The sequence below is a fragment of the Silene latifolia genome, chromosome 4 (genome assembly GCF_048544455.1).
Source record: "Silene latifolia isolate original U9 population chromosome 4, ASM4854445v1, whole genome shotgun sequence".
Taxonomy (NCBI): Eukaryota; Viridiplantae; Streptophyta; class Magnoliopsida; order Caryophyllales; family Caryophyllaceae; genus Silene; species Silene latifolia.
Window position 1 is genome coordinate 10,842,345 of NC_133529.1, and position 144,179 is coordinate 10,986,523.

A 144,179-nucleotide genomic window follows, 5' to 3' on the forward strand; every position below is an offset into this window, starting at 1 on the left:
TTTGCCGGCAGGCCGGCAACCGGCCCACCGGTAAAACACAGCAAGTGGAATTAATTGGAGTTTTTGGTGAAAAACAAGCTTGACCTCGCTGCCGGTAGGAGCACCGGCAGCCGGTCAACCGGCATTTCACACATCAACAAAGAAGAAGAAGTCCTGAAGAGTGTGTTTTGCCGGCAGGCCGGCATCCGGCAGCCGGCCCACCGGCAAAACACGGATGCCAGATATTTTAATTCATTGCACGGTTTTGCCGGTTGGACCACCGGCAAAACGCAGCAGCAGCGGATTTTGGGCTTTTCTCTTTTTTCTTCCTCTTTTCTTCCTAATCTTGTACAAGCCTATAAATACCCCCTCTTAAACCCTTTTGTACACACAACCCTAGATCCAGAATTTTTACCCTTTCAAGCTTTAAACTTTCTTAATCTCTTTGTTAATCTTTCTTTAATTAGAGAAGTTCTTCAATCAATTAGTGATTGAATTTGGGTTTGTAAGAAGATTGAAGGATTTCCTTCTTTATTAATTCTATCCCAATTCCTCTTTCACTACTTTGTTGGTATTAATTCTCTCCCTATTCTCATTTGTTTACATTTTGTTCTTCTTTTATGTTTGTTAGATTGTTTATGTTAAGATTGTTGGTATTGTTTGTTTGTAGTTGTTAATTTCATCATTGTTCACCTTTTCATTGTTCATCTTTCCTTTGTTTCTCTTTCATTAGTTCATCCTTGGGTAGTTGTCCTCAAAGACTTAATCTTTGAGTTGATTTGGTTAAAGATTGTGTCTTTAAGTTTAATCACCCTTGTTATTAGATTAAATCATCTTTCCTTACACCTATTGTTAGATTGTTGCATGTTTAGTAGTGAATTTCATCTTCCCACCATGTTTGTGACCAAAGTTTCCATCTTTATTGTCTATTTTGCAATTAGGACCATGATTAGTGAGTAGTCTCCCACTAGGGCTCGGTTTGACCCAACATGAGTAATTTCACTAATTGAATTTCATAAAGGCTAATTATTTGGGGAAATTGGTGAGGGTAGTTTAGAGGATTGACATGGTTTATGGGTCGACTTTTGGGTAGTGTTGACTTACGACCCTTGACCACCAACGAGAGTTGGTTAGGTTGTGATTTGGATACCCGAGACTTGACCCTATTGTTATCCTTGGTTGAGACCGAAAGGAGAACAGGGTAGGACACCTCTAAGCTAGCGTTTGAAATCGACCCTCGAGAGAGGGAGTGGGATGACCAGGGGAATTGACGGAGCTTAATGACCTTAGCAAATATTGGACTACCTTGGGAATAATGCATGTTTTTGGGGTAGTCGGGTATTGAGTTAGGGATTCCGACCTTCGAACCCGAGAGGGGGGTTGGTGGGTAGTACTAGTGTCCTATTTCGAACCCGAGAGGGGGGTCTTAGGCGAATTAGAGTTGTCACCTCCTCACCTTCCTACCCTTGTGATTAGCCTAGAGATTTGATTGTGTGGAATTACGAATTGTTTGGGAAGAACCGAGTCTTAGGCCTTTTAATTATTTGATTTACAACTTAGTTCTATCTTGCTCACTTTTTATTCTCTTGTTTAATTGCATTTCATTTTATTTTGTCTAATTTAGTTATTAGATTAATTCTCTCTTCCCTTATTTTCGACTTAGCTAAACGATAGGATTAGAACAATTAGTAGTCTTCTCAACTCCTTGTGGGATCGACCCTTAATAGTGTACAACAATAAAATCGTGCACTTGTGAGGTATAGCTTGATACCATCAGGATGTAAATCAATTAGTATTAGTATAATTTGTTTCTCTTATCGTGAAAAGTAGATTAATTATATATATCATTAACTATTAGTATCTAGTTATTTTCTGCAATTCCATAATTGAAAGATGATTGATTCCCAAAAAAAAACGATAATGATAAGAAGGGAAAATATATTATGCCAACTTTGAAAATTATAAATTACTCTAGATAAGAGTATAAAATTGAGAACAAATTTTATTATTTAGGTCATTTTATATGAGCCTATTTTCTCTCCATTTCCTAAAAAGAAATGGAGAGGCAAGTTCTTATTAATGGTCCGAATCGTATTTTGTCATTTAATGGTTCTAAATTTACGCATAAAGAAAAAGGAAAATGAGGATGATAATGGAAATTATTATTTAAAGAGATTGTGAGAAAAAATAGAGAGAAAAGAAATGGAGAGGATCATTTCTATTTATAGGATCTTTGATACCATTGATTTATTCCTCTCTACACCATATAGTCATTATTTACATTCCCACCCCCCAAACCATAATCCCTTCAACAAACACCCTTCCCCTCACTCAACAAATCTCCCCAATAATTTTCCATATATATAACCTCCCCACCATACTCCCATTTTCTTCTTTGACAGCCATCTTTTTTCATTTCATACACCTTTATAAATGTCTCATTATTTCTAGAGAGAGAGAAATAAAAAAGAAGAAATAATTAAAAGAGTTGAATGTTGTTTGATCAGACATTTATAACAACCATGTCTACTTCTTCTTCTTCCTCTTATTCTTCTACTTCTTCTACTTCTCCTCATCTATCTTCTTCAGATAAGAAGCATTGGTGGTTGAATACCAAAAAGGTTACATTTTTATCTTTTACTAATTCTTGTTTAAGACGAGAATACCCGTCCTAAACTTAAAACGAGTCAAATAACATTGAGAAGATAAAAGCAGACTATTTGGTCCGTTTTAATCTTGAGACGGACATTTAAAAGAGACTAATAGTTCAAATTTTTACATTTTTTTAATCTGGGCAATTCTTAATTTTCCTTTTCTATAATGGGTATTTCTCAAAATATTAGTTTGATGATTTTGATCTACATGGGTGTTTTCAAAGATCATTTTTTTTACTTTGATGTGTTTTTTTCTATACATTACAATAATTTGTTTAACCGCAGATATCAGCTAGCTTAATTAGTAACTCGGGTTTAAATACCGTCAGCATCAAATTTACCCAATCAGTATTTCATGCAAAACCATAAATTTGTCAAAATATTACTGGATTTTCATAAAAGATTCAACATTTATCTGATTCTGATTGGTTGAATATTAACAGATGGTTGACAGATATGTAAAAGAAGCAAAGGTGATGATCTCAACAGGGGAGCAGACCGAGTTAAACTCAGCACTGAGTCAACTCGATGCAGCATTATCACTCTCACCTCGTCATGAACTCGCTCTTGAACTCAGAGCTCGTTCACTTCTCTACCTACGAAGATACAAGGATGTTGCAGACATGTTACAGGATTACATTCCGAGTTACAAGATGGATGACTCGTCCGGGTCATCGTCCGATAACTCGTCTCATTCCTCGTCTAGAGAACGAGTCAAGCTGTTGGGATCGTCTTCGTCGAATAACAGCACTGAGTTCGATTCACCGAGTTGTGATTACCCTTCTTTTAAATGTTTCTCTGTTTCTGATCTTAAGAAAAGAGTCCTCTCTGGATTTCACAAGAATAATGATAAAGAAGGCCAATGGAGGTAACGAATCGATCTCTCTTTCGACAAATAATATAATGTAGATTTATTTTACGAGTTAGTCTTGCTTAATACCGTCTTAAACTTACAACATAATCATTATAACTAACATTAAATAAGTCATGTTGGACCGTTTTATTGTCAAGTAATATTCATTTTATTTTACACTGTGAGACGGTTTATTCTATAAGTTGTGCATCACATGGAAAGAGACGCTTTAATCTTAAGACGGTCTCAAATGAGATTCTGCATACTTTTACATGATGTAGCTCAAAGTTCAAAACTTTTGCTAACTAACAAATTAACTAAGGTTAAATCCATACATTAAATTTAGTAAATTTATGACAATTACTTTGCTTTTATCGAAAGAAACATGATCTTGTGCATTACGCTAAGACATTATGTCCACCACCCTCACTCTGTTTTTTTTGTTATTGGATATCTCATATAATTTCCCATTCCCCAAAAACTTTTTAATTTGGAAAAAATTGGACCTAGTAAAAGTGCAAACTTTTCAAACTTTTATTTGTAATGTCGAGACGATCTTACATTGTGAGACGGTTTATTTGTATAAAAATCCCTCTTTTATTGTTAGCCATAAATCAATGAATTTTTATAAAGAGAACCGTCTCACGGTATTAGGCCGTCTTATTTTACAATTTGTGTGTGATGTGGTGTTGTAGTCTTGTAGAGCTAATGAGATTGATCTAAGTCAAACATTAGTTAAACAATTAGTCTCCCTTAAGACGATAATTTACGCCTAATTTGTAATGTAATTAGATGAAATTTTGAAAAAAAGAAGCTTAACAAAAATATAATGTGTTGCACAAATTCTACATTGTTAGACCGTCTCACCTAATAATTACTGAATGTGTTGTATTCTTGTAGAGCCATTGAAATTGATCTAACTCGAACATTAAATAAATAATTTTACGCTGAATTTGTAATATAATTAGATTAAATTTAAAAATTCATGGCATTTGAATAAACATTGTAGTAGAAATCCTTGATTAAATTAGTTTTGTTTGTGAATTTACAGATACTTGGTTCTAGGACAAGCATGTTGCCACCTAGGATTAATGGAGGATGCAATGGTGCTTCTACAACACGGCAAACGCTTAGCTTCCGCGGCTTTTCGCCGCGAAAGCATATGTTGGTCTGACGACAGTTTCTCCTTCACTGTCGACTCTGAGTCCACGTCATCATCAGAGTCAGCCGTTAATCACCGCCAACCGCTAACAGAAATCGAGTCAATCTCCCACCTTATAGCCCACATTAAGCTCCTTCTCCGGCGTCGAGCAGCTGCAATGGCTGCCTTAGATGCCGGTCTATACACTGAGTCAATCCGCCACTTTTCGAAGATTCTAGAAGGTCGCCGTGCTGCTCCACAGGCTTTTTTAGCTGAGTGTTATTTACACCGGTCTGATGCATTTAAGTCAGCTGGCCGGCTCGTCGAGTCTATAGCTGATCTGAACCGGACTCTTGCTTTGGACCCGTCCTCCACTACCGCACTTCAAGCACGTGCCGGTTTGTTTGAAATGATTGGGTGTATAACCGATGCGGTTCATGATCTTGAACATGTAAAATTGTTGTATAATTCCATTTTAAGGGACCGTACACCGGCCGCTCCAGCATGGAAACCGAAGTCGGTTTCGTATAGGGAGATACCGGGAAGACTTGTTACTCTAGGGTCAAAGATGAACCAATTAAAGCAGAGAATTGCAATGGGGGAGACCGGGAATAATGTCGATTATTATGGTTTGATTGGGTTGAAAAGGGGTTGTTCTAGATCGGAATTGGACCGGGCACATTTATTGTTGGCTTTGAAACATAAACCGGAAAAGTCAATCAGTTTTATAGACCGGTGTGAATTTTCCGATGAAAAGGATTATGATTCGGTCAAAGATCGGGCTAGAATGTCAGCTGTTTTGTTGTATAGACTTCTTCAAAAGGGTTATACTAATCTTTTGGGGTCAATAGCGCAAGAGGCGGCAGCCGAGGGGTGCAAGAAGGCTGCTTTGGCCTTGCAACAAGCCCAGGCCCAACACCAGCAGCAGCTAGAAATGCAAAAGCATAGAGTCCACGTAAATGAGGTGGAATCGGAGCCTAGTCCGGTGGCTAAAGCCGAGGTTGATCAAACCGAGGATAGGCTGGATTTAGGGTTCTCGTTCCAAGGGGTATTTTGTAGGGACTTGGCTACGGTGGGAAATTTGCTATCACAATCCGGGTTTAACCGGCCGATTTCGGTCAAGTTTGAAGCCTTGAGTTGTTAGAGTCTTAGAGAGGGTGTGGTACAAATTGCAGGGGTGGTTATGCAAAATTATGAAATTTGGGGGGAGTTGTTTCGGGTTTTTGAAACATGTGGGGAGTATGGTGGGAAGGAAAATCAACTTCGGGGGTTTAATCATAAATATTATGGACCGGCGGATGGACGGAAATGTGATGAATATTGATGTTACTTTCATGTACATAGCAAAAAAAAAAAATGAAAATAACAAGGGAGCGAAGGAATTTAAATTAAATGGACTGCCGGAAAATTTTGGGGCCTTGATATTTAGTTGTATAGACTTTTTGTTTCGAAAATTCAGTTTTCTTTTCGCTATCTTAGAATTATTAATGAAATCTATCTAATATCTAGCACCATCTCATATTTATTTCTAATTACACTAAATACTTACTACGATGTAAAACATGTCGAAACAAAGTTATAATTAACACTGTCTACGCCTACAACGCAAAACCTGTCGAAATAAAGTTTTATTGGTTAGGAAGTTAGGATTTCTTGGATGCGCATCGAGCACAATAAATATAGTCTTACAAAAGTTGAATCTAAAAGATTGACAAACAAAAAAGGGGAAAATGGTTCTATATTAAAAGGGTAGGAAGATCACAAGATTTTGGGTGGAATTTAATGATAATTGGTTGAAAAGAGAAGATGTGTGTGAGTGTGATTGGGCACTAGATAGTAAATACCATGTATTTTGGACCTCTTAATTATTCCACCCCATGCCTTTTGCTATAATATCTGTTTTTACTTTTGTAGTTTGTTAGAAAATAAGACTAACATTAATGCATATGCGATCCAATCGTTGTTTCACTAATTGTCAGCTAAACAACTACCATGTCAACGTAAATTCAACATGATTAATAATGTAGATTGGAATACGGTAAGTCTTTCTACGACGGTCTTAAATTAAGACCTTATAGAATCTCTCTTTCATTTTAACATCATTTAAAACGGTTTTAAGTGCTGTCTTAACATAAAACGGTCTTAAATAAGAATTTGTGATTTGAATAATATCATTAACCTTCAATATAACCAAGACAAAAGTCAATTTACATCTTAAAATCTTATGTAGTTGTATGAGAATGATCTTATCTAATTTTATGCATCAATTCTTATTTAAGACGGTTTTTAACTTAAAGCGACTCTCACACCCGAATTCATTTATGTCAACCCATTGACGTGGGATGCAGAGAAACACATTCAATTAGCCTATATGCTCCCTAAATAGCAGAGCAGAGCCGAGCGTTGGATTCCCTGAGGTTGTGTTGACAGTACTCGAAGCATGCTAGTAGATTTTTTGAAAGTTGGCGGGTAACATTAATAGAATCAGTCATTTATTAACAACTACTCTGTAGATAGATAGCTACGTACAGAAGGTTACTACTGTTAACGTAACTTACCGGAAAAAGAAAGTTGGGAGTAGGTCTAGCTGGCTGATAGCAACAAAGGATGGGTCTAATCACCCCCTCAATTGCACCCATTTAAAGCTGTGTTCATTCCTTTATTGCACACTAGATTAGCTTTAATACGAGTAATGTTTTATTAGTCCCGTTCCAGCGAATTAAGACCATCCCCAAGCAAGGTCAATTGGGGGTCAATTGGTGAAAGGTCACCTTAATCCACATTTAAGCAAAAGATTAGGATGACCCAAAGGTTGAAAAGGTGAGAAGAGGTCAATTGGTGACCTTCACTTGCTCAAATTGACCCAAGAATTGACCTTACATGTGTCAAATTGTAATTGGTTACAATATTTAAAATCCAATAAAAAAAAACTAATATATTAACATTAAAAGTACAAAGAGTATGCGGTTTTTTTAATGTATGCGGCTTTTTTAATTATGTATGCGGTTTTTTTAATTATGTATACGGTTTTTTTTAATGTATGCGGCTTTTTTTAATTGCTCAAATTATGTATGCGGCTTTTTTAATTATGTATGCGGTTTTTTATTGTCAATGAAATCGTCTTTTCGATTATTAAATTTTAACTTTGTTATTTAATAATTTTTTTCCGAAGTGTACGTCATTAAATTAATGTTTAATATATTGGATGAGTACTTTTATTTTTTTACAATTACAATAAAAACTTGTGTATAATTAGTTAGTAAATAATAATTGAAAAAAGTAAGAGAGAGGTTTTAGTGGGGTAGAGTGTAGAAAATGATTGGAAATGTTAGAAAGTGGAAAATGATTGGATTAATTGACCCAGGTCGTGACCTTTTGCTTGAGAGGGTGAACATGGGTCAAGTTAATAAGGAGTCATTAAGAGTAAAATTCTAATTGACCCGATTAAGTCGACCTTTTGCTTGGGGATGGTCTAAGATCCTCTCCATTGTTCTAAACGGTGCAAATAAAGATATCAATCAAATCTCAACCGTTGGTTATTGAGAAGGTAATGAAGGGGATCCGAACTCTATTCAGACCTGTTTTCAGTTTATGGGTAGACCCCTCCAGACTCCGATCATCCCAAGTTCGATTTTTTTATTCGCAAAAGATAAGAATCAAATCCGGTCATTACTACTCACAAGTCATCCCAATCAACTTTGGTATAATCTAGTTATTTTATCAGAACTCACGAAAATAACTATTAGAACAAAATTAAGAGATTCAAATTTTAATAGATCAAATAAAGAAGGTAATGCAAGTAGTTTTTACGATTTTTTTCTTGTTTTTTTTATCATCAACGTGTTCAAAGACTAACCAGAGAAATTTCGCCTAATTTCCAGAAAGTACAATATAACACTTCATATAAAGTCATTAAAATCAACTTTTAATAGCATTAATAATTGTTGTGAATGTTTGGGAAAGGCTTTGCATGAAAATGGCAAGAACCTAATAAATCATCAAAGATTGGAGGCATTATATTTGGATTCATTATATGCTGAAATGCAATTAAGTCACAGACTAACAGGGCATGTACAGGATAATAGGAACCCAAGGCCAAGGCAGTTGTAATTAGTGCTTGGCCAATAGCGCAAATTATAAAGTGAATAGTCTTTTTGTTTTGTTTTTTTTATCAGAAGTATTCTCTACTGATAGTTAGGGCAATTTCTTTGGAGATACTGAACGCAATTTAATGGGTTGACCCCTTGTCCTCTCCCAAGTTTAACTTTTTTATTCGCAAGAGTCAGTTATCAAACTCCTGATCACTCACACCAGCCACCGTTGATATAAAGTAAATAGTTATCATTTATTATAAAGTGATTATTTTTTATTTGTTGTATTAAAGAGTGATCACACACAATAACTATTAGGTGAATAATGTCATTGTTTTAGGACCCATTTGCTTTTCGGATCTTTTCTTGGATTCCTTTCTTTTGTTTATGATGGAGTCTGTGTTTTTGCAAAACTCAAGATAGTGAGATTGAGTGTTACTTGTGCTCATTGTTGTTCTTTAGGTGGTCCTATTTACATTTTCACATGTAATTGATGACTGTAAATTATGGGCATCCCATTCATTGTAAGCATGTATACATACATTGCATTGGGGTTGTTATTGCCTTTTTGTGTGCGACGGTCATATGGTTATCTGTGTAAAAAATGATCATTTTATGTTAAATAGTTACATTTTATACTAAATGTGACCATTTCTAAAAAGTGGACATAGTAATTAAAATTGGTCATTCTTTAATATAAAATGATCAATTTCTACCATAAAATGACCATTTTTTATATGGTCGCATCATATAACGGTTTTATAGTATAATTTATGTATAGTTTTAATGGTGCTACCATAGTTTTCCTTTGGAAAAAGTTATGGTGTGATTTACACGAATTTAGTCACATATTTTTGAGCGGTACTAAAAATAATACAAATATACAATATTGTAGTGTAAGCCTGTAACTCATTTAAATAGAGATTATTCAACGATTTTATATCTACTCCATTATTTAACTTTAACGGTCTTATATCAGGACCGGAGTTACTATTTACATTTACACAATGAAATGAAATTTTTGTTCATAGATTAATCATAAGGAAATCCTAGCAAAAGAAATTAAAGTTTTATTAAAGTCCAATGGCATTATATTACCAAAATACTTATTTAAACTTGCATTTGATATTTTTTTTATCAAAAATACATAATACTCAATTTATTTACAGTAAGTCTTCCTTGTGACGGGTATATCCGTCACAAACTTATAACGGATCAAATATCACCCACATAGGTAAATAAGACAGAATTTAGGGTATTTAGGGAGTCACAAATGACTTGTCTTTATCTAATTATGTGGGTGATATTTAACCCGTCACAAGCTTGTGACGGATATGCTCGTCCCAAACAAGAATTTGTGATTTATTTTTGCTAAGACATCATTTGTTTTAGTCGTTTGGTCGAGTACTACTTTTATTCACTTCAAAAGTATATTACAAAGTAAAATATAAGCAAGTTGGTTGGATTGTTCACGTAAAAACTTACATGCAAAATTTCACATTTTGAGGAAGCAAAGTAAAAGAGTGAAGAGTACTTGAAGAGAAAGACTGGCATTTCTTAATAGATAAAGATACCCTTGGGCAAATAACAAAGGAACCCTTACAAAGAAAGTATCTTAAAGGAGATTAAAGCCAAATCTAGTGATAGTTTTGCACAATTTTCTACATTACTCTTCTAAGAAATCCCAAAAAGTCATGAAATAAAATAGGTTCTTGTTCACTTGTACATTAGTGAAACTACTTACACTTTTTTCCCCTCAAGTTTAGGAAGTTTTCTTCCCTTACAAGTGATTTACTCTTTACATTTTTTATTTGTTCTTTTCCTATAAATGGTACCTAATTTAACAAGTCACACTATTTTTTAAGCAAGGTCCACTATTGCTTTCACTTGTTTTTTCACATTCTAATCTTGTGACATTTTGTTAGATTTTCATTATTGCAATAGATAAAAAAGGAAAATGAGATGTCGCAGGTCACCATCAGATGATAATCCTGATATCGAATGTTAGTAGCATCATCTTACATAGTCACATTATAATATGTGGAGTTTATTAAAATAGTTGCACCTTATTATTATCCGATTTTATAAAAAAAAATACATTGAGAACTCTATTTTGTGATGTAGAGAAATTTGTTAAGTCGATCTTTACCTGATGAGTTTAAAATTGTTTTAAGTTTTAATGTTTTTTTGCACCACAAAAAAAACCTTTTGAAAATGTCAAATGTATTGTTGAACTTTAGATTTTACAAATCTCATTTGTTAAGACATTGTTTTCAAGAAATATATATTTATTGTTTGACTTTGCAAGAATGAGACATTATGTAGAAGGAAAATAAGAATACGAAGCAATGTCAATGTTGAAAAGTGAGTCCAACCTACCAAAGCATTTGAATTTCAAGTTGACAAATTGAATAAATAAACTCATGATTTCTTTATACAAAATGACATGACATTAATTTATAAGTGACACCATTTCAACAATGACATTAATCCAATATTTCTCTACTACTCCCTCCATTCAACTCCACACTACCATTATCCTTTATGCACAAGTTTTAAGAAGAAATTAAAATAGTATTAAAAGGACAAATGTTTTATACAAAAAGTTCTTTATTAATGGTGAATATGAGTCTTGATGGGAATTATTGTGGGCCATGTGTGGCATTTAGTGTAAATATGGTGTTTTAATTAGGACAAAATAGGGTATTATTTTGCCAATTATAGAAAGTAGTAGTGTGGAATTGAATGGACCAAAATAGAATAGTGGTAGTGTGGAGTTGAATGAAGGGAGTATTACTAATCACAAAATCTCATTAAAGACGGGCACTATCCGTCACAACCTGAAGACTGATTATGCCCCTCTCACAATATGCAAGTGACACTATCTATGAGGTACTCCATTTGCCCCCTACTTGTCCTCCCACTTGCCTTATTGTGAGAAGGGCACTATCCGTTTTCAGCTTATAACAGATAGTGCCCGTCACAACCAAGACCAACTGATTAATTACTAATAACAATAAATAATAAATTCACGTTTAAAAAAAACATTATAGTAATAACAATAATAATAAAAACCTGCCTCTAAGGGTAAAATATAATGGTTCAAATTTACGAGAGATTTCCAAGAGTTTAAGACTTGGGTTCAAGGCTTCAAACACCACCGAGAGCAATTTTCTAAAATTTATTTATGACCTGATTTTAAACTTTGATGTATATATACTCGGAGATTTACTTAACCCAAACCAAAAGCTACGGTCGTAGGACTAGATACCTCCTCATCTGAAACAGAAATAAATAGATACCAAGTGACGTCCTATAATATTAATTTATCATTCATTAATCTTTTACTCCGTATTAGTTAAGTTCCAACATTTTGAATTATACATCCACATGGAGCATAATACGCAGAGAATAAATGGTTTAGCTGGAAATACAAGGCTAATGGTGGAGATAAAATGGACTAAAACATGCTATCACATCTTAGATAGCCTCTCCCCAGTTAGTAAACGAGTATTTTATTACTCCATGCTCCGCATTAAATCGTTTTTTTCTAAAATGTGTCGTAAGGACACATATTAGAGTATTAAATGAAAAGTTTTTTGACTATAAAATGACATAGGAAAAGGAATACGGCATTATCAAACTTTCTAGTCAAGTCTCCTTATCAATTATCATATTACCTTATGTCACATTTTAGAAAAACCGTTGCTAAATTTTACTCATAACATTGTTAATCATATAACTAGTGCATCAAAGTATGAACCCTAGATAGTTTATACTCGTAATTAGCAGCTGTTGTTCTCTGTTATCAACTGTTATCATTGGCCATTGAACAAATCTTTTGCAACTTGTTAAAGAGTATTATACTCTTAAATCTCTTATTATGTTATTAAATATTTTGATTAATTAACAATTCCCTTGGATAACGTTTTATTATAGGATAGTGTGATTTGATTTTTGCCGTACCAAATTTACGTAGTCAGAGTATTTGGAGCATCTGCACATTGGACTTTATACTCCAACTCTTTAAGCAATGTTGCGATTAGTCAATTTCTTAACTTTGTATTTTGTAATTATTCTCAAGTTTCAAACTTTGCAATGAACTTGTGCCAGTGTATGTCAGTAATATTTGGACTTCCTAGAATTATCCTACTGTAGATAATGGAGTATATGTTGTACATTGAAGTCGACTTTCAACCGTTCATTGATAGATCGTATAGTAAGAACTAAGAAGTATAAATTTGAGGTTTACAATGTGAGAATATTAACAACCATTAGTTTGAACTTTTAATTGACATAGTATCAGAGTTAGCATGACTAAAAGGTAACAAGTTCAAATCTCACCATTTCTCATTTCTAAAGTGACATATTCCCTCCTAGTCTCTATTTTCTTCCTTTTTTTTTGTTGGCACAAGTTTTAAGGAAATGAATAAAATAGGAGTAAAAGTGGTGGGTGGGTTTGGTGATAGGAGAGACATGAATAATTAGGAGTTAAATAATAAATTGTGTCGCCAAAACATTAAGGAAAGTAATAAAATATGAGTAAAAAAGTTGGTGGGGTTTGATGATAGGAGAGAGAGATGAATAAAATAAGATTAAAAGTTTCTAAAAGAAGAAAGGGGAAGAAAACCTAAATAATCCGTTTAAGGAAATAGGGAAGAAAATAGTGAATAGGAGGGAATATTTAGCATCAGGTATGAGTATGCATGCATGCGTTGCCTCCAGACTTCAAGCTAAGTCCAATAATAGACATTCGTGTGAGAGGGCGTGTTAGAATCTTGATTAAGGGACTCCAACCATCAGATTAAGCTTAACAAATAAGTATGCGTTTTTGTTATCTCTTAAAAAAAATTTACGAGTCTTTTAAAAAACCTTTATACAATAAAATAATATAATTGCTAAAAAAACAAAATGGTGAAAAAACTATACAAATATTTCTACCATTAGCACAAAATGTTATGGTACATAAGATTTCTTACATTATCATTTTAATAAAATGATTATGAAATTTTGAAAAAATATTCGTATTAATTTCTTCCTTTTTATACTCGGAAATATTACGTTCACATGAAATATGAAATATTGTAAATATTAAAAATGAAATATAAAAAGAAAAATGTGTAGGGATAATTTTGGAGATAAACTAGAGGAAAAGAAAGGAAAAAAATGAGGAAGAGAAGAGAAAAGATAGAAAGGGAGTAAGGAGAACACGTGATGTTTGAATGTTGGGAACATCGGAAAGAGGAAATGTCGTGGCCAGATATGATGATGTCAGTGCCAACCATGTGATGGAATAATACATCTACTCTTTTTTTTTTTCTTTTTTTTGGTTATTTTTAAATATTCCCACAAATTATAGAATAAACCGGTTTTTCTATCGTAAAATGATCCTTTTATATAAAAAAAAAATAGCTCATTTATTACTTTCAACAAATGAGAAATGAGTGATTGTTTTATAAAAAGGGATAGTGTCCTGTAGTTACTGCACAAATTCTCATTAAGATGAACATAACCGTCTTAACCTAAAGACGGGTCAAGTATCACACATAAAATAGAACAAAAACAGAATGCAGAAGGTTTGTCTCATCTATACAAGCAGTCTGTCTCATTAAAGACGTACACTATCCGTCTATAATTATAGACGGATAATGTCCCTCTCACAAATAAAAATGGGTAATGCAAGTGGGGTATCCATTTCCCACCCACTTGCACTACCCATTTTCATTTGTGAGAGGGACACTATCCGTCTATATCTATAGACGGATAGTATCCGTCTATAATGAGAATTTGTGCTATACAAGTTGGGTGTTATTTTACCCGTTTTATTCTAAAGATGGATATATCCGTCTTAAGGAAGACTAACTGAAATACATGTGGGCTTTTGGGCCTTGATGGTTGGGTCAACCATGATTGGTCCATGAGGTTGGGAAGTTAGCAGAAATTCTGACACTTGAGTTTGACGTTTTAGCTTGGGCTTTCTTGTTTGCATATCAACTTATGCTGTCATCGTACGTTTTACTAACCTTTTACTATTTCATTCACTCTGTTTCCTGTCGTTTTAGTTTGAATCAACTTCTTGGTCCAACAAATAATTTGAATTGAACGGTGATTAATTTAATTATTTATCATCTACATTATTGTACTTGTATTCTCGTATTCGATTATAAACGCAAACACGAATCTCTGATAATTTTACCCATACAGATGTTGAATGAGCTAACAATTAGAGTTAAATATATGGCTTTGGATTTCGATTTGAGTAAAGGTTCACCAAATTCAATTGAGGGGTACAAACTTTTTAGGTTAATAACTTAAGACCATGTTCTTTTCAGCTTATCTCAATTCAGCTCACTTTAATTCAGTTTATCTCAATTCAGCTCACTTCAATTTAGCTCTATTTATCTCAACAAATTTTATTTCAATTCAGCTCCATTTAGTTCAATTCAATTTAGCTTCATTCAGCCCAATTTAATTCATTTCAATTCAGCATTCAGCTCAATTCAATTCAGTTCAATAAAGCTTCATTCAAACCAAAAGAACAGGACCTTAAAAATGGGTTTTAGTGTCAAGAAACAACCCTACAAAATCAGAGTTCAGGTAAAATAATATCGCTTCGACCTTTTCAGGTTGCAGCAACATGACTAGTATAACAAACACCTAAAGACCCTGTGACGACTTTTGAGGCTTGACAACATGGTAATTGGAAAAGCATTATGCAAAATGATAGCTTGATGTCAAATATGGTACATAAATTCATCAACTTCAACAGAACATAATTTATTTTACACACCATTGACTCGTGTAATGGCAGATTTTCTATAAGAAAATATCTAAAGCTAAATCCACTACACGGTTTTTTTCGTCTTTTTACAGTTCAGTGGCTCTTACCATTGCACCCAAAGGCAAAGTCTAGGCTCCGGCGCCATTGTTGCACTTGCATACGAGTAATATACATCATTAGCGGCAACAGTCACATGGTGCAACCCCTATCGTGTTTTCTTTGACACCGACTTTATCTTAATACTTTCAGAGGGTTGAGTTTTAGACTGAGTACACTTTGGACAAAACCAATCTTCTCCAGGAACTTCTTCGAGTGGGGGATCGCAACAATCAATGTGAGTTCCTTCCCCACAGCCAATTGAGCCGCTTTCATCACCACAAACCAACATCACGTCTTCTCTATCAGTGAACCCGCAAACTTGACATGCCAGGTCATCACTAACCTGACTTTCTGGTGTTCCTGCATCAGCAACTGACTCTGTTGACAGGTCCGAGAGCCTTGAAAACGACTTAGCTGCCCATTCATGGGTGTTGTACTGAACATGTCTATCAAGGGAGTAGCCGGGCTTGCATACATACTCCACTAGATAATCAACTGAGACGCAAGGAATTTCATGTCCAAGAAACTCCTGAACCCATTTGTCAGCACGGGTTATTCCTGGACTAACAATGGCGAAATCAAACCCAGATTTGAGAAACCGGGTGTAGGGTGGACAAGTTGCAAGGATAGTTCCATCTCCGGCCTTTACAGCGCACTTTAATGTACCCTGGTATAGACAATGACAAAGAAGTTACAAATCTACCCTGGAAAAAAAGTTACCCCTATGGTGAACATACAGGTTATTTACAGAGGGGTGATGACAAATGGGTTCAAGAGTTTCTTAGACATGAAATTCCTTGCGTCTTAGTCGATTATCTAGTGCACAATACAATAAAAGAAGGGCAAACAATCCTTAAATCGTTTTGCCTTGATCCATCATATTTAGTATATCAATGAATAGCGAGTTTTTGGAACCAAAACAATCCTTAAAGCGACTGATGGAAACACAGCATCTCTATGAAGCATAGAGAGTTGTGGGTATCCACCTTGTATCCTTAAAACTGAGCTGAAACTAAAATGTGGAATTTTTATGGGACATATGAGCTCTAAGTATCTATCTTCCAACCCAAAATTCGAAGTGTAAAAGTGAAAACGAATAGAAGGAGAAAGATACCAAGGTTGGAGCAATGCATTCTCCGTATACTACAATGTTCATGCCATAAAAAGCACCATGTCCTGTCTTCTCCCTCAGAAGACGCCATTTCCTAGGAGCCTCGAGACTAATGGAACCGTCTTCAGTAAGACCATTCTTATGCCATTCATAAGGTTCTTCTGGCAAGAATTTTCCAGCCTGACTACATGCTGTTAAATAATCAGTCTTCAGGATCCACCTGCATTTGAGATTAAAATAATTGATAACTCCTTAATTTCGTATTTCAACGGGTACATATTCTTCCTACAAGAGGTAAAGTATATGGTGGATACTGATGATCTGGAAGATCGTGGATACTGATGATCTGGAAGATCAAGACATGGATTAGAGGACGAAATGAAATGTCGGGTCATAACTCATAATTTATTAATAAAAATTATTGCATCATATGTGTCATTTTAAAAAAGTTAACTATGTACATTATAGGAAATTCTTTGTCAAGCTAAACATCTTTTGCCTTTGCTTAAAACAAATGGGAAATATATATAAATGGGGTAATGGGAGTAATTATAACATACCTGCCTGAGGCAGCAGCAGCAAAAAACTTTTCTGTTCGGCGGATTGGCTCGGGAACAATAAAATGTGTAGCCTGGTAAGACCAATGATGAGAATCTCTGCAATGTTTTCCTTTGAGACCCTTAATGACTTGATGGAACTCCTTTCTCTGTAGTCTATGGCCACTAACTATAAACCAAGCGGGTTCATTTTTAACTGCTGTTGAGTCATTTTGATTGTTTGCGGCATCTGAACTAATAGAATTGTCCTTCACTGTCAGGTCAGACTTAAGAGCTTCACCTTTACTCGTGTCTTCATGATCATGAGAAACAGGCACATTTTCCTTGTCCATTTCAGTTGTCTCCTCGGCCTTGCTTAACAAAAGAGTTCCCCGCCTCTTCTTCCCAGCTAATTTCTTTCCCTTAATTCCACCTTGATCATTACCAACAACAGAATTATTTGAAGGCACATTTTCTTTACGCTCTGAAAGAGGATCCTGTGGCTTGCTTAAAAGTAAAGTGCCACGCCTCTTCTTTCGAGTGTGTTCCACACCAGTATCAGTACATTCACTATTAACTGCAGTACAGTCATTCTTATTTGCAATTTCCGTCAGCACCTTTGTCGATATGACTGTACCTGACAACTTCTGAGGCTGTTTACCTGCATCACGTTGACCAACTTCGACAGGAGTGTCTTTTTTATTTAACATTAAAGTCCCCCGCCTTTTTTTCGATGCCAAGGTTTTCAAGCTTTTACTGTCATTGGATACACCCGGTCCGTCACAAGAAACAGTCTCTTTTACCAATTGCTCACCCTCCCGTTTCTTTCCAGTGGCGCCTAAAGTTCGTTTTTTCACGCGCTCTTTTTTCTCACAAGCTTTACCACATTCATCCTCAACCACTTCCTTCGGTGCACTAAGAAAAATATCCTTAGCCAGACTAGAAATACCCTTCTTTGGAACCAAATTTTGCTCGCCATGCTCTATACCTTTAGATTTAGCTTCAGGCGTTTTCTGCTTGTTGGTATTGTCAGTAGGTGAATAGGTCACTTCAGCTTCCTTTGCATCATTGGAAGGTTTGGCACAATCGTTGATATCATAAACAAAGCTTTGAATACTCTTAGCCTCCAAGCCAATATCCCCTTCTACTGTCGGAGAAGCCACGACTTCATCAGTAACAAATGGATTTGGATCATCATTTTGGTTGCTCTGATCAGCTTGATGCAATCCAGCATTAACTCCAGAATTATTTCCACCAAGAGAGCTCTTCTGATCAACAGCAGTTTTCTTGCTTATTTTAGGTCTAGTTCCTAATGTTTTCCTAGCAACCATTTTCTTTCTTCGTGAGTTTGAAATTGAATTACCAGTTTGATCATCAGAGTTCAGCGCATGGTTCCCAGAATTTGAAGCCACTAACTTCTTTAGCTCCGGAGAAAAGGATGCATTTTCTGGTATATTCTGTGGCTTATCCTTCGTAGTTTTGACACCTGAAGAAGCAACACTACCAGATACAGGACTGGTTTGAACGTCAATGTTCTTAGATTTACCGGCTTGTTGCTTCTCTACATTTGACTTGACAGATGGAAATTCAGTAGATAACCTATCTACAGATACTCTAGCAGTTTCACTACCTGTATGACCGCTGATAGGGGAACCATTATTGTTTTCCTTGCGAGAAAAACTCAGCGGGTTCATAGGGTCTGATGCACCAATTCTTTTACTACTGGAGGTAATTAATTTCTGCAATGTAGGGGTTATGCAAAAATCGTCAGGTTGACCAGCTAGTTGCTTCGTGTGATGTATAGTAAATAGACCATCCCCATCAGGTAGAACAGCTTTGTCGTTTGGTGCGTCAATAAGATCTTTAGCAGATATCTTGTCAGATTCTATAGTGCAAGCACCTACAGCTGGAATTACCTTTTCAGTTAAATCATCTTGCAGCCTTCCTTCTGGAATGGTTAGTCTCGCCTCAGACTGCAAGGCGAGGCTAGGCTTTCTAAGCGTTCTTCTCGAGCTTAAAGGACTATACTTTTCAGCATTGACCTCAGATAATCCTTTCGAATTAATTGCTCCACTACTTGCTGATGTGGTTTTCGCTCCATTTAACTCCGAAATAGAGTTCCTTGTAGCATCAAATTCTAAATGCTCCTTTGTTTTTATATTTTCAGATTTCGAATCGCCTGACTTCCCTTCATTGTCATTGGAAGTTTTTGGCATTATATTGGAGTTCATTGGACTAGATTGGTCAGTACCAGAAACTGCTGATCGTTTAAAGCTTGTTCCACTTATGTTCGCCAAATCCTCTAAAACATATATCGGATGACCGGATTTCACTGGAGTCTTCCTGACATATTGGTCACCTTTGTTCTGGCACATTGGTGACTGCTTGTTAATGCTGTGAAGATTTCTTGACTCTGACACTTGCTCTGGCTTTTCTGGCGACCTTGCCTCGTTCATTCTGACATTTTCGGAAAGTTCTTGGACAGATGGGATGGAAACCTTACTTGCAATCACGGGATTATCAAGGGATCTCCCAGATTCTTTTTGTACAATTGGGATCTCATCCTTAACCCTGTGATCAGTTAGCCTTGCGGTAGTATCTATCGTCTCATCTTCAGAATCATGAACCGCAGTCTCCATCATTTCCAGTTCATAGCCACTGCATGAAATAAAAGAATGTATATAGAAGGATAAAAATATGAGACAAAGGAGGAAGAGTACATCACCAATACACAACAGCCAGAATAAGGTTTTGCTTTAAATATTAAGGTAACATCAACAATTCTAAGTTCACGTTAAGAAATGATATATGCAACAGCTGACTAGCTAACCTCATTGTATAATTTTCCTCTGGCATAATTTTCCAGGCCTTCAAACTGCAAGACATATAAATAAGTAAGAATTCTAAAAACAAACTGCATTTTGATATACCTTGATGGAAGTAGGGTATTTGGTCAAACGTACCAATCTTCCAACCATTGATGATTTACGAGTTTTATTGTTGGGCACTTCTTACCCACATCATATTTCTCCCCTGTAAAAATGATGAATGAGTTTGTCACCTAGAATTGGTTTGCATTACATACGACCATAATAAAGAAAAAATAAAAAGTATTTTGCAAATCACTATCGCTTGGAGAAATTGCTGCATAACCAAGTATGAATATCAATCCTAATCATCATCCAACTATCATATCATGATACTGGATGACGATAACCAATGAAACTATATGCTCTTGGATTTCTAACAAAATATAACCTCCATCAACCAGAACAAGATATATGAGGAAGGGGGTTGGATAAAGGATCATAACCTTCAAACTTGTAGCACACAAGATGAGTAATTTTGCTAGGCATCAGTGACTTGGAAAACTCTGCTCCCATCAACTCAGTCATTGTCTACAAAGAAAACAAGTAGATATTATCAGTCACATTTGTGACAAATAACACCTCTAGATCTCCATGTTTCGTGATCATCAGAGCTCGGAACAATAAAAAGCATACCATTATGTCTTCTCGTAGATACCGAGGATATCCAGTCAAACAAATTACAAGCTCTTCAGCGCCTGGAATCCCATTCAGATCCTTCAATGGCCTATACATAATCTTTGGGTGAACGTAAAATCAGATCAGTTGAAATATCCAAACAGCACCAAAGAGCATTATCTAACTAATAAAAGGTCTGCATTACCAAGAATTAAAGGATACGAAGTCAATAAAAAAGCAACATAACCCAACTGCCTCACGGGTTCCCGCAATGGGCTTTGATATATGCAGCCTGCCATGTGTAACAACACAAAGAGGCTGTTTCTGGTTGATCCATAATGATTATTGTGTTGAGAATTGCATTGGAAGAATAGTACTTTAGCGTAAAACCTTGATATGCTACGAAAACAACCAGTTTACATCATATTGCTTCATTCCATCGCATCAAAAAACCAACGAGTAGGTATTTATTGGCTCCATTGAATGAAAACCGCAAGAGAAGAGCAACACATAAAGGAAACAAGGACATTCAAACTTTTTTGTAGATTATGCATCAGAGAACTTACATTATAACCATCAACTAACACTCCAGTATCTATGCTATGATCAATCCATAAACTTGAAACAAGAATCTTCTTATCCCGTCTTGCAGCAACGCATATAGGATCATCCTACACGTATTAAACAACGCCCGTGATTTGTTATTCAAACATGATCTCTCTAAATGAAAATTTGATTTCTACAATTAAAATTAACTAACTTGCCAAATTCAACAAATCTCTAACTAAGCACCTCACTCAAACTTCTTTTCTACAATTATTATCCCCTAAGGGTATGTTTGGATTGAGAGATTTGGAGGGAAAAGAAAGGGAGGAAGAGTAGGAGATTCAAAATCCCTTGTTTGGAGAAAACAATAAGGGTGGAGGGGAAGGGATTTGGAATGATCCATTTTCCCTCCTCCACGGCAAATCAAAATCTCTCCATAATAGGCAAGATTTGGAGGGAAATTGTATCCAAACACCCACTTCTCATTCCCCCTCCCCTTCCCTCCCTTCCCTTTCCCTACAATTTTGCTATCCAAACACATCCTAAAGGACTAAACCCTAGCTAAATCAATCAAGGGTTTCCGCCTTCCGGAACAAACAAATCGACAATTAATCGCAACCAAACGCAATTTTACACCCTAACCTAAATCAAAAGCCGTAACTGCTTCATTCCATGAACAGCAAGACTCCTCTCTAAACAAAATCAAATCGACCGGAGAAAAAATTCACAGAAAATTAACAAAAAATACAATAATAATTACCAGGATCAATTCGTGAACAATAACATGAGTGCAATCAGAAGGATACTTAGCCACATAAACTCCTCCTTTACTTACTATCTTCGATTTCACCTATACATTAATTAATACTCGTATCAAACATAGCTGATGTTAACTACGGAGTAATTAACTACGCCATCCGTCTCAATCATTTATTTACCTTTGATTGAAATACCGCTTACAAAGAATAGAAAAGTAAACAAATGATTGAGACGGAGGGAGTATGAATTAAAAAAATGAAAGCAAATTAAATTAAATTAACCTCCTGGTGTTTAATCGGGTCGAATCCGGCGAGGAAGAACCGGATACCGTCGAAAAGTCTGGGATCGTCGTACTCCATTTTTACTGGCGAAATGTAGAGAGGGAGAAATTGGGGATTTTTTGGGGGGTTTTTTAAGAAGTGGTCTTTTTTGGAGGGTGTTGTAGCGGGAAAGTGAGCGGAAATTTGAAAAAAATGAAAATTTGTGGTTTAATAGAAGACATACGTGGGTTTGTAATGGGCTCTTTGGTCATCTTGTTGGATCACTTTGGGTCTGGTGGATTATTTCGATTTGGGTCATTTTCGAGTTAGTTATTGGAGTATCAATTTATTGGTGGATAATAATTAATCAAAATTTACAACAATAAATATTCGGGTCGGGTTAATTCGGGTATGTTCTAGGTTGGGTTAATTGGGTCAGGTCAATTTTGTTAGATCTAACCAGATCACTTCTAGGTATAGAGTACTTGTCAACTAAAATCATGAAACAATTTAAATTAGGAAAATTCTTACTTTGGTGGTCTGAGTTTTGGGCTAATTACAAGTTAGTGTATTGAGTTTTAGATAATTCTATTTTTAATGACCTATGATGATTTTGATTATTTTCACCGTGGTGAGCTGACGTTTGAATAAAATTTTATTTTGGGGACTTAAAACTTAAAACATATATTCGTAATAGTTAACTTTTATCTTAATTAATTACATTTTCAACATAATAAAGTGCAAAATATGATATTATTCACATATTAACATAATATGAGCAATCCTCTATTTACTAAATGAATAGATGAAACTTGAGATTTTTCCGCTCAAATCATTTCACCTATAAATTGGGCCTAATACTTTGGTTAATCTATATAAATATTGGGCCTTTGTAGTAGAGAAAAAATATATTCAGTAAAATATTTTGGACTACCATATATACTTTATATGTGTTAGATTCTACAAATATATTGTCAAAATAATATATTTTGCTCATATTATGTCTGAACTTTAATCATAAATGTATCTTAGTTAGTAGTACTCCCTCCTATTCTCCATATTGTTCTCTTTTTCTAAGGGCACAAAGATTAAGAAAAAGAATAAAATAGGAGTAAAAATGTTGTGTGGGGTTTGGTGATAAAAGAGATGGATGAATAATTAGAAGTTAAATAAAGAATGGTGGGACCAAAACATTAAGTAAAGTAATAAAATATGAGTAAAAGATGTGGGTGGGGTTGGTGATAGGAGAGAGGAATGAATAAAATAAGAGTAAAAGTTTCCAAAATAAGAAAGAGGAAGAAAACCTGAATAATCCGTTTAAGGAAATAAGGAAGAAAATAGTGAATAGGAGGGAGTATTATATTTTAAAATCTTCTCCATCACCACACATATGAAAATACATCACGAAAATATAAATACTATAATTTTTACCTCTTTATACTACATATAATAATTGTAGACTATAACACTTAATTTAAAGTTTAATTACTAAATGTTAATTTCTCTACACACTACAACCTTAAAAAATCCGTGCATTTGCACGGGATCTACACTAATATATTATCTAATTATACAAGTTCGAGCTGCTCGCGAGCTTTTTGCGTCGAGCCAGCGTTAGCTCGGTTTGACTCGTTAAACTCTCAAGCCGAGTTTTAACCGAGTCAAGCTCAAATTGCTCGTGAACTATATCGTCTTATTATCACCCCTACCCGTACCATAACCAACATTTGAAGCATACACATATAGTCATATAGTCATATACTCATACGTCCTCATAAGTGTTATGCATACCTCACACGTCAAGGGACCTAAAATAGTATTTGCAAAATGCAAATTAAGCAATAGCTAGCTGAACTTGTAAAAAACTCCATAAGATCATAACTAATTACGCAAATTTGAAATTACTGCACTCCAATCAATGAATCAAATACCTTTCTTACCCACAAGAATACATAATTGCAGAGATGATGGCAGTGGCGAAGTCAGAATGTAAAGTTAGGGGAGCGAAAAATTTCAGCGGAGGCGAACAAGTAATATCATGAGATAAACTCGGAAAAAAATCGAAAATTTTAACTAAAACTAATGACATTTTCATTTTTCAGCGGGGACGAGCGCCCCTAATCCGCCACTTTATAAATATGGTAATAATTAGTTGTTGAGTGAAAACAACTACGAAATGGGAGTACTATATATATAGGAAAATATATAAACATTTTCCAAACTTTTACAACTCATTTTTGTTCAGTAGTCATTACACTTCAATAATGGGATGGCTTTCAAGTTTCACAATGGCAGTTGCATTTTTAGCTGTAGGATTCATATTCTCACCTGAAACATTCAAATCAAACGGCGGCTCAGACGATTCATCGTCGTCACCGGCTCTCATCGAGGCAGTTAACCTCTCCCACTTACTTTGCTTCTCTACTGCATGGGGTGCCGCTTTATGCACCTTCATCGGTGGCATCATCATGTTCAGGTATTTTTATTATCATTTTAGACTTTAAATACTTGAACTCTTGACTCTTGTACATACACAATAGTGGTAGACTTGGGTAACCTCAAAACTTGCAAAGTCAAGAATTGCGAGATCTCGTGTTTGAACCCACGGATGAGCAATGCATGCGGTTATCTCGGCGGCCCCAATTGGGGTGGTTTACATTGTCCAGGTGGTGACGCCGGAATGCCTGGGCCGGGGGAATAAACCCCTCGTCACAAAAAAAAAAAAAAAAAAAAAAAAAAAAAAAAAGTTGTACGTATATTTTCCGTGTAACTCGAATGACATAGTATTAAAAATTAAAAAGTGATGTGACAAAACCATAAAACACAATAATAATAAATTAAACAAAAAGAGAAAAGGAAAAATAAAATAAAAAGAAGTAACCACCTGCAAGGGGTCTCACAATCGCATTATCATGAAATTGTCTCATAGAAGTAAGAACTAGTGTTACTTAGATATAGTTGTACGTATATTTTCTGTGTATAAAAACACGACTAGCATGGTACTCCGTACAATTAGTAGATTATACAACTGGTTGTATATGTAGTTTATGTACAACCTTTTCAATGTTGTCGAGTTTTGTTATAAAGTTGTCGAGCTTTACTAACAAAATTGTCGAGTTACAATACAAAGTTATTGAGATTAAGAGGAATAATTATTAAACTCAATAACTTTTTAAATTAGCTCAATAACTTATAAAATAGCTCGACAACTTTGTGTAAAGAACTCAACAACTTTGAGGCGGTTGTACAATGCTAATATACAACTGGTTGTAAGATAGTATTTGTGTACTCCGTACTCCTATATTTTAGAGTGACATTAATGACTTCCATTTAGCCCGAATTTACACAAATAACATTATACCTCCAGTGGTACAATAGCATCATACAACCAAGTTATAACTTATCGAGCTTATTTGTAATTTTTTTGAGCTTTCTTAAAGTTAATTTTTTTATGTTTTAGTGAGTGAGTTCAGAAATTTTATGGTATAGCTCGACTTCTTTAAAACAAAACTCGAAAACTTTATTATATAACTCGGGTTCTAGAGCATACAACTGGGTAAAACTGGTTGTAGGATCTATTAACTGCCGAATTTACTTGCTCCTCTTGGCAAGTACGTATTCCCCCATGGATTCTGGCCGTGGTGCTAATATTCTCGTCGCCGTCATCACATTTAGAAAAATTCTTGGGTACACCAGGTGTACGAGATTATCGTACACCCTAGCCAATGATAAACCTTTAATTATATTCCACTCAGATTTTGCTTTATTATTTATGGAGAGTGTGGGTAATTCTAATATTCTTATTGGCTAGGGTGTACAATGACGTGGTGCACCGGGTGTACCTAAGAATTTATCATGATTATGCGATCTTTTGTCAAAATGGGGATGACAATTGAGGTAAAAGCTTGAAAATTTAAAATTCATACGTGATCGACTGTTTAAAAACTTGTAACTAAATTCATACTCAAAAATTTGAAGAAATTCATTGTTGATCCACTCATGCCTAGAGATGGCAATTGGATCCAGATCCTACCCGGATTCGTCAGACCCTATATCATAGGGTCGGATCTGGATCCCATTATTTTGGATCCTTAGGATCCGGGTCGGACCCATATCCTTATATGAGTATGAGGGTCCGGATCTGGATCCCACCACTGAGATCCGGATCCGACCCTTGGACCCTTTTATAATTTTTCTAAGTCTAATTTTAGGCCCAAACTCATTCTTTATATAGCTAATATAACTCGTCTATCGTTCATTTGTTCCTCAAAATTAAAAACCCTAATTTTCAATCTCTATCAGTCTAGTATTCTCCCACTCTGGCACAATGTACTTCGTCCATCTCAGACGTCTCTTCTTCAACAGTTGCTTTTTACTCCTCCGTCCATTTTTCTAAGACTTTTTGCTTCTTTTGGACTATGGTTTTTAAACCAGTGAAGCTAATGGAAAGTCACTTTGAGTGAAATATGGTTTCTCATTGATAAGTAGTAGTGTTGTACTGTATAATGTTTACTTGTACTTCAGTGTATTGCTGAAAATTGACGGATCTGGATATTACCCGGATCCTACCCGGATCCTTAGGATCCAGATATGGATCTAGAAATTTCGAACCCTAAGGATAAGGGTAGGATCTGGATACGCTATGGTAAAATGGATATGGATCTGGATCCTATAAGATCCGGTCCAGATCCTACCCGTTGCCATCTCTACTCATGCCCAAACTCGATCCAGTTAATGTTGTTTAAAAATGTAAGCTTTATTAAAGTCAAAATTTCCATTTTTGTCTCGTAAAATGATTTTTAATATATTAACTTTGCAGTAAACTTACATTACGATGATGAATAAGAATAAATATGCGATCTAAGTGCAAACTGCCTTTCCTATTTAGAGAATGCTTAACATAGTCAAACATATTGTAAAATAAAAACATCCCGTGAAATTCACTAATAGCAAAAAGCTAATTATTTGTATGAAAATCCAAATATGTTAGTTCTGTGTTTTAGTTTTTCATACATAGTTTTTTTTATTCCGTATGGCGTTAAAGTTTTGAGACTTTAACCTTCTAATAGTAACTAATCTAGACCTCCCGCAATAAATACACGGTATATATATATATATATATATATATATATTACATTTTAGTGAATTAATTATAAATTTTAGATTGACACCTCATTAGTCTTCATCTTTCCGCTCATTGGATTGTGATTTGAAGAAACAAAAAATAATCTCTAAGACTATGAAAGAGAAAACGCCATGAAAATATTTTACCGATTTTTTTTATAATAGACAAATAAAAGATTTATTATTTATAGTTTATAGTTTTATACCAAGTTTATTTTATTTTATTAAAAAATATTGATTTTATTAAAAAAAATATTAAATAATAACCTCAAATTTATTGATTTCATTTTATTAAAAATTTCAAATTATTTTAAGGAATTCACTTTTTGCTGCAAAGATAACATTAACAATCTATAATTTTGTTTTATACGAAATAATTACGCGTCAAGTTTTTTATAATAGACATATAAAATATTTATCATTTATAGTGTACTCGTATAATTTTATACCAATTTTATTTTATTTTCTTAAAAATTATTAATTTTTATGAAAAGATTAGTTTAATGAAAGAAACTCTGATTTGTTTTCATATTTTAGAGAGTTCATTTAGGAGGGAAAATCTTTCAGAATGCTTATTCTTTTAGTTTGCAGGGGGAAAACTTGGGGAATTTTTTTTAAAACACTTATTTTCTTAGTTTATAGGGGATTATATAGTCTACGAAGGAATATAATTTTATTTTAATTTTTGTTTAACCACAATTTTTCTTAACACATACCCGTATTATAACCAACATTATTAGGAACATGTACTCATATTATTGTTATATCATAAGTCCTTATTTAAGACAACTATATCCGTTTAAGTTTAATACGGGTCAAATAGTTAGAATAAAACAAAAGCAATGCGCAGGGAAAAGTAACAAATTTGTCTATATATACAAGTTGGATGATATTTGATCTGTTTTAATGTTAAGATGGATACACCCGTTCTTAAGGGAGACTAATTATTGTTATATGAATAATGAGTTAGCGCCACCCGGTGGCGCCCAATCTCGGTGCCACCCTCTCACATGCAATAAGTGGGGACTCGCATAATAATGAGTGTACACATTAATATTAAGTGGGGACCCCAATAATAATAAGGGGTGCATGTGAGAGGGTGGCGCCGTATCATTATCCTTGTTATATATAGTCGTCTATTCTTAAATCCTCATATGTAGTTCATATTTTTTTTAACCGAAAAAACTAATTAGCTATAATGTGAGGGATAGTCGCCTAAAAATGTCTTCTTGTAGAATAGGGCCGAGACCGGAAGGTGGATAATCCAAAATAACAAAAACTTGAGTTTACTCCTTAGTCTAGTCCGATCGATTCGCTTCCCGATAGGAATGTTCTAGCTTGAATGACCATGAATCATCCTAGATCAATTTTTTGCATTTTCAGACAAGAAATTTGAGGCAATTGCTAACCAACTGTTAGTCATTAACCAGACGGATGCACCAAGATTGATTATCCATATGTATGATAAGCTTATTAAAACGAAGCTTTCTCGCGCACTCCAAACCGGCTTGTCCGGCTAAGAGGGCCAATAACTCGTCTTTCATAGAGGAGCAAACTCCACACGAAAGATAATATAAGCCGGCAAGAAATTACCCTTCTCATCTCTAAATATTCATCCATTATGTATTTGAATTACCCTTTGATGCTCCGTGTCGGTATTAAGGATAATCCAAAGTACGTAGTTACTGCTTCACAGTCAGGATCCAAAGTACGGTACGTATTTGCAAAAATGCAACGTACAAGTAATTACACAAATTTGAAATCAGTGAACAATAGTACCACGGTACCACTTTAAGGCCCCTTTCTTTTCGGCCGAACGGAGCTGAATTGAACTTTATAGAACTGATGAGTTAAAGTGAACTTAATTAAATGAAATTGAGCTAAATTGAATAGAGTTAATTTGTGAAGAGATTAGTTGAATGAATTGAACTGAATGAAACTGAACTGAACGAAATAACACTGAGCAAAAATGAAACGAGCTGAAATTAAGCCAGAAAGAAGAGGGCTTAAATAGCTTTCTTAACCAAAAGATCAACAAATAAATAATACAGAGATGAGGGTGGTTGTTTGTTGAATGAAAACAACTTCTGTACTAGAAACATGCATGCACCTTCAAAGCATTTCACAAATCATTGGAGTATTACTGTATGTATTAGTTATCAATTACCCTCAACTCATCTAAATTCGACATGTGATTTTCTTATTTAAACATCGTTTATATTAAGTATCACTTTTCATAACTTTGTCAATTAACTCACGAATTCAAAACTCGTTAACATCAAACAACTCACAAATTATTCATCAATAATACCCTCAACGTAAACTATCAAACTTTGGTAACACAAACAACAATGGGGTGGCTATCAAGTTTCACAATGGCAGTTGCATTCTTAGCTGTAGGATTAATCTTCTCACCTGAAACATTCAAATCAGACGGCTCAGATTCGTCGTCACCAGCTATCATCGATGCAGTTAACCTCTCCCACTTACTTTGCTTCTCCTCTGCATGGGGTGCCGCTTTGTGCACCTTCATCGGTGGCATCATCATGTTCAGGTATTTTCATCATTCAAATCTATCTTTCCACTCGTTTTACGAGGTGAAGAGTTAGGAACGATAAACACCTAAGAGGGGAAGGTGGTGAATTAGGTGTACCTATTTTACATTTTGTTCTTAACTTAGTTACTTGTTAGCTTAAGTAAAGAACCTTGAAGTACAAACCTTGAAAAACTTAATAGAATGTAAGTTCACAAGATGGTACAACCGTTTTATGTCACAATATAGCTGACTGTGACACAAAACTTGATTGGATATAAGCGAGAAATAGCAAAGTGAAAAACGTAAAAGTAAATGAACAAACAAACGACATTTAAAAATTGGTTCAGCTTCTATTCCGAGGCCTACGTCCAATCGTTATTTTATTACTTGTTTAGAAATTTACTCAAACTTACTAAACCCCTTACAATGAAAATAACTCGCCAACCTACTCCGGTTGCACTCAAACTTGAAGCTACTCCGCTTCAAGAGTTTATGTGTTCTATCTCAAGATGTACAGAATCTTTAAATCTCAAGAGTCCACTTGATGAACATGATATTACAATTAAGACTTAACACGAGAATCATGGAACAAGCTCATTATGTCACAGTACAGCGAACTGATACTTGGAGGTTTACAGCTTTTCGAAAACAAATGAAGACTTTAAAATTTGAAAAACGTTTTGCAAACACTTGAAGAACAAAGCCTTAAATGCACAAATGATTTGCAAGGTTTTACAATAAATGCTTTGGAAAGTCTTGAGAAATAAATGAGACTAAGGCCCTGTTCTTTCTGGCTTATTTTCAGCTCACTTCAATTCAAATTTCAACTTTATTCGATTCGATTCGGCTCGATTCGATTATTTATTCTATTGATTCAATTGATTCGGCTCCATTGATTGCCATTTTCGGCTCACTTGATTCATCTCCACTAAATTCAACCAATTTTAATTTTGCGAATCTTAAACTTAATAGTTTTTATTAATATTATTATTATTATTATATTTATTATTATTATTATTATTATTATTATTATTATTATTATTATTATTATTATGGTTGTTATTATAATAATAATTATTATTATTTATTATTATTATTATTATTATTATTATTATTGTTATTATCATTATTATTATTGTTATTGTTATTATTATTATTATTATTATTATTATTATTATTATTATTATTATTAATATTATTAATATTAATATTATTATTATTATTATTATTATTATTATCATCATCATCATTAATTTATTATTAATTAATCATCCTCATTATTGTTATTATTATGAATATTATGGTTATTAAAATCAATACTATTCATATTAATATAATTAATATTATTACTAATATCCTCTTTACCCTAAGCAAGAATGATGGACAGAAGTGGGCAAGGCCCCCCAAGGCGAGGGGGGACGGTGACACAAGCTTGATTTTATGAGTACCACGGCCACACCGCCATAAACCGACAACAAATCGACATCTAAGGAACGCCATCGAAGAGCTAATCCGAAAGGGGAGCCTCAGCAAGTATGTAGCCGGAGGCCCAGGAGCAAGCGCAAGACGGGCGAATAGAAAAACTGTCTTCCAACGGATGGGAGTAATCGAGGTTGTCATCTGGGAAACGAGAACGGTGGGTCGACTAATGGGCACAAACGGACTGAATGAGTTATACCAAGCCATCAACTTTGTGCCTAAAACAGCGATCCCCGCTTCCACCATCCCCGATATAACCATTGGAAAGAAGGATTACGAGGAGTCGTCGCCGCACAACGACCCGCTTGTAGTCCACCCGGATATAGCCAACCACTTGGTCAAAAGGTGCCTGATTGACACGGGCGCCTACACAAACATCATGTTCGGGGTGCTTTCTTAATCTCGGTCCAAGATTGGAGACCGAGCCCCCGCATTAACCCGCTATACAACTTCTCCTGGGCCAGTAGGCTGGTACCCCTGGGGTCACTCAAACTGCCGGTGATGTTCGGCCAAGCGGACGCGGCTAAAAATGATTTATCTGAGTTCGTGGTTATCGATGGTTCGTCTGCCTACAATGTTCTCATAGGCCGGGTCACTTTGAGCGAGGCCGATGCGGTGATGTCCATCCGGACCCTGACATTGATGTAAATCTCGGACCGGGGGGAAGCACAAAAGCTCGTCTCAAAGGACGAGAGAGATGAAATAGTCAACATCCAAGTGTCTGCCAGGGGGTGCAACATGCAATCCCTCAAAGTGGCGAAGAAATCGGAGAAAGGGAAGAGCCCATCCTTGCAGCAGGAGGGCGATCCGATGAATACTAATGTCGGCATGGTCGAAGGAGCCGAGATTGAGGAAGTGGAAATTGACCCAAAGCGCACCGTAACTGTCGGTGTTGACCTGGAGCCAAAATTCAGAGCCGATCTCCTAGACCTACTGAGGAAGAACAAAGATGTCTTCGCATACTCAGCTGCCAAGATGCCAGGCGTGAGCCGGGAGGTGATCGTTCACAAGCTGAACGTACTCTCCACCGCTCGGCCTGTCAAGCAGAAGATGAGGAACTCCTCGGCCGAGAAGGATGAGGCCATCAAAGCTGAAATAGACAAATTATTAGCGGCGGGCTTTATCATGCCTTGTACTTACCCTGAGTGGCTAGCAAATGTTGTAATGGTGAGGAAGTCGTCAGGGGCGTGGAGGATGTGTGTTGATTTTACCAATCTTAATAAAGCGTGCCCTAAAGATTGATATCTCTTGCCTCGAATAGATAGTTTAATTGACGCCACGGCAGGCTACACTATGCTAAGCTTGTTAGACGCCTTCTCAGGGTATCATCAGGTATTCATGGCCGAGGAAGATATGCCTAAATGCGCATTCATCACCATTCACGGCACATACATGTATAAAATGATGCCGTTCAGTTTGAAGAACGCTGGCGCAACTTACACCAGATTGGTGGACAAAGTGTTCCAAAATCAAAAAGGGCGAAACATCGAGGCTTACGTCGACGATGCTATTGTAAAAAGCAAGTCTGACAGCGAGCACTTGGCCGATTTGAGCGAGACATTTTGTTCACTAAGGAAATATAAAATGAAGCTTAACCCAAAAAAATGTAACTTCGGTGTCCGGGCCGGCAAGTTCCTCGGCGTGCTTGTCAGCGCCAGGGGAATTGATGCCAATCCGGAGAAAGTCAAAGCGATACTAGACCTACCGGAGCCGAGAAATCGAAAAGAGGTTATGACGCTGACCGGAAGGATGTCGGCTCTCGCCCGCTTCATCTCTCGGTCGGCGGACAAGAGCACTCCGTTCTTTAAAGTGCTGAAGGGGAATAAAGACTTTAGTTGGGGGGAGGAACAGAGCACGGCTTTCAGGCAACTGAAAGCCCACTGTGACACTCTCGACCCTGTCTGGCCGACGCCGCTGGGGAGACGCTATATCTATACTTAGCGATTACCTCGGCCACGGTCGATCTGTAATCGTCGGGGAAGAAAATAGGCAGAATACCCAATTTACTTTATCAGGCATACATGCTGGCCGCCGAAAGAAACTACCCACTAATCGAAAAGGCAGCCCTCGCCGTCGTCGTTGCGCAAGGAAGCGAAACCCTACTTCGACGCACATCCGTGACGGTCTTAACCGACCAGCCATTGGAGAAAGCATTAGAAAAATTCGAAAAATCCGGCAGACTTATCAAATGGGCGGTGGAGCTCTCCGACTTTGGCATTCAAAGACAAGCCGAGGCCTTCGATAAAGGGCAAGCGCTTGCGGACTTCCCCGGCCGAGTGCACATATCAAGAAGAATCACATCCGGCGTGTGGGAAGTGTATACCGACGGGTCCTCCACGATTTAACGGCTCAGAGCGGAATCCTTATCATCGCCCTAACGGAGACGAGTTTGAGTACGCCTTGAAGTTTACCTTCTCGGCCTCAAATAACGAATCCGAATATGAGGCGGTGATAACTGGAGTCGGGTTAGCTAGAGCTGCCGGGGCGGAGCATATTGTGGTGAAAACAGACTCGCTCTTAGTGACTAATCAAATCCGAGGAGAGTATGAGTGTAACACCCCACAGTAATTGGAGAGGTTCAATGATAGGCTTAAATGACTAGTGCTTAAAGGGATTGAAAGTACTACTCATATCAACAAAGTGCACTTTCTTTTATGGTCATCCATGCGAAAGAACTCCAAAATTAAGCGTGCTTGACTGAGAGTAGTCTTAGGATGGGTGACCTCCTGGGAAGGTTTCCGGGATGCGCATGAGTGAGGACAAAATGCGCTATAAAGGACCCGTGTTGATCTGTGGGCCATGTACACAGCCTGGTGAGCTATCATAAGTAACCGCTCCCGACCCGGTTTGGGCCGGGGTGTTACAATGAGACTCGAGACGATGGGATGGTAAGGTACCTGGAGAGGGTAAAAGCTGACACCTCAAAATTGAAATTCTTCCAAATACAGTGCATCCCCAGGTCTGAGAACAACCGAGCCGACGCTCTCTCAAAAGTTGCCAGTTCAAGCATCAAAAATGTCAGTCGAACCGTGCTAGTGGATATCAGAAATGCTAAAAGCATCACTGAGACCGTCGGCATGGTGGGCGACATCGAAGCCGAGACGACGTGGATGACTCCGATAATGAAATACAAGCTGACAAAAGAGTTGCCGGAGGACCGCAGTCTGTCTCAGAAGATAAGAAGAATCGCTGCAAGGTACTTAGTGTTCGAAGGAGAATTGTACAGAAGGTCCGTAATAAGACCACTCCTGAAATGTGTCGGCCCAGCCGACGCGGAGCTTATACTGACAGAGATTCACGAAGGCATCTGCGGGCATCACATGGGCGCAAGAACGCTAGCCCACAAAGCTCTCCGAGTCGGCTACTTCTGGCCTACCATGCTGAAAGATTCCAGGGCAAAAACCAAGAAGTGCAAGAATTGTCAGATGCATGCTCCGGTAATACATGCATCTTCCCGAGACCTGCAACCAGTACTTAGTCCCCTACCATTTGCACAGTGGGGGATGGATTTATTAGGACCATTTCCGACGGCCTCCGGAGGAAAGAAGTACCTAATTGTCGCCGTTGACTACTTCACCAAATGGGTCGAGGCTGTCGCGGTACCTGCCAAGACCACGGCGGCCGTAAGAAAGGTGATTTGGGAGAACATCATAACTCGTTTTGGGTTACCCCAAGTCATTGTATTTGACCACGGCCGAGAGTTTTGGAGCGACATGGTGATGAATTGGTTGGAAGAGCTCGGTATCAAATTTGCATACTCCTCCGTCCGCCACCCTCGAGCAACGGGCGGCGGAGGCGGCCTAACAAAACAATGCGAATGGGTTGAAAAAGAAGGTTGAAGATCTAAAGGGAAGATGGGTTGATGAACTACCCGGCGTCTGTGGTCCCTTCGAACCATGGAGAAAGAAGCAAAGTGCGATCCATTCCACCTAGTCTATGGGTCCGAGGCCGTCCGCCAATTGAAGCGGCGGCGCCGCAGGCATTGAACGCAAACCTTTAACCTGCACGAAAATGAAGAAGGCCCGAGAGCCTCCTAGACCTGGTCGAAGAAAGTCGAGATACGGCACGGCTCAACTTGGCAGTATATCAAAACCGAATGAGAAGATCCTACAACCGTAGGGTCCACAAAAGAGACTTGAGAGTAGGAGATCTAGTCCTGAGAAAGTCGGCCGCAACTAACAAAGGAAACATTCATGGTAAGATGACGGCCAACTGGGAAGGACCCTAAAGGGTGATTGAAGAAATGAGGCCGGGGACATACCGGCTGACAGACATGGAGGGTGTGCCTCTAATGAGCCACTGGAACACAGACAAACTTAGGAAATATTTTGTATAGCGGCGGAGGTGTCCGAGACCGTTGTGGCACCCCAACGCGTGATTATATCTTATGAAGAGTGATCCAAGTTTTCCATCGAAATGCTTGTCCCCTCCGTAGTCGTACCAAAGTAGACGCCACGGCCAAAATCGGGCAGTCACTACAAATGCAGTTGATACTCGCGAAAGCGACCAACATGCTTAAGAACGTATAAGTACAGTAGAGAAACGCAAATCTGACTGCCTCGGCCAATCCGGGAGTAGCAGAGGAACCGATCAATATGTCTATAGATATGAATGCAGTCGAGCCGTAACCTCGATTGCCTCGGCCAAAGCCGGGAGTGACGGGAAAACGACCGATATGCTAACATGTTTACAACAAATGATTGGAAGCTTAATCGACCGCCTCGGCCAGACCGAGAATGGAGGAGGAAGCGACCGACATGCCAACATGTTGCTAAGCAAATTGGGAAACGTGAATCTTGCTACCTCGGCATGTTCAAGTGCAGCAGGAGGGCACGACCAATATGCTAAAAACGTTTAAGTACAGTTGAGATACGCAATCTAACTGCCTCGGCCAAGCCGAAGGTAAAACGAAAAAGCGCTCAATATGTTTAAAAACGTAAGAGGACAACTGAAGGGAGGATGAGATCAAAGCCTCGGCCAAGTCGAAGGCAAATAAACAAACTTTATTAAAAATGTTTACAAGTGAGACAAAATCAAGTCGACGGCCGTCCCCATTGGGATAGCCTAAGCACAACCTACCAAAGTTTAACAAAAAAAGAAGGAACAACAAAAGATTACAACATTAAGACATGAAGCGCCAAAAGGATGGCAGAGAGGAAAGGCTCAATAGTTGGCCCCCGAACAGCTGAAGCTGTTCGAAGGGCCGGGTGAATCTGGTGACGACCGCCCGTCTCCCTATGCTTGTTCTTTGCTCGCCACCGTGCAGTAGAGCAAAGATCACCAACGTGGGCGGCCCAGAGAGGACGACTTGGCAACTTCACTTGCCTTTGCTCTCTCAGCCTCCTCTCTAGCCTCCTTCACCTTATCATCATGGGCCGCCTTGGCCGCAGCTTCCTGAGCAGCCTTCGTCGCCTTCGCCTCGGCCGCGGTCTTGGCCTCCGCAGCAGCCGCCTTCTCATCCAGAAGCCTGTCAAAATCTTGCCACGGAAAGGTGCCTTCAGGAAGGAGCTCTTTAATCGCATCTCTGGTAGCATCTTCAGCTTGGTCCCGGTACCGGGCACACATTTCAGGGATGATGACGGTTTTCAGCATCTCAATATCCTTCTCCCTCTGAGCAAGGATAGCCTTTGTGCCCTTATGTTCCTTCGCCTCGGCCGAATGCAGGGTCTTCCATCTTTCCCTCTGCTCAACCATGGCCTTATAACCGCCCTCAAATTTGTTTCTCTCCTCCCCACTTAGCCTTAGCATCGCCCAACGCAGACTCAACCTTAGCTCTCTCGGCCAGGACCACCTCTCAGCGTCCTCCTTAAGCTTTCGCTCAGCGAGGAAGTCCTTCATGGTGGCCAGGAAGTCCTTCTTCGTCTTCTCGGCCTCCGCCTTAGAAGCGGCAAGCTCAAGCCTAAGCCGTTCGAGCGCAGGGGCAGATTGAGCCACGAGCTTTTCTTGCTCGAGAAGATAAGTGCCGGCAACTTCAGCCCACTTCACCAGCCTTTTGGCCAACCTTATGCCGTCCGCCCTGAGCTGAACGAAGGAAACCTTCTCGGATAAGGAGTCGGCGGCGACATTTTTATCGCCCGTCTGCACAGGCTGCTTCTCCAATTGCCGTTCGGTGAGAACAACAGCTAGCGACGGCTGATCTATAAAAAACCCAGACAAAGCGTCCATGTCAACATTCATCGACATATCAGAAAGCCTGTCATCAGGAATGCATAAGGAACCTGCTAAATCCGAGCCATGGGTTAGATCCGTACCAGTCCTGGCCTTCTTGGATTGAGGGTCGGCTGACCCCTCCTCTTTCCTTGCCTCGGTAACAACAGCAACAGCAGGCGTTCTTTCTTTCCTCTTATTTGAAGGAGGAGGACCCTCCAGAACGGTGACGTCCTCGTCAATATTGACGACCACCTTATCCTTTTGGACTACGGGGATTGGAGATCGAGTTGGAGTTGACGTCGTAGCCGCCGAAGACATTGCTTTTGGTTTCGGCGCGCACGTTCCGCCAATCTCGCTGGGTCGCCCCACATCCATTGCTTTCAACGCCTGCTCCATGAGTTCGTGCGGGGCCTGCCTGCGATCACGCAACGCGGCCTTAGGGTGCAGTTCAACAACTCTCCTGTCCTGGTCAAGTCCCAACTTGCGGAGGATGGAGACAGAGAGATCCCGGCCAAATCGATCTGCAAAAGAAACAAAGCAAGAGTTAAGCAAAAGAAGTAAACCGAGGCTCAAATACAAAAGCATAAAAAGCAAAGGTGGGCCTCATACCGACCCCACTCACCCTGGCTGAGGGCCGGTATGAGGCCGACGTGACAAAGCGGCTCGTCTTGAAGGACGATCTGCGTCGGAGGCATCCATCCCTTCGGCGTGCCATCCCTCTCAGCCTCGAACATGCTCATCGCCCGCACTTCGTCGTCCTTAAGATAGACCTTCTTGGCGTCCATCTTAATCTTGTTACGGGAAACATATCTTTCATGCTCCCCCTGACTCTCACAGCGCAAATTGACGCGGCGCTGGAAGGACCGGGGCAGTGGAGAGTCCTCCGGAACCTCGACATATACCCACCGCCCTTTCCAGTCTTTACCGGATGTCAGCTTGGAGACGGTCACATAACCCGGCTCGGTCTGCGAGCTGTACCACCCCGTGCCGCCTTGGGTAGACAGCCGAAGATGGTGGAGCCGGCGAAAGAGGTTCACCGTTGGGGCCTCTCCCTTAAAAAGACAGAACCATACGAAGCCAATAATCGTCCTAATGGCCAACGGATGCAGTTGCGCCACGGCGACATTCATGGCTTTGATTATGGCCGCGACGTGTTCATTAAGAGGAAAACGGAGTCCATACTCCAGGTGTCTAATATACACGCCGATACAACCTTCGGGAGGGCAACAGACTGCCTGATCACCCACAGGGACAATAATTCTATACCCCCTGCCGAAGTTGTAGTGATCTTCAAAAAGTTCAGGCCCGGAGACAGAAGCGAACTTGTTCGTCCAAACGCGATCAGGTTTGATCGAGCAGGCTTCGCCGTGCCACAAGTAATGCGGCCTCTCTGAGTCAGATTGGGTCTTTTCATCATCATCATCATCATCAAAATCCTCGAGATATTTCTCGTCGATTTCAGGAGAAGACGACTTGCGGCCCCCGAACCCTATCGGGGTGACAACCAGTGGCTCCTGTTCATCGGGACGCGACGGTTCGCCCCCCGGGGTTGAGGTACTAGGCGAGCATCGGCGAAGAGACATGGTGACAACAAATACTTAACAAATAAAAGTTGGGGAAGAATTTGTTTGTTTACCTTGAAAGAAAGTGTTACGCCGAGTAACGCTTCGAAAATTAGAGAGAGAAAACTCTTCGAAAACTAGAGAGAAGAAATTTTTTAAGAAAAAGAAGTTTGCAGGTCAAAATGAGGGGCATACTGCTCTATTTACTGCTCTATTTATAGAGCAAAGCCCATTCAGTGGACCAATCAGAGCAAAGCCCATGAAGCGTTCATCAATCAGCACCAGGCCACGTGTCAAGCATGCAGCCACGGAATGTCAATCGAATGTCAATCGACATACAGTGACCCATCTTCTTCGACACGCTTCTTGGTATCTACTTGCCAACGGCCAGCTAATCAACCAAGCTTGGCAGCACCGGCCGGGGGCAATCAAAAGCACACGACACTCCCAACCTTGGTCTCGGCCAGCGCCATTTCCTTTTCCACATTCGATGTCCATTACACAACAATGTGGAGGGGGGATATGGTACGGCCTGAACAAGACCAAGCCGAGGAAGAAGTTCGACATGCACAGAATGCGCTCAACACGCATCGAAGGTCCATACCACGGCATAGACTACGCTGGGGGCAAATTGATGGGGCATATTCTGCACCCGCTGACCGTGTCAACATATTGACCAAGGTCAAAGCCAAAAGACAACAAGTCAAAGTAAAAGCGACCTAACCGACGAAGCCTGTCGGCCTGTCGCTTGGGTCTCGGCTCGGCAGCTAGCCGGCCGAGAAGCATATTCGCGTACTCACATCTAGTCCCCTTGGCATGGAGTCAACCAGGCCTGCCGGCCTGTCATGGGTCCCTCGGCCGAGGGTAAGACAATCTTTCCACCTGCTATGCCACTTGGCCACTTGGCCACTACGTGACAAAAGGTGAAAGTCTATAAATACTCCACATCTCTCATTGAGAAACTAACTGAATAATCTGGTATAAACTCTCTTATCTCTCTACAATATACTTTGCCAAGTTAACATACAACTTATCTCTCTAAGTTTACTGACTTGAGCGTCGGAGTGAGTACGTTCGGCCCCAAGCCGAGCCCTCAGTTTGTTCATCTTGACAGGAAAGAGTGAAAGGAAGAGACGAGCAACGACATCATTCTACAAGCTCAAGTGGTCACAATCCTGCTCCGGAATTACACCCGGAACAAATATGAATATTAATTAATAATAATATTATTAATAACATTGTTAATGTTAATATTACTATTATTAATACCTTTTTCATATACGAACTTTACTCTTTCACATACACTTTTTCATAACGTTCTATTTTGTACCTTTTTCACCTAAAACTGAACCAAGTGAACTCTTAAATCAATATTTTTCCCTAAAGCTGAATTTAATTGCTCAAATGACTTAAAACTTACAAGATGGATTCTAATTTATCAAATAATAAATTAATTTACTTGTTATCAGTTATTAATATTATTTGTTGAGTTTTAATTAATCAGCCAAATTTGATTTATTTGTTAAAGATGAAATTAGGGTATGTATATTTTTATTTATCTAATTAATTAAATTAGGATTGTTGGTGCTTCGTGATGACTACCTAATCAGTCAAATTAGGATGATAAACGGCTAGACTTTGAACATCAATCTAGCAAATTGGTGCTCAATTATTTCACCTAATTAGATTGATGGTGAACTATGGTTCATGATGGCTACCTAGTTAATCATTCAAATTATTATTATTATTATTATTATTATTATTATTATTATTATTATTATTATTATTATTATTATTATTATTATTATTATTATTATTATTATTATTATTATTATTATTATTATTATTATTATTATTATTATTATTATTAATATTAATATTATTTCAGTTCAATTCAGCTCCAATCAGCTCCATTCAGTTCAACTCAGCTCCATTTCGGTTTAGTTGATTCTCGGCTCATTCATTCGATTCGACATTCAAATTTCAGCTCCATTCGATTTAGTTGCTCATTCGATTTGGCTCGATTCGATTCGGCTCTAAAAAGCCAGAAAGAACATGGCCTAAGACACTCTATTTATAATGGATTTGATCACAAGTAAGTACAACTTAGGTAAATTAAATCCAATATAAAATTAGTAGCCTTTGAGTGATGGTAAGGGCGTGTTTGGATAGGAGGATTTGGAAGGAAAGGAAGGGGAGGGAAAGGGAAGGATGATAAATCCTTTGTTTGGTTAGCAAAATGGAGGTGAAGGGATTTTGAGGGGAGGGAAACTGGATCCCTCCATTTCCCTCCTCTAAGCCAAATTATTTCCTCTCGAACAAAGGCAAGATTTGGAGGGAAAATTATCTCCTCCATTCTCCCTCCCATTCCCTTCCATCCCTTTTTCTTCCCTCCTTCTCCCTCCCCTTCCTTTCCCTCCACTTTTGCTATCCAAACACACCCTAAGTGTTAGGTTTTAGGCTTGGGGCTCAAGGCATTGATAAAAATCAGAAAACATAGACCAAAACACTCAACATGTGACATTTTACCAAAATGGCAAAAAACTTTTCTAGCTTTAAAAGTTTGACAAGTTCAACTTACTATTTTGGTAAAAGGTGAATGCACAAATCTAGAGGTTTAATCAATGTGGATTTGTGACTTAAAAATTCAGATTTGTTTTCAAACTTTGAAGATTCAAATGTTAAGTTCTCTCAAAAAAAAAAATGTTAAGGTTTGAAATTTGTGAAGTTTTAACACTTAAACATTTCGAGTAAAAAGGATCCTCCATACGGTAGTATCAGAAACCACAGTGCAGTGCACTGTTACATGGTTTTGCAGCTACTTGACATAATGAGAGGGTTATACTTACTCTTACAATTTTCGACTAAAACTAGGATAATATCATGTAAGAATATTGGGTCTAATATTATTTATGTGGACACACTATTATACAGATTGTATTTGTTTGCTATCGTTTAAGTTTAGCCCAATATAGTGATCCATCTGGATAATAGAATACGGGCATATTAATTGCGTCTTATAAAGTATGGGCCGGATATCTTAATTGTGTAGATACCCATTAGGTTACTAATGCATGATGGGCGCATTAGATTAAGGAGACTATATATAAGTCACCTGGGTTATGGTCCCTGGTAGCTCACAATAACCTAATCTCCCCGCATCCCATCAGTAGAGAGATCCTCATGGTTTGTGTGTCTACTAGAAGACCTAATCCTGAAGACCGTCCCTTCAGACGGTTTATTCCAATCTCTCTCGTCATGTAATCAGGTACGCTTCCGCTCTTCAGTTTATACCGAGTAATTTAGTATGAAGTTTATGGTCTCTATTCGGATTGATTCTAACAAGTGGTATCAGAGCCACCTTCATATTAAATTATTTGGATCGGTATTTAGGTTTTTTACATATTTCGGTGATGTGCGTTCAATCGGTGTTCAATCGACGCAGTTATATGTGATTTCGTTGTAATCAGAACCTACGCACAATTTGGCAATTAGTTAATAACATGGTAATAAAGTTCCACCGTCATATAGACATATATATTGTCTAGTGTTAGTCATGATATGCTTTGGTCATGGATTAACTTTTAAGTGATTGGTTGTTGGGACCTTGGGTCTTAAAGACCTCATGTCGGCTAATCAATATTCTGGCAATTTAAATTTACTCATGGCTACAGTTGGATTAAGGAAAAACAGATTATCAATATGTGGCAATTAGTAAGATTTAGTCATGTGTTCAATTGTTTGTTCTGCCACTTATTAACATATTCGGTTGACATGTTGGTTAATGGTAATTGTATGCCACTATGGCTATGCCCATCATAATTATAAATGTGTTTGGTATGTTTAACATTAATTTATGGATGCAAGTGATTTCCGTAACTTAAGATTCATTAATTGTCATGTTACGGCAAGAATAATTATATAACTGATGTTTAGGTATAATAATCCAGTTACAATTTGTGTAAGATTAATTCTTATTGCGGCTATGGATGAAAAGTCAACTTTATTCTTGCACTCTATGGTAATATGGCTGTTTAGGATTACGGAATTATATTTGATCAGTTGACATGCTATGAATATTGTGTTCCGCGTGTCATGTGCATCGGATTTTATGATTGTATTGGGCTTGGTGTCTCCAAAGTTACCATATTGTTAATCTGGTCATTGATTTATTGGCTTCCACCTGTCAAAGTTGAGAATTGAGATAATTAAGTCCTTGCTGACTTTCGTTTGACAATGAGGCTTGTTCGCATGCTTGGTAATTGTTATGCGTATGGTGTATATCAATTCAATTTCGTCCAGTGATAAATTATTCTTATTGACTAAAGATAAGTCATTGTTTTAAGAATTTGGTAAATATGGGAACTTAATTGAACTTGATTTATTATGTATTGGTAGTTTGACAAGTGGAAGATAAGTTGATGTATATATAAGGTTGAGATATTACAAATTATCACTAAAGGTTAAGTCACTTCATCGATTAAAACTTGTGTTTTGATTTAATAATTGGCCAAATCGGATTTATAATAACGGGTCTACTATTTTAGGTTGTTTGATCGACACAATAAGTTGCCAAAGTAACCTCTATTGTGTAAGTTGAATGATTTAGAATATTATGACTACAGTGTGTGATTGAGTTTCATGCGGATAATGGTCATTTTAAAAAGGAAGGCTATTATTTGGCGAAATTCAGATCATGCTTGTGGTGGTAAGTATGTAACAATTGTAAGGTTTCCATGTGAATATTAAGTCGGCCCAAAGGAAGGCTTAATGTTTTGAGGAATTTATTGTTAATCTTGATCACTACACCAAGATGACCACTTACAAGTTAATTTTATGTCCAAAGACTAAACTTAATGTTGTGCTAGGTGTCTTGTGTTGATGGGGATGCCAATATTTGAATCTGAAAATCAAGTTAAGGGAGTGTCATTATGTTTACGACACTCATAAGGATTATGCCCATACAGTTTGTTAGGGTGAATAAATTCAAATGTTCAGTTTAGTGTGTGTAATTCATGCGAGTAATGATCGGCCCAAAGGAAGACCATTATTTGGCAGAATTATATACACGTAGGGTAATAAATATGTGACGATTATTCGGATTTTCATGTGATTATTAGGTCGGCCCAAAGGAAGGCTTAGTATTCGACGTTAGTGTATCGTCAATATTTGATTACAATTACTAAAAAGTAGTGTCTTTAACTAGTTAATATTTATGTTCACTAACTAAATATTAATTTCGGAAAGACACTTTAATTATTTGAATTTATTCAAAATATAAGGATGTTGTTTTGTTCATTCAGTTTGACATTTATGGTTACTATATCTGTCATTTCAGTTACATTCTCAATTCGGATGAAACTATTTATTAAATGAATGGTAAGAGAATGTGAATTTTATCTTTGTTGCTTTGATCTTACCTTGCTTTAAGAATGTATAATTCTGCTTCCCATAAGGTAAAAGTTTTAAGAATGTATAATTCTGCTTCTCATAAGGTAAAAGTTATCGTAAGGACTAAGGTATGTAACTTTGAGAAGTATTACATTCAAAATGCATGAGTTTAGTGATTATTCGAATTACGGAAATATTTAAGGGCATTGTTTCAGTTAATTCAGTTAAGTTAATTCAGTTAATTAAGAAGCTGCAAAAGTCAAACTCAAAGAAATAACAACAAACATAAGGTTGGACTTTTTTTTTAGTCGTTAGTTTGTTAAGAGTTTGGACACATAAGGAAAATCTAGTACCAGTTTTAACGCTTGGCGTGTCGGTAAAGTTAAACTTCTCATTCGGTTTGTCTAAGGTTAATTTTTATATCCAATCATGTTTGGTGGGTGAATTTGGTTTTTCCACCCACATAAGTATATTGATGCAAGTATAATTGAGATGTTACAAGCCAATTGATGATGAAAGATTCATCTATTTGGGGGCATGTCATCATCTAAGTTATTTGAGATAGTCAACTAATTTAGTTATCATTAATGACTTGTTCCTTAATTTGAATTTGGAAAATTCTTTTTGGTACCACCTTAGGTGGAATTTGGATATTTTTCATATGGGTAAATTTGGTTCTTTGTCCATTGAGAAATAATTAATTTTGTGTTTTCCAAATTCAAATAATGATGAATCCATCATTGTTGATAGCTTTATATAGTTTAGATTTTAGTCTCTTTCAAGTAAGCTTGCATTCATGTTCAGTGGATATAAAGAAGAAAATAAACTACAATTCTTTTCGGTATGACACATTAAAAGGAAAATTAAAGTTTTGTGTCAAAATGAAATGGTTAGTCCCTTTACTTCGGATATTCAAATTTAAGGGGATAAAGACAAACTAAAGGGAGATTAGATATGAAGTGATTTCAGATGTCTTACTATTAATATATATGGATAAGTGAACCATTTTATACTTAAGTATTAATGGTTTATATTATTATGTTAATTTGTAGACGGAATTTAGGCATGAATATCTAAATCTCATTTGTCAGAAGTTTTAATTTATTGATGTTTTTAGTACATATTTAACTGAGTTATTTTACTCGGTAAAGGAATAATTATGTCATCTTTGATCTCAGTGTTAATACTTTGGCAAATGACTATTAAGGATCACAACGTCAAGGTTATTTTTTTAAAGAATTTATAGAGGAGTTTGATCTTGTATTTGATATTATTACACCATATGAGGATTCTTAATATGGATGGTGTAGTATGTATGCAAACAAGATCCTAAGGCCTGGTAAGGAGTGTGATTATTCATACTCTTTTCCATATTACTCTAATTATAAGTTCTTAAGAGTGCAGCTATTTCTGGATAAATTTCTAACAATACAATTGACTATTTAATTATAGTGTAAATAATGTACACATCCGGTATGTCCAACTAATTAAGGTTGAGGTTTAACAAGTCATAAGGTTAATAGTTGGACTTAAGGATAGTCAATGACTATTTTGTTGGATAGTACTTAAAGTTTTAAGGGTAATAAAGTAATGATCCCACAATAAAGCTATTTAAGACGGAAATTAAGGGGTTCATTGAGAATATTGAGTTTGAGTGGGAGAAAAGGTAATTGACATTGTTTTAAGTCTCCTTATACATGATTATAAGATCAATTTGGTTAAACAAACTCAAATATCTCAATAACCAATTCATTAGAAGATCCACATAATAAGGTAAATACAACTACATTAATTACATTGTTTTCCTATATGGATAAAAATGGACAACAATGTAGTGACGGATTAACTAGTTGTAATAAGAGTTAGATAATGGAATGGTAAAGATGATTTAATCTCCTTTTGCCAAACCATTGAAGGTCCTAACTCATATAAGTGGATTGATGCCATAAAGAAAATAAGTCATTTAATAAATGATGATATTTGGACTTTGTTCCATTACCTAAAGTTGTGAAATATATTGGTTTCAAATATTCATTTGTTACCAAGAAGGGTGTAAAAGGTAATGTGACACAGGATCATCGTGTTGACTATAAGGACTTTTGGGCATATTCGGTTTTTTGGTTATATTGGATGAATGTTAAAGGTTTGTTTTGCAATTGTGACATTGATGAAACTATTCAGTGCAGTAACTAGAACTTTGATTCAATAGATTCAAAGTAGATTTTTACGCAATAAGGAATTCATCCAATAAAGCTCAAGTAAGGTTTTCCGTCATAAAGATTGCAAATCTACCTTGCTGTCATCTTATTTGTTTTAGATGAATGAGTAGATGATTGTAGATACTCAAGATTCAGTGGGAGTAAGTAAATATTTCTAGTTAATACCCTTTCAGTAATGGAGACAAATTAGTCTCAAATGCCCTAACGAAAATATTCAGAAAAATTCATTAATGCTTAAATTCATGTATCTCAGGAAATATTTAATGTGTTTAAGTATTATGGTATAAATTTAGCTTGTATGCGTTTAGATATTGCGTACATTCTAAAGTTTGTTGGACAGATATTAAGGCAATACGGATTAGGATCTTGGATCCACTAAGGGCAGCCAAATATATTGTTGGTCATTTATATTTGGAACAAAACATTATTTATAGGAGATCGATTCAGGTTGAGATCATTTGGTATTTCGACTCCTAGTTGGTTATGAACATTTGTCATGAGACTGCAAATTCAGTACGGTATTGAAAGACCATTTAAGTTATTTTGCGACAAATGTACAATTTTAAAATTTCTAATAACAATATAAGTGATGTATTGTTTAAGAAACAATTCAGAGTAAAAAGGTGTCAATTATACATGTTGATACAAACTCCATTTTGCGGATCCGCTTACTAAGGAATTACCACCCACGGTCTTTCTTGAGCGTATTGCTCAAGTGGGTGCGTTAGTTTTAAGGAACTTCAGTTTAAGTGGGAGTTTGTCATGTTAGACACATTAAAGTTTACGGTTATTAAGTTCTGCAGAAATAAGGATTTCGGTTTTCGGTTTCACTCTGTATTATTTTGGTTGATCTCACTAAGGTGGACCAGTTGGAAATATGCATATTTGGATCACATTCGGATGCTATTTTCATGCTGCACTCCCATGCTCGATTCATGTCGTTGGTTATATTGACATACGTGACCATTGAGGGTTCTGTTACGATAAACTGTAGCAAAGGCCGCTTTGATCCTATGTTAGTATGATTGATGGACCGAATTGCATAAGACGGTTGGATTATTGATAGCACTGTTGAGCGCATAAGGTTATAAAATGAATACTGATGGGGCATATTCTGCACCGCTGACCAAGTCAACACACTGAGCAAGGTCAAAGATATCCACAGCAAGTCAACGACTTAGACCGCCTGGCCGATGCAGCCCATCGGCCCGGCCCGGTTCTCTGTCTCGGCATGGCAACCCGCCGGTAGGGGCACATATCCGCGTACTCACATCCAAGACCCTCTGCCGCTGCCGCCGTAGGTCCATCGGCCGAGGGTAGAACGGTCTTTCCACCTGATAAGCCACTTGGCCACTTGGCCACTACGTGACAAAAGGTGAAAGTCTATAAATACTCCTCAACCTTCATTGAGGAAGGGATCCCACAACTAAACCTAAAATACACTATTCATCTGGTAATATCTCCCTTATCTCTCTACAATACATTCCTAGCCAATTAGTATACAACTTATACCTCTAAGTTCACTGACTTGGGCGTCGGAGTGGGTACGCTTGGCACAAAGCCAAGCCCTCAGTTCGTTCATTGTTGCAGGAAAGGCCGAGAGAGGCGATAGGAGCGAGAAGGGTTCAACCAAAGACATTATTCTACAAGCCACGGGTGGTAACGATACTTGCTCTGGAATTACACCCGGAACAAATTGGCGCCGTCTGTGGGGAGAGACACTAGAAGCTAGTCACATTCATTCCCAAACAAAAAAAAAAAAAAAAAAACCCACCCAAAAAGCTAAGAAAATGTCTAAACAACAAGATGCGGTCGAATCAACTTAAAGCGCATTTTACCAAGATGATACTTTCAACAATTGCGGAGTCATACGACCCTCCACCGGTGGTGTAATCCAACCGGAGTTCGGGATGCCATCAATACCCGACACGCGCCGCCATGACCAACCAGGTCACCATCATGGGACGTGTGGTTGATGTAGCAGTGAAAATGCTCCTAGACCTAATTAGTAACACACCGCTCACACCGTCACGCCGACAAAGCAGCGGAAGCTGTCCGGGAGACCGGGGCCCAAAACGTGACTCGAGAAACTTGAACGGAGCACTAGGAGAAGCGACCCGGCCAAGTCGCGGGGAGCCCAAAGTGGGCGCGGTAGACCTAAGTCCTTCCCGCACTCGTGGGAGGACAGCGTCCCCGCCGCACGAACGAGGCTCACCCCGAAGGAGCAGAGGAGTCCGAGCTCGGCGAGTTGGAGAAGGAGTCCGAGCCGAAGAAGGAGCCCCTCCCGCTACGGGGGGAGGAGCCGAGGTTAGGGACGCAAGGAGCCGATCGCCGCGTGTCGTTCGGCACGTGGTCGAGCGCCCCTTAACGCCTACGTCCTAGAAGTCCCGGTGCCAAATAAGCTCAAGCTGCCACCCCTGTCATACAAGGGGGATGGTGATCCAGTCGACCACGCTGAGGCCTTCGAGTCTTACATGTCGGTATGGGAGCAGCCCGATGAGGTCTGGTGCCGAATTTTCCCAACAACTTTGCATGGGATGGCTCGGAGCCGGTACAAAGGGCTTCGATGGCTCGGTGTACTATTACGCCGACCGAAGGGCGCCTTCCTAGCCCAATACTCTGCAATAAGAGAAGGGCCGTAGAGACATCTGACCTCCTGACTATCAGACAGGAGGGGGGCGAGTCTCTCCGGAGCTATGTGAAGAGGTTCGATGGAAAGGTCCAGCAGATTCGAGAAATTAACCCCGAGCTGGCGGCCTTCGCACTGATGAAGGGCCTCCCAAGGGGAGCCTTAAAAAACGAGCTCATCAAGAGCGGAGGCACAGGCCTCGGACGCCGCGAAAGTTGGCCGACCAAGCTATCAAGGTAGAGGACTACCACAAGACCTGGGAAGATCCCCGCGAAGCCGAACAATCAGGAAAGAAGAGTCACAGGCAGGACAGTCAGGACGATGGACGCCGCGACAACAACGGCTCGCGGTCCGACGATCGACGCCGTGAGAATAACGAGATCACGATCGGACAGATCCGACCGGAAGCAAGACTCGGCAGCGCGCGGGTGGAATTCAGAGAACGTACCACCGAGGCGGTATAGTGAAAAAACCCCTCTCGTCGTATCAGCCGCCGAAGTCTTCGCCCTGAGCAAAAACGAGGGCCAGAAGTGGGAAAGACCTCCCAAGCCAAAAAGCGACGGTGACACGAGCCAATACTGTGAGTACCACGGCCACACCGGCCATTTAACCAACGACTGCCGCCATCTAAAGAATGCCATAGAGGAGCTGATCCGGAAGGGAAGCCTCGGCAAGTACGTTGCAAAAGGCCAAAAGCGACGCCGGCGATTCGGATAGGAAGTCCGTCTTCGAGCGGATAGGCGTGATTCATGTTGTCATCGGGGGCAACGAGAACGGAGGGTCCGCTCATGGGCACAAGCGGCACCTAAACGAGCTATATCAGGCCATCAACTTTGTGCCCAACTCGAGGATCCCCTCTGCAAGCATCCCCGATATAACTATCGGAAGAAAGGACTACGAAGGGGTCATCGCCCCTCACAGCGACCCGCTTGTAGTCAATTTGGACATATCCAACCACCTGGTCAAGAGGTGCCTGATTGACACAGGTGCTACACGAACATCATGTTTAGAGAGTGCTTTCTCGGCCTCGGCTTTGAAGATCGAGGACTTAAGCCCCCGCACCAACCCCTATCTGACTTCTCTGCGGGGCCGGGCTGGTGCTGGGATCAATTAGACTCCCGGTGACGTTCGGCGAGAAGAACGCGGCTAAAAACATCCTAGCTGAGTTCGTCGTCATTGACGGCTCGTCCGCCTACAACGTTCTCATAGGCCGAGTCACCCTGAGCGAGGCTGACGCAGTGATGTCCATCCGGGCCCTAACAACGATGTATGTCTCGGGGGGGGAAGCGCATAAGCTTGTCTCCAAAGACGAGAAGGATGAGGTGGTCAACGTCCGGATAGTTTGCCGAGGTGCAACATGCAATCCCTCAAAGAGGCGAAGAAGTCTGAAAAAGGAAAAAGCCCGTCCTTACAGCAGGGAGGCGACCTCATGGATACGACTAGTGGCTGATTTGGGGGATGTACCTGTGATGGGCCGTTAGGGCATTGGTAGTCTTGTAAAATTTTATGTAGCTACGGAGGTGTCCAAGATGGCTGTGGACACCCCAACGCATGTTTTTACCTAGTGAAAAACCATCCACGCCTTCCATCAAAGCAAAATTTTCCCCTCAGTTATTTATCAAGAAATAGACGCCGGCTCACACTGTCATACCGACAAGAGCGGCGGTCTATATCAAGAAAAGACGCCGCTCACCTTTGTCATACCGACAAAGCGGCAGTCTCCATCAAGAGTCTAGCGCCGTCGCGATCACCCCAAGTAGTAGACGCCACGGCGATCACCCCAAGAGGTTTGATGCCGTCGCGATCACTCCAAGTGGTAGACGCCACGTAACACGCTATCAAGAAACAGACGCCGGCTCACACTGTCATACCGACAAGAGCGGCAGTCTCCATCAAGAGTCTAGCGCCGTCGCAGTCACCCCAAGTAGTAGACGCCACGGCAATCACCCCGAGAGGTTTGATGCCGTCGCAGTCACTCCAAGTGGTAGACGCCACGTAACACGCTATCAAGCTTGTACGCCGCTCACAGCTTTGTCATACCGACAAGAGCGGCGGTCTCCATCAAGAGTCTAGCGCCGTCGCGAGTCACCCCAAGTAGTAGACGCCACGGCAATCACCCCGAGAGGTTTGATGCCGTCGATCCTCCCAAGTGGTAGACGCCACGTAACACGCTATCAAGAAACAGACGCCGGCTCACACTGTCATACCGACAAGAGCGGCAGTCTCCATCAAAAGTCTAGCGCCGTCGCAGTCACCCCAAGTAGTAGACGCCACGGCAGTCACCCCAAGAGGTTTGATGCCGTCGCAGTCACTCCAAGTGGTAGACGCCACGTAACACGCTATCAAGAAACAGACGCCGCTCACACTTTGTCATACCGACAAGAGCGGCAGTCTCCATCAAGAGTCTAGCGCCGTCGCAGTCACCCCAAGTAGTAGACGCCACGGCAATCACCCCGAGAGGTTTGATGCCGTCGCAGTCACTCCAAGTGGTAGACGCCACGTAACACGCTATCAAGAAACAGACGCCGGCTCACACTGTCATACCGACAAGAGCGGCAGTCTCCATCAAAAGTCTAGCGCCGTCGCAGTCACCCCAAGTAGTAGACGCCACGGCAGTCACCCCAAGAGGTTTGATGCCGTCGCAGTCACTCCAAGTGGTAGACGCCACGTAACACGCTATCAAGAAACAGACGCCGGCTCACACTGTCATACCGACAAGAGCGGCAGTCACCCTCATAAGGCGGATACCACGACAGTAGCGGTCATCGCACACTACACTCGCAAAAACAGACGAAGTGTCTTGGAAGCGTTGAAACACAGTTGAGATACGCACTCTAAAACGACCACGGCCAAGCCGAGGCAGAAACAAAAGGGGCGCTCAATTAGGAATACAGGAAGACAATTCTGACAAAGATAAGATAAAGACCTCGGCCAAGCCGAAGGCGAAAGAAACGAACCATTATTAGAAGATAAGTTACAATTTACAAGTGAAAAGAATACGGACGATGGCCGTCCCCATAGGGATAAGCCGAAACACAACCTACCGAGGTTGTACAAAAAGAAGACAAAAACTACTATTATGTTCACGTACAAGGAGATAACGGGAGGAAGGGCTGAGTAACTGGCCCCCGGACAGCCGAAACAGATCTGCTGTAAACTTGTTCTCATCAAGCCGCATCTTCTTCGGCGGGCAACCCAGCAGCTATTCTAGCAGCCTCGGCCTCGGCCGGCGGCCTGGTTTGCCCTCATCCTTTCGGCTTCTTCCTTAGCCACCCGAGCCCTCTCAGCAAGAGCTGCTTTCTCAGCGGCCGCCTCCCTCTCCGTCTTTGCCTTCACCGCCTCCTTGGCCTCCTCCACCGCGGCTTTCTCCTTAGCCTCGAGCTTGTCATCAAGCAACGCGTCGAACCTGCCCCACGGGAAGGAACCATCAAGAGGGAAAAGCTCCCCGATAACTTCCCTAGAAAGCATCTTCGGCCAAATCCGGAACTTGGCGCACGGTTTCGGAAGCATGTCGGTTTGCGGCATCTCGATGTCCGCCTCCTTCGCTTGATGACGGCATCTCGCCCCGAACCACCTCCGCCCGAGCCTTAAACAGTCCGGGACTCGTTCCTGCTTAAGGTAGAGGTCGGCGCGCCCCTGAACGAGCTCACATTTCCTCAGCAGATTCGCAGCTTCGGCAGCCGCAGTCTCGGCTTTAGCCCTCTCAGCAAGGACCTCCTTTTCGGCGTCCTCCCTAAGTTTTCTCTCGGCCAAGAGCGTTTTCTCAGCTTCTACCCTAAGCCTCTGTTCATTAAGAAGACCCAACTTCGCCGCTGCAGCCCACCTGCTTAGTGGCATTACGCTCATGAAACGGCCCGAGCCACGGCCTTCTCTTGCTCCCCGAGACGAGCGGCGGTAGCCACGTTCCACCTCGCCGGCTCCCCTAATAAGCTTCGTGCCCTCCTCTATAAGCTCGGAGACGGAAGCCTTCTGGGATGAAGGGACGATGGTGGCAATTTGGCCACTAACTGCGGGCCGGGAGACGAAAGCCTTCTAGGATGAAGGGTTGACGGTGGTGCCTTGATCACCAACCTGTGCAGAGGACCCCACCGCCTGCTGCCCAACGTGAGCAATAGCCGATTGCGGCTGATCTGCAGGAATTCAATTAAAACATCAGTATCAACACCGACTTATCAGAAACACCTAATGGTTCGGCTAAATTTAGGCCACAAGCCAGATAGGTACCATGTTTGGGCTTCTTGGCCGGAGGAGGCACTTCCTTGCCCGCGGTAGAAGGCGTGTTCTCTTCCTCCTACGAGATAAGAGGAGATCCCCGCATCGAGTCCCCCTCATCGGGAATTTCAACAACCTCCACCTTCTTAGGGGAGGGGATGGGAGGTGGAACCGGTGTGTCGACAATTGTCGCCCGTGAAGCGTTGTTTTCCGCGTCCGACGCACCACACCGCTAACAACCCTCGCCTGCGCCTCCTCCTTGCTCAAGACCTTTAGCCGCTTTTCCATAAGTTCACTCGGCGACACCCTGCGGTCATCGGCTGAAGCCTTGGGATGCAGGTTAGCGACGGTTTTATCTTTGTGCAGCCCCATTCTCCGAAGAAGATCCTCAGATAGGTCCGGTCCAAAGTGGTCTACAAAAGAAACAAAGCAAGAGTCAAGAAGAAGAAATGAATCGAGATTCGAAAATAAAGAAACATCAAGAGCGGCGGTGGGCCTCACACCGACCCAACTCACCCCGTGCTAGGGTCGGTATGAGGCCGACATAGCAAAGCGGCTCATCCTGAAGAATGATCTGCGTCGGGGGAATCCATCTTTTCGGCACCCCACCCTTGTCCACCTCAAAGAGCCTCATGGCCAGCTTCTCATCCTCCTTCAGAAGGACCCTGCTAGCATCCATTTTAAGACGCTTCCGAGTGACCCATCTGTCATGCTCCGCCCTAGTCTCACACCGCAAATTAACCTGATGCTGGAAGGAACGGGGCAGCGGATAGTCATTCGGCACTTTAACATACACCCACCGACCCCGCCAGACCCTTGCAAGAAGAGAGTTTGTCAACAGAGACGTAACCTGCTCGGTTTTATGTTTGTACCATCCAACGCGGCCGGGGAGTGACGGTTTGAGATGATGAAGACGGCGGAATAAATCCACCGTCGGGGCCTCTCCCTTAAAAAGACAAAGCCAGACGAAACCAATTATGGTCCTCATGGCGGCGGGTGCGGTTGGGCAACAAAGAACGTTCATGGCTCTAATTATGGCCACAACGTACCCATTCGGTGAAACCGGAGCCCGTACTCCAAATGCCGCAGTACACGCCCAGGGCCGGCGGAGGGCGATACTGACTGACCCTCCCAGGGATAACAATTTCGTATCCCCTACCAAAGAAAAAATGATCCTCGAAAAGTTTCCCGCCGGAACAACGGGCAAGCTTACGGGACCAAGCACGATCAAGGCGGATCTTACAGACATAGCCGTGGTCCATGACGTACCGTCTCCCCTCACTAGGACGAGACCTTTCCATATCATCACCAAAATCATCACCAAGATCACCAAGAGAGTCAGAATCCTCCCATTCCTCCAGAATTTGAGGATCAACTTCAGGAGAAGGAGACCTAGGACCCACCGACGCAGGTTTACTAGGCCCAGCATCAGCAGAAGACATGGTTCACAACAAATTATTAGCAAGGAAAATAAAGAGTTTGCTTGTTTACCTTAAAGAAAAACACTCGCCGGATCAAATACTCCGAAGATTAAGAAGAAGAAAACCCTTGAAAGTTTGGAGAGATGAAGATTTTAGAGAAAATTTTTCGAAAATAAAATGGAGGCCAAAATCACGGAATAACTACCCTATTTATAGAGAAAAGCCCATGAAGAAGGACCAATCAGGGCACAGCCCATGAAGCGTCAACCAATCAGCGAACACACACGTGTCAAGCATGCAACCGCGGGATGTCAATCGTCGCAACAGTTGAATGTCAATCAATGCAACAGTGACCAAGCGTCTTCAACACGCCTATTCACATCTCTTCGACTGTTCATCTCCCGCGAGCAAATTCCTAGGTATCCAGTATCCGCCGGCTACCGACCAACCAAGCCATGGAGTACCAGCCGGGGGCAATCAAAATCAACCGGCACTCCCAGCCCTGGTCTCGGCCAGCGTCATGTTCTTTTTCCACATCGGATACCCTTTACGCATCCATGTGGAGGGGGGATATGGTATATGGTGCGGCCTAACGAAAGCCACGCCGATACACAAGAAGACGCCGATACAGAAAACTTTGCGAAATTTACTTAGTGCAGAATATATGCTCAGCATACATCGGAGCCCATACCACGGCATAGACTACGCTGGGGGCAAATTGATGGGGCATATTCGCACCGCCCGACCAAGTCAACACACCGAGCAAGGTCGAGATATCCACGGCAAGTCAACGACTTAGGCCTTTGGCCGATGCGACCCATCGGCCCGTCTGTCTGTCTCGGCATGGCACCCGCCCGGCCGGGGCACATATCCGCGTACTCACATCCAAGACCCTCTGCCGGCCTGCCGTAGGTCCATCGGCCGAGGGTAGAACGGTCTTTCCACCTGATAAGCCACTTGGCCACTTGGCCACTACGTGACAAAAGGTGAAAGTCTATAAATACTCCTCAACCTTCATTGAGGAAGGGATCCCACAACTAAACCTAAAATACACTATTCATCTGGTAATATCTCCCTTATCTCTCTACAATACATTCCTAGCCAATTAGTATACAACTTATACCTCTAAGTTCACTGACTTGGGCGTCGGAGTGGGTACGCTTGGCACAAAGCCAAGCCCTCAGTTCGTTCATTGTTGCAGGAAAGGCCGAGAGAGGCGATAGGAGCGAGAAGGGTTCAACCAAAGACATTATTCTACAAGCCACGGGTGGTAACGATACTTGCTCTGGAATTACACCCGGAATTGATGGACCGAATTGCATAAGACGGTTGGATTATTGATAGCACTGTTGAGCGCATAAGGTTATAAAATGAATACAATTTTTCAGGTGTCACACAGTATCTGTATTTGACCCAAGTGGGAGATTGTAAGAATATTGGGTCTAATATTATTTATGTGGACACACTATTATACAGATTGTATTTGTTTGCTATCGTTTAAGTTTAGCCCAATATAGTGATCCATCTGGATAATAGAATACGGGCATATTAATTGCGTCTTATAAAGTATGGGCCGGATATCTTAATTGTGTAGATACCCATTAGGTTACTAATGCATGATGGGCGCATTAGATTAAGGAGACTATATATAAGTCACCTGGGTTATGGTCCCTGGTAGCTCACAATAACCTAATCTCCCCGCATCCCATCAGTAGAGAGATCCTCATGGTTTGTGTGTCTACTAGAAGACCTAATCCTGAAGACCGTCCCTTCAGACGGTTTATTCCAATCTCTCTCGTCATGTAATCAGGTACGCTTCCGCTCTTCAGTTTATACCGAGTAATTTAGTATGAAGTTTATGGTCTCTATTCGGATTGATTCTAACATATCATTGTCTTGACTTCTTGATTGCTTCATCTTGATCATCTTGAGCCATCATTGAGAGTCCATTTGATTGCTTCAATCACTAATCATTTTCAACTAAAAACAAACAATCAAATAACAAAGGGACTTGACATCATCAACCAAATGTGTTCTAACACGAGGGCATTACGTGAAGAGCAAGTTTTTCGAGAGACAGTCTCATGTAAAAGTAATTTGAGATAAGTATATTTCCGAGAGACACACTAACTACGGAGTAAAGAAAAAAGGAAAAAAGAAAACGAAAATAAAAGAAGTATATTATCATGAATAGTATTATCATGTACTCGACTAATAGGAAAATTGGGAGAAGTTTTTTGGCTTAGTAGGGTGTTATTTGACAAATTAATTGGTATTTTGGGGTCGATTTCAAGCTATTTATTACCAATGAGTGCATGTCATCACTTTTTTTTTTGGTTCGGATTTTAAATAAAGACACCGGCTGAGCAAGTGGCTTCACTCCTTCTCATTAGCATAGAACTTATTGTAAGTTTATGATGATGCAACATACAAAGACGCTAGTTTACATGGATAATGATAGGATGCCATTGGGTGGCGCTAAGATTGGGCGGCACTCTCTCACATGCATCCTTTATTGAAGGGATCCCGACTTATTGCATGTGAGAGGGTGACGCCGAGATTGGGTGCACCAACTTATTTTCCTTGTTGGTTTGATACCCTTCACAATAGAACATGTTGTTTGCTCATAAATCAAAAAAAGGAGGTAAGCCGCTAGTTTAGCTAGCGGCAGGCTTTACCTTTGTCATTTTCCTCTTCAAATACAAGACAGTACGGAGTATATGTGAATGGAGTGGGCGAGTGGCAGCAAGCATGTAGTGCGCAGCTACCACAGTGGGCGCAGAACTTGTGTCACCAAAATGGAAATATTTTTTGAGAGCTTTTTTTCATAGGTAATGTACACCGTTTAATTGTTAGTAGGGATGATATAATTGAGGTTGAACCCAACCTAATTCCACAAATAAAACAATTTAAACTCAACTTTAAAACTCATAACCTATTGACCTTTTAAAAACTCATATCTAAATCTATTTAGAAAAATCCAAATGAAACCTTTACCTATCCACTCATACTCAAACCCGATCCAATTAGTGTTTTCTCAAATCTTAAACTTTATTAAACTTGAAATTTCCATTTTTCTCATGTAAAATGATTTTAAATATATTCAAATTAAGTTTCGAATGGGGTTTTTGATACATAATATTGTGGATCGTATGAATTCCGATGAGATATAGTTTTGAAGAAAATATAAATTATCGCATATGGATTAAAAGGTTTGGATATTGATCGATAATCCAATGAATATGTGGATTGAGTTTGGATCTTACAAAGCCCGATCAACTGTCATCGCTAATTGCAAAAGTCCACACTCAAATTTTCATATTTTATACGAATTTTTTTCAAAAATGGGGTCAAATACAAACAAATTAACAAAATGAGTTGAGTTTGAAAGTATTTACCCAAAATGGGTCCACGTCATCACCGAAGCTAGGCTCGAATTCAAGTCGCTCTCCCGCTCAACGACCTTACCCAAAGTCTCACTTAAAGTCCACTCAAACCTTAGTATGGTACTTCAAGGCAAGTCGCTTAGGGAGTGAGCGATTTCAGCTCAAATCGCCCTCCCCCACAACGATTTGGGTCTTTGCAAACAAAAAAAAAAAAAAAACAAAAAAAAGCTGTTAAGCGGAATCGAACACATGATCTTCAACAAAACAAATACTTATCTTGTAGAAGCTAACCGCTAATACAAGCAAATTAACATGTTAAAGTTCAGTGCTTAAACATTATAATTAGTAATTATTATTCAAATCCCAAACAGCTATTAAATACTCTTAGCATTAAATATGTATTTTAACTACCATAATGAGTCAATACATTATGTTGGGCATTATGGTTAGGGGTGTGAGTGTATGAATTCAGATTGCGGGTTCGATTCCTATCAACTTCTCCTTCTGTTTATCTTTTTTTCTTTTTTTTTTTTTTTTTTTTCCGGCTAAGTCGCTCAGCCGCACGGCGGTTTGGACTCAAGTCGCTCTCCCGCTGAGCGACCTTAATCCCGATCCTAACATCGCCAAAACCAAGCCTACGTGGACCCATTTTTGGTAATTAGTTTCAAAGTCGCCCCATTTTGTTAAAATGTTTGTTATTAAACCCCATTTTGGAAAAAAAATTCATTTTATACCCTAATAAATTTCACACATAAGTCTTGTTCTTTCGGATTTAAAGTCACCCCTTTAAAGTTCAGTTAAGCTCTTATAACTTATAAGTTAAATTCAGAAATATTAAGCTTCAAGTTCACTAAAGTTTAACAAAATTAAGTTCAGAAAAAGTAAGCTCTATAATAAGGGTATGATTATTGGTCAGACTTATCAAAGTCTAAGACTCTGTCATATCAGCTTTTCACTAACTTTTATTATTATTTTATTGTTCAGACCACCTCAGACTCGCCTCGAACTTGCCTCGAACTTTATACATTATCTCTCATACTTACCCCATATTCTACTTTTCCACTACACTTTTCTTATGGGGTTATAGATAAAAAAGAAAACAATAATAGTTTAACACATGGTAGCCATTTATTGGTTGTCATTATAGAAAAATGTGGGGTCAAGACTCTTGTAGAGTCTTAAGTTGAGTTTTGGATTTCCAAGATTTAACTTAAGACTTTGTTAAAACTTAGGTAGATTATTGGATGTCTTGAGTGAGTTTGAGTCTTGTCTCAAGACCCATCAATAATCTTACCCTAAGTTCAGTTTAGCGAAATTAAGTTCATAAAAGTTAATAAGCTCTATAAGTTTAGTCTAGTTCAACAAAAATAAATGTAGAAAAATTAAAATTAAGTTTAGTTCAGCTTTTATGTAAGTTTAGTTTAAAAAAGTTAATCTTTAAATTGTTCTTTGGTATGAAAATTGCAGGACTTTGCCAAGGCATCAATTTGGAAATTTGAGAAGTAAAATATTTCCAGCATACTTTGCAATGGTGGGTTTTTGTTGTTCAATTTCGATAGCAACATTTGGGTATTTGCATCCATGGAAATCGGCTTCGTCTACTGAGAAATACCAGCTGGGGTTTATGAGTTTCGGCTTTTTCTTTAATCTCTCCAGTTTGTTAATCTTCACTCCTATGACTATTGAGGTACTTTCCTGTCTGACCGAGTACGAATAACAGTAGCCAGTGCACGCCGGCCCATTGGTTCATGTACATATTTATGACGTATTGATCGCTCTTGTCGTTGATGGCAGATGATGAAGAAAAGACACAAGGTGGAAAGGAAGATCGACATAGGAGAGGATGTAGGATCGTCAAAGAGCAGAAAAGTAGCAAAGTCGAACCCACAACTTGCATCGATCAACAGAAAGTTTGATATCATACATGCCTTCTCTGCACTTGCATACGTCTTAGCATTTGTGTGCCTTACTATGCATTCCTGGTATTTGGCTCGTAAACTTAACCTTTGATCTGGAACCAAGACCGACGCAATTTTCGTGAAACTATCAAAGTTACCCCAAGAAGGAAAAATATATGTAACATATTACCCTATAAATTTGATACTATACGTAATTACTGATTAGGCTACTCTTTAACTTGTAAGTGGAGCTCTATAAATTTGTATGAGCCCCATCTCAATTTTTTAACAATGAAATTTATCAAAATGAATGTTTTATTATCATTGAAAATTAACTAAAAATATTGATAGAAGATAATTTCTAGATCACAAAATCTCATTAAAGACGGGCACTATCCGTCACAAGCTGATGACGGATAGTGCCCTCTCACAATATGCAAGTGGCACTATCCATGGGGAGCTCCATTTGCCCCCCACTTGCCCTCTCACTTGCCTTATTGTGAGAGGAGCACTATCCGTCTTCAGCTTGTGACGGATAGTGCCCGTCACAAGCAAAACCAACTGTTCCTAGATACGTAACTATTAGTATTTTTTTTTTTGGGAGCTGAGAAAAAAGAGTGTTTTACATTTAAGTGGTACGGTTCACTAGACCATACCTATAAACTACAACATAAAACACCAAATTAAAGTAATACTAATAGCATAAACTAAACCAAGGAGGTAATTGCATCGGCTAACAACCGCGTGTTGATGGCAAGCGACGGATGTATGAGCACGGACTTCAAAATCAACATCCAAAACAAACTTTAATGGATGAGCAGCGCTGGCTAAAGGAAAACACCCACCTTTACTTGTCTTGATTGATGAAGTTTTAGAGAAATACCTACAACAAGACCCAAGAAAGAGTCTCGGAGATTCATCTCCTTGGCTGTGATAAACTTCCTCAGAAAACCAACGAGCCCCCATAAACTCATCTTTAATCATCATAATCGATACCGCTTCAGAGAAATACCTGCAACAAGACCCAAAAAAGCGTCTCGGAGATTCATCTCTTTGGCTGTGATACATGTCATATGGAAACCAACGAGCCCCTTGACCCGGCCAACGAGAGAGAACAAAGTGCACTTACGCCCCAAGGACGTAGAAAGAAAAGGCGGAAAGCATACCACAAAAATCTGTCTCCAGGGGAGGGTAAAACTCCAACACTTGGAACACAATAACCCCCGCTGACCAGAACCTCGTAGCCAAGAAAAGCGAGTAAAAAGGCGGGTAATAAAGGAGAAAACCACTTGAACATCCCCCTATCAAAACCATCTCTGGAGACTGCATAGAACTAGGCTCAACCTAGATCCGATGCAATGTACCAATCGTCCTAATTAACCCGTGGATAAGGGGACAGGACACTCCAAACCACAAGGAGTTTGTTATTTGAAATAACATAGAACACGATAAATACGACTTAAACATCAGCTACGGGTGAATCCCACCGCATCCGACCCGAATCAACAACACTGCCAAAAAAACACCTGACTCCACCATATCACACACATCTCAAACAGAAACCCCCAACCTTGACCTCAGTCACAAAGAAAGTGGCGGAACCAACGGATTCACCGAAACCAAGACCAATGAATCAGAACAAGCTGACACCCCAGGACCATCGGCCAACATGCAACTAGATCAACCATAAGGGACGCACATACAGAAACTAAAAGGACCCGGAAATGGGACCAATAGGTGGAGCGAGGGGAAGGGGAACACCAAATCGGCCCAAATCCACGAATATAGATGAGCTATACTCATCGACACCAAACGACATTAAAGAAAGGAAGATTTTTACCAGGAGTGGGGGAAGGGGCTGGGGGAAGGCGGGACACCCCTGGGTTGCATGCAGAGTTTTCAATGACAAAACAAAGAATCGTAGGAACGGAAAAGGCAGAAGATCAAACCCGATAGACAGCAGTTAAGAGTTAAGACCATCGGACTGTCAAGCCAGAAACCGAACGTCGTCAAGAGGGACGAAAGACGAGGTCAAATTGGAAGGGAAGGAAACAGAGATGAGATGCGATAAATCGCCGGAGATAGGCCTTGGGATGACTCCATCTCCGACGATTGGGTAGGGGAGACGGGAAAGGCGGTGTGTGGTCAGAGGAGGCGGCGAAGCAGATGAGGGTTTTGTTTTTGAGTTTTTGGGGAAAAGTTAGAGAGAGGAAATTTTAGTCAGAGAAAGATTCTTTAACTATTAGTAATTTAGTATAATGCATATCTCAATATATTTTTTTTACTTGTTTATTTTGAGATTAAATACTCATCGCGACATATGAGATTCTTTTGATTAAATTTAAGGTGAAAGAAATAATTATTTTTTATTTAAATACGTTTGAATTGAATTTTCGTTGAATATTGTAAAACTATATTATATATAAGCTTTAATAGACACAATTAAAATACTTTGTATGTTGACATGATAACATTTTGTTAAAGAATGGGTAGAAAATCAAATTATACATGATTGCACATTTTTGGAAACTTTTGAAGTTAAGGCTCTTACTTCATTTGAATTAAGTTCAATTCAGTTCATTTGAATTTTAACTTATTTTAGTTCAGTTAGCTAAACTCAATTCACTGTAGTTCTTTTCAAATTAACTTTTACTTCATCTTTATTCAGTTCAGTTCAACTCAGCTCCATTCAGTTAAGTTCATCTTTTTTCCGTAAAAGAAAACAAAGTTTAAATTGGAGTTAAACTTACACTACAAGAAAAACTAAAACAGGCGACCGAAATTTGGCGACTGATATATTTAGTCGCCAAATTGGCGACTGATTTTCAAATTGGCGACTGAAAATAGTCGCCAATTTGGCGACTGGCGACTGAAACGCGTAGAAGATCGACTTCAACAATTCCCAGCAACACGTATCAACCGGGAATTATTAGTCAACTTCAAAGTCAAATAAGAGAGCGTGATGAACGTGATGCCAAACGTGATGAAGAACTTGCCAAACGTGATGAAGAATTCCGCCAAATGAAGGAAAGAATAGAAATGTTTGAGAATTGGTGGCAAGGTTGTAACCCCGGACCTAGATCCAACTACGATCCAAATGATCCGCATGGTCCACATGGGGGGAGTGGAGCCGGTGTTGGCTTCCAAGTAAGATGATTTTAGCATGTAAGCTTGTAAAACTTGAACTTTAGACTTGAACATTAGAATAGCTTAGCTTGTAAAACTTTCATTTTCAATATATGAAATGAAGTTTGAGAAAATGGGAGGTGTTGGGTTGAAATGTATGGTATTGTGTGTGTTGAAATTTGGGATGTATGGTGTTGTGGAACATCGGTTTGTATGTAGGTTGTAAATATTTGGCTAGCAATGAAAACGGAAAAAATCACCAAAACATACAGTGGCTTTGGCGACTGAATTGGGATTTGGCGACTGAAATTCAGTCGCCAAATTGGCAACTGATTTAGGGTAGTCGCCAAAATGGCGATTGAATTTCAGTCGCCAAATCCCAATTCAGTCGCTAAATTTCCTCAGCCAAACTGGCTACGTCATCCAAATTTGGCGACTGAATTGAGATTTGGCGACTGAAATTCAGTCGCCAATTTGGCGACTACCTCAAATCAGTCGCCAAATTGGCGACTACCATATCAGTCGCCATTTTAGTCATTTGGCGACTGATTCTTCAGTCGCCAAATTTGGCGACTGACTTTAGTCGCCAAAGTTAGAAAAGGCGACTAAGCTCCGCGACTGATTTCAGTCGCCAAATTGATTTTGGCGACTGATTTCAGTCGCCAAAATCAGTCGCCTGTTTTAATTCTTTTTGTAGTGTTAAGGGCTAATTTCCACATAATATTTAGGAGCATGTATTAGGCAATTGCTACATCCCCGGGTCCAAAAGTTTGGACTTCTTGTTTTTTTTTTTTGAAATTGTCATCTCATTAATAATCAACTAAGCGTAGGTTACAATGAAGATAACAAATAGACAAAGGAAAATCAAGATTGCTAACGTAAAAAATACATTCAAAATAATTATCTAAATATCGGTAATGCGCTGTAGCTCCAAAATCATAAATTTCTTGAATCTATGAATAATCGATGTCTTTGCATCCTTCTTGATGGAGGGAAACAGTGTAGCCGTCTTGATGTATTCATCCACGAAACAAATCTGATAATCTCCCCGTCGATTAAAACTTATTATATTGAAAACAATCCCACGAAAAAATGGAAAAACCCCGAAAGAAGGGACGGAACAACAGATCTCACCAAAAGGGAGACTATTATTGAAAATAAGATAGATCTGCATAATATTAGTTGTTTAAGAAAGCTTTTGTGGGGCTTACCATCGATGGATGATCGATGGAAGCCCCCGAATAATAATGGAGGCTAGGTTTTTAGAGAGGGTTTTTTTAGAGAGAGAGAGAGAGAGGGAGACACGTCTTTCTTTTTTGACTTCTTGTTTGTTAGCTTAGATTGACAAACATGTTAGCTGGGTCGGTTACGGGTCAGGTTAGCTTTGTATGTGTTTGAGTGTATTATACATTCAAGGCGAGTTTGAATCAGATCATTTTGGGTTTAGATTATATATATTTCGTGTTTCAGTTTTGTTTTTGGTTAATCAGGTCGAGTTATTTTGGGCTAACGATTAAGAGATGTTTTATTCATTAATTTGACAAAAATAAGTTTGGAGAATTGCTTATCTTTAATTAAATTTGGCTTGAGTCAATGTTTCCGAGTCAATCAATGGGTTAGATTGGTTTTTTCAGGTCTACTTGTGGTTATATTGGGCTAAAGTAAGCTTTCGTGAGTCCCGACATTTATGGTTTTGGTTTGGTTTTGGGTAGGACTTGTCCACTTTCTTTCCCCTTTCTATTCGTCATCTTATCGGGTCCATTTATAAAACGAGAATCGAGAGTGGTAGATGATTTCAAAATAAATTATACTAAAATTGTTTTACAATTAGAAGTAAAAATATTTTGGTATATGCTGGTTATGAAAATATGTATGGAGTGAAAATATGAAAATATATATTTGAGTTACTATAAGTCTATCTGTAATAAAAGGGTTAAGTAAAATACAAAAATTAAAATGGGTATTTTAATAACTTAGTAAGAGCCATTTTTATAGATATTTATCTATATAATTGTGTATGCAAAACAATCCCCTCTTTTGTTTATAAATTTATAATGATCCCATCTTTTTTTGTTGCGATTTTTTTCCAAACCCATGTTATTCCCACAAATAGGATTATACATCCAGTTGTACCATAAGCATGGTACAACCAAGTATAAGAATCCGAGCTTACGTGTATTCTTTTTGAGCTAATTTAAATTTCATGTTTTTAATGTGTAAATGAATGAACTCAATATTTTCTAATAAAGCTCATATTCTTTAATATAAAACTCGAATACTTTGACACAAAGCTCAGGTTCTACACCGTACAACATATACAACTGGTTGTATAGTCCATGAATTATGTTATTCCTCCCTTATTTTGCAAATCTGTTTCTCCTTTTCTAATATTTGTGCACCAAACAAAACATTTTCATATTTTATTACCTTTTTCTCCTAATTTGTTCTAAAAATAACTACAATGCTAATTAAGAGATAATATTCTTGACACATTTGAAGCCTTGCTTCGTAGCTTTTGGCACAAATATTAAGGTTCATTCATGCATGGCCTAAGATCAGCCTTTGAGAGGGCGGGTCAGGCTCTCGATAGTGTTGATTGGCCCGACCCGAGTGATGGGCCGAGCTGAGCAGAAGGGTGGGCTCACTGACTGGTCAAAAGTCGACCCACCAAACTACTGGTTAGGCCTGTGCTTTTGTGTTTCACTAATCACAAAAGTAAATTAAACGTTGACATGATTTAAAAGTCGGTTATAACTCATGAGTATCATCTCTCATAACTTCACCTGATAGGCTTTTTCATTTGGACTTAATTTCAACTTATTTTAGCTCAATTCAGCTTATTTCAGTTCTGTTCAGTTCATTTCTTCACAAATAAACTCTTACCTCAGCTCAGTTAAGCTCCATTCAATTCCATTTAGCTCTTTTCAACCGAAAAGAACATGGTCTTAGACCCTGTTTGGTAAACAACATACCGAGCGAAATTAGTAGATTCAGTCTTAATTAGTAGTTTGACCAAACAATCTACTATTTTTATGTGTTTGGTAAACGGCGTATTCTGATAGCATATGGGTCAGAATCTACTGTTTTTGAATATGCTGCTAATAGCAGAATATTGCATTAACATATTCAATTTATTCATTAAACCATTCTAATTATCCTAAAATCTGCTGATTACCAAACACCCTTTGTAATTTTGTCAATTTATTTGATAGTTAAACTTGCTACTAAAATTTGCTAACCGTATTCTGCTAACGTTATCCACTATCATGAATCTGTTTTTGCTATTTATCAAACAAAGCCTTAATCTAATTGACTTTTACCGTCAATAAAATAGTTAACCGCTCATAGATTCGAAACCCGTTAACATCCCAAATTAACTTCTCTAGCCAAACCAACCAAAAAAAACACTTCAACACATAAAGGCGCAATTAAATTTTGTTATTTTGGTTAATAAAAACAGTACTCTAAAGTCCAAACATCCACCAAACAATTAACAACAAATCATTCATTAGTTCATTTCCCACAACCAAACCTACCAAGCTCCGTTCTCACAACAACAATGGGGTGGCTATCAAGATTCACAGTAGCAGTTGCATTCTTAGCCGTTGGATTCATTTTCTCACCTGAAACATTCAAATCAGACGGTTCAGATTCATCCTCACCAGCTCTCAACACTGCGCTTAAGCTCTCTCATCTTCTTTGCTTTGCAACAGCATGGGGTGCTGCTTTATGGGTCACCTTCATCGGTGGCATCATCATGTTCAAGTATTCTACTCTTTCTTCCCATTATTTTATCTTCTAAATTCAATCTTTCGTAAATTCTTGTTTAAGACGGAATATGATATTCCGTCTTAAACTATAAAACGGGTCAAATAGATGGATGGGACAAAAAGAACTCCTCTTGTCTGTCTTTTTTTCCTTTCATTTGCATCAAACTTCAATCTTTTTTGCTTTCTTAGCATCAAAATTCAATCCTTTTTGTTTTTTCAGCATCAAAATTTATTGTTTTCATTAGAATAGCAGTAAAATTTAATCTTTTTTCTTCCAATAGCATCAAAATTCAATCTTTATTCTTCCAATAGCATCAAAATTCAATCTTTGTACAATTATTAGCATCAAAATTCGATTTTGTTGGTGCCCTTGTGATGAAAATTTGACTTTTTTTTTTCAGTAGTAGCCAAAGAATTGTAATTGTTGATAATTGGAGTATAATCTTTATTTCATTGTGGAATTTGATTTTGTGGGGTTTTTTTTAAAATAATTATATTGTTTGGATTGAAAATGATAGGAATTTGCCAAGGCATCAATTTGGGAATTTGCAGAGTAAAATGTTTCCAGCATACTTTACAATGGTGGGTATTTGTTGTGCGGTTTCAATGGCGGCATTTGGGTATTTGCATCCATGGAAATCGGCTTCGTCTACTGAGAAATACCAGCTAGGGTTTTTGGGTTTTGCTTTTTTCTTTAATCTTACCAATTTGGTGATCTTCACTCCTATGACTATTGAGGTACTTTCTGCCTCCTCACTGTTATCTTTCGTTCTTGCTCATGAATTTTGTTGATTTGCTTAATTGTTAGATTGTAGAATGCAAATGGTTATTGGTGTGGCGATTTGAGTTAGCCTCATTTGCTAAGCATATGTGTGAATGTTGAAGTTAACGACTGTTTGTTTGAGCGAAATCATGATAGAAATGAAGTATACTTTCATAAGCTACTGATTGAAGAGACACAAATTCTCATTATAGACGGGAGATATCCGTCTATAGTTATAGACGAGCCAAATATCCACCCACTTTAAGCATAAGACAAGCAACAAGTTGCATGGTGGGGCCCAAAAATTTCACCACTTCCAAGCATATTTGACCCGTCTTTCACTTTAGACGGATATATCCGTCTATAGTGAGACTAATTGTTTGAGATATATGTCAAATTTACTAGTTATATGCATAGCATACTCGAAATTCCTTTTGGTTATGTTACTTTGGTCTCTTAGGACTCCGCCTTTGTTTTACATCTGATACGGGCGTGGGATCCTGAACACTCGCACACAGGCTCATTTTGTGCATAAAATTTTGCTGGCGTAAATAACCGGTCAACACCCCCAACTCACCTATTGGTTCTCCATCTGGTGAGGTTGAGCATATTTTGTGGTGGTTTTCCCGGCATTAAAAAGGCCTTGAATTCGCGGCAGTGTGTTAACAAGGGGGGCATAATATTATGGCACAAGAGGTTTAGTTTTGGTCCGTGCTAACCTTATCTGAAGCAGTATTATCACCAGTGAGCAGTTGGTGATATGGTGCTCTTGCTATTTTTGTGTGCTAATTGTGGTAGCTTGTGATCTGACGGACCTTAAAAAAAAAAAACTGTACTCCATCTGTGCAAGACTACAAGCCACTAGTTTGCACTTCTTTTTTGATACATTTTTCGTTATGAGTCTTCCGGAAACCAGTACGCTCATACAATCTCCTTACCCCGCCATTTGAGGCAATGAGTAATTTTTTTGTTGTTATATAAGCATACAAACATTGTGTGAAGAATGTTCTTTGTCCATTTGATAGTCGTAGCATACAACCTGTTATAGGTCTTGCCGTCTTGCTTAGAGCAAGGCAGGTGTAGGTCTAAGGACTCCAAGTTTTAACTATTCCTCTCCTTTGAATCCAAGTCCCCAATAATTTTAAAGTCTGTTTCACAAAAAGTGTGAGCACAGGCACTTGGATTTGAATGGAGGGAGTGACAGGCACGTAGTCACTAGTTAGTGTTGTTGTCTGGTAGTTGTAGTTGCGATTTGATAATCTTATACTCCCTCCGTTCGGTCAATTGTCGTCCTTTGGTTTTGGCACAAAGACCAAGGAAAGAGGAGGGGGGCAATTACTAGATGACAAGTAGACCAAATTGAGTGTGAATGATCAAATTGCTCATCAAGTTCATTCTTAAAATAGAAAGGACAACAATTGACTGTGACACCCCAAAAGGGAATAGGACAACAAATGACCGGGACAGAGGGAGCAACCTTTTGTCAGAGGCGTGACAAGGATTTCGGGCATTAATGCAATTTTGCTATAGATGCTTCTTGTTGAAATTTTTGCTGTGAATTTATTAATTTGTCCTGCCGTTCACTTCTGACTCTTCACACTGCCTCTCATACTCATGTACCACCGATACTCAAATATGGGTATCAGGGTATTTCATTTGTGATTTGACACTTCCACCTCAAGCTAATAAAATGAAGAGTTTTCATGATTTTATCGAATAGCCCAGTATGGCACTTGAATATGCACCTGTGCGACCAAACTTCTGACAAGTACGAATAACATTAGCTGGTGCAGTGGTGCACACACATTGATTCATGCATAATACTTCCGCTTCTTTTGAACGATGAGATTTTCACTTGGATATGCTATTTGATGACGAATTCGTTTCGTTTTTTGTCGATTGCAGATGATGAAGCAAAGACACAAGGTGGAGAGGGAAAACAATGTAGGTGAAGAAGTAGGATGGTCAAAGAACAAAGAAGTCGCAAAGTCAAACCCACAACTCGCATCGATGAACAAGAAGTTCGGAATGATACATGGCTTGTCTTCGCTTGCAAACATTTTCGCATTTGGATGCCTTGCAATGCATTCATGGTATTTAGCTGGTAAACTCGACCTTTGATCTGGAATTCTGCAAGAGAGGCCAAGGCAAACTATCAAAGTTACACACATGATTACAGAAGTCTGGAGTTCTCGTGGCTTAATGTTTTTTCTGCTTATTTGTACTCGAACTAGCTATTCCAAGTTTCATATGAGAATTTGTGTCCAAAATTTACAAGTCTTGAATTGCCAGCTCCATTTCGTAAATAACAAGTTTGTATTAATTGGATTCATATGGCGTGCAAACATACTTCGGAGTTTTACTGGCAACTGTTCGCATGCTGAATGATAGCTTTACCTCAAATATTGGAGAAACTAAAAGATTTTAAAGTCGGTACGAGATTCACTAACCGCAACTGATAGCATTCACTGATGCTCTTTGGCAGTACCTTTGATTAGTAGAGTTAAGTTATGACTTATGAGTAATGACTTGTGAGACATGATTTCTGAACTAGCGAGGTTCGAAGCCAAGTACTGAATCAATCAACTTCGGTCATTGCGACAATTGAACCCGACCCGACCCAACACAAAAGACCAAAGAAAGAAAAAAGAATACACCAAAATGCAGGTGCTGCAGCAAACATTGGTGGTTGTTTCTTGTTGTAAGTGAATGCAATGAATAGACTCAGAAATAACGAATAATGAAACACTTCATATATTGACGTTTCTAATTGAAAACCCGACTACCCGAGCTTGACCTATAACCCAAATGACCCGATGCAGGGCTCGACCCGAATTTTATTTATTGCACACTAACTATTACCCTTAAATAACTTATAAAATAACAAACACAAAAATGATTTGAATTCAGAATGACCGAAATTCTAGCAAACCCAAAAATAACAAACCGAACTATCCCAACCAGCACACGTATCGGTTGACTCGTTTGCCAGGAATTGTACTCACTCGGCCACCCCTAGACCTGGGTAAGTTGACCTGATACGATAAGGCTGGTCCAAGATCCGAAAGTACCAAGAATTTGCGCGGCCTGATTATGACCTTAAACCCCACCCGAACTTTGATTGACCCGACCAGAGGTGACTTGACCCGAAACCACCCGTCCCATAATTGACTGGATTGGAAATGATCCAAAGTGACCTAAATGACCCGAAATTACAAATATAAGTTATATTAATGTTGTTTACATCAAAATAAAGGGGTTCACGGGTTGCAACGTTAAAAAACAAATAACTAATTTTTGTAAGATACTCTTAGTCAATCACATCTATATCTATCTATCTATATTAATAAAGGAAGTTTTTTTCGAGCGATATTAGAGAGTCCATATTTTACGAACTACCTAAAATTAATTAACAATTAAAATTTAGAAAAATACTCCTCTTAGGTATTAGCTACACATACGTGAAATTGGGTTTTTAATGCCTATTTGAGTTGTTTATAAATTAAAATTCTACGAGAATAAGAATACTAAGAAAACACTATTACCTAAATGTGTATATATATACACTTCAACATTACCTTCAGGCTCCATAATTTCATCAATTATACGTGTTAGTTTTCCGTTTCTTCTTATTGTTGTTTCTCTAATCCCCCTTACTACTAAGAGAATAAAAATTCTCAAAAGTTTTCCCTCCAAACTCCACCTACTTATATAAGGAAAGAAATAAAATTTTCCCATTAAGCTATAATCTTTTTCTTAAAGCATGACTTTTTTTTATTAAACTCTAAATTATAATTATATAATATTTTAATCAAAATAAAATAAAAGGAGTATAAAATTATAAAATACAAAATCGTTAATTTTTCTTCGAAAATGACTTATTGCATACTTAAACTATATAAAACAATAAAACAATATTATTAGCAACGTGAAAAAAACTCATTTAAGATCATTTAAGCAAAGTTATAAAATAAAATCATTAACTTTATGTTAAAAAAAATTCATGACATACTATGTTTGTTATGTATTATTATATATGAGAGAATGACTTGACATATTTTGTATAAAACAAAATATTAAATTGATATAATTAGTTTCATCACAAAAAAAATAAAAAATCATTAACATAACTTGAGAAAATTTATTATTTGTAATCATTAGTTTTATGTTAAAGAAAAAAATCATTAAACATATTTTATAACTTTTCTAAATTCTCTTGATTAGTTCATAGTTCATTTTTTTCTCATATCGAAATACGATGAGGTAAATGAAAAATTAAAAATGTATCAATTTAAAATATTTAAATAATAACTAAAAATAAAACCTCTATATATACCGCAAATGCGAAGGATTTACACTATTAAATACCAATAGTATAATTGTTACATTCTCTAATATCCATATCTAAAAAACCGCGCATTTGCGCAGGATCTATACTAGTTATCTACCACTTGGTTTTGTTTTGTAGGTATAATACTCCCATCTACTTTTTAAGGTACGAATACTACACCTTATTAATACTGCGTATGTAGTACATATACTATGAGAGAGATTTTTAGAATTTTGGAAGTGCTTTTTTTTTCTTTATTATTGGAATATAGTATATATGCAATTTCTCATAGTTGCAAATTTGAAATTACAGGTTGAAATATAATGCATTCATATTGTACTCTGACTTGCGTTGTTTCCCTCGGTATCTCTTTCCTTTAATTGATTCATAATGTTTTAAGTTTATAATACATACCGTATAGATACTATTTAATGTACGAATACTACACCTTATTAATACTGCGTATGTAGTACATATACAATGAGAGAGATTTTTAGACTTGCGTTGTTTCCCTCGGTATCTCTTTCCTTTAATTGATTCATAATGTTTTAAGTTTATAATACATACAGTATAGATACTATTTAATGTACAAATACTACACCTTATTAATACTGCGTATGTAGTACATATACAATGAGAGAGAGTTTTAGAATTTCGGAAGTGCTTTTTTTTTTTCTTATTATTGGAATATAGTATATATGCAATTTCTCATAGTTGCAAATTTGAAATTACAGGTTGAAATATAATGCATTCATATTGTACTCTGACTTGCATTGTTTCCCTCGGTATCTCTTTCCTTTAATTGATAATGTTTAAATTTATAATACATATACAGTATAGATACTCTTTAATGTTTTATGAGTCTTTTACCGTTCGTCATCGTCTTTGTTAGTTCGTTTCAGTTGTACGTCATGTTAGTACTCATTTCTATATAAACATGCGAAGTTAGCAGAGGCCGGACCCTTCTCAACAACACGATAATCAACCTGAATACAAAGGGAGACCAAGAAGAATGGTCGTGACTATTTTTATTTTGTTTTTTGAATCGAAGGAACAGTTGCATTAAAAACCAAAGAGGAAAGGTAGCAACCAGAAAGTAAGTTGAATTGGTAATGTCATATATGCAGTAAAAGATGTAGTAGTGAAGCGCAGAAAGCAATATTGATGAGACGAAGACGAAGTGCAGAAAGTTACGTGCCAATGAGAGGCCAAAGACGAAGACGAAGACGAAGTGAAGAATATTAGTAAGTGTTCGTTTTATTATAATTGCATCGTCTTTTCTTTACGGTTGTTTGTTATCTAACTTATTTTCATGTTTAATTCTAACACAATTTGGTTTCTATGATGGAGTTTGTTTGTTTCAGTATTTTGTTCAAAGAGAGCTAAAAATCCAGTTATGATATTGATAGTTAGGTTGCATGAGTAAACCTCTAATTAACCTAGGAAAAATTAAGCGAAGAAACTTTTTAAAGTTCTAATTAATAAATACAAATTTATAAGGCTACGGTAATTGATAGTCTCATCTCCACCATACGGTGTTTATACTCACAATTATAATTATTGAATAATAATTTATAAAATACTAACACGAAATGAACATATCAACTTCGTACAACTATCCGCAATTTTGGAAATGTACTTTGAGCTAGCTATTGCCCGAGACTTGAAGTTTTAATTTTCTTCCTTATGTATTTTACGTCCCCCGCTCTTATAATAGCATCGTTTATACAATTAAATTCTAAAATGTATGTCATGTCTATTTTTTATCAGTTGTTTTCATATATGTAAAGACTCACTAAGTTAAAATATACACACATAAAAGTTATAACTACGAAATTAAAGAATATTAAGTCACAATCAACGATAAAAACGGTACAAAAAACACATAATATTACGAAAGATCGTGGTACGTATTTCAATAAGTTATAAGAAATCGTCTTTCTAAGTTAGGGATATATAATTAGTAAGAGTGTGACATGCAATAAACTTTGAGTAGAGATGATGACTTGCAAATAAGGAATGTTTCTTCATTATTTTTAACACAAATTCTTATTTAAGATGGGTGCATCTGTCTTAAGCTTAGGACAAATCAAGTAAAAAGGATGAGACAAAAGTAGAGTCCCGTGTTTTTAATCAACAGTTACGCTGCACATTTATACGTATACGTATATATCAATACACGAAAATAGTAATTGAGCCTCTTAACTTTGATCAATTGTGACATCATAATAGTACATACTCCATAGAATATTACAAATAGGCTCGTGCATCGCACGAGTATTAAATCTAGTATATATATAAAAGAGAGTTTTTTCGAGTGATCTGAGAGCGTCCACTTCATCAAAAATAAATTTAGGAAAATATAATTTTTGATGTAAAAAATAAAGTGGAGAATCTTTTAATTATTATAGTATGTATATTTCCTAAATTATATTCAAGTGATATTTCCAATTTTTATATCAAACTTTTACATTTCATTTGTCAAAAAAAATATCGTTAAAAAAATTATGAAAATAATATAATTAGCTTTGTGTTAAAAAATGTTATCATTAGAGTATAAATTTCATATTATTTGCACGTATTAAAGATGGTGTACTTCTTAATATGAAAAATTGTGTACTTTTTAGTATGTTTTGTCCCACATTGAAAAATAAGTAGGTGTGGTGAACATACTACATATAAATAGTAGAATTATCCCACATTGAAATATTAGTATAAGGTGATGTGCTCCTATGATTATAAATAAGATGCATATTTGGAATTTATGTATCCATCCAAAAAATTTCGAGTCTCATAAATATTGTTTTAAAGAGCTCTTAAGATTTTCTATCATTATCTACGATATGATATAAAAAATAAAGTGGAAATCGTTGGGAACTACCCAGGAAAGAGTTAAGAACATGAACAAGAAAATCAAAAAATAACTAAAGGTTTTACTAATGATAGTCTCCTAACACAATACAAAACTAAAGATTTTACTAATGGCTGTCTTCTGAATGCAGTAATAGAGCGTTAATGAGTCGTTATACGTACGATATAGAGATCCATATCTAATGATCGAGACTAAGTGGGTTTACCTTCAAAGAAAAATAATATGTATACAATAGTGGTTTTTTAAGAAGAGACATGTATTTCTTGGTATGTTATATCTTTCACATTGAAAAATAATGTAGGCATTATGTACATACTACGTCTAAATAATTAAATTATGTATCTCACATTGAAATAATAGTATACGGTAGGGTGATTCTATAAATATAAATAGGAGGCATCCTCGAAACTTAGGTATTAATCCAAATTTTTTTGATATAAAAGATATAGACTTTTTAGTATGTTATATGTCGCACATTGAAAAATAATGTAGGTGTTGTGAATATATTATGTATAAATAATAGAAATGTCCCATATATATACATTTTCTATATTATATTAAAGTGATAATTTTGATATAAAAACTTTATATTTCATTTGGAAAAAAAGTATCGTATGAAAATTATATAATTAGATTGTGATAAAAAAAAGCTATCATTAGAGTGTATATTGTATTGTATTGTATTTTCTCATTATTAAATCCGGTTGTTGTCAAAGTAGGTGCAAAAAAAATGGTGTACTTAGTATGTTATATGTGCTACATTGAAAAATAACGCAAGTGTGGTGAATATACTATGTATAAATATTAGAATTGTCTCACATCGAAACATTATCATAAGGAATAGTGATCTTATGATTATAAATAGAAGTCATTACCCAAAATCTTTTGATTCCCTTAAGTATTGTCAGAGATAACTCTTAAAAGAGTTTGTATTACTGTCTCTACAATAATGATTTCTAACCTAAGTTAATGTTTGGAAAATCTTTTAGTTATTATAATATATACTATGTATTTCTTATTTTATATTCAAGTGATGTTTCTAATTTTTATATAAAAACTTTTAAATTTCATTTGACAAAATAATGTCGGTAAAAATATTATTAGATTCATGGTAAGAAATGCTATCATTAGAGTATATATAGATTTCATATAATTTGCACATATTAAAGATGGTGTATTTCATAGTATGTTATATCTCTCACATTGAAAAATAATATAGGTGTGATAAATATACTACATATAAAAAATAAAATTTTCCCACATCGAAATATAGCATAAGGTGGGTGATTATATGAGGATCCTTGGAACTTAGGCATCAACCCAAAATCTTGTGAGTCGCTTAAGTATTGTCTTGGAGAGCTTTTAAAAGTTTATATCATTATATTTTCTACCTATAGATTTTATATGTTCCATATTGAAAAATAATGTAGATGTGGTAAATATACTATGTTTAAATAATATAATTAGAATTGTGTTAAAAAAAATATTCAATCATTAGAGTATAGGTTCTTATCATTTGCACATATTTTAATTATGATAAAAAAATAGAAAACAAAAGTCCATGGTAGTATGTGTAATCTATCAAAGTTCAAGGTTATCATGAGAAATTTCCCATATTATAATGATATAGTTAATTAAATTTGCATTTAAAAGAGAGATATCCGTACCAATAAAACAATAAAGGGGATATTATTTTTTAATTGTTATTTTATTGCCACGCCATCAAACTTAACGTTCATTTAACAGGCTTTACATTAGGGGGTACCATGGGCAACAAAAAAAATGGAACCTCAAGGGTACCATAGGCAGATTTTTAAAAGTGGAGTAACATGGAAAATCTAACAAAATTAAGGGGTACCACGAGAAAGTTCCGTATCTCAATTATGTTAAATTTTTTTTTGAAGAAAAACAACGTACAAATATTAATGGAGAGTACTTGAAGGTGTAATTCTGAGTATGTTATTTGTCCACATTGAAAAATAATGTAGGTTTGATAAATATATATCACGTATAAATATTAGAAGTGTCCCACATCAGAAAAAAAATCCAATTTTTGTGAATATATTACTTATAAATAGTAGAATTGTCCCACATCGAAAGATTAGTATAAGGTGAGGTGATTATATGATTATAAATAAGAGTTAAGTCACGTATATATTAATTTTTTATTTTTTTGAAAGAGATATTTTAATAATAGGTAAACAAATCATTAGACATATAATGTAAACATTAAACTTAATAACGTTTTTTTTTTTGCATTATAAATAAGCTAATTACCCCGTTGCAACGCACGGACATTCAAACTAGTTAATACTAATTAAAATTAAAATGTTTTTAATCATTTTCCCTCAAAAAAACTGTTTAACCATTGACCCATTCCAAAATGATCCAACCATGACCCATCTCAAAATGACCCGACAACTCAACACCGAAAATAACCCGAAATTCGAAATAATCTGACGTACCCAAAATAACCCGACTCAATTAATCCACCCACACATGATCCGATTGAGCCATTTACCGCCTCTACGGTTACCCCGTCACGGCGTCACCCGTTCATCGTTTAATTGCAACTCTTAAAAAAGGGAAAACTGGAAAACTCTCGTAAACTGAAAATTGAAAGACGAGGGGAAAAAAAATGAGCGGAGGAGGTGGAGCAAGTTCTTCAAAGCAGAAGATTGAATCCTTAAAACCAACAGATCCTCCTTTATTTAAACGTAGACGTGGTGTTTTCCACAAAGATTGTGAGTTTTTCCTTTTTAATTCATTATCTTCAAGATTATAATTTATGTTGTCTAATTCATACTGTAATTAATTAATTAATTAGTTTTTTATTTAAATTGGGCAGTGCAGCATATGATGTATGGTTATGGCGATGATCGAAATGTAAGTTCATTTCTTTTTCTTTTTTAGTCATAATTTCAATTAGAAAGTTTTCTCGTGTCTCTTGTGTTTAATTTTGAGCTGTTAGGCAGTTTTATGAGTAATTAAGGATGAATTTTGATTGAATTTGTTGATGGGTATGCTTGAATTTGATTGAACATTAGTTTTAATGGAGTTTTCGTCGAAAGATTTGATTTTGCTCTGGTTTTGCTGTCAGAATTAGGTCTTTGTAGCTTGTAGTTTTAACAGATCAGTTTATAATAGTAGTTGTTGCTCCAAGATATCGATTCACTGTTGTCGCTCTTGTTGCAAATTTGAGCTTAATCTTAGCTTCAGTGAGTGGCAGCGTAAGGGGTTGGATTAATACAACCATGTTATTTCGTGATGATCCATAATGAAAATTATATGTAAGATGCATCGAGTGATGGGCATTGCTATGGGAATTAGAGGGGTCGAATGAGCACAACCATGTTGTTTTCTGACAATCCATAATGAAAATTATATGTAAGATGCATCGAGTGATGGGCATCGCTATGGGAATTCACACTGCGCATTTGAAGTAGATGTAATAGCAACCTCCATTGGCATTCCTCGTAGTTATGATCATATTGACTCATGCCGTATTGAACATACCTCAATAATAATTGGGAATATGAATGTTTGATGGGAAAATGAATATTGTGGCACAACTATACGACAATTTACAATGTGATGTGATGTGGGTATGGCAAGAAAATTAGTCATATTTACAAATTGATAACGGAGATTAGCAAAGCTAGCAATTATTTGATACAAAATTATTTTCTCTGAAGAAAGTTTTAAATTGGAAAAATTGGAGTATATATTGTTGCTGATCATTTATTCACATTTAGAATACACAGCACACGTTTTTGCAAGTCCATATGTGTGGTAATCCTCATCTAGACATCGTTGTGGAGCATCTAAAATTATCTTCATAATTTGGAGCTTCGAAAAATGCTTTCATCTGTAACAAGCTCGAATAGTTTCCATTATTCCATAGACCATCTTCGTGCTGCTCTAACATCTGTTATGCTTATGCAGCCACTTCCAGAGACTGTGGCTCTTTTGGAGGACATTGTAGTAGAGTATGTAACTGATCTCGTAAGTCTTCTAATTCTTGTGAAATTTAATGCAACAAGTGCAAGTCTTTCAATTTTTAGATGTCATACCAGATCTCATCTATCGTAACGACATTTTACTGTATTTTAATGTAGGTTCATAAGGCCCAAGATGTAGCTTCAAGGAGAGGGAAGCGTATGACAGAAGACTATCTGTTTCTTGTTCGGAAGGTAAACTCTTCAGAATTTCTTGACATAGAACTATGATTATATGTAGATTTTCATGACGTACAGTACCAAACCATATGCATGGGACTGGTTAAGTGGTTAAGTAAAGTGATCTCGAACTGCCCTTCACTTGATGAACAAATTAAATATGCATGTGTGATGATCTCTTTGCAAGATTGTCATGAAACCGACCCATAGAATGGGTAGCTATGACTTTGTGAAAAGGTTTTAGTGCTTAATGGGTAAATGGGTGGTCGGTAGAGGTTTTTACTTAAATGGGTTGGCCTCAGGCAATAGAAGAGACCAACGGCACTTCATAACGGTGTGATGATCTGCAGATTTTGATTAATACTTCAGTTGGCCACAATTAAATTTCGTCGAGAATGTTAGAATGACTGTCACATTGGCACATTGCTATGGAAGCGATGGGTTATTAAGTTATTTTGAAGCTTCATTAATCATGATAGCCCCTCCGAGCATTGATTACTGATAGTAGTATCAGATGTCCACAACAATGATTGACTCAGTCATGACCATTGAGGGGTAAACTGTCAACTTTTTAAGTCTGCGAGCAAAAAATTTATAGATGAAAACAAAAAATTCAAGTATATATTCATGGAAGTATTGAAGTCGAGACCTTGGAGCATTTATTGCATTCCAGTTTTCCACTCATGAATCATGACTATTGATCCAAGTTATTTTACACGCAGAAGGATAAAGCAAAAAGAAATAAAACCATACTTACGCGTTGTTTTTTTGGATTGAAACTATATGAACTGGACTAAACTGCACTAGAGTTAAGTGCAAAAGAACGTGGTCTTAGCCTAGCCACTCGTCCTCTTGCTCTAAAGCAAATTTTACTTTCCACGACTTTTTTCAGGATTTGCCAAAATTGAATCGTAGCACAGAGCTGTTAGCTATGAACGAGGAGCTGAAACAAGCAAGGAAGGCTTTTGATATGGATGACGAGAAACTGGTAAATGTAGACTGATTGCATTCGACTTCAGGTAGACAGATTAGCGAAGGTTCTGCTGGGCTTCTGAGTTGGTTACTAGTTTCATACTCGGCATCTTATATGTGTAACATTGTATTTGTATTTCTACGAAGCCATAGAATGCTTAATTGTTAATCCTTGTTGATACGTTGAGGAAGAATTCAAATCATCATAATTTTCCGTCACATTTGTTTGTCAAACTTATTGATTTCTGTAACGACATATTCAAGTCTCTTTGTTATTCAAAAGAGAGTTCCGTGAGGAATGACTCCTCAGATTAAGACGACTGTGAAATGCGATAGGGACTAGCGCAGGTTTGCCCACACGGCTTACTATTTTGTAGATTGCACGTAAGTGCCTCCAAATAACACGAAGAAGTCGTGCAAAAGGGTGGTGATGAGCTTTCATAAGCCCTTGTTGGTTAGCTGGGTATAAGACTTGCAGTTCACATTCAAAGTTGTCCCTCCACAAACTCTTGGTCTGAATTGGTTTCCTAGGCTTGTTTGTTTCTTCTCACGTCACATGTGTTTGCGACTTTGCGTTTCTCTGTGTTATTTCTAATTTTCTTTTCTTTTATTAGTTAAACTGTCACGGTCTCATTCATATTAGGCAACCATGCATCGCTTTTAGATCGTAAATTTGTTGCATTATAGCTTAATAATTACTCGTTTGTTTTTAAAGTAAACCACGTAATTACTACCCGAAGATCTTTTTAGACCGTGAAAATTCTATTTGCCACAAAAATATTACCCTGCAACACACCATTTTTCATAACTTTCTTGTAAATCTCATGAATTACATCCATGTCAGGATTTTAATTTCGGTGTAGCAAAATATATACTCAAGGTAAACTGTATAGATAATTAATATAAAAACAGTAAATATTAGTGTAGCAAATTTTGCTTTTGGTGTAGCGGCCGCTACACCACAACATAGTGTGGCCTCCCCCTGACTACATCAAAAAGAAAAATACACAATTCAGTTTTTTTTTTTTGTTTTTTTTTTTGTAGGGGACAATTCAGTTTTCTTATGGTCAAATACTCAAATTGTAAAAATATCAAAATGTAGACGGCCATGGATTCCTAAACTTTCCAGTTATCTTAACCTTGTACAATATGATTTAAGCAACAGTTTATTTGTTTTAAAAACGAGTTTAAAAAATCACGTAAGTATTTACAAATCCAAACTCATTGAAGACGGACACTTTTCGTCACAAGCTGAAGACGGCCTAAATGTCGCCATTTTAACAACAAAATGTGACCATTTTAATGACAAATTATTATAATGTTCTGATAACTTTTTAGATAAAATGGTTACATTTTCGCCTGCCTTAAATAGTCACATTTTTTCTTTCGTCTTCATCTTGTGACGAAACGTCATCTCGTCAAAGAAGTTAAAGACTTTGGTTAATTTTAGGCAAGAACAACTTGCAATACAAAAGCTTCCAAACTAAAACTTTGCCAACCCAAAAAGGTACGAGTTGAGTACTTGTGTATTATAAGGTTGACTTGTGGTCAAACTCGACATCCATTTGAGGTTCATTCAAATCTGTACGTGAATGTGCAAACAACTTGCATGTGCAGAACAACATGCCTAGTTGGATGGGGATTTGGTTCATTGGATAAGGTCCTATTACCATTGAGCCTAAAGAGAGACGCTATAGGGGTCGCTTGGGTTGGAAGTCGGTTCTTTTTCACATGCTAGCTAGTAAATTTAGGTTCTGTTTGGCAAAACTACCTGAAAAGGTAATTTAAAACCTGAAAAAGCCTAATTGAAATCGAAAAGGAATCGATAAGGTAGTGAAAATTAAAGCGATAAGGAATCGATTATATAAAAATGTGTTTGAGACACTAGCTGAAAAGGTAACCGATTTTGATAAAATGACATAAAAGATATGAAAATTATTTAATATTATAGAATAAAGGGGTACAAAATGGGAAATAAGTCATTTCAGGTACCTAATTTCTCAAATGCTACCTGAAGTAACATTTCATTTCAGGTACGACCAAATAAGCTACTTGCCAAACACTTGCAAAAAAATCAAGTAGCTAAAATTTTGGTCAAATAAGCTACTTTGGTCAAATAAGCTAGCTGAAGTGTCGTGCCAAACAGAGCCTTAATATCGTTAAAAGAGAAATGATACTTGTGAGTCGTGACTTGGGTACAAAGACCATCGGCTAGCTGACATACAAAAGATACATACTACGGACTAAACCGTATTTGCACTACTTCTCATCAGCAATATGGAAATAAATGATTAGAGATTCGAGATTGAATAGTGACAGATAGCGAAAATTAGCTACTAATTAGCTGAAATTAGCAAAGACTTGAAACATCCACAACAAAGACAGTTGCTTGCTAAACTCAGCTACTCTTCATTCTTAAATTGATTGAACTAATAAGTAACAACAAAAAAGATACCCTAATAATTCATGTAATTTGACAAACAAGAGGCTAACATACGTAGCTTAAAACTTGTTCAAAACTAAAAAAAATCTGTCCACAATAATTATACGTGTATGATTACAACTTGCAAGACATAGATATCTACTTGCAAAAAATTAAGGATATTATTTTTTCTAGAAAAAAGGCAGAAGGACTGAGTACGAGAAGAGGTGGTTTCTATCTCAATGTGCAACTCTCTTTGATGGGTTCCTATCTTCTTAAAGTTTCTAAAAGAAACAAAGAATTAAAATAGGTTTATTTTTGGTTCCTAATATTATCCACTTTTGTTGCAATCTTAGTCCTAGTTTGCATCAAGTATTTGGATAGGCACAAAAACTTACCTTAGGCATTTCCATGTGAGTATGTGACTCATGCCCTTGTTTCTTCTCAGGTCCTACAAACACACCTGAGCCATATACACACAGCACCTTTCCTCCATTTTACTATTTTTGGAACAAACATTATGATCGGTTTTAATATTATTTTTTCATATATGGGTTTTTCTAACGTGTGTCCCACGTTAATAACCTAAATATGGTAAGATTTGCAAGAGATTCTTACTAATTATGGTAAAAATGAGTTTAAACTTGAATATTTGATGAGAATCTCTTACAAATCTTACCACATTTAGGTTATTAATGTGTGCCCTAAGGTCACACGTTAGAAAACCCTTCATATATACGATGTATAAGGTCACATTTCACCATGCTCCATTTCTTTACTTTTAATTATGTAAAGAATAAAAATTGGTTTTTTTGGGTATAAACGTCGTTTACAGCCCGTAACAGTTATTTCGCAGGGGTCGGAGGGATTCTAATTTCATAGCACAAATTGGCTAAATGGGTAGATAATCAAGATCATTAAATAAGGTATTCATGAATTTCCTCAACTAATGACTTTTAACTAAAGAAAAATACAAAATATTCGCTTCACAACAATCTAAATAAAGTACGATTAAAATACTCTTCAGAAAGAATCTAAGCAAAACAGGTGCATAGAAATCAGGAAGAACAGCAGCTTAAGATCCATAGAAATAACCTATGCAATTGCGTAGGGCAACTCTTTATAATAATATTTGAAAATTACACATTTGCAATTCTTTGCTACAAAGTATGACAATTTCTTTCTTTCTTTCTTTCTTTTGGTATACATATTAAAACTACCGTATGGCGATAAATTCCTACTGTTTTTTTTTATAAGAATCATATGGAGCTTCTATTTTCCAACCAATGAATAAAGAATTTGATACCCAATTAATCAAATTATGTTCCCAATCACCACCTGTACATTTCTTGATCTCCATGAACCAATTGTAACCTAATTTTCGGCAAATTATCTCGGAATCACACTGTAAGCACTGATGAGCAGAAGCCTGGCAGGAAACAGGAGCACAACAAGCAAATGCATATGTTGTGATGCAATAAGCCTACTGAACCTTTTCACTGATTCTCTTCCTGTTCGAAGGGCACCCGCAAAATTGAAATGGGCTGAACCTCCTGTTCTCGGAGTCAAAGTGGTCCCAACAACAATACCAGTCTCGATGACACGAGGCTTGATGAGAGGCCACCAAACCTTTCGGCGCCTCTCCCTCTCTGCTTTCCTACTCCGGTTTAGCTCATGACGGATCACACCCCTAATACATTTTAGATATGAGTTCATGTCGTGATCTCGTTGGATAGTCCCACCACTTCCGTAGGCCGCGCGGTCACTTAAGATCTCGAGAGGGTGAGGAGAGTTTAGGAATGTACTCTTCGCTGCTCTGAGTTTCTTTTCTGCTTCTCTAGTATCTCCGACCTTGCAAGTTAGTAGATATAGACCGCTACCAGAAGGGAGGAGATCGTGTCTTGGCGAGAATTTTGCATCTGGTTGTAGGATTATCATCTCCCCCATAGGTGCATACAGTAGTTTCTGCAACGAGATAGTGAAGGAAATGTCAAATAACTCGCAATTCTGGCTAAAAGTTCTAAGGTTGATTCAACCTGAAACCCTAACAATGGCTAAAATTATTTAATATCTATAATTTCTACATAGTAACATCTTATAAGTTCCAATTATTCAATTGAACCCCATAACCAAAATATTTTATAAAATTATTCATTGGTCTAAATCCTTATATAAGTAGTCTGATCGCACGGGGAATTTATTTTTTACCTGGCTATTTAGACAAGGGTGATTCCGGAAGCTACCATTGACCGCCTTAAGAAGTTGTGCGGCAGGCTGTGGATAGTGGCAAGAGAAAGCTCGGGGCACAATATCTCGATGCATCACAATAGCTTGAACATGACTCTTTGGTAATGCCAACTTGCGAAGCAGTTCATCTCCCCCACACATGACACAGGGTGATCCATATGTGATGACGGGAAGAAGGGAAGCATATGGGACCTCCCCTCGCATTAGGAGCATGAGATTAATGAGCATCGATAAGCTTCCTCCAAGAGAATGACCCGTGAACCGAAATTTGGCCCGACTACCATGAGTTTTCATATAGGCTTGGACCTCAGGCAACATTTGCAGATACATACCCTTTGCAGCTTCATATATGCCTCGATGTACAAACACATCCAGACCCTAAGGAGAGCAAAAAAAACTGATAGTTTAGAATGGATTCTTATAGTGTTGGCCGTTAGGCTATGAGCTTTGTCGTCAATCCCCAAAGCTGGATATTATTTTAGTTTCCACATTAGATTTATAGAAATAAGCCTATAAATGGATAAACACCAAGTTACTCTTTCTGGTTCTAGATTATATAGAAATAAAGCAAAATAAAGCACTAAACTGGTTGTCCTTAAGCTGTCATTCAATGCGATTCCCGACTTCATTATGGACTAAATGGAAACAATTTTACCCTGTGTTGTTAACACAGGGGTATGACTGCATTCATCTGGCTAGCCCCTTAAGAAAGTAGGATAGTGTAGTTGTATGAAGATAAATTCTAAAGAACCTCTAAGGCTCGAACTCAAGAATTCGATTGATACGTTTGGGACAAAGCAAGGGAAAAAAAAAAAGATCTTTCCAGGAATAGAGTATAAATAAAGCATTACCTCGAACTGTGTTGGCTCAAAGAGTAGATTAGCCTGCCAAGACGCCAATGTCTCAGATCCCTATACATGAAAGAATTTACAATAGCTATTAGATGGATATTTAGTTTAAGTACTCGAATACACCGAGGAAACAAATATCCTAACTAATGAGACCAACATGATTAAGGTTACCTGAATGACAAACAATCTGGTGGTACTCTTCTCATCATCACAGACAAACCACTCGCAAGGTGATGAGCTTATTGAGCTTAGATCATCAGCAACAGCCTGCTTCACTTCCTCTTTTGCGGCAACAACGGCTGTCACTGAATCAGTGGTAGCCATCAGCGAAGCCATCTCGGAATTAATACTACGATTTTTTACGCTTTGATCCATTTTGTCATTTGAGGACTTGGAAGGAAGAATGGCTTGGGTTCGAGAATGCAAATAAGAAGCAGCATTGGCAGCGATCTGATAAGCAGCTGATGTTCTTACATTATTACTTTGATCATCACCTTTTGCTTCTGTTTCCATTTGTGAACCTTCCTGATTTTCAGATTTAGCATTGGCCAACTGTTCTTCCTTTTCTGCCTCGGCCAATTGTTCCCTCTTTTCGATTGAAGAAGTTACATAAAGTAGTCCGTGGCGTTTCAAGAGATTTTCCGGCTACATAAGGAAGGTGAAGACTAAGTCTCTCATAAAAAAAAACGAAAATTGAAAAATCTTGCAAGGACTAAAACAACAATACACAATGTTTCAATGGCTAAGGGGTCAAATGTACTCCGTCTTATTCCACAATATTCCCAAGCATGGTTACCGGATTCGCTCGGTACCCTACAAATCGCGAATTGTTAAAAGCGAATTATATCATGTTGCTTACTGAAAATATATACAGTGAAACACATATTCTATAAGAGCAAATCACGAATTGGCAAAGACGTATTCATAGCGAATTCGGTAACCATGTAATCCCAAGCCGAATATTATGGAGTGAGGAGTCTTTGGACTCGTTGAAAACGAATTAGAATATAAAACAGTTAATGATTAAGAGACATAACAGCCTGAAATGTAATAAGATATAATTTCAGGGAATGATAGATTTGCAACTGGCAGTGACCTGCCCAACTGGTAGCAGCTAATAATAGAAAACCGCAATTAACCAAAGAAAGTAAGCTAATTAATTGGACCACACAAGAGAAAAGTACAGAATACTCTTAATCTGCCAAGAATTAGCTGACCTCAACCCTTTCCCAATCAATACAGATATTTGGGTTAATGGGTTACTTGAAACACATTATTAGTTGATAGATTAAGTTCCACATTATATCACGCAATCCTGATTGAAACAAGAGAATATCGGAGATTCATAACACGGTTCTTTGATGTAATTTCCACCTTTCTTCCGCCAAACACGCCACACGTTATATTCACCTCATTCAAGAAATGCTCCCACAACATTACAAACCATCAACTATAGTACTCCCTCCGTCCCGGTCAATTGTTGTCCTTTAGTTTTGGCACAAAAACCAAAGAAAGGGGAGGGGGTCAATTACTAAATGACAAGCGGAACAAATTGAGGGTGAACGATCAAATTGCTCATCAAGTTCATTCTTAAAATAGAAAGGACAACAAATGACTGAGACATCCAAAAATAGAAAAGGACAACAAATGAACGGGACAGAGGAAGTAGTTGGCAACTTAGCAATCAACAAACCATCAATCCCAACACCCCGAAATTATTCCAATGCCTCTATAGAGGCTTAATAATAAGCAGGAGCGAACGCTCATACGTACACAACCTTACTACAAAATCCACAACTCGTACTTCTTCCATACCAATTATATTGTCTCTATCTGACTTTTATGTAGGATCAACTTTAACAAGAACTTACTGTAATTTTATGTGCATGTATAATATATAAAAATTTGCCGAATTTGAATTGGCAAAACAATTACTCCCTTCGTCTCAATCATTATGTGCGAAAATGTCGGTCCAAATTGTGTGATCAATTATCCCTCAAAATCAAGCATGGCAATAAAAATGGGATGAAAGAGCATTTCTTTATAACAATTTGACAAAATATATCAATATATCAATATATATCATAAACAACAATTAAATTAGCAAAACAAAATGTAAAATTAAAAAAATTGGTACCTTTATACGAGGAATATCATAAGCCAAATTGCCCAAATAAGAAAATTGAGCATACAATTTAGCTTGACTCAAAGACACCTTCTTCAACAACTTTGCAAACGAATCTCTATCAAACTCCTCTACATTTTCATCATCATCATCATCATCATCAATTACTCTACACCCATCACACCTATCATCATCACCATCAACACAACCACCACCATTGTCACACAACGACGACGTCGAAACATTAAAATTACCATTCTGCCCCTGATCACCTTCTCTTTCCTCTTCCCAAAGAGACCTCACATGCAAGATCTTCAACACCCAATTACCATTCTGCCCTCCTCCTAATTCACCAACATCATTCTCTCTCTCCTCCATCAAAACGGCGTCGTCTAAAGCCACCCCTTTGTTGGATCTCACCTGTTTACTCCCACCAAAAAACAGAGATTTAAAAGGGTAATTAAAAGATGACAACTTTGATGACAATGATGTCAACGGAGCCCTGCCCACGGCCGGGAACTGGGTCGGGCCGTTAACAGGCCGGTCAGGCCCACTACTTACCGTTATTGTGGGTCCCATCAAACCATGTATCCCACCTCTTACACACAAACTATCCATCCAACCTTCAATCTTTTATATTAATATTTATTTATATTTATTTCTCTGTTTCTCTCTGTTTTCTGATTTTTTTTTTTCGATTTTGTAGGTTATGTATGTTTGATTGTTAAAATGAAGAAAAAGGGAGTATGAGTTTTTATAGAGGAAAAATAGCGGTTGAAAAACGGGGAGCTTGGATGTTTGAAAATTGTGAAATTTTATGATTTAAAATGGAGTGGGAAATAAAAAGAAAGGAGAAAGGGGGAAGTTTTGTAGGAAACGGAAAGCCAAAATGGGTAAAAGAAAAGTAAACAGTTCCCAATCTATGTGGGAATTTTCTGATTCTGATGTTACTCTTTTTACCACGCCCACCTTCTTGATATTTGTTGGGGGGTTTTATGGCAAAAAGCAACAGAAAATTGATTTGGGATGGAATTAATTTATCACAAATTCTTATTTCAGACCGTCATATCCGTTTGAAATTGTCAGACGGATACCATTTTCTCTTACAAAAAATTCATTTAGGGTGTGAGTGGGAAAGCACATGGGGGTGTCCCACCACCCATGTGCTTCTCCCTTGTGAGAGGTCTTATTACGGTCTGAAATAAGGCGATCTGAAGCAAGATGGACTGTTAATTTATTTTACTTACACGTGATTTAAAATGTAGAGTACAATGTGGACGTATGTACGGAGTAACTTGTTGCCACACAAACTCTAATCTAGATAACATGTGCCATATACGGTTTACGTCACAAAATTTTATTAAGATGAGAGTGTTCATTTTAAATTTAAAATAAGATAAATAATATAGATAAAATAAAAGTAAAATGTATATATATTAGAAAAAAACTTGTATTATTTACATAATAAGTGACATGATATTTGATTCTTTTTAATCTTACACATATATCTATCTTAATAGAGACTAATTGATTATAGATATCAAAAAACGTTCACATTAGTTATTTGAAATGTATTAGACAAGTCCTCGATAGTCATGACACTAATCTACTATTCAAATTTTTTGTCCTTCATTTACGGTAAATCCTGGCTCCGCCACTGTTTGGAGGACAATTTTTTGCCCTTCATCTAGGGTAAATTTTTTGTCCTCCCTAAAATTTTTTGCCCTCCTAAATTCAAATCCTGGCTCCGCCATTGTTTGAAGGTCAAAATTTCCAAACTTCGACGGTAAATGAGTTGGAGAATAAAAACTGTATTTATTTATAAAACTAAAACATTTATATTTAATATTAATAAATTTTTAAGAAAAAAAATCGACAAAATAAGTACTTTGTACCATATAGATGTCGAAAAATCACAAAATCTCATTTGTGACCAACAATATCCGTCACTTCAAAGTGACGGATACTATTTTACCTCACAAAGTACCCACTTTTTCTCTCTCTGCAACACTGTTCATGTGGTCCCTTTTCTCCACTAACCCATTTTGTTACCATTTTATCTCACAAAATATCCGCCACAAATGGTAACCCGTCACAAGGGAGACCAATTGTCGAAAAATACGGTTAAAGATACGTTTCGGAGACCGCAATAAAGCATATGAGAAGAAAATACGAAAATGGAGTAGTGTATTTACAAAACATGGAATTTACGAAAATAGACTACTAGACTCTAGACTAGTACCGTACTCTAACAAAATCATTGAGTATAAACTTGTATTGTTGTATACGATGGGGTGTATTTCTATTATCTTGTTATCTTTTAGTACAAGTATTAAATTAAAGATTTTAATGAGGGGTTAGATGAATCGTTGGGAAATTGGTATCCAACATTCAGCTAATTGAGAATTTTACAGAAAACAACGAAATCTTAACTCTTAAGAGTGCGGATTTCTCATTTTCATCATCTAATTCTTATATTCAACATTATTATTATTAAATCGGTGCGCGTTGCTTCAAACGGGTATTTTTGGTCTGAAATAATAAGACGGGATTTTGTAATAATTTACAGTTAAATGTGACTAATATTGAAAAACCAGTTACCATAAACTATAACACTACATATACCATTGTGGTTACATTTAATTATAAAATAATCACATATGCCTATCTGAAAAATAAGACGAAAAGTATCCGTCTGAAATAAAATTTTGTGTTATTAAATTATTATCGTAGTTATTCGTCAAACCTGTATTTCCAACGTCGAAAGTAGTCTTCACATATGCCAGATGTCATTTATACATACCTAGAGAATTCATACGCATACGATACGCCATTCGCCCATTCCCCATATTTTAATGACCTCAAAAACTCATAAATATTGCTGATTACGACGCCTAAACGACGTCGTTAAAGGGGACGAAGAAGAACACCGTGTAGGGCAACGAGCACGTGGCCAGAAATCTGGGACTACAAAAGTAACGAATGAGTCAGTAATTATTTCACACGATTTGAACTCCGATTTCAAGTTGCTTCGCGTCGGCTTCCTGGTTTGCCACGTCATAAATTAAAATTGAACAAGGTTTTAAATTATCCGTGGTGGATTTTTGTTTTTCATGTTTATCCATCATACTTTTTCTCTTGCCAATAAAACAAAATAATATCTTCCACGTCAAATTAAGGGTCGACTATGTGAACTTTCTATAAATTTTGATATATTTTGTTTTATCTCACATATTTGCAGCATGCTTTAATTGAATGAATAATAGTTTACGTATTTTAATCATTTGGAATTTAAAAAATTTAATCTTTCTAAATACATTAAATCTCTTATAAAATGGTTTTACAATAAAACATTAGTAAAATCATTCAACAAAGACCTTAATGCCTTTATCATGGAAAAGTAGTGGTTGATGAAAGTTATTTTATTAGGGAATTTAGACTGTACATCCGATTTATTACCACTAATTGTATAGTTCTTAAATATTATAATAAAGTTTTTAAATTTTGTTTTAAAAATTATGAGTATTACTATAAAATTTCTGAGTTCATTCATTTAAACATTAAACTCAAAAAATTATAACAAAACTGAAAAACATTACACATAAGTTTAGTTAAATTTGAGTTTTGACGTGAAAAAAAAATTAAAATCTAACTTATAATAAATTTTAATAAGCTCAAAAAAATATACATATGCTCAAAAGCAAATAAATTTTTTGAGGTAATAAGCTCAAAAAAGAAAAAATATCACCCAATTTTATAATAATACTTGTGTAAACATACTAAAGCTATTGTCAGAATAACTTATTTTCCTTGTACAATATTGTACAAAGTTTCTTTAGTACTCTAATAGAATTTCCCGAGTAACTTATAAAATATAGAAGGGCCGTTTGGCCGAGCATTTTGCTATAAATATAAGCGGCATCACGAGCCCCGACATCATCAGACACAGAAAATTTCTGAATCCGCTTGAGCAAGGCAACAACATCTCTATCTATTTCCCTCAGCGAAGAGAAAGAGAAGGGTAAGAAACCGTAACCAGCCGCGATTCACAAATCCCGGTACTTGACACGCTCAACAACAACACGATCGGGCACAAAATCAGAATCCCAGTCAAAGGGAAGACCCCATCAAATCGAGGCACACACATCTCGCCCCTTTTCCCAAGAATAAAGTAACAAATACGCCGGACGAATGGGCTTGTAATGCCCATCAACCAAACCGATATCAACTTCCTTACCGGGAGAAATCCCAGACCTGAAGCAGATATCCAATAGGGTGTCGCAAACGAGGTTATATCGATGTTTAATGTCCACAATACCAGCACAAGAGACAACATGATCGTCATAGACCCGAGAACAAGCAGGACAGGACCTAGACAACGTGAACAACGGAACACCCAGTCGATAGCTAAACACGCTACGGTAGGTCCTATTCATAATCTGTCCTAACCAAAAAATATGTACTAGGATTCCTGCACGCAACCAATCAGAGAAGTGAGCATCTTGTTGAGACTTTCATAATGCCACCTGCGGCTAGGGATGGCAACGGATCCTGGATCCGGTCCAGATCCGCTAGACCCTACCCTGATGGATAGGATATGGATCCTAATATTTCAGACCCTACGGATCCGGATCGGATCTGGATCCACGAGTTTAAAAATGGATCTGGATCTGGATCTGGTAGGCTAGACCCGGATCCGACCCTAAGACCCGTTTTAATATTAATAAAAAAAATTAAGAAAATGATGGCCCGACTTTTAAGTTATGCGTAAAACCCGTCTCAAACCCGTTTATTGACACAGTAACACAATTACACAAGTACACATTAACATTCCCTCCCTTGTTCAATCTAATCCCTTCCCAGTCCAAAAACCTCCCTTATCCCGCATTCCCGCCGCCTAACACCAACAAATCCAGCGCCGCTTCTCCCCAACGGTCGACCTAGCCAATAACTATCCCCGACGATCGGCAAAGCGAAGGTACCTTTTAAATTTGTAATAATTAGTCGAATCTGAAGTATAGGGTCAGCTTACCAAGATAATCTCGCTGATATTACCTCCACTTCAAAATCCGATGTTAGAACCCAATTATTATCAGTTTTGTTGTTGTAATTTTGTTGTGGGTTGTTAGTTTCGTGTTTCGTGTTTGTTAATTTCTTGGTAATTTCGTGATTGTTATTGTCATTATCAGAATATGGGATGAATTGAGGAAGCTTAAAAAATTGGATTTGAAGCTTATTTCTTATGTCTTTTGTTGAGAATTGACAATGAAGATGGATGAACGGAGGAATAGGCCACTGATTCATGCTACTGGCAATTCAATTTTATTTTTTATTTTTTAATATTTTATATATGGGACCCGCGGGCAATCTGGACCCTACCCGGATCCGTAGGATCCGGATCTGGATCTGACGATTTTGGACCCTATGGATCTGGATCGGATCTGGATCCCGCTTTCCCGTCACGGATCTGGATCCTATTGGACCCTATCCAGATCCGGCCCGTTGCCATCCCTACCTGCGGCGGAGTAAAAAAGAAAACAGTGTTCGATGTAGCAGCAACTTTTGCGAAATATATATCTGCCAATTTTTTCATAAGTTTAGGGGCAACGATTTTACTAGGATCACGTACAAGATCAGAACCCGTGGTCTTTTTAAAACGCACAAAACATCGTCAACCAACAACAATGATACGAGAAGGACGTAGGAGTTTAGCGTGCAACTCAACAGACTACAAACAGGATGCCGGAAAGGCATAATATAGTACATCTCCAGCAATATAACCTCAAGCCCACCAAAATTAAAAAGGGAATGTGGCAAGCCGCCACGACCAATCACCAAAACCCAGCCCAGACGCAGTGATAATACGTTCCAAGTTAGAACGAAGTGCAACATCAAAAGAAAAACGGGCCGATCCAAAGACACGTGGAGAACAAGTGCGCAAGACAAAGTAAAGTTTAGAAATACCAGTACAAGCCCGAAGCAGAAGCAACTCGTACTGTGGGTCGTCACAAGGTAGCTGCAGAAAACAGGACACACACTGACAGGACCACCCAGAACTGTGACACCATACAAAGGCCTAGCAATAGGGGGGAGACACCAGGAAGCCGACTCTTGGGGTCTTTCGTAGACTAAAAAAACCTCAGTCTTATCAACATTAAAATGAAGGCCAAATCGAGGATCATCCTCCATAAGCATATCTAAGACCTTCCCAACAACCAAAGTGTCCCAACAACAGTGTCATCATCCAAGTACCAAGCCTGCATACTCAGGTAAAAAGAGTCTTTGATCTTACACACCAAAGGACGCTACACCAAAGCAAAAAGCAAAAGACCCAAAGGATCACCTTATTCAACTCCACGACAAGATCATAAGTTATGTTCTCCATAATACAACCGGGCAGGACTAGAGTATTAAAACTCCACCCATCGGGATAGAATCGGGCAGTGACAGAGAGCTTCCTAAAACATGGTCACACAATCAACTAAGTCGAAAGTATTCTGTAAGTCGACCAACAACATAGAAAGACCCACTTCACCACCACGAGTCTCAGCGAACCGATTCAAGGCATGCAGGATAGCCTCACCTCCATCGGATACGCCGACCCAAACTGAAGAACAGCAAAATAACCAGATAAAGAAGGATCAACCAAACAAGCACTACTACAAATCCAGGCAACTACAACGCCCCTTTAACAACGATTATTCACGAAAATCACAATAGACGTTGTAGAATGTATGGCGCGAATTTTACTAAACTAAATTACAACGGGTATGGTTATAAAAACCGTTGTTATTAGTTTTAACAACGGGTCACCCATGCACAACCGTTGTTAATAATTTGGCGCAAAATTGGCGCAAAGTTAGTGAAAAGTAATCACAACGGTTATTTTTGAAACCCGTTGTTAAAACTTATTTAACAACGGGTGTTTTTTACAACCGTTGTCAAAACATATTTCACAACGGTTGTTGTTTAATAACCGTTGTCAATACCTTCCATACTATAAACCACACAAACACAAGTCTCTGCTGCCACACAAAACACAAACCTTAATACACAAACACAAACCCAGCAGAAAAACACAAACACAAACACAAACACAAAAAACACACTTTCTCATCGTCTCTTTCTCTCTTTCTCATCGTCGCTTTATCTTCTCGCCGTTGATTTCATCGTCTCTTTACGTACGTTCTGTAATTATCAGGTTTGTTTCATCGTCATTATTTTATTGTTCTAATTATTTCATTTCAATGTATGTGTTTTTATCGACCATTAGGTTCCGTTCAAAGATCTGCTAATTATTTCATTTCCATGTATGTGTTTCTAATTATTTCATTTCCATCTTCTTTGGCGTCCTTGAAGACGGATCGAGCATGTTTTAGCGAGTTAGGGTTTGGAGAATATATTGAGATAATGGAAATGCATGTTAGTTGAGATAATGCAATGTATTTATACTAATGTGTGGGTTGAGTTGTTTTTTAATTAATATATATGTTAGGAAGTTGTGCCATATATGTTAGGAAGTTGTGCCATAATCAGATCTTGATGATGACTGATAGATCTATGGAGTTGAAAAATGGAAGCAAATCAAACAAGCATAACTCAACACTTTCAAAATGATCATTTCATTTAATTTTAAACCAAATACATTACAAAGAATTATCGTAAATCAAAAGATGTATAATAAGCGGAACAACCCGGTTAAGCGTAAAAAGCGCTTCTCAACCTGCCACCAATCACGCCACTCGGGTATACCGCTAACTTCCGGGTCATTGGCTTCATATTTTGCAATAACAGATTGAATATATGCAAGGACACGACTTGCATGTGGAGATAAGGTTGGAAGAGTACAACTCAACATATATCTCGGGTCGTGACCAAGTTGAAAGTAACAAAGCCGACTAGGGTATGAAGATGATGAGGCTTTGTTGACAAGCCGGACCGCTTCACGCCTCTTAATCCAATAATTCCGTTGATGTTCAAGGGATGCTTTGATTAATGGGTGTTGATCGGGAAGCCCTACGAGAACCTTCCCATCATCTTCAATCGTTTGTGTAAGCCATTCTTCGTTGTTGATAAAATTAGGGTTCATTGCCATGTTGTTTCAATTAATGAATGTTAGTAAAGGATGCTTTAATATGTTGGTAAAGGATGCTTTAATATTTATAGCTAGTAATATTTAATTTAATTTTTTTTTATTTTTTAAGAACAAACAACAACGGTTATTTACAAACAACCCGTTGTCTTTAGTTATAACAACGGTTTTGTATATTAAAACCCGTTGTTATAACTTTCCTCCCAAAATTGAGTCACACTTTCCACAACGGGTTTTTATATTTAAAACCGTTGTTAATAGTTTTAACAACGGTTTCCGTAAGAAAACTAACCGTTGTTAAAACCTTCTACAACGGACGCTTTAACAACGTCCGCTTTTTTATATAACAACGGTTTTTGACCGTTGTTATAGCCTGTATCTGTAGTAGTGAAGCACCAACCTTAGAGACAAGACGCCTCCAAACAGTGTCAACACCTATAGGACGTATACTACCAGCCGGTTTATCAAGCGGCGTGAGCAGAGTACATACCCAGTGCCTGCGGACATTAGCCCTTGAAGAAAAGATTAACCACTCGAGTAATGGAGGCGATCAAATCATCCAAAATAGCAAAAGCAGCTCCGCCTAAACAATCGACAAGATGCTAAGCACAGAACCCAACCCTCCCACAAGACGTGCCACGCGGGAAACTCCGAATCATACCCAAATCAACGGCCAAAGAGGAAACGAGGGGAGGGTGATCAACATGCAAAGGCGACAAGGTAGGAGATGAGGCAATGGCGTGCTTATGCCGCAGGGCCGCAAGAGTGGCATCAGAGTAAGGAGTAATGCCAGATGAAAAAAGGACCCGAACAGCGGTAGTGTAGTGACCATCACAATCTTCTTCCGACATTGCCGGAGGTTAAGCTCGCTCAAATCAAGGTCTTCCTCCACACTAAAAGAGGAAAAGGTCCTTGTCCAACTTTGCATGCAGATAGTCGCAATTTTGTTGCTGAGTGCGATGCTTGTCAAAGATCGAGGAATATTTCAAAGAGACATGAGATGCCACAGGTAGGCATTCTAGAGGTTGAGATTTTTGATGTCTGGGGCATTGATTATCAAGGACCTTTTCCGAGCAGTCAAGGTAATAAATATATCCTCGTAGCTGTAGATTATGTGTCCAAATGGGTAGAAGTTATTGCTACTCCCCATTGCGATGCAAAAGCCGTGATTAAGCTATTTAAAAAGATTATTTTCCCTCGTTTTGGTGTCCCTAGGGTTGTCATTAGCGATGGTGGAATGCATTTTAAAGAGAAACAACTTAGCGCTTTATTGACTAAATTCGGTGTCCAACATCGTAGAGGTTTGGGGTATCATCCCCAAACTAGTGGTCAGGTTGAGATTTCTAACCGAGAATTGAAAGAAGTTTTAGCTAAAGTTGTTTCTAAATCACGGAAATATTGGAGTCTTAAGTTAGATGATGTCTTATGGGCTTATAGAACCGCGTTTAAAACGCCAATTGGGATGTCACCATTCCGATTGATTTATAGTAAGACATGTCATTTACCTGTAGAGTTGGAGCGTAAGTCCCGGTGGGCTATTTGTGATTTGAATTTGGATCCTAATCTCTCTCGTGAGAAACGTATGACACAGCTAAATGAGCTGGAGGAATTTAGGCTGTTGGCCTATGATAATGCTAGGATCTACAAAGAGAAAACGAAGCGCTGGCACGACAAGAGAATCATTAAGCGCGAGTTCCATATTGGCGATAAGGTACTCTTTTTCAATGCTCGTATCCGTTTATTTCCTGGTAAGCTGAAATCCAGGTGAACTGGCCCTTATACGGTCACAGCAGTCACAAAGTTCAGATCAGTCGAACTGGAGACCTCTGTTGGAGAAAGGTTCAAAGTTAATGGCCAATATGTGAAGCATTATCACGGAACAGATGAATTCGTTGGGAAAGTCGAGGTATTGTACTTCGACCCGTTATCGGATGATGCAAACTGAGGTAAAAAGGTCGTGCAGGACCTCTTAAACCAGCGTTAACCGGGAGGCAACCCGGCTTGTAAATTTTTTTGTAATTGGGATCTTTACAGTTTTATTTCATTTAATTTGCATTAGGAACTTTAGCTTATTTCATTTTAATTAGCAATTTCTTGGTTTAGAAAATGTGCGCCTTTGAGAATTTTTTGCAGGTGATTATTTTATGCAAAGTGCGTAGGGTGATTTACTGAAATTTTGTGAGAGAAAGACGGGAAATTGAAGTGGCAAAATAAATCTTTGACGTAAATAAGATTAGTTGCCAGTATCTGCAGTCGGTCGACCAAGCACATTCTGAGAAGAAAAAGGCAGAAGCTGTTTCATAGGGAGATTGGTCGATCGACTGGACTTGATAGTCGATCGACCACCACGCGATATCAGAGAGCTGTAATAGGGGAAGACTGGTCGATCGACTGGGCCTGATAGTCGATCGACCCCTGCGCGAGATCAGAATGCAAGTTAATAAGGGAAGTTTTACTTCTTTTCTCATTCATTCATTCATACACTTTCAATCAAAAAAATAGAAAAAACCCTTGTTCTTCCCCTTTTCGCGATTTTCCTGCCAATCTATCCTTTTACTTCGATTTTTCTTGCTCAAATTCCCGAGTTCTCATCAAAGGTATGTTTCTAATCCTATTTTCGTCCTTTGAATTCAATTCTCGCTGAACTTTTATGCCCAAATTTCGAGCATTGCTACCTTGGGTCGAAAAAAAATCGATTTGGGGAAAATCGATTTGGGGTTGATTTCTTGTCAAATTTGTTCTTTATTTGCTTTTTGCTATCCTTTCCCCTGATTTTCGTGACATCTTAGCAACTAGGAGGTGCTTAATCCCGTTTTCCCAAAGTTTTCGGAACCCTAATTTCGTTCCCAGTTTCTGAGTTTGTTTGGGGTTTCCTAAATTGTCATTGTTATAGGTTATGGGAAGCTAGTTGTTGACTTGTTCATTTTGTAGGAAGCAACAATGACAAAAGGGAAGCAGACGATGTACGGAGGGCAGTCCAGTCAGGCAGCTGCTAAACGGCCGCGGGGTCCGCCGTTGATGATCGAGGCAACTACGGATAGTCTACCTGACTATCCGCAGGTTACTTTCTCCACCTCTACTCAACGTGCTAAATTCATTAACATGGTCGAAAAAAGTAAAAGTTCAGGCCACTCGTTTTCTTCATAGGCCAACTTTAGAGAAATTAGGGTGTCTTGAATCTGTCGTGTCTCTGCTAAATGGGACAGGGATGTCGGGACTGGTGGACATGGCTGAGTTCACCTACTACACTCTTACCCTTGAGTTTTTCTCATCCTTTTCTTTCGACCAGACCACCTTTGAAGCCAATAGGAGTAGTTCTTGTATTTCTTTCAGGCTATTCAATGTCACCTACTCCTTGACATTATCGCGAAAGATGAGCGAAAGCTTTGAGAAATTCTAGGGAATTAGAAGACCGTAAGGTTAAATTTGAGCATTGATCGAAAGACTTGCTCATATTCCCTGAGACCGTATCACAAGACCTCTGCTATCTTTTTGACCTCTTTTTTGACCTGACCTTAGCCATGGTGAACCGAAGTTCCTGATCTCTCTTTTATATTATTTGAGAAATTTCTTATTTTGTCAATTAGTATCTCGAATAAAACAAATTCAAAACCCCCATTTAATTGTTACTTCAATAGATTAAAAATTAGCAAATAGAATTGATCTTGTCTCTCTGTGGTTCGACCCTTACTATCACTAGCTATAGTTTTAGTTTGGATTATAAATTTAATTTTGATACAAAACGACGGTATCAAATTTTGGCGCCGTTGCCGGGGAGACGGTGTAATTCTGTTTGCTTTATTTTTAGTTTATTTTTCTTGTCTCAAGGAACTTTGGTTCCTTGAGGCCGTTGCTTACTCTTACTTCTAGTTTTGCTTTTGCACAGTTAGAAGACAGATTTTTGAGAGGAAGGCTTGAGTACTCTCCGTTTCGCGATAATGTCAAAGAGTAGGTGACATTGAATAGCCTGAAAGAAATACAAGAACTACTCATATTGGCTTCAAAGGTGGTCTGGTCGAAAGAAAAGGATGAGAAAAACTCAAGGGTAAGAGTGTAGTAGGTGAACTCAGCCATGTCCACCAGTCCCGACATCCCTGTCCCATTTAGCAGAGACACGACAGATTCAAGACACCCTAGTTTCTCTAAAGTTGGCCTATGAAGAAAACGAGTGGCCTGAACTTTTACTTTTTCGACCATGTTAATGAATTTAGCACGCTGAGTAGAGGTGGAGAAAGTAACCTGCGGATAGTCAGGTAGACTATCCGTAGTTGTCTCGATCATCAACGGCGGACCCCGCGGCCGTTTAGCAGCTCCCTGACTGGACTGCCCTCCGTACATCGTCTGCTTCCCTTTTGTCATTGTTGCTTCCTACAAAATGAATAAGTCAACAACTAGCTTCCCATAACCTATAACAATGACAATTTATGAAACCCCAAACAAACTCGGAAACTGGGAACGAAATTAGGGTTCCGAAAACTTTGGGAAAACGGGATTAAGCACCTCCTAGTTGCTAAGATGTCACGAAAATCAGGGGAAAGGATAGCAAAAAGCAATTAAAGAACAAATTTGACAAGAAATCAACCCCAAATCGATTTTCCCCAAATCGGTTTTTTTTCGACCCAAGGTAGCAATGCTCGAAATTTGGGCATAAAAGTTCAGCGAGAATTGAATTCAAAGGACGAAAATAGGATTAGAAACATACCTTTGATGAGAACTCGGGAATTTGAGCAAGAAAAATCGAAGTAAAAGGATAGATTGGCAGGAAAATCGCGAAAAGGGGAAGAACAAGGGTTTTTTCTATTTTTTTGATTGAAAGTGTATGAATGAATGAATGAGAAAAGAAGTAAAACTTCCCTTATTAACTTGCATTCTGATCTCGCGCAGGGGTCGATCGACTATCAGGCCCAGTCGATCGACCAGTCTTCCCCTATTACAGCTCTCTGATATCGCGTGGTGGTCGATCGACTATCAAGTCCAGTCGATCAACCAATCTCCCTATGAAACAGCTTCTGCCTTTTTCTTCTCAGTATGTGCTTGGTCGACCGACTGCAGGTACTGGCAACTAATCTTATTTACGTCAAAGATTTATTTTGCCACTTCAATTTCCCGTCTTTCTCTCACAAAATTTCAGTAAATCACCCTACGCACTTTGCATAAAATAATCACCTGCAAAAAATTCTCAAAGGCGCACATTTTCTAAACCAAGAAATTGCTAATTAAAATGAAATAAGCTGAAGTTCCTAATGCAAATTAAATGAAATAAAACTGTAAAGATCCCAATTACAAAAAAATTTACAAGCCGGGTTGCCTCCCGGTTAGCGCTGGTTTAGGAGGTCCCGCACGACCTTTTTACCTCAGTTTGCATCATCCGATAACGGGTCGAAGTACAATACCTCGACTTTCCCAACGAATTCATCTGTTCCGTGATAATGCTTCACATATTGGTCATTAACTTTGAACCTTTCTCCAACAGAGGTCTCCAGTTCGACTGATCCGAACTTTGTGATCGGCTTGTGATCAGATAAGGGCCCGTCCACCCGGATTTCAAACTTTTACCAGAAATAAACGGATACGAGCATTGAAAAGGAGTACCTTATCGCCAATATGGAACTCGCGCTTAATGATTCTCTTGTCGTGTGCCGCTTCGTTTTTCTCTTTGTAGATCCTAGCATTATCATAGGCCGCCACCTAAATTCCTCCAGCTCATTTAGCTGTGTCATACGTTTCTCACGAGAGAGGTTAGGATCCAAATTCAAATCACAAATAGCCCACCAGGACTTACGCTCCAACTCAACAGGTAAATGACATGTCTTACCATAAACCAATCAGAATGGTGACATCCCAATTGGCGTTTTAAACGCGGTTCTATAAGCCCATAAGACATCATCTAACTTAAGACTCCAATCTTTCCGTGATTTAGAAACAACTTTAGCTAAAACTTCTTTCAATTCTTGGTTAGAAATCTCAACCTGACCACTAGTTTGGGGATGATACCCCAAACCTCTACGATGTTGGACACCGAATTTAGTCAATAAAGCGCTAAGTTGTTTCTCTTTAAAATGCATTCCACCATCGCTAATGACAACCCTAGGGACACCAAAACGAGGGAAAATAATCTTTTTAAATAGCTTAATCACGGCTTTTGAGTAGCAATAGCTTCTACCCATTTGGACACATAATCTACAGCTACGAGGATATATTTATTACCTTGACTGCTCGGAAAAGGTCCATGATAATCAATGCCCCAGACATCAAAAATCTCAACCTCTAGAATGCCTACCTGTGGCATCTCATGTCTCTTTGAAATATTCCCCGATCTTTGACAAGCATCGCACTCAGCAATAAAATTGCGACTATCTGCATGCAAAGTTGGCCAAGGATCTCATCTAAGGTCTTCCGCACAAGCACAAGCTGCAAACTGCCACCAGGCATACCCCAAGGAATAATGCATTGATAATACTCACCTTCGAACGCTGACTCTTGACAGCTGTCCTAATCTCCATATTACTCATCGGGGAAAAGGTCTTAAGTATACAAAAAGGCAACACAAGCAAGCGAATTCAGCAGAAGAGATCACCAGGAGAGTTAGCCGCATGATCTAATGCGCCTTTCAGAACCCGAGAGAAACCAAGGCGACACTTAGGAGGGATGGATTTCAAGGTACGGAACCCCATAGATAACAACCGATCAAGCAAAGATATAGTCAAACCAATAGGCACAGCCCCAACATTAGATAAGGGAGCTGACGAAGACGGAGATGGAGGTCTAGGAATATCATAAATAATAAAGCGAACAAGGCCATCACCACAATCCGGAGGCGCTACAGAATTGTCCCGACTATGCCAACACTTAGAACGAAAGGTGTGAGTTTTAAGACACAGCCCACATAACCAAACCCACATACGCTTTAAGGTAAGCTCAGCATCAAAACAAAAAAAAAGTCAAACTATCAAAAAGATTTTGACGAGTAAGTACCTGAGTATCGTCACTACAATGACGATCATGAAGGTGCCGTAGCAGGGCCGCTTTAGTAAGACCTCTTCCACCACCAGCATGACACCCACAAAGGCCCACAAAAATGCAATAGTACATTGTTAGTGCTCTGCTCACACCGCTTGTGAAACCAAGTGATAGTATATGTCCTACTGTTGTTGGCACTATTTGGAGGCGCCTTGTCTCTAAAGTTGGTGCTTGTTTGGTCGATCCTTCTTTATCTAGTTATTTTGCTATTCTTCAGTTTGGGTCGGCGTATCCAGTGGAGGAGAGGCTATCCTTCATGCCTTGAATAGGTTCGCTGGGGCTCGTGGTGACGTGGGTCTTTTTATGTTGTTGGTTGACTTCCAAAATGCTTTCAACTTAGTTGATCGTGTGACCATGTTGCAGAAAGTTCACCGACACTGCCCGATTCTATCCGGATGGGTCGAGTTTTGTTACTCTAGTCTTGCCCGACTGTATTATGGAGAGCATAGATTATGGTCTTGTCGGGGAGTTCAGCAGGGTGATCCATCGAGCTCTTAGCTTTTTACTTTGGTGTTGCATCCTTTGGTGTGCAAGATCATAGACTCTTTTAACCCGAGTCTGCGGGCTTGGTACATGGATGATGGCACTTTTGTTGGGACACTTTAGTTGTGGGGAAGGTCTTATATCCGCTTATGGAGGATGATCCTCGATTTGGCCTTCATCTTAACGCCAATAAGACCGAGGTTTTTTTAGCCTACGGAAGACCCCAAGAGTCGGCTTCCTGGTGTTTTTCCCCCTCTATTGCTAGGCCTTTGCATGGTGTCACAGTTCTAAGTAGTCCCATCGGTGTGTGCCCTATTTTCGGCAGCGACCTTGTGGCGAATAGAGTGACTAGGACCATATAGCTTATGGATTTTGTCGCGAGGATTAATGAGCCACAGTACCAGTTGCTTCTGCTTCGGGCTTGTACTGGTATTTCTAAACTTTACTTTGCCTTGTGCACTTGTTCTTCACGTGTCTTTGGGTCGGCCCATCTTTCTTTTGATGTGGCACTTCGTTCTAACTTGGAATGAATTACCACTGCGCCTGGGCTAGGTTTTGGTGATTCGCAGTAGCAGCTTGTCACCTTCCCTTTTCTATTTGGTGGGCTCGAGTTTTATATTGCTGGAGATGTCCTATATTATGCCTTTTTAGCATCCCGTTTGGAGTCTGCTGACACTACTACAAATCCAGGCAACTACAACGCCCCTTTAACAACGAATATTCATGAAAATCACAATAAACGTTGTAGAATGCATGGCGCGAATTTTACTAAAATCAATTACAACGGGTATGGTTATAAAAACCGTTGTTATTAGTTTTAACAACGGGTCACACATTAACAACCGTTGTTAATAATTTGGCGCAAAATTGGCGCAAAGTTAGTGAAAAGTAATAACAACGGTTATTTTTGAAACCCGTTGTTAAACCTTATTTAACAACGGGTGTTTTCTACAACCGTTGTTAAAACATATTTCACAACGGTTGTTGTTTAATAACCGTTGTCAATACCTTCCATACTATAAACCACACAAACACAAGTCTGCTGCACCCACAAAACACAAACCTTAATACACAAACACAAACCCAAAGAAGCGGCCCAAACACAAACACAAAACACACACTTTCTCATCGTCTCTTTCTCTCTTTCTCATCGTCGCTTTATCTTCTCGCCGTCATTGTTGATTTCATCGTCTCTTTACGTACGTTACGTTCAGAATTATCAGGTTTGTTTCATCGTCATTATTTTATTGTTCTAATTATTTCATTTCAATGTATGTGTTTTTATCGACCATTAGGTTCCGTTCAAAGATCTGCTAATTATTTCATTTCCATGTATGTGTTTCTAATTATTTCATTTCCATCTTCTTTGGCGTCCTTGACGGATCGAGCATGTTTTAGCGATTAGGGTTTGGAGAATATATTGAGATAATGGAAATGCATGTTAGTTGAGATAATGCAATGTATTTATACTAATGTGTGGGTTGAGTTGTTTTTTAATTAATATATATGTTAGGAAGTTGTGCCATATATGTTAGGAAGTTGTGCCATAATCAGATCTTGATGATGACTGATAGATCTATGGAGTTGAAAAAATGGAAGCAAATCAAACAAGCATAACTCAACACTTTCAAAATGATCATTTCATTTAATTTTAAACCAAATACATTACAAAGAATTATCGAAATCAAAAGATGTATAATAAGCGGAACAACCGGTTAAGCGTAAAAAGCGCTTCTCAACTCGCCACCAATCACGCCACTGGTATACCGCTAACTTCCTAGGGTCATTGGCTTCATATTTTGCAATAACAGATTGAATATATGCAAGGACACGACTTGCATGTGGAGATAAGGTTGGAAGAGTACAACTCAACATATCTCTGGTCGCAGACCAAGTTGCGAGTATCAGCCGACGAGGGTATGAAGATGATGATGATGATGAGGCTTTGTTGACAAGCCGGACCGCTTCACGCCTCTTAATCCAATAATTCCGTTGATGTTCAAGGGATGCTTTGATTAATGGGTGTTGATCGGCGGAAGCTTGGCGAGAACCTTCCCATCATCTTCAATCGTTTGTGTAAGCCATTCTTCGTTGTTGATAAAATTAGGGTTCGTTGCCATGTTGTTTCAATTAATGAATGTTAGTAAAGGATGCTTTAATATGTTAGTAAAGGATGCTTTAATATTTATAGCTAGTAATATTTAATTTTTTTTATTTTTATTTTTTAAGAACAAACAACAACGGTTATTTATAAATAACCCGTTGTTATAACTTTCCCCCCAAAATTGAGTCACACTTTCCACAACGGGTTTTTATACTTAAAACCGTTGTTAATATTTTTAACAACGGTTTCCTTAAAAAAAACCAACCGTTGTTAAAACCTTTTACAACGGACGCTTTAACAACGTCCGCTTTTTTATATAACAACGGTTTTTGACCGTTGTTATAGGTTGTATCTGTAGTAGTGTGAGTTGCAGGCTAAGCTCCTACGTCTTTCTAATATCATTGTTAGTGGCCCCACTTTTGACGATGTTTTGCGCGTTTTTAAAGAGACCACGGGTTCTGATCTTATACGTGATCCTAGTGAAATCGTTACCCTTAAACTTATGAAGAAATTGGCAGATATATATTTCGCAAAGGTTGCTGCTACATCGGACACTGTTTTCTCTTTGACTTCACGACATATGGCATTATGAAAGTCTCAGCAAGATGCTCCCTCCTCTGATTGGTTGCGTGCAGGAATTCTAGTTCCTATTTCTAGGTTGGGGCAAACTATGAATAAAAAGACATGCCGTAGTGTGCTTAGCTATCGACTGGGTGTTCCGTTGTTCACGGTGTCTAGGTCTTGTCCTGCTTGTTCTCGGGTCTTTGATGTTGATGTCTATGGCGATCATGGTGTCTCTTGTGCCGGTACTATGGACATTAAACATCGACATAACCTCGTTCGCGACACCCTATTGGATATCTGCTTGAGGTCTGAGATTTTTGCCGGTAAGAAGGTTGATATCAGTTTGGTTGATGAGCATGACAAGCCCTTCGTCCGGCGGATTTGTTACTTTAATCCTGTGACAAGGAGCAAGATTTGTATGTCGATCTGACAGGGTCTTCCCCCTTGACTTGGTTTGGGATGTCTGATTTTGTGCGGTCGTGTTGTTGATGCTGCTCAGCATTAGTGTGCTAAGTACCGGGATTTGTGCATGACGGCACTGGTTATGGTTTCCTACCTTTCTCCTTTTCTTTGGTGGGGAAGCTAGTTACGGATATTGTTGCATTGTTCAAGCGGATTCAAAAATTCTCAGTGTCTGAGGATGTTGGGGCTCGTGCTGCCGCTTACAGTTTTACTAGACTTAGCTTTGTTATCGCTAAGGGAGTGGGCGTCTATCTTGTATTTCGGCTGCCTACTAATTTTTTGTAAATAATAATAATAACAATAACAATAACAATAACAATAACAATAATAATAATAATAATATACGTTTTTATATTATGTAGTAATCGTTTCTTTTCCTTGAAGAAATATATCGTATGCTCAAACGGAGCTTTAGTGAATTTTTTAGAGAACTATATTGAATGGCAACCAAAATCCCATCAAATTTCTTGTCTTGTTGGTTGGGTTACAAACGTTTGCACTTGCAAGCCATTGACATTGAAGTTGGTTGTTTTTGTGCATGAGATTGCCACACTCAACGTACAATAGAAGGGATATACAAAGTAGTTAGAAGGTGGGCGGACCGTGAGGACTGAGTCCATGAGGCTTAGTGCTCAAGTTTGTCCAATGCTCACTGAATTACTCTCGCACCAGGGCACCACCCCAAGAGCTCATCAGAATTGGGATAGACAAAGTGCTTTTGTTTAGATCTAGCTAACAAGTATGTAAAGGCTTCGTATTCATGTCGTCTACAAACACCTTTACAGTTTACACCTGTGATCTAGTCACGCCTTCTGTTTTTCTTATGACCCTCGGCTAACCCATTTAATTCAGATTTGGAAGCCACGTCACATAATTAGATCCCAACCTTAACTTGACTCGTTCATAAAATCATAATCCAAAGTCACTAATTTCCGTATGTATTTGTGTAGTTCATAGGGTATTTTACGGCTATTTGCTTCACATAAACGTCACATAGAACAGGATCTTGAAATTCTTTCCGAATTTTGCTACCCGGAATTGGATAATCCATCTATTCTAGTATTCTACCCCTATGATCGGAACTTCTAGGACAAAACAAACTTCATAGATAAGGGAAGATTAAAATAAAAGAATCTAGTGCGACTTGTACTCACAGAAGTCCCTCTTTGGGGTACCTAACCAAAGATTTCCGTTTCTTTTCCCTTTGCTCTTTCTTTAGTAGAGAAGGAAAAGAAACAGCATCAAAAAGTTAAAGGTGATATAAAGATTACCTTTCTTGTTGCTCAAGTGCAACGCCATTCCTTCTCTTTTAAACTTCCTCGGTTTGTTCAGCTCCTGAAGATCATCCAAATTTGCCAAATTAGCAATCACTTATTTGGGATTCAGAGTGCTACAAGTAGTTTCCCTACCGTCATGTTATAAGATATGGGGACCGTGATACCGCTCTACGACTGAATTAAAGTCATTTTGACCACATTCTAAGGTGACATTAACCACATATATAGAGTATAACAACGGAGAATCGGAGATTAGGCCGCAACCATTAAGTTCGAGATAAATTTTCAAACCAAGATTTTAATTCTATACCAAGACTGCAAGGATGAGGATTGAGGACTAATCATGGTGGTTAGAAAGAGGGACCGGATGCACAAATCCTTGACCTTATGTTAAACGAAGTTGCTTCCCGATGAGCCATGATGAAATTGCATCAAGAATTGCATTGGGGGACTGATATTATTACAATAAATGGCAAGCAACGACAATTTAGTGAACCATATTGCTTTATCACATCATATTCTAAAAAAAAAAAGAGTTTTTTTAGCTCCTGGGGGATAAATGAAGCTGGGCAGCTGGGTTTTCAGGGCCATTAGGAGTTTAGGAGCGGGTGTAATTTTTTTTTTTTTTTTTTTTTTTTTTTTTTTTTTTTTTATTAGGTAAGAAAACTAGATTGATCTGCAGGGTAGACCAACCTATCTCATCCTTTTCAACGAGGGAGGTAAGTTGAAGCCACCAGGCTATCAAACCACCTCGAAAGAGTTGGACAAGAATGTCCAATAGAAGCCATGAAGTCAAAGAACCTTGTTGTTCACGAAAGAATGTTTAATTATCACTTCATCGAAAAAATGGGTCTAATTTCACATCCTTGATAATACTAGAAATTTCCCACGGAATTTTAAGACTCGAATCGAGTCAATAACACATAAGTTATCACCCTCCACAATTAACTTTGAGATTCCTAAGTATTTAGCTGCTAAAATACCTTCTTTTAAAGCAAGTGCTTCCGCAACAAGGATACTATTGGATCCGCACATTTTTGCTCCCAACAAAACGACTTTACCATTGTGATCTCTTATAGAATATCGGAGCGGGTGTAAATTGATCGATCAAATTAAGTCTGAAAAATAATAGAGTAACTAAAATTGAGCAGTAGCATAATATGCTTGACAGAAGCAACTTAATGGACTTGAAGATTGTGGGTATACCTCATACCTGCTCCATTATCTGCTGCTACAGTTGTGGTTTCCTTGTACTGGAACAGGCTTTATACTCCCTCCGTCCCGGTCAATTGTTGTCCTTTCGTTTTGGCACAAAGACCAAGGAATGAGGAAAAGACCAATAACTAAATGACAAGTGGAACAAATTGAATGAGAATGATCAAATTATTCATCAAGTTCATTCTTAAAATAGAAAGAATGACAACAAAATCGGACACACCTAAAATGGAAAAAATGACAACAAATGAAAGGACAGAGGGAGTAACATTTTTCTTCCTCCAGACCTAAAATATCCACAAGGCAGAAAATGTGCATTACTAAGTTGTCCGTTATATTGAAATGGAAAACACCAGGCATACAGCAACCAAACAGCTATCACATCCCATGCAAATCATCCTCACTTTAGTCTGAACACACCCGAGCCATGAGCCCGTGATGAGCTAAATGTAACACAAAGGACACAAACAAGCTAGTTTTAACCATTCATGAAAACTGCTATTGAGAGCGGACTTTCTATTTTTATCCAGCTGTGCCTCATTCCAGGGGCAACCAGGAGGGGTTAATCTATCAGTTAAGCCACTTTAGGCAGTTAAATAATTGAATAGGCATATAGGATATAGGTCATATAGCTGATTTTAATTTCCATTCAAACCTTGTTGCATAACTGTGCCATAGCCAATACATGCAGGAGAGTAGGAGACCATACTTCAAAAGAACAAAAAATCAAATAAGGAATTCAACAAGTATATCAACATATTGCTACCTTGAGCAACCTCCTATATACAAATCTTCCAATAGGCTTCTACCTCTGTGAATTTGTGATGTCATCAACCCTTCTTGATCAGTACTTTATGCTCCTCATTCTCCTCCATACCGCCTTCAAAGAATCAAGAAAAGGCACCAATTTTTGAAAATTAACAAGCAAATAATTTGGATAGAAATCAATCTTTCTTGTTCCAGATTGAACAAGTTCACATACAAACAATAATCAGAAAACTATGACTGACAACAGAAATCGTACGCAAGATATGAGGAGAGCAGAGGAATAGTCAGAAAAGAACCCAATGGATATCAGGAAAGCTGAGGAATAATCAGCTCTCTAGGAATCAGAAAGGATATCATCAAGACACGCTTAAGGATTCAACAAATAAAGTAAGAAAGTGAACGATTAGCAACTTGGTAGATGTTAATTGTGTTTTGAAATGGATATAAATTAAGGACAATGCATCCTGCAGGAAACTGACTGTCAACCACTTAACCCTCTGGTCAGGTACATGTCAGTAAAATTTAAGATAATTTTACAGGTTCAGCACATCTTGCAGTCTTGCATTTTAACATTTTTGTTGTGCTAGCAGAGTAGCAACGAGCTGGGTTAACAAATCCTCTAAACCCTTAGCAAATTGCAAATAGTCAGGACCTATGTATATGAGAATGTTTGCTTAGAAATCTGTACTCCGTTGCAGATACTGAAATAAGTTCATATTGTGGGTTACAGAGAACTTACAGAGTTCTATTTACTCCTCGCACACTCGCAGCCCGCCATAATGAATTAATGATTCTAAATTCTGATGTATTAAGGCAGATTGTAGACTACTCCGTACAAACAATGCACAGTGATGCTCTACATAATATTTAGTTGTCTTTTGCATCGTTTAACAAATTTTCATCACCAATTCATACCATGCTTAGTAAATTCCATCAACAAATCACTCTATTCCAACAAATCTTTTAATCAATATCTTGAATGTCTTCCTACTTCTTCCTACTACTCCGTAGCACTACCACCACCGTCACCTTCAATATTCCTTTTACATCCCCACTGTTATCACTTCAATTAATCGCTAATACCAACACAACTAAACGTGAATGGAACGACCACAATTCCACAAAGAAATTATCAATTCTCTCAACAATGCTAATTAAATACGAAATACTCCGTAGCCAAGTTTTTCTGTACCAAAAACTATTAACCAAATCTATAATTACTCGAAAGCATACGTAAAGTTACATCATAATTACATACTTGATAGTTGATACTCCAATTCATCAACATTATCATATCCAGTATCCACAAACTAATACCGAGTAATCAACTTACTACAGAAAATGTCCAGAGCATTCATTCAAATAACCATTCCTCTCAATCTATCATAAGTTTTCCGGATTCTCGCTATTCGATAGAATAGCATAAGTTGTAGAAAAGCATATTAGATCAAATTCATACACAAACTTAAACCTAAACCTTTCAGATAACTGCTAAGCATAAATAAATCAACTAGAACTAAATTAAAATTTAATCAAATTCAAATTACCAGTATTAATCTCGCATTATTGTTAACTTCTTCGTCGCCTTGATTTTTAACAGCATCATCATTTCAACGCAAGGTTTCTACGACGCGCCTTTCTACATTTGCAGAATAATCTGAAATTCAATCAAAAAAATTGAAATTCTGCAATTTTATTCATTCATTCAGCAATTTAATTCTCAAAAAAGAGAGAAAATTATCTTACGCTGTAACGGAGCTACGAGAAACAACTTCTTCAATATTTACGCTTATGAAGTTCTACGGCGATGTTTGTTGTTTCTTGACTGTGTTCTTGCTTTGGTCTTGGATTTCGAGTTTTGAACCCATGGGCCTAAGATTTTGAACAGTATGGTTACTTTATGTGTAAGCCAAGAGGTTTCTGAAGACGAGTTATTTGAGGCATGAAGCCCAAATTTGCTTTTGAACTATCAAGGTGTTGTTCTTTATGACCGATATGCAGAGTTAAACTAAAATTATACGGTAATAATTCTGAAACAATACTATATTATAAATAATTAGTTTTGTAGCTCGTGAAAATTACGGGTTTGGTTGTTTCGATTTTTTTTAATCATTGTGGTGTTTGTGAAAGTGTAATTCTCTTATTGTTTGTTGTGTAATTCAGAGGATCGTAATCATATTGATAATCAATCTCGGTGCGAAGAATTTTAATAATGTTGCGATCAAACCGTGTTCGACCTTCTGCATCAATGGCGTAAGACAATAATCTCAGTTATCAATGGCTGACGGGGTTCTATGAGAATTAGGTACTCAGTTTGGGGCATCGTCTTTATAGCAACTAAATTTAACTGCTAGTGCTACTAGAAAAAGTGAATAAGGGTTAATGGTATAAGTAGATGAGTATTTTGTTGATGGTTCGTCAAAGGTCTTTCTAATTGATAACATTGAATTAAACGAATGATTCCCTCAAAAGTTACATCAAGTTAACAATAATACGAGGACATGCCGAATTGTCTTGTCAAATCCGCAGTTTTAGAAGAGGAATTTATTCGTTGGTATCTATAAGATTTGTTTTCAATGTAACATCGTTTGTAAGTGTTATTTTAGCGTGTTTTATTAATGAACTTTTTTTTCAAAAGTTATCTTATGCATTACGTATATGTTTTCTCCTGCTGAAATTTTCACCCCTAGCAATCTGGCACCGTCAACTGCTAACACTCATAAATTATCATTATTTACATCTTCACATTTCAGAGTTGAATAAGAGGTAAAATCAATGGAAAAACCATGTTAATAATTAAGTGCTTGAGACGTTGAATAACAATGCAATTAAAACATTTGAATTGCGAATGGTTTGTGATGTTATCCGATTGCTTTCTAAGAGGGGGGCAATTCTTCAACGTAGTAGACATTAGCTATATATCTTACTTAGGTGGCGGTTGGTATGTAGAGACTTGCGGAGTATTATAACTTACCAGATCATATTTGTTCATATTTTATATCAAGGCTTCGTTTGACACGACATTTCAGGTAGCTTATTTGACCAAAATTTCAGCTACATAACTTTTTTGCAAGTGTTTAACAAGTAGCTTATTTAGTCAAATAAAGTACCTGAAATGAAATGATAACTTAGGTAACATTTGAGAAGTCAAGTACCTGAAATGACTTATTTTTCATTTTTTACCCTCTTATTCTATAATATTAAATAATTTTCATATCCTTTTACGTCATTTTACCAAAATCAACTACCTTTTCAGCTAGTTTGTCAAACACATTTTGATATAATCAGTTATCTTATCAGCTCCTAATTTTTCAGTTACCTTATCAATTACCTTTTCAGGTTTCAGTTAGCTTTTCAGTTTTCAGCTACCTTTTCAGATTTCAGCTACCTTTTTAGTTACTTTTGCCGAACTGAGCCTAAATTTAGTTTTATAATGTCTAATGCAGTAATGCCCCTAATAATTAACCGATTTTCTATGGGACAGTATATTTTTTTTCTTGGTTATATTGTATACTTGGGCCTCGTTTGGTTGCTTACCCAATTAATAGAAATTCTCGAATCCCGTGAATTGAGATTTTTAGAGGTTGTTTGGTTACCCCATTATTTGTAAAATGGGGGGAGTTTCAAACTCCTAGGAGTTTCTAATAGACCTGACAAACAGATCGGGTCATGTCGGATTTTTGTTTGTGTCACATGTAAACGGATCACAAACCTTCAAACCTAAACCCGACCCAATTTAATCTCGTGTCGACCCACTTACTTAAATGGATCATAAAGCCTCAACCCTAACCCGTTAATTTCGTATCGGGTTCGTGTCGAGTTTTCGTGTCATGTCCATATTTGGAAATTTTAAGTATATTTATGTGATGGAGGATCAAGAAAAATTAGGATTAATTTAGTAAACATGTCATTCGTGTCGGGTTCGTGTTTAGAGAACTCAACCCAAACTCAACCCAATTAAATGTCGTGTAGTGTTCGTGTCGACCCACTTACATAAATGAGTCATTAGGTCTCAACTCAAACCCGTTAATTTCGTGTCGTATTTTCGTGTCGTGTCACTATTTGTGAGCTCTAGTTTCCAACTCATACATGATGGAGGAATTAAACTACCTATCCCCTCATGGTCAATTCTTAGGAAAATAGAACTCCAACATAACAACCAAACAGATTATTGTAATTCACGTGAATTTTAATGTAAGAATTAAACTCTAATGCATTGCAAATTAACACATTAATTTAATTTCTGTATTAATCAAACGAGGTCTTACTTAACAAATCATTCACACTCATAACTAGTGACGGAGCAAAGAGGGTTACGAAAACTAAACTAATTTTCCGATGTTGCAATTAATTCTACGCAAATTCAACACGAAAGACAGTAAGACACTTATTTGGTCAAGGGTTTAATTAGTACTGTACTATGTATGCATGATGTGTTTAGTCCAACACAATTCATTTTAGCTCTACAAAATGTAGCATAATTAGGTTTAATTCAACCGATTAGGTATGAAAACTATAATTAGTGAGTAGGCCTATGAAAATGAACTTGGACAAATTAATGTAGATGGTAGATCATACATAAATATAAGGGGAATACATAATTCGTCAAAGTTCTATCCAATTTGTTGGCAATCTCACAAACACTGTTTATTATTGTCTTTAATGAATTAACTAGTTTTACTTCCGTGAAAAAAAAAAAATGCACGGGTCGGTTTTAAATTATCATATACGGACCTTGTATGAATATAATTAGATATAATATTTATTTTATCAATAATTAAATTATAAAAAATATGAATTGAAATTAAATTAGAGAATTGACATTGAATTAAATTGAAATGTAAATAATGAATTAAATAAATTACCTAAACACATTGTAGAGAATTTGTTGGAAATTTTAATTAATTTATGTTAAGATCATGGTAGGCTCCACATTAGAAAATTACTTTTTTACTCCTAAAATCAGCAACCAATCACAATTCACCAAAAAACTTGGCTCTTATACTACGTAGATCATACATTTTAATACATGTAGAAATGTAGAAATCTTTCCCCTTGGTCTCTACTTGTCATGACCTACGGCTCAATAATCCATGTTCTTATTAATACACAGTAAATAAATTTCTACAACTTACACCAACTACCGTCTGACTTTGTTAGTCATTTGAGTAATATTTTTAGGTCTTTCTGAAGGATCATTAATATGCGTAATTTCGCTAGTTCCACTTAAGAATCTACCATTAGTATCATACAATATACGAGTTATTAGTAAAAAAATGTCAATAAAAAAGAGTATAAAATGCATATAATATTCGAAAAATACATTTTTTATTATATGAAATGAAAGTAAATAAAGGTAGATAATAATTTGAGATGCATGCAATATGATAAAACCCTAGCTATATCGTATGGAGTATATTATACCCCTCGGTATTGCTTGTGTTTCTTAGTTTAAAACTATTAGAATATAAAATCGATCTTAAAACTTCAACTCTTAGTTTAAACTATAAGTCGAGATGGTTATTATGGTATCTGGGGGCCATGTGAGTTGTGACTAAAAGGTTACAAGTATAAATCTCACCGCCATCCATTTTTAAAGTGGAATATTAATGGCGTTTTAGAGTATAAAATCGATGTTGAGAGTTGAGACTTCAACCATCTTTGACCAATCATGATTTACCTTTTCGTGAAAGCACCCTCAGCAAGAGAAATTATAGACGTTTGACACGGTTTACACCAAATACAATAAACAATATATACTCCGTAGTACATTACATTTTTATAGTCGTCAGCTCATCAAAGTACATTATGTTTCCTCTGTCTCAGTCATTTATCTACATCTAATTTAAATATTTATTATATAAAAATCGTATGGTAAATATATATTTTTTTTATCTTCCCCTTTCTTTTGGGCACAAAAATTAAGAAAGGGGAAGAAAGAAAGAATAAAGTATTGTAAGTTGTGAAATTTATAGGGAAGAGAAAATAATAAAGAATAAATAATGAATAAATAATAGATAAAGTAATGGGAGTTGTTGATTTTTTAGAAGAGAGAAATTAATAAAAAATGAATAAAACTTACCAAAAAAAGAAAAGAGGGAACATAATTAAACTTGTGTGGAAAAGGAAAGAGGAAAGTTAATAGAAAATTGGAGGGATTATACTGTAATTAAAATGGAGGATACATTACTCCCTAAAAAAAAAAAAGAAATTAAATGCCATCAAGCTAGAGCAAGTGAGCAACGTGGTGGATGGAAACCCCTTTCACGAGGCTTTGGACCCTAAAAAGTCCACGTCACATCCTACCGACGTGGCCAAATCTCCTGCCGTCTATTCTGCGTGGGTCCCATTTCATGCCTATTTTTCACAAACTTCCTAAATTTCGCTTTTCTTTTTTCGGTTACACGGTGAAACCTCTAGTATAAAACAACAACGAGTGACAACCATTTTGTTACGTAGTACTCCATTCCTTTATTATTCTGCATTCTCACTAGTTACTACTTAACACAACAAATAATATTTCACTTTCGAATAAAAGTTCACCCTCCGTCTCAATCATTTGTTAAGTTTCGAGGGCAATGGGACGAGCGCCGTGTTGTGAGAAGGTAGGGTTGAAGAGAGGGAGGTGGACGACGGAGGAAGATGAAAAGCTCACCAACTATATTCTACGTCATGGTGAAGGGGGTTGGAGATCATTGCCTAAGAATGCAGGTTTTTTCTTACACCAATTAATGTCCAAAATCTAAGAAGAGAGCTTTTTTTCTTCTAACAAATGAATAACGAGTAGTCCTTGGGTTTCAGTCAATAGTTTACACTTTCCCCTAACAAAATAAAATAAGTGTAAATTATTCATTGTGACAGAAATTAGTTATTATTGAGAATTTTTTTAAATGGTGTTTAATTAGAAGCAAATAAATTAACAAAAGTGGTGAGATTGAAACAAATTATCGAAAATGAGTCTCCACATATTTGAGCCGCTAAGCGACCCACAAATATTACCCTACAAGCAGTTGTATAGCAGTATTGTTCAACCGCCTTAAAGTTGTTGATCTTTTACACAAAGTTGTTGAGCTATTTTACAAAGTTATTGAGCTTAATAATTATTCTGTTAAGCTTAATAATTTTGTATCATAACTCCATAATTTTGTTAATAGAACTCGATAACTTTATTATAACAAAACTTAACTGCATTAAATAAGTTGTATATATAACAAGTTGTATAATAAAACGACCTCACCATAAATCACAACCAACTTTTTTGTTTATGGAAAATGTCTTTATAACATGCTCAAATCATCCTTTGGTTAAGCGATTGGGCTCTAAAGTCACCGAGCAATCGACTCAAGTACTCAACGATTTCCTCTACATCCTATGTCTTGATCAATTGTTATCCTTTATTTATTTATTTATTTATTTTCGTATTAGGTTTATTTAAGTGGACATGTGAATTTATAATATGGGCAAATAAACATATGAAAGAATTCTTTAATTCAGAGTATCATTGTTTTCTTAGGCTTTATGCCAAAGTGAATATTAAATTGATACTCCATAACAAATAACCGGGATATGAGAAGTATGAGAGTTTTTAATATTTTAGGCCCTAACTATAAATCTCTCTCGGTCACTTTTTTTTTTTTGTCTTGGCTTTTAAGTTCCATCAAGTCTCTTCTTGTCGATCAGTTGATCAGAATAATTTAGTTACGTCTCTTTCCAACATTTTTAATCTTCTTGTGATGTAATTTTGTTGAATTTATCTATTTTTATTATCATTATTTTGAGTTTTTCATAATATATTGTATAATATAATGTAAAAATGGTTGAAAGTTTACAATCAAAATGAATAAATATGATATACAAGAATCCTGTAAGATTTAACACCAATTCTAATTTAAAACTGTAACTTAATACAGCCCTCGATTTCTCACACCCGATTAAATTAAATGTGGAAATGAAAATAAGTTGTGTGAGATTTTAAATTAAAACGACCTTATGCCAGACCGATTTAAGACCATCTCCAAACAAGGTCACGAGGGAGGTCGCGACCTTGTTGGGTCGCCTTAACCAACAATTAAGCATGAGATTAGCGTGATCTTTTGGTTGCTCTTGACCTTATAAGGTCAATTTGTGACCTCTTTGGTTGCTCTTGATCTTATTAGGTCAATTGGTGACTCAATATGTGTCAAATTATCATTGGTCGTAATAAAACAAAAAGGGTTGGAAGGTGAAAAATGATTGGGTTGATGACCTAGGTCGCGACCTTCTGCTTGGGAGGTGAAAATGGGTCAAGGTTAATAAGGTGGGATTAAGAGTAAAATCGGATCGCGATCTAATTAGCGCGACCATTGTTTGGGGATGGTCTAAATAGGACGTAAGAAGAAGGACTACAGTAGTCAGTCGATAATAAAATTGATGGTGATGGATAATGCAAGGTAAAAGTGAACTAATTGTTCTGTTTTTTCACGTAGAACAAGAATGTCTGTATGCCCGGCTCTATTGCTAGAGTGTAGTCTCCATCACTTTGACGGCTATCTGCCTATCTTTATGTTTTCAAATAAATCGAGTTTTGACTTTTGACCTCAATATTAATGGTACACGGGAATGTATCTTTACATTTCCTCTCACAATCTCCTTACACCCTCATTTTTCTTTATTTTTATGCATAAATTTAGAATTGTTAGATATTATCAATATGTAATCTGAGCTATTAATAAGTACTTGCCTCTCCATTTCTTTTGAGAAAATGAAGAGAAAATGGGCTCAATTTCACACTACCCTGTTAAAGCCGTTATTATGTATGGTGATGTCTTTGTTTTTCGATTAGTTTCTCTTCAGGAGAAGGTATAAATTTTAACATTAAAACGGACGAATTATTATTTCACTTAAAAATATAAGATAAATCATTTATTTTTCTCCATGTATTTTGTCTCTTAACCTGTCTTAAACTTAAGAGGATACATCCATTCAAAAACAAGAATTCGTGCTTATTGGTTGTATACTCGTATGTGATTAACTGTATATAAATTATTGTCTAAACAAAGATATTCGTTTTGAGGGGAGCACTTACTGGCCACGGTAATAAGTAAAAGAAAAATGATAATTACAAAGTACCCACTTTTTAATAAAGTACTCCATAATAATAATATTAATAATAATAATAATAATAATAAATACTCATCACTATTTATTATAAAATGATCACTTTTCTATTATCATGTGACGGTTGTAGCTAGAGGAGATTTGTCGATTATTGTAAAAATAACAATATTAATGTTGCCCACAAGGGTGGAGTTTTGTGGTTAAAACTTGGGTGAAATTCCCAAGAGACCCAGGTTCAAGCCTCTCCAAGAGCAAAATCTTGTGGAGCATTCTTGGTCTGAGTCCATGCCTAATAGACTTCGAGCAAGCCACCCTCGGGTGGTTACCCAGTGCGCACCAAAGATAGCGGCTGCGGGTTCCTTGTTACCAAAAAAAAAAAAAAAATACAATATTAATGTTTGAGTTAAAATTTTAATTTGAGATATGATAGACGCTTAATTCTGTTAGAAAAATAAATTGATCGTTTATAGCTCTTTAATTCTAAAATGCCTAACTGTCGTTTAACCCGAATTGCAAATAATTATGGTTGGAAATGTACGTATTTAGGGCTTTTGAGGTGTGGGAAGAGTTGCAGATTAAGATGGATAAACTACCTGAGAACCGACTTAAAGAGAGGAAATATAGCACCTCATGAAGAGGATATCATCATTAAGCTCCATGCAACTTTGGGTAATAGGTTAGTAATTTTGTACTATTGTTTAACCGTTATTATAGTATAAGACACTCGTTATTTTTCAACGTTTCATTAACTTATTTATTCTTCACCAAAAAAAAAAAAATTAACTTATTTATTAATAGTAATAAATGAATGAATTTTATTTTAAAAGGACCGTCTTACGGTGTAAAGCCAACTTATTCTTGAATTTAAGTTAACGGGTAAAATAATCTTATAGAATACAAAAAAAAAACGTGAATTTGATATATACGAAGTATTTGGTACGCCGTATATGATAAAGTCGTCATACATCGACTTAAGTACAGTCTTATTTGAAAATTAAGGAAGCTAGCTTTTTAAGTTAGCTTGTCTTTTCCTATATTAACAATGCCTTTGTTTAATTAATTAGAGTGCTAAACTAACTTTTAATTATTTCTTTAAAAAAAAAAAAAAAAAAAAAACCTTTGAGATATCAAGAAAGATACAGTATGAAATTAAACACAAGTTCTAATACAAATCTTCCTAGTCGGTATAAGTGAAATGATGGCCATTTTTCTAACACAAACCAATTGTGGTTGAGAAACCATTTTAATTGCATTTGTTTCGTAGGTCCATGAAGTTCTGTCACCTAATAATTTGGTAATTTATGTACTTAAATTAAAGACAGACTCACAGACCACTATATCGAAGAAAATATGTAAATGTGTGGGCGCGGAAGCGTTGATATCCGTTTGTTAGGCCTCTATTGCTCTAAGTTCACACGGTCTATAATAATACGATATTGTAACCCTCACAAATTTATGAAAATGTATTACACACTTACAAAACATCTTTACACTACTTCCGATGACCGATGTGAGACTTCAGTTTACACCCTAACAGAAACAATTAACCTAAAAATGAGTATGAAATGAAGTGTATTACAAATGTGTGTATATAAAAGAAAGTGTTTGATAATATACGTGTAGCAATTACTTGACTCAATTTACACACGATTAATTGATTTTGACAGTAATTTTTTTAATAACTAATCTCTTTTAAGACAGGTATATCCGTCTTAAGATTAAAACAGGTCAAATACATTAAATAAAATAAAATGCCTAAGGAATAACAAGCTGTTATTTTAAGCTTTAGACGGACACTTGTTTGTCGTTTTTAATCATTTCTCTAATCAAATTGTTTGGATATTCCAAAAGTACCAGAACAGCTGTAATTTTTTTTAGGTATGAAAATTAGATTGATTATCTGGGATAGGACCAACTAATAGCCGTAGTCCCTGTGTACGTACTATTGAATATCACCAATTCTTATTTCAGACCAAGGTATCCGTCTTATTAATAAGACGGATACCATATTCTCTCACAAAATACCCATTTAGGGTGAGTGGAGAGCACATGGGAGGTCCCACCTTTGTCCCCTCTACCCATTTCCTCTCACACAATGACCCGTCTTAAAATCCAACCCGTTTTAAGCAAGACTTACTCATTGAATATAGATTAATGTTATCAAACCCAACTTTTCCTTTAGCCAAATTGAGCTGAACAGTAGTACCGTCTTCAAAAGTATTGGGTCGTTACATAAGATTCTGAATTTTACAATAACTGTTACCTAAATGTTAGCTAAATGCCAGAAAATTTGATCTATATGTATCAAAATTTATTCGTCATGTGGGATTCTTACACCGTTTCATTTTTTCAATTATTATTAGGTGGTCCGCTATAGCCGCACAATTGCCAGGACGAACAGATAACGAAATTAAGAATTACTGGAATTCTCATTTGAGCAGGAGAATACATACAATTAGAAGACCGAACGGTGAAGAAAAAATCGTAAACCTAACCCATGTAAGCGCGCCACCTAGACGTCGAGGCGGTAGAACGAGCCGAGCTGCCATGCAAAGGAACAAAACCAACAATACCCTAAATAATAGCATTGTGAATCCCATTTTAGCAAGAAATGAAGGTAATTTAGTACTAGTAGAAGACAAAACGATGTTGTTTGATAAAGAGTCAGAGTTGTTGGAAATTGAAGACATAATCATGAGCCTTGATGGGCCACTGTATACAACAAGTGAGGTCAATGTGATGGGAACTAATGTCAGCCCTATTGGGCCCAATGACATTAATGGGCTCATGAATGTGGGCCCACTTAAGGATTCTCAAGAACAAAGTTGCTCAAGTACATTTAATGGTGGGGGAGGATCAACACCTTCATCATCATCTTGCTTTGATCATATTGATTGTGATGGTACTAAGGAAATTGAGAGGGTTAATGATACAAGAATTGAAGGTATAGGTAATGATAAAGAGCAAATTGTTTCTTGGTTGTCGGAGAATAATGATGAGAATTATTTGGAAAATCGAGTTTTTTCTGACGTGGCAGTGAATGTGGATGCCGAGTTAGAAGAAGCTATGCTTGAATGGCTTCTCTCATGAGTTAGTAGAAGTAAGAGTAATTAAAAGTTAGGAAGGTGTACCCGAAAAATAATCTGTTTTTTTGGTGAAGGGGGCTATAGCCTATAAGGCTGTTCTGAATATGATGTTAACCGGGTTTGAACTCTGGTTATATAAGTATTAACCCTCATGACTTGACTATCTCAACAAGTTGACATTTCGGAAAAATAATCTCGTCAATGTTGGTGTTTTTCGGCTGGCTTGAATCGCATTTGGAGAATGTAGAATTGTATGGAGTAATTTTTTCTCATTTGGAATGTTGGAAAACTCACATATTTCCTCAGTATTGACTATTGAGTGATGAAATGAAATTGTAACTCCTTTTTTATTGGTTGGAATACATAAATCACAAAAAATACTAAATACAACGTTATTAAATTGACAAAACTTAACTTGGCAAGTGATTTATTCAAGTTACTAAATGAATTTGTCCAAAACAATTAGTTTTAATGATCATTGCCTTGAATAAATCAATTTACTTGAATAAATCACTTCCCTCTTTGTTGGAATTTTTTTTTCCAAAATGGGGCGTAAACACAAACAAATTAACGAAATGGGTTGAGTTTCAAAGTATTTACCCAAAATGGGTCCACGTCATCATCGAAGCTAGGCTCGGATTCAAGTCGCTCTCCCGCTCAACGACCTTACCCAAAGTGTCACTTAATGTCCACCCAAACCTCAGTATGCTACTTAAAAGGGCAAGTCGCTCCGGGAGTGAGCGATTTTAGCTCAAATCGCCTTCCCCCGCATCGACTTAGGTGTTTGGGGGGGAAAAAAAAAAGGTTGTTACGCAGAGTCGAACACATGACCTTCCACAAAACTAACACTTATTCAACATTACCTAACCATCCGTCCAAGAAAGTTTATATGTTAAAGGAAAGTGATTAAAGATAATAGGGTAAATTGATATCTTATACCTAAGATAACACACATTTTTGAATTTTATACCTTAGATAATTTTCTTTTAAAACTTATACCTAAAATCCTATTTTTTTCCTAACTATATACCAAATCTCAGATAATGACATAAATTGACGGTTTTGCCCTTATTAATTATTAACCCACACCTCCCAAATATTAACCCCTAACCTCTCTCATCCATAGCACACCCCGCCCCCACCGCCATCACCACGACCGACATCCTCCCCGCCGACACCACCACCGATTTTGGACTACCATCATAAATGTCCTCCGCCGACGAGTGTTCTCGGTGCCACCGTTAAACACCCACAACTGTCAAAACCCAAACCCACAACATCCATCTATACCACGAACTTAAACCAACAATCAGCACCACCCTCACTTACAAAACAACCCCAAACCCACAACCCCACGTTACCCCCCCACATTTGTCACATCACCCATCACAACACCTTCCCGCCCCATCCACGCGTTACCTTTTGAGCTCGCCAAAAACTCAACAACCCAAAGCTCTTAGCACCATTATCTACCCTATCACGCACTACCCCACCACCGAAACCCCTCCCCCACCCTTACAAATATCGGATCTGGTGTATTTAAGTATATGGGAGGGTTATCTTGGATAAGGGGATGATGGTCATTTTTTGGGGATTCGATGGGGATGGCGAGGGACTACGCCGAGGGTAGGTCATACGGGGGCAAATGATGCCGATGTGGCACTTGTGGTGGCGGTGGTGGTACCGGCCGGGGAAGAGGTGAGTTGTGGTATGGTAATGGGGTTTATGTGGTTAATGTCGATGTTTAATGGGTTAATGTGGTAGGGATATGTAATTAGTAAGAGCAAAAGATGGTGATGGATAAATTAGTAAGGGCAAAATGGGGAATTTGTAAGATTTGGTATTGAGTAAGTAAAAAATGAGGATTTTAGGTATAAGGTTTGAAAGAAAATTATCTTAGGTATAAAATTTGAAAAAGTGACTTATATAAGGTATAAGTTATCAATTTACCCAAGATAATATTAAGTAATCTTTATTCAAGTCCCAAAACACATTTATTGCTGTTAGCATTAAATATGGAAATTTAATCCCCTTAATAAGACATTACATTACATTTGGTGTTATGGTTAGGGGTGTGTGAGAAATGTTATTAGATTGCATGTTCTATTCCCATTAGCTGCACTTCCCTTCTCTTTTTTTTTTTTTTTTTTTTTTTTTTTTTTTTTTTTTTTGGCTAAGTCGCCCAGCCGCTGAGCGTTTTGCCCTCAAGTCGCTCTCCCGCTGAGCGACCTTAATCCTGAACCTACCATCGTCAAAACCGAGCCTACGTGGACCCATTTTGGTAATTAGTTTCAAAGTTACTCTATTTCGTTAAATTGTTTGTTATTAAAACCCATTTTGGAATTGCAAAGAAAAGGAGAAATGTTCTTACCATTTATTGTAAAGAAAATGAGTATATTTTTTTGCTACTATATTTCCTTACACAAAAATTTCAGAGAGACGGTCTATCAATAACATTACTGAGAGACCTCTCAAATGATGGGGTGATGGACCCACTAAATTTTATTTTTCTATTATGTCTCTCACTAAATTAGTGGGAGACGGTCTCTCATGAGACCTACTGTTTTCCTTAGGGTGCACAGTGCACTGCGTTTGTAACAAGTCCAACCCCTCACAAAGTCTCAAATCTTAGGTCGGGAATTACAAGATCAAACAATTAATTATGGCCTTAATCAATAATTTGCAGTTAATAGATGCAATTACGATTTTTAGCAAAACAAAGAGACCAAATAATAACTTATTAAGAGAAGGAGTAATAATTGAAAGAAGTAAACGAAAGCTATCAAGAGTGTCTATGTTAATTCTGTGAAGAATATAGATTGATGCATTAAATAAGTCAATAGTCCGTTAAAGTGTTAGTTACAAAAGTCTAACTAACTCAATACTACATAAGCATGAATGTGATACAATTACATACTTTTGTAATAACAAATTATCAATATAATATTATCTCTGTATGTTAATCTTTGCTCTCTGTATTCTATTGCAAGTTTACAACAACATTTATCATATTCATCATCTTCATCAATCCTGAAGATCATTAATCAATTGAGGTTAACTTTATATGGTATCAGTTGAGGTTTAATTCTGCAATTGTTCACCAAATTCCGCGATAATTACTTTATGGTTTGCTTTTGCGATTCCATATTAGTTTTTTCCTCGTGTATCTTTAATTCTTCCAAAGAGGGTTTTTTCAGGGTTCAAAATTGAATGATGAAATACGTTAAAATAATATGTAGTTCATATATATTAAACCTTGTCTAATCAAAACACGACTCTAATTATTAAAACGCTCAACAAAAGCGACCCAGATCAAACGACCAAGGACGCAAGTCAATCGACCCAGGCTTCAGGTCGGTCGTCCTACACCTACTAAAACACGTTTTTCTTCTCTTCTCTTCGTTCCAAGCTTTGGTAGTTATTCCGTTACCTCTCGACCTCTTTTAGACAATTCCCAAGCTCCTTTAACAACTAAAACTTAGGTTAAGTATCTTCAAAAGTTCAAATCCCTTCATGTCTCGGACACAACTAAGTAAAAACATAATTTGAACTACATTTCCCACAAAACCAACATACAAACTCAAATTATGATCATATTACACATATCTCAACAATAACTTTTAGTGCTTTTACAATAACACAAGGCAATCAACGCATGCACTTGTTGGTAGTAGACACATGAAGTAAGTCAGTAACCATGCATGTAGTACAAGTTGACAAATAGAAGACAACCCCCATAATGAACGTCAACCTCAAAGGATCAATATCCACAGCTAACAAGATATAAAATGGAGTGACAACATTTATACAAGAAATGGGGCGCAATTAATATATAACCATTGCATATATGATATATGTGACCAACAACAATCATAACCTTAACATTTTCCTAGGTACAAATTGAATTATATGCCTTTTGCATGGCATAAAACAGTGCATATATTAATTATGATAGTATATATTAATTATGATAGTGAAATCAATTTGAAACACCCCTTCCTACACGTTAGTGATTCCCCGTTTTAATCAATAATTTACAATTATTTTATTCACCCTTATAAAATAAAACAAGTATAAATTATTCACTGAAACAGAGAGAGTAGCTATTAAATCTCTACTCTTTTTGACTTAATTTTAGCTTACTTTAGCTCATTTTAGTTCAACTCAACCTATTTTAACTTTATTTATCTCACATAACTTCAATTCAGTTCAGCTCACCCAAGTTCATTTCAGTTCAGCTATATTCTACCCAAAAAATCAGGGCCTAATTATATGTCAAATAAAAAAATAGCGAGATATAACATATACTCCCTCCTATCACTCATTTCCTCCCTCTTTCCGTTTTCATGGTAGTCGTATTTTCTTCCCTCTTTCCTTTTTTGGAAGGTTTTGTGTGGTCCAAAATCAATTGTATGTTGGGTAGAGTGTTTTGTGTGATCCAAATTCATTTTCTTATTTCTTGTGCAAAATGGAAGAGAAAGAAATAAGTGAATAGCAGAGAGTAAGATGAAACACGAAAATGGGATAAGAAATCCACACTGCGAGCTAAGATATGAATTTTGGGTGTAAAAATGGTGATGGAAGTCATGGAACATTTTGGGAGACGTAATAGCAATGAAGCATGTAGTAATAGTAATGTTGAAAAAGACGAAAATTAAAATAGTCCCACAACTCCATAATACAATTTTTCTCCGATTTAATTTATTCCCCGTCAATTCAAATAAAAACTTATGTGAGATTATTATGTACATTCGACGATATATTTAATGTCCTATTTATAGTCGTTTAATAACAGTGTTGACAATTTGATTATATGATTGGTTTCACACAAAATTTGCTATCCAAAATTATTAACTCTTCCTAATTATTTTGTGGTTGTCCATACGTTTATCACAAATTCACAATCAAAATAGTCCATGTCATCCTTTAACCTATAATAAGACAAATTTAATTACGTTGTGAGTGACGGTGAAAAAATTCATAAATCTTGGTGAAATGGAGCCAAATTAGAATTCCGTCGTCATCAATAAATAGTGTTCATACATGATACTTATGAATTTAACCTATATATTTGCTATATAACAATGAAAAAACATTTTACAACCAAATGGAATATTATACTCCATGATAGGGTTGTAAAACGAGTCGATTTGACATTTGAGCTCGAGCTCGGCTCAAAATTTTTAGCTCGAAGTTCGTCGAGTCTAAAAAATTCAACTCAAGTTCGTTTTGTCATTATTTTATTTTCACTTTCTAACCTTTTGAATCTAATTAAATATATATTTTTTAAAAAATAAATAAGATTACAAAATAGTAAAAAAATTTATATTATAGTATACTTATCAATACTTAAATAACCTATAATTTGAAATAAAATTAATATTATAGTATAAAAATAATACAAAAAAAAATTATAAACGAGCTTTCGAGCTGAGCCTTGCTGAGCTTGGGCTCGACTCGTATTTAGCCAAGCTCGACTCGAGCACGAGTCAAACTTTGACTCAGCCAGCTCAGATCATTTATAGCCCAACTCCATGAGTCCATGTCACACTACAGCTTCATCTGTATAAGTAGTTATGACTGGGTATATGAACATTAATTTTTTTTTTTTTTTTTCAAATGAGCACACTTATGTCGCAGGTGAGAATTCAACCCCCAACTTCAAAGTTGGAGTGGCCTTGTTCTTTTCGGCTTAAATGAGCTGAACTCTATTGAAAGGAGCTGAGCTGAATGGAGCTGAGGTGAATTAAATGCAACTGAAGTAAGAGTTAATTCTGTTAACAGATGAGCTGAACAGATGATTGAAGTTAAACAGAACTGAACTGAATAAAGCTAAACTGAATTGAAATGAGTTAAAATTAAGTCAGAAAATCAGGACCTAAAAGAGTTCTTACTACTTGAGCTAACTCTTATTCTCTCACATTAAATATTAAATACTACTCGTATATGTCTTACTCTTGTAATCATGACAAAAAATAATAAGTTTCAGGTTTAAATTCACCTCCGCTTCTAAGGCCCTTAGCTTGTGCTCGTTCAATACAAGAGCGGAGTAGGAGTGTAGGACTATATGAGCGCGTAGAGTTGTTCATGGACGGGGCATTTATTAGGCCCGTTAGAAAAGCGGGCTTGGATAATGCATTTTCCAAAAATTTATAAATGCTCGGCCCATAAACCCGCATGTTTGTGGGTTGAAAAAATCATGCTTACCCGGTTTACGTCCGGCATAAGTTCGCATTTGACCATCTATGTGCAGTTTTATAACAACGGTTAGAGCCCAAGTTCAAAAGTGTCGGCAGTTTTGGAGCTCAAGTTCAATACTCAGTAATTGATTTATTGGCCCAATTCGGGGCCCAATTCACTCCATCTCTTCCGTAAAGTTGGGCCACAAATTTACAGCCCAATTTCAAAAAAAGCATGGAAAATAACTAAAATCAAATGCCCCTTTTAACTCTTCAAGTTTCAACGAGCAATACAAACAAGTAGCAAGGCCCTTTTCTAAAGAGCATTTAATTGAGATATATTTTATGTAATTACTCCCTCCATTCAACTCCACTTTCAGACAAGCTTTTTTGCACACTATTCATGTTTGACATTCAACTTCAATTTTCTCTCGATACATAAGTTAAAATATATTCATGTGAGATCTTATTTGATTCGTCTTTAAGTGTACATTAAAAATATCCAACTTTTATAATTTTTGCAAATACGTAACTAAAGATATTTACCGCGCAAAAGTCGCGTTGGCAAACGTGATAAAGTAAACATGTAAAGTGGAGTTGAATGGAGGGAGTATTATTGTAAAATTGCTTCATATATAACATAAAACTCATCTTACAATTCTTCTTAAACAACAACAACAACAACAACAACAACAACAACAACAATTATCCCAGTGCCAAAATGGCTCCCGCAAATTGCAGGGTAAGGGGGTCGAATATACGCAGCCTTACCCTGGTGTTAGCAACACAAAGAGGCTGTTTCCGAGTGACCAAGATGAAAATTGCGTCGAGAACTGCATCGAACGACCACTACTTCACAATTCTTCTTAAAGCTTGTAATAAAAATTGCTATTTGGGGTAAGCATTACATGATTTCACAAAACTCCTATCACACAAGACTAACCGAGTAACCGTTAGTTGACTTATATTCCAAGTTTATAACGGATCCGTAATAAAGTTAACATGAATATTTAAAACAAATTGGTATTTTGGTCTCTTACAAATTACAAACAGATCCAGTTAAGTTGTCTCATGGATTTACTACTACCTAATTTCATTCAAAAAGTAGAGTACATTTCTTGATATTTGTTCCTTACATAGATGGTATTCCTGAATTTGAGGAAATACTCAGTACTACTATTTATCAATCGACTTATTTTCGCATTATACATAGGACACCGTAAATGCATTTCTTTGGGTCTGCGACTGCCACAGGTGAAGTGAGAAGTGCAGCACAGGGTGGCTTGGTGGGACTTGCATATCCGATGGATGCGCTTCACCAAGTTATTTACGTACTGTCGATTTCCTCTAAGCAGCTAGCTTGATCGTTAAGGTCTCTCTTTCCCCTCCAAAGTATAATTTGCTCATCTTTGAACAAGATTGGAATGCAAGGTACCAAATCCTGTACTCATTTAACAGCTTTAACGTCTAAACCAAACCTGATTACACCATGAAGAAATTTAGGAAAAGAAATTTACCCTTAGCTTAACACCAATCCTTTTGCAGTCACTGGTTCCGACATGGGTGCAATCCAATCTCACCACCTCTTCAGTTTGGAAGGCATCCTTCACTTTTTGCACCACATTCAAATACACCCCATTCCGAGCTAAACGAATAACATGATTCAATCAGAAACACAATCCCAAATGACAATTGCAGCGTCTATGATTGTATTTAGTTGAGTAGGTAGCTTTTTACTGTTCTCAATTATAATAGAGCAAAATGGTTTAGTTCACTCATAAAGTTCCTTTTACTAAAGAGGTGATACTGTGATACTCATTGACACAATTCTTTGTTTTAAAACACGGGTAATAAAACTGTATACATCTGATCCACCTACCTCCCCATTTATAAGTGTTGATGAAGTACATTGAGGAAACGACGTTGATGATTTTGTAAAGCATATTCTCATTCACCAGAAAGAAAGAAGTAACTTACTGAGTTTCATGAGTGGGGCAGAGTGCAAACCCCGGTTTCTAAACGCTTTGGTTTCTTCAAAAGTCAAGCCCTCAGCCACATTTTGTACAAGCTTGGGATATATCGGAGCACGAGGCTTCCAGAGCATTAAAGGAACCAGAGGTCGATTTTTGGAATCATAGTGTCTACCCCGATACAGAAGTAGAATATTAAGATGACGATAGATAACTTTCCCACCCGATTTGTCCTGCATAGAGAGAAAAAAAATGAAGACGTGAATCACAATGACGAATTTTGATAACTCTGACATAAAAAAGAGGCAGCTAAGAGCCAAAGATAATACAGCCACACATTAATACCTCAAGATGAAAGCAAACATTGTCCATATCAAGAGTTGGTAACCCCAAGCATTTGATTCTCACAGCCTCAGCCCTACGCCAATGATTGTGAATGTCATCCAGCATGTTATGCGTAACTCCATCCTTCCCTGGCCAAAGATAAAAAGAAGAGGCCATTCTCAGTAAATCTAAACGACACTATATTAATGATTCATAAAACACGAGACAAGCTTATTGGGCAAGGACTATGAAAAGAATTATGATGGTAACTACAATATACACCCTACGTCTGGATCATTTGTTTACCTTAAAATACCCTTCACAAGGTTTATAGAAGTAAACAAATGATTGGGACGCAAGGACCGAAGGAGTATAATGGTAAGAGTTCAAGACTAATGGTAACTGGTTGCCTGATACCCAGAATCCTAGGTGAATAATACTCCGTCTCTCATAGTTCTTTTGTGTACGACACCACTCCTTTTCCCACTTTTTCGTTAAGAAGGCGATCATTCAGTATGAAATATGTATATTTATCAGGGAATTTCAAAGATGGAAATCATTTTTTTTTCCTTTTTGCATTATATCTCTTACATCAGTTACATGACCTGATTTATGATGGTACTATGGCAAGAAACAAATACTGGTGTCATCTCCTCCTAATTTCATAATCCTAAACAGTAAGCTTAGATCTTTATTTCACCTGTTACTAGTAGTTCACAATTACTAGTTTATTATACCTACCTGCTCATACACTTTCCTCTTCCCTTCTTCTGGATACTAAAAGAGGGTGGGGAATAGCCAATCATGTTCCCTCCCAAGTATTTCCTACGTTAGAAAATGTATCCCTCCGTTACCCTCGGACCGCAGTTGCTAGCCAAACAAGGGATATTTATCCCCTTTCTTTCCCTTCAAATCCTTCCATTTAAAGACAGTCTTAGTTTAAAAAGGTGCGCCTTGGATGAGGCACTAGCCAAAACGCCTCGGTCCATTTTAGGTGCGCCTTTTTAGACAAGGGTCACGTAACAAGGCTAACTAGTACGCACTTTCCGTATCTTTTAGACAACGCTCACCATTTGTTTTCTCCGTTATTCCTAACTTTACTCCTTCACATGTTAGCCTACTTGAAAACTCCTAAAAAGGCTATTGTTGCCCAAAATTTTATTTGAAAACTACAAATTTGTTATCAAAAATAGGGTGCCTCGCGTCCAAAAGGCGCGCCTTTGCATTGGGCTTCTTTGCCTTGGGCCCTTAGCGCCTCGGCAAAACAAAGGCTTTAACGTTTACATCTACGCATCTGAAATATTGATTGCCGTGTTATTTCCATAGCCCGAGAATGCAACATTCTTAAATGACAACGAAAGAGAAGGGACCAATTATTAAATGACAAGTGGAACAAATTGAGTGTGAATGATCAAATTGTTCATCAAATTCATTCTCAAAATAGAAAGGACAACAATTGACTGATACACCCAAAAATGAAAAAGGACAACAAATGACAGAGTGAGTATTAGTGTAAAACCGAGACTTACCAATGTTAATCTGTCGGTTGCAATCACTATGCCGATACTTTTCAACAAGCAAATCAACCTCTTCCTCAGTCAACGCCGCACCCAACACCCTCATTTTCTCCTCCTCCCACTTCACCGTCACTGAATCATCCCCATCCTCGACCGGAGCGCACGTGCCGGTCCATTTCCGCTCAAGCCTTCCCGGACCGAACGGGGAAAACCTGGGCGCTTCACGGAAGCTGATGGGCTTTACTGACGGGTCGGACTCTGAGTATGAGTAACGGAAGTCAAAGGGCAGGTCTGACTTAACGGGAATGTGAGGGCCATTTTGGGGATTTGGAGGGTTTTGTAGGAGAGAGAAAGGAGGGTCTTCGTCAAAGGAGAGAGAGTGAGAGGAGAAGGTTTGGAGAGTGACACGACGTCGTAGTGATGATGACAGACGTAGCATTGGGTTTGGAGGTTGAAGATCAAGTTACGTCCGACTGATGGGTCTTAAGATGTAACTATGGGCTGTGTGGCCTCTGACATGAACATAAATTAACTCTTTGGGCTCAAAATATCTAGGGAACTGCTAGGGCGACTCCGGGTGTTACCGAAACATTAGAAAAAACTAAAAAATTAAAAAGTAATTTTCGTTTTGCGTCAATATCGTAGGGATAAAATTGTAATTCGCAATCTATTTATATCTAATAAAATAAAATATAAAAGATACTAACTAAAACTTAACTATATCCAATATTCCTAACAATGTGAAAACTAATCTATCTCTTTCATTTACCCAGTTTAATTTCCATAATCGCTAAGACACGTGAAGAAGAACACCATTGTTAATGTACACAATTAGTGTTATTCTCCAAATCATTGAATATTGTTAGCGTACACAATTTTTATTTGAAGATCTTCATTGAATATAGAAGATCTTCATTGAATATTCATCAGGTGCCCAGTTCGGCAGTTCTGGTGATAATGGAGTTCGAATGTTTACAAATTGGCGTGATAACAAATTGATATTTTAGTTATTTCTCAAATCTTTAATTATTGTATAACTAATAATACTAGCCAAAGTTCCTAAAGTACCCTTCATTAGTATTTTGTTTGAAATTCAAAATAGGTAATCAAATTACAATATTATCCCCGGTGTTACTGAATTTGAGTAACACCCGGTGTCGCTATCTCATTTTCCAAATATCTTTAATAGTTAGTTGATTATGATTACCTTCAAGTTAATTCTCTATATATATTCTTAATAAACTGAAAGTTATATTTGCTAAAGTCAATCTTATATAAATATAAAACACAACTAATTAGAGCTGATTTGAGTATATTAGAAATGGTTATGTGTACAATTCTTATGCCATATTAATTCAACTAATTGATAAGTTATGAGTTTGATTTAAAACATGATTAAGAAATAGACCTGTCATATTTTGACCCGACCTCACCCATTTTTTCAGGGTAAAAACCCTAAAATCTTGACCTGTAACTCGTTCGACCTGAAGCCGAAATGACTTGTTAATTTAGGGTGAAACCCGACCCGAATGGGTTAAACCGTTGCCTCAAAGATAAATCAAGATATTTATTAAAGTATTATTATTTATATATTATATTTGAAAAAATTATTAAAAAATTATTTTCAGTACTTTAAATTTCAAATATAGTTAAAAAATCAATTTTATATTTTTATAACCTTTAATAATAAAATAATTTATAAAATAAAATTATTTCTATAATTCTTTCAGTATAATAATTAATGTAAATATTGAATATGACTAAAATATTAAATATGCTTAGTTTAAAAAATATTTTTCTTGATTATAAAAAGCATTACATATTAATTTGTGACATGTATTATGACTCTAACCCAAGCCATGACCCGTATAACTCGACCCATATCTGACCCTACCGCTATTTTCGGACCGGTGCAGTTAGTCTTGCTTGTGATGTTGTTCAGCTAGTCTTGCTTCTGACGGGCTAATCCCGTCACAAGTTTGTGACCTCTTACAAAATGGCAGAGGGGACAAGGTGGGGCACCCCACATGTGCTTCCCACTCACCTCTCAATGGACATTTTGTGAGAAAAAACGGTATCCGTCATAAGTTTGTGACGGATATCGTCCGTCTTCAATGAGATTTTGTGTTGTTAAAGGAAAGGGTCCTGCTATACGTCGTCGACAATTTACTAATTGTCGTCGACAATTAATGTAAATTTCCAAGTTTGCCCTCCATAACATAACTCCATTTCCGTCTCACTAAAATGCAATTTCCGTCTCACTAAAACACAAGTCAATTTCCGTCTCACTAACGTCTCACTAAAATCTTTCAAACAAAAAAAAAAAGACGGTTTTTCAAAAAAAAAAAAAAAAGCGGGATTTGTAATTAACAACATGAACGAGAACTTAGCGACTATCGATTACCGCACCAAAAATTAATCTAAGTCAGAAAATGATTTTTTTTTTCAAAAAAAAAAAAAAAATGAAAAAAAAAATTCCGGACGAAAAACATTTTCGTCCAGACCAAGGTCCGGACAAAGAAAATTTTCGTCGGACCATGGTCGAACAAAAATATTTTTCGCCCGGACCGGGTCCAGGCAAGAAAATATTTTCGTCCAGACGAAAAATATTTTCGTCCGATTTTTTTTTTTTTTTTTAAAAAAAAAAAATTAATTTTTTTTTTTTTCCGGACGAAAATATTTTTCGTCTGGACCTGGGTCTGGACGAAAATATTTTCTGTCTGGACCTGGGTCTGGACGAAAAATTTCTTTGTCTGGACCATGGTCTAGACGAAAAATTTCTTTGTCCGGACCTTGGTCTGGACGAAAAATTTCTTCATCCAGGCTCTTTTTCAACAATTTTTTTTTTAAAAAAAATTATTATTTTCCGTCTTAAATTAGTTTTGGGTGCGTGGATCGATAATCGCTAATTAAAATAAGTTTCAATAAATTAAAAAATTAAAATAAAACGAACTATCCCCGAACGGGGTTTATTAGTAATTATTAATTATTTTTTTACGAAAACAAAACAAGTCGGAAAAAATATAAGGGGGAGTGTGAGGGAGGGGTAGTTTTGGAAGTTCATTAAAATTGTCGACGATAATTAGTAAATTGTCGACGACCTTTAGCAGGCAGGTTATGTTTTTCTCAAAGATTTGGCTACGCAGTTCATTCTTTACGACCGTAGCCTATTATAAAAGGCTACGGTTATTAATTACAACCGTAGCCTTTACTATTAGCCTAATATACTTTTTCTACTAGTGAATCAACTTTTATGGTTTTTGTGATTATTTAGTATCTCATTTCCATGCTTTTATTGCATATTTTCATATTTCAATATTTTATATTTCTATTTTGTTTTCTTTTTTATGTTAAAGGTATTTAAAGAGGTAACAATAGTAATAATTAATAATAAAATAATTTGTTTCCTTTTTTAGTCTAATTTTTAGCTTAATTGACGTCTGGTTGTTTGTTTGATGTATTGGACTCTTGACATGATGTCATGTCATCTTTGATTGTATATTACTCTGCCATGTCAGCATAGTAGATAGAAGATTAATATTATATAGAATAGAATGATTGATAAAAATCATTTCGAGTTGTAAAATTACACTAGTGATTAGTGGTGCATCATTTTGACACCTAAACAATAAACCGCAATCAATCGGAAAATAGTGACTTTAGTTTGAGATCAAAATATATATAAAAGAAAATATCAAGAATTCAGGATAGTAGAAAATTTGGACTCGATAGGCCAAATACCTTATAAACAAGTAGCGTATAAAAGTGCGTTGTCGGTCAAAACATTATCATACTATCAACGGAGTATTAACATTTTGAATTTAAAGACGAAGAAATTTACTTTTTTTTTTTTACATTGAATGATTCTGTATTACGTACTCGTACTAAACTATTGTAAGAATCTTATTATTATAGCAAAAAAGCAATTAGTTGTCCTATTGCTTGTGAATGGCAAAGAATATGGTAAATTTAATCATGGCATTATTTGAGGCTGAGGTAGACGGACAAGAAGAATATGACAAAGTTTGATGCCTTCCTTTATTTGGTTCCGATAAGGCGATAACTATCACAAATTCTCATTATAGACGGACATTATCCGTCTATACGTATAGACGGATACCATTTTCCCTCACAAAATACCCATTTGCCATAAAGTGGGAAGCACATGGAGGTGCCCCACCTTGTTCCCCCTACCCATTTTATTAGAGGTCTTTACCCGTCTGTTCGCCCCACCCGTCTATACCAAGACCTATTGGATAACTATACTGCTATACTCCTATACAAGCTACAAATATAATGTACATGTAAATATGTAATAAAAGTTAGAAAAAGGTTCGACGAACATGTCTATTATGGTTAAAAACTTTTCAGAGGTATCGAAGTTTGTCTTTCAAGTCAGCACGAGAATACTGACTTCCCCAGGTGGCCAGGTGTACTATAATCTATCTATACTCAATACACAAATTCTCATTATAGACGGACACTATCCGTCTATACGTATAGACGGATACCATTTCTCCTCACAAAATACCCATTTGCCATAAAGTGGGAAGCACATGGGGGGTGCCCCACCTTGTCCCCCCTACCCATTTTATTAGAGGTCTTTACCCGTCTGTTCGCCCCACCCGTCTATAACAAGACCTATTGTACTCAATAACACTCAATTTGTACATGACAATAAAACCATTCAAGTATCATCTTACTTACGTATATAAGATACATTTGTTACTTTTCTTTATATATTCTCTTTTGTTTTATTCTAATTATTTGACTCGTTTTGAGTTTCACTTAGTACACAAAATCTTATTTGTGACGGCACGTATCCGTCATTTTAGAGTGACGGATACCATTTTCCCTCACAAATGACCCAAATAGAGGAGAGAGGGAAGCACATGGGAGTGCCCCCACCTTGTCCCTCTATCCGTTTTGTGAGTGACATTATCCGTCACTTACTCCGACCCGTCTTCAGCAAGACTAACTGCAGTTAGTATTGTATGAGACGAGCTATTTTGGCCGGTTTGAAGCAAGAAGACGGAATTTTGTAACCATTTTATAGCCAAATGTGACTAATATTGAAAAACAAGTTAGAATAAGCGGTAACACTGACTCTACCATTGTGGTTACATTTAATCATAAAACTAGTTGAGATCCCGTGCTAAAGCACGGTATTTGTGAGGGTTAAATTAATTGAGTTTTATTTTTTACATAAATGACTTGTAGTTATAATAGTATGTTGTAATCTACTCATTATAATGTTAGTAATATTATAAAAAAAGTTTATTATTCAAAGGACTTTTAGATTAAATTATTTTTGTGTGAATTTATTTTTACTATTAAAAATAATGATAGCATCCTCTTTTTATGAAGAGAATATATAAAAAAGCACAAAATAACAATAATAATATCACATTTTTATATTGGACATTAAAACATGTTAGCTTGTATAGTTGTATAAGATGGAAATATTGAAAAGAGCGAAGTTGACACGTTTTATTTATATAATCAGTTGATTTTTTTTTTACTTGGATTTAATCAAACTTAGTTTTAATGTCAAAAGTTATTTATACATCATAGCTAATTTTTGTACTTTATTTAAAAAGGCAAAATTTATTTATACATCAAAATTTATTTATACATCATAAGATTTTGGAGATTTTATTTGTATTAATTATAGTCTTTAATTATACTCTATAATCTATATTATACTTTATACAAACACTATAATGTTTAGAGCTATAACTTTTTTGTATATATAAATATAAGATAAGATACTAAATATTTTATTTGTGGCAAAGATTGCGCATATAGTTATGGAAATTCTATTATTATTAAATAAGGTAATATTAATATAAAATATCAATGTTTGGGGCCCACCGAGTTTCTTGTTTTACAGAAAAAATTATACTTACTCATTGATTTTTTGTTGGCCCACTAATGTATTGAATTGTAGTGAGTTAAGATGACCAAAAAATAGGCCCATTTATAGGAGAATGCATTTATGCGGGAAAAACATTGAGTTTTCTTATTCTTTTAGTTTAGTGGGGATGGTCACATATATCCGTTTTAATTGTGAATTTTGTGCACAAAGGACTCTATCTCTTAAGAGTCGAGAGTCAAGATCACATTCATTATGAGATGGTGATGTTTCTTTATCATAGTTTCAGAATTACCCTCATCTATTCTCCGTAGGTGTCAAAAATAACCATTTTATAATTGAACATTTTAGGCACATATAAAATTACAAGATAATATTATACAAATATTTCTGAAACTGACTTAATTACCTCCAAAAATCATGATCTATATTAAAGGTGGTCATTTAGACAGGATGACCCAACCCAATCCGGCCTGAAAAAATATTATTAAGTTCGCCTGAGCCGTAGGGTTTGACTCGGCCACATGTCTGAGCCCCCAAACCTACCTTTTTGTATGTGTCGATCCAATCCCAACCTATGATCATGTCTACTATATATATTGAAAATAATAATTATAAAACCACCCATTCTTTTTATGAAAAATATGCACTCCGTAAATTTGTATAAGACCGCCTTACGAGTAGACCCGATAAAGCCGATTCTACCATGAACCTAAAATTGACCCAAAGCTGTCTGACCAGTATATATCCGTAATCCGAACTGCGTAACCCAACCCAGACTCGAAACGAACTTTGAGTGACACAATGTTTACCCGATCCAAAACCACTAACATGAGCCGAAACAATTAGAAGTGACACAAAATCAAAACTCCATAAATTACCAAGTGTTAAGTCATATTGATATTATATACTTCGTATAACAAAATAAAGAGCTCATTAGTGACAAGTTACAACGCTCTATAATATTTAATTTATTTTAAAAAATACACGTTAGTAGTCAAATAAATACTAATTCGTGTTTTAACTTTTGACCCGAACATGGCCAACCCAAATGACTTGTAAGTTATACCCGAAAATGACCCGACAACATGACATATGAAATCGACTGAAAAGTGAAAACTAGAAATAACCAGACTTAAAACGAAATGAATTGTATAACTAGACCTAGCAAACGAGTCAACCAGGACGGAATAATTTCGGGTTTGCTGGTTTTAGGTCGGGTTCGACTCAGCCTGAGTTATTTCTGGTTCGTGTCATTTTTGGGTCAATTGTTATCAAGTTATTCATGGATACTAATTAGTTTGTAACAATAAACACAAGGATCGGATAATAATAAGTCGGATCAAACTCGGGTATTGACTTTTGAGTTCAGTTACTAGGTCGGTTTATTCGAATTGAGTCAATTTTGCCAGTGATGGGGCATATTCTGCACCGCTGACCAAGTCAACATATTGAGCAAGGTCAAGGATACCCACAGCAAAGTCAACGACTTAGACAGTCTAGCCGATGCAACCCATCGGCTCATCCATCGGGGTCTCGGCCGACAACCACCAGTAGGACACATATCCGCGTACTCATATCCAAGACCCTCGGCCGGCCTGCCATAGGTCCATCGGCCGAGGGTACAACGGTCTTTCCACCTGATAGCCACTTGGCCACTTGGCCACTACGTGACAAAAGGTGAAAGCCTATAAATACTCCTCAACCTTCATTGAGGAAATGATCCAACTAATCCACAACTAAACCTAAATACACTATTCATCTGGTAATATCTTCCCTCTCTCTCTACAATATACATTTAGCCAAGTAACACAACTTAATCCTTTGAGTTTACTGACTTGAGCGTCGGAGTGAGTACGCTTGGCACAAAGCCAAGCCCTCAGTTCGTTCACTGTTGCAGGAGAGGCCGAGAGGAGCGATTAAGACCAAAGGAGAACCCTGCTCAAGACATCATTCAACAAGCCACGGGTGGTAACTATACCTGCTCTGGAATTACACCCGGAACAATTGGCGCCGTCGGTGGGGAAAGACACTAGAAGCTAGTCACATTCATTCCCAAACGAAAAAAAAAAAAAAAAAAAAAACCCACCCAAAAAGCTAAGATGTCAAAACAACAAGACGCAGTCTTGACCGACGAAACCGCATTCTACCACGATGATACTTTCAACAATTCTGGAGTCGTGCAGCCCTCCACCGGCGGAGTAATCCAACCAGAGTTCGGAATGCCAATAATACCGGACACGCCGCTGCCACCCAACCAGGTCACCATCATGGGACATGTGGTCGACGTAGCAAAACTGAAAATGGTCCTAGACTTAATCAGTAATACGCCCGCTCACACTGTCACGCCGAAAAGAGCGGCAGAAACCGTCCAGGAAACCAGGGCCCAAAATGTGACTCCGAGAAATCTGAACGGAGCACTAGGAGAAGATGACCCAGCCAAGTCGCCGGGGGAGCCCAAAGTGGGCGTGGTAGACCTAAGTCCTTCCGTACTCGTGGGAGGACAGCGCCCCGCAAAGACGAACGAGGCTTACCCGGAGGAACCAGAGGAGTCCGACTCAGCAGAGTTGGAGAAGAAGTCCGAGTCGAAGAAGGAGTCCTTCCCGCTACGAGGGAGGAGCCGGATTAGGAACGTAAGGAGCCGATCGCCACGTGTCGTTCGGCACGTGGTCAGACAGCCCCTCAACGCCTACGTCCTAGAAGTCCAGGTGCCAACTAAGCTCAAGTTGCCACTCATATCATACAAAGGAGAGGGTGATCCAGCCGACCACGCTGAGGCTTTCGAGTCTTACATGTCGGTATGGGAACAACCCGATGAGGTCTGGTGCCGAGTTTTCCCAACAACTTTGCATGGGATGGCTCAAAGTTGGTACAAGGGGCTTCCCGACGGCTCGGTATACTATTACGCCGACCTAAGGGACGCCTTTCTAGCCCAGTACTCTTGCAACAAGAGAAGGGCCGTGGAGACATCGGACCTCCTAACTATCAAACAGGAGGGGGGCGAGTCTCTACGTAGCTATGTAAAGAGGTTCGATGGAAAGGTCCAGCAGATTCGAGAAATTAATCCCGAACTGGCGGCCTTCGCGCTGATGAAGGGCCTCCCAAGGGGAGACTTAAAAAATGAGCTCATCAAGTGCGGGGGCCTAAACTTGGACGCCGCTAGGAAGATGGCCGACCAAGCAATCAAGGTAGAAGACTATCACAAAACCTGGATAGGCCCCAGCGAGGCCGAGCACCCAGAAGAGAAGAGCCACCGGGAGGACAACCCGGATGAAAGACGCCGTGAGAATAATAGGTCACGGTCGGACAAGTCTGCCAGGAAACAGAACTCGGCGGACGCCGGGGGAAGCTCGGGAACGTACTACAAAAAACGATACGATGCCCACACCCCACTGGTCGTATCGACCGCCGAGGTCTTCGCTTTGAGCAAGAACGAGGGCCAGAAATGGGAAAGACCCCCTAGGCCGAGGAGTGACGGTGACACGAGCCGATCGTGAGTACCACGGCCACACCGGACACTTAACCAACGACTGCCTACATCTGAAGAACGCCATCGAAGAACTGATCCGGAAGGGGAGCCTCGGCAAATATGTTGCCGGGGGCCAAAGATCAGATGACGGCGGGTCAAATAGCAAGTCCGTCTTTGAACGGATAGGAGTAATCCATGTTGTCAACAGGGGCAACGGGAGCGATGGGTCCGCTCATGGGCACAAACGGCACCTGAATGAACCATATCAGGCCATCAACTTCGTGCCCAACACAGCCACCCCCGCTCCCAGCATCCCCGATATGACCATCGGACAGGAGGACTACGAGGGAGTCATCGCTCTTCATAGCGACCCACTTACAGTCCGCCTGGACATAGCCAACCACTTGGTGAAGAGGTGCCTGATTGACACAGGCGCCTACACAAACGTTATGTACGAGAGAATGCTTTCTCGGCCTCGGATCGAGGATTGAAGACCGAGCCCCGCACCAACCCGTTGACAGACTTTTCCGGAGCGGTGCGGTACCCCCGGGATCGGTCAGACACGGTGAGGTTCGGCGAGGAGGCGCGGCCAAAAATGTTATATCCGAATTCGTGGTCATCAACGGCACGTCCGACTACGACGTTCTCATAGGACGGATCACTTTGAGCGAAGTCGATTATTTGTGGTATCCATCCGGGCCCGACATTGATATACGTCTCGGACCGGGGGGAAGCGCATAAACTCGTCTCGAAGAACGAGACGGATCACGGCGTATGGGAGATACACACTAACGGCCCTTCCAGGACGGATAGCTCGAAAGCCAGCATCGTTATTTTTAGCCCAAACGGAGACGTGTTTGAGCACGCCTTGAAGCTTACCTCCGTGACCTCAAACAACGAATCCAAGTACGAGGCAGTAATAACCGGAGTCAAGCTAGCCAGAACCGCCGGCGCGGAGCATGTCGTGGTGAAAACAGATTCGCTTTTATTGACCAACCAGATCAAAGGAGAGTACAAGGCTCGGGACTATAGGACGACAAGGTATCTAGAGAAGGTGAGAGCCGGCGCTTCCACATTAAAATCCTTCCAGATACAGCACACTCCCAGGTCCGAGAGCGACCGAACCATCGGCATGGTTGAAGGAGCAGAGACAGAGGAGGTGGAGATTGACCCAGGCCGCACCGTAACCGTCGGTGTCAACCTGGAACCAAAATTCAGGGTCGAACTCCTGGACCTGCTAAGGAAAAATAAGGACGTCTTCGCCTACTCAGCGGCCGAGATGCCGGGTGTGAGCCGGGAGGTAATCACCCACAAGCTAAATGTACTTCCCACCGCTCGCCCCGTCAAGCAAAGGATGAGGAACTCCTCAGCCGAGAAAGATGAGGCCATCAAAGCCGAGGTGGATAAACTACTTACGGCGGGTTTTATTATGCCTTGCACTTATCCTGAGTGGCTAGCCAATGTTGTAATGGTGAGGAAATCATCGGGAGCATGGAGAATGTGTGTAGATTTTACCAATCTTAATAAAGCATGCCCCAAAGATTGTTATCCTTTGCCTCGAATAGATAGCTTAATCGACGCCACGGCAGCTACACCATGCCGAGCTCGCTAGACGCCTTCTCAGGGTATCACCAGGTATTCATGGCGGAGGAGGACATGCCTAAATGTGCATTCATCACCGCTAACGGCACATACATGTACAAAATGATGCCGTTTGGCTTGAAAAACGCCGGCGCAACCTACACAAGACTGGTGGACAAAGTGTTCCAAAATCAAAAAGGGCGAAACATTGAGGCTTACGTCGACGATGCTATTGTGAAAAGCAAGTCTGACAGCGAGCACCTGGCCGATTTACACGAAACATTTTGTTCACTAAGGAAATACAAGATGAAACTCAACCCAATGAAATGCAACTTCGGTGTCCGGGCAGGTAAGTTCCTCGGCGTACTTGTCAGCGCCAGGGGAATTGATGCAAACCCAGACAAAGTCCGAGCAATCCTAGACCTACCGGAGCCAAGGAATCGAAAAGAGGTTATGATGCTGACCGGGAGAATGGCGGCTCTAGCCCGTTTCATCTCTCGGTCAGCCGACAAGAGCACCCCATTCTTCAAAGTATTGAAAGGGAATAAAGACTTCAGCTGGGGGGAGGAACAGAGCACGGCTTTCCAAAGAATCGAAAGCCCATCTTCGACTCTCCCAACTCGTCTGGACCGATCATCGGGGAGACGCTATACCTATACATAGCGATTACCTCGGCCACGGTGGCGCCAAGTGATCATCGGGAAGAAGACAAACAAAGCAACACCCAATCTACTTTGTCAGCCATACACTGTTGCCCGCCGAGAGAAATTACCCACTAATTGAAAAAGCAGCCTTCGCCGTCGTCGTTGCCACAAAAAAATTAAAACCTTACTTCGACGCACACCCCGTGACGGTCCTAACCGATCAGCCATTGGAGAAAGCTTTGGAAAAATTCGAACAATCCGGCAGGCTCATCAAATGGGCAGTGGAACTCTCTGGCTTCGACATTCAGTACAAACCAAGGCCTTCGATAAAGGGGCAAGCACTTGCAGATTTCCTGGCCGAATGCACATATCAAGAAGAGCCAAACCCAGGCATATGGGAGGTTTACACCGACGGCTCCTCCACGACGAACAGCTCAGGAGCCGGCATCCTCATCATCAGCCCAAACGGAGACGAGTTTGAGTATGCCTTGAAAT

The 144,179-nt window shown here is 37.8% G+C and overlaps 8 protein-coding genes and 1 long non-coding RNA gene across 11 annotated transcripts; 5 read left to right on the forward strand and 4 right to left on the reverse strand.

The window, feature by feature from the left end:
* The first annotated feature begins 2,369 nt into the window (after window positions 1-2,369).
* Window positions 2,370-6,152, forward strand: LOC141652912 (uncharacterized). Its single transcript, XM_074460526.1, has 3 exons — window positions 2,370-2,600; window positions 3,077-3,501; window positions 4,538-6,152. The coding sequence occupies exons 1-3, from the start codon at window positions 2,472-2,474 to the stop codon at window positions 5,769-5,771; spliced, it is 1,788 nt and encodes a 595-aa protein (XP_074316627.1). The 5' UTR covers window positions 2,370-2,471; the 3' UTR covers window positions 5,772-6,152.
* A 9,266-nt stretch (window positions 6,153-15,418) lies between these two features.
* Window positions 15,419-22,512, reverse strand: LOC141652913 (BRCT domain-containing protein At4g02110-like). The gene is made up of 10 exons (XM_074460527.1): window positions 22,317-22,512; window positions 22,037-22,126; window positions 21,297-21,401; window positions 20,749-20,850; window positions 20,559-20,643; window positions 20,209-20,278; window positions 20,076-20,120; window positions 17,270-19,903; window positions 16,713-16,929; window positions 15,419-16,265 (listed from the first exon to the last, which is right to left on the reverse strand). The coding sequence occupies exons 1-10, from the start codon at window positions 22,392-22,394 to the stop codon at window positions 15,705-15,707; spliced, it is 3,987 nt and encodes a 1,328-aa protein (XP_074316628.1). The 5' UTR covers window positions 22,395-22,512; the 3' UTR covers window positions 15,419-15,704.
* Window positions 22,513-24,534: 2,022 nt separating this feature from the next.
* Window positions 24,535-60,669, forward strand: LOC141652916 (uncharacterized). 2 transcript variants are annotated; one of them, XM_074460532.1, is made up of 3 exons: window positions 24,535-24,771; window positions 59,872-60,091; window positions 60,199-60,612. In XM_074460532.1, the coding sequence occupies exons 1-3, from the start codon at window positions 24,560-24,562 to the stop codon at window positions 60,412-60,414; spliced, it is 648 nt and encodes a 215-aa protein (XP_074316633.1). In that variant the 5' UTR covers window positions 24,535-24,559; the 3' UTR covers window positions 60,415-60,612. The 2 variants fall into 2 exon arrangements, with proteins under 2 accessions (XP_074316633.1, XP_074316634.1); XM_074460533.1 differs by lacking the exon at window positions 24,535-24,771 and adding an exon at window positions 29,592-29,973 and having other exon boundaries at window positions 60,199-60,669.
* Window positions 60,670-66,821: 6,152 nt separating this feature from the next.
* LOC141652917 (uncharacterized) lies at window positions 66,822-70,291 on the forward strand. The gene is made up of 3 exons (XM_074460534.1): window positions 66,822-67,193; window positions 67,717-67,936; window positions 69,867-70,291. Exons 1-3 carry the CDS (start codon window positions 66,988-66,990, stop codon window positions 70,080-70,082), a joined length of 642 nt encoding a protein of 213 aa, XP_074316635.1. The 5' UTR covers window positions 66,822-66,987; the 3' UTR covers window positions 70,083-70,291.
* A 7,429-nt stretch (window positions 70,292-77,720) lies between these two features.
* Window positions 77,721-80,532, forward strand: LOC141652055 (transcription initiation factor TFIID subunit 13-like). Its single transcript, XM_074459711.1, has 5 exons — window positions 77,721-77,907; window positions 78,012-78,049; window positions 79,109-79,168; window positions 79,282-79,356; window positions 80,234-80,532. Exons 1-5 carry the CDS (start codon window positions 77,802-77,804, stop codon window positions 80,342-80,344), a joined length of 390 nt encoding a protein of 129 aa, XP_074315812.1. The 5' UTR covers window positions 77,721-77,801; the 3' UTR covers window positions 80,345-80,532.
* Window positions 80,533-83,820: 3,288 nt separating this feature from the next.
* On the reverse strand, window positions 83,821-108,033 carry LOC141652914 (phospholipase A1 PLIP2, chloroplastic-like). 2 transcript variants are annotated; one of them, XM_074460530.1, is made up of 6 exons: window positions 107,955-108,033; window positions 87,971-88,378; window positions 86,005-86,478; window positions 85,834-85,893; window positions 84,944-85,360; window positions 83,821-84,700 (listed from the first exon to the last, which is right to left on the reverse strand). In XM_074460530.1, the coding sequence occupies exons 2-6, from the start codon at window positions 88,334-88,336 to the stop codon at window positions 84,125-84,127; spliced, it is 1,893 nt and encodes a 630-aa protein (XP_074316631.1). In that variant the 5' UTR covers window positions 88,337-88,378; window positions 107,955-108,033; the 3' UTR covers window positions 83,821-84,124. The 2 variants fall into 2 exon arrangements, with proteins under 2 accessions (XP_074316631.1, XP_074316630.1); XM_074460529.1 differs by lacking the exon at window positions 107,955-108,033 and having other exon boundaries at window positions 87,971-88,925.
* A 1,407-nt stretch (window positions 108,034-109,440) lies between these two features.
* On the reverse strand, window positions 109,441-111,814 carry LOC141652056 (uncharacterized). Its single transcript, XR_012546953.1, has 4 exons — window positions 111,690-111,814; window positions 111,491-111,600; window positions 109,942-110,055; window positions 109,441-109,462 (listed from the first exon to the last, which is right to left on the reverse strand). It is a non-coding gene; the product is annotated as an uncharacterized LOC141652056 (long non-coding RNA).
* A 4,554-nt stretch (window positions 111,815-116,368) lies between these two features.
* LOC141652918 (transcription factor MYB12-like) lies at window positions 116,369-122,475 on the forward strand. Its single transcript, XM_074460535.1, has 3 exons — window positions 116,369-116,654; window positions 119,586-119,715; window positions 121,403-122,475. Exons 1-3 carry the CDS (start codon window positions 116,522-116,524, stop codon window positions 122,127-122,129), a joined length of 990 nt encoding a protein of 329 aa, XP_074316636.1. The 5' UTR covers window positions 116,369-116,521; the 3' UTR covers window positions 122,130-122,475.
* Window positions 122,476-129,234: 6,759 nt separating this feature from the next.
* LOC141652915 (CRS2-associated factor 2, mitochondrial-like) lies at window positions 129,235-132,615 on the reverse strand. The gene is made up of 5 exons (XM_074460531.1): window positions 132,128-132,615; window positions 130,620-130,747; window positions 130,282-130,507; window positions 129,822-129,949; window positions 129,235-129,745 (listed from the first exon to the last, which is right to left on the reverse strand). The coding sequence occupies exons 1-5, from the start codon at window positions 132,552-132,554 to the stop codon at window positions 129,632-129,634; spliced, it is 1,023 nt and encodes a 340-aa protein (XP_074316632.1). The 5' UTR covers window positions 132,555-132,615; the 3' UTR covers window positions 129,235-129,631.
* Between the last annotated feature and the right edge of the window lie 11,564 nt (window positions 132,616-144,179).

Bases quoted from the DNA above. Each gene is read 5' to 3' on its own strand.
- LOC141652913 (XM_074460527.1), bottom strand. From the start codon at position 22,394: ATGGAGTACGACGATCCCAGACTTTTCGACGGTATCCGGTTCTTCCTC. The intron at 20,851-21,296 runs GTAAGTTCTCTG...GTTCACCCAAAG, and splicing joins TGTTAGTTGATGGTTATAAT to ATTATGTATAGGCCATTGAA. The intron at 19,904-20,075 runs GTTAGCTAGTCA...TATTTCATGCAG, and splicing joins GAGGAAAATTATACAATGAG to TGGCTATGAACTGGAAATGA.
- LOC141652918 (XM_074460535.1), top strand. From the start codon at position 116,522: ATGGGACGAGCGCCGTGTTGTGAGAAGGTAGGGTTGAAGAGAGGGAGG. The intron at 116,655-119,585 runs GTTTTTTCTTAC...GTACGTATTTAG, and splicing joins ATCATTGCCTAAGAATGCAG to GGCTTTTGAGGTGTGGGAAG. The intron at 119,716-121,402 runs GTTAGTAATTTT...AATTATTATTAG, and splicing joins CATGCAACTTTGGGTAATAG to GTGGTCCGCTATAGCCGCAC.
- LOC141652055 (XM_074459711.1), top strand. From the start codon at position 77,802: ATGAGCGGAGGAGGTGGAGCAAGTTCTTCAAAGCAGAAGATTGAATCC. The intron at 78,050-79,108 runs GTAAGTTCATTT...ATGCTTATGCAG, and splicing joins GTTATGGCGATGATCGAAAT to CCACTTCCAGAGACTGTGGC. The intron at 79,169-79,281 runs GTAAGTCTTCTA...ATTTTAATGTAG, and splicing joins TAGAGTATGTAACTGATCTC to GTTCATAAGGCCCAAGATGT.
- LOC141652914 (XM_074460529.1), bottom strand. From the start codon at position 88,576: ATGGATAGTTTGTGTGTAAGAGGTGGGATACATGGTTTGATGGGACCC. The intron at 86,479-87,970 runs GTACCAATTTTT...TTCCTTATGTAG, and splicing joins ATGATATTCCTCGTATAAAG to CCGGAAAATCTCTTGAAACG. The intron at 84,701-84,943 runs GTAAAAAATAAA...ATCTCGTTGCAG, and splicing joins ACCCTTGTCTAAATAGCCAG to AAACTACTGTATGCACCTAT.
- LOC141652917 (XM_074460534.1), top strand. From the start codon at position 66,988: ATGGGGTGGCTATCAAGATTCACAGTAGCAGTTGCATTCTTAGCCGTT. The intron at 67,194-67,716 runs GTATTCTACTCT...TGAAAATGATAG, and splicing joins GGTGGCATCATCATGTTCAA to GAATTTGCCAAGGCATCAAT. The intron at 67,937-69,866 runs GTACTTTCTGCC...TGTCGATTGCAG, and splicing joins TCACTCCTATGACTATTGAG to ATGATGAAGCAAAGACACAA.
- LOC141652915 (XM_074460531.1), bottom strand. From the start codon at position 132,554: ATGCTACGTCTGTCATCATCACTACGACGTCGTGTCACTCTCCAAACC. The intron at 130,748-132,127 runs GTAAGTCTCGGT...ATCTTTGGCCAG, and splicing joins CAACCGACAGATTAACATTG to GGAAGGATGGAGTTACGCAT. The intron at 129,746-129,821 runs GTAAATTTCTTT...AAATGAGTACAG, and splicing joins GGATTGGTGTTAAGCTAAGG to GATTTGGTACCTTGCATTCC.
- LOC141652912 (XM_074460526.1), top strand. From the start codon at position 2,472: ATGTTGTTTGATCAGACATTTATAACAACCATGTCTACTTCTTCTTCT. The intron at 2,601-3,076 runs GTTACATTTTTA...GAATATTAACAG, and splicing joins GGTGGTTGAATACCAAAAAG to ATGGTTGACAGATATGTAAA. The intron at 3,502-4,537 runs GTAACGAATCGA...GTGAATTTACAG, and splicing joins GATAAAGAAGGCCAATGGAG to ATACTTGGTTCTAGGACAAG.
- LOC141652916 (XM_074460532.1), top strand. From the start codon at position 24,560: ATGGGATGGCTTTCAAGTTTCACAATGGCAGTTGCATTTTTAGCTGTA. The intron at 24,772-59,871 runs GTATTTTTATTA...TGAAAATTGCAG, and splicing joins GGTGGCATCATCATGTTCAG to GACTTTGCCAAGGCATCAAT. The intron at 60,092-60,198 runs GTACTTTCCTGT...CGTTGATGGCAG, and splicing joins TCACTCCTATGACTATTGAG to ATGATGAAGAAAAGACACAA.